General features: G+C 38.2%; 9 protein-coding genes, 2 long non-coding RNA genes and 2 pseudogenes across 11 annotated transcripts; 5 read left to right on the top strand and 8 right to left on the bottom strand.

The window, feature by feature from the left end:
• LOC109836244 lies at positions 13,813 to 14,775 on the bottom strand. Its single transcript, XM_020404108.1, has one exon. It carries the CDS (start codon positions 14,773 to 14,775, stop codon positions 13,813 to 13,815), a length of 963 nt encoding a protein of 320 aa, XP_020259697.1.
• Positions 15,739 to 17,251, top strand: LOC109836243 (annotated as a pseudogene).
• On the top strand, positions 25,747 to 33,090 carry LOC109836242 (beta-glucosidase 18-like). Its single transcript, XM_020404107.1, has 12 exons — positions 25,747 to 25,924; positions 29,584 to 29,650; positions 29,729 to 29,787; positions 29,874 to 29,949; positions 30,038 to 30,112; positions 30,210 to 30,297; positions 31,042 to 31,294; positions 31,387 to 31,502; positions 31,676 to 31,925; positions 32,039 to 32,141; positions 32,321 to 32,429; positions 32,919 to 33,090. Exons 1-12 carry the CDS (start codon positions 25,769 to 25,771, stop codon positions 33,088 to 33,090), a joined length of 1,524 nt encoding a protein of 507 aa, XP_020259696.1. The 5' UTR covers positions 25,747 to 25,768.
• LOC109836241 lies at positions 40,586 to 47,460 on the top strand (annotated as a pseudogene).
• Positions 48,299 to 58,464, bottom strand: LOC109836240. Its single transcript, XM_020404106.1, has 11 exons — positions 58,165 to 58,464; positions 56,349 to 56,432; positions 52,819 to 52,911; positions 52,660 to 52,735; positions 52,467 to 52,562; positions 52,272 to 52,354; positions 52,089 to 52,178; positions 51,469 to 51,646; positions 50,487 to 50,561; positions 49,181 to 49,383; positions 48,299 to 48,588 (listed from the first exon to the last, which is right to left on the bottom strand). Exons 2-11 carry the CDS (start codon positions 56,364 to 56,366, stop codon positions 48,520 to 48,522), a joined length of 981 nt encoding a protein of 326 aa, XP_020259695.1. The 5' UTR covers positions 56,367 to 56,432; positions 58,165 to 58,464; the 3' UTR covers positions 48,299 to 48,519.
• LOC109836239 lies at positions 74,045 to 75,498 on the bottom strand. The gene is made up of 3 exons (XM_020404105.1): positions 74,980 to 75,498; positions 74,669 to 74,897; positions 74,045 to 74,559 (listed from the first exon to the last, which is right to left on the bottom strand). Exons 1-3 carry the CDS (start codon positions 75,496 to 75,498, stop codon positions 74,045 to 74,047), a joined length of 1,263 nt encoding a protein of 420 aa, XP_020259694.1.
• Positions 79,966 to 81,643, bottom strand: LOC109839698 (putative nuclease HARBI1). The gene has a single exon (XM_020408211.1). It carries the CDS (start codon positions 81,452 to 81,454, stop codon positions 80,111 to 80,113), a length of 1,344 nt encoding a protein of 447 aa, XP_020263800.1. The 5' UTR covers positions 81,455 to 81,643; the 3' UTR covers positions 79,966 to 80,110.
• Positions 83,047 to 84,109, top strand: LOC109836238 (glutathione S-transferase T3-like). Its single transcript, XM_020404104.1, has 2 exons — positions 83,047 to 83,334; positions 83,414 to 84,109. The coding sequence occupies exons 1-2, from the start codon at positions 83,047 to 83,049 to the stop codon at positions 84,017 to 84,019; spliced, it is 894 nt and encodes a 297-aa protein (XP_020259693.1). The 3' UTR covers positions 84,020 to 84,109.
• LOC109836373 lies at positions 85,263 to 100,340 on the bottom strand. The gene is made up of 5 exons (XR_002245939.1): positions 100,300 to 100,340; positions 99,944 to 100,060; positions 91,680 to 92,054; positions 89,807 to 90,026; positions 85,263 to 85,881 (listed from the first exon to the last, which is right to left on the bottom strand). It is a non-coding gene; the product is annotated as an uncharacterized LOC109836373 (long non-coding RNA).
• On the bottom strand, positions 101,698 to 111,226 carry LOC109836371 (beta-glucosidase 18-like). The gene is given in 13 exon segments (XM_020404256.1): positions 101,698 to 102,091; positions 107,500 to 107,608; positions 107,716 to 107,818; positions 107,951 to 108,200; positions 108,489 to 108,534; positions 108,537 to 108,609; positions 108,778 to 109,030; positions 109,368 to 109,455; positions 109,593 to 109,667; positions 109,748 to 109,823; positions 110,040 to 110,098; positions 110,364 to 110,430; positions 110,997 to 111,226. Coding segments are annotated over 13 exon segments (1,542 nt in total). The 5' UTR covers positions 111,120 to 111,226; the 3' UTR covers positions 101,698 to 101,871.
• Positions 110,588 to 110,797, top strand: LOC109836372. Its single transcript, XR_002245938.1, has 2 exons — positions 110,588 to 110,628; positions 110,699 to 110,797. It is a non-coding gene; the product is annotated as an uncharacterized LOC109836372 (long non-coding RNA).
• LOC109836237 (BTB/POZ domain-containing protein At5g41330-like) lies at positions 117,210 to 123,482 on the bottom strand. Its single transcript, XM_020404103.1, is given in 7 exon segments — positions 117,210 to 117,399; positions 117,519 to 117,630; positions 117,713 to 117,876; positions 119,599 to 119,750; positions 119,844 to 119,945; positions 121,988 to 122,393; positions 122,396 to 123,482. Coding segments are annotated over 2 exon segments (1,437 nt in total). The 3' UTR covers positions 117,210 to 117,399; positions 117,519 to 117,630; positions 117,713 to 117,876; positions 119,599 to 119,750; positions 119,844 to 119,945; positions 121,988 to 122,043.
• On the bottom strand, positions 124,176 to 132,304 carry LOC109836369. Its single transcript, XM_020404255.1, has 5 exons — positions 131,506 to 132,304; positions 131,238 to 131,360; positions 126,154 to 126,397; positions 124,790 to 124,827; positions 124,176 to 124,683 (listed from the first exon to the last, which is right to left on the bottom strand). The coding sequence occupies exons 1-5, from the start codon at positions 131,605 to 131,607 to the stop codon at positions 124,576 to 124,578; spliced, it is 615 nt and encodes a 204-aa protein (XP_020259844.1). The 5' UTR covers positions 131,608 to 132,304; the 3' UTR covers positions 124,176 to 124,575.

The following is a 137,254-nucleotide window of genomic DNA, read 5'->3' as shown; positions in this document are numbered from 1 at the left end:
AGGTTTAGTGTTAACGTGACGAGAGTTTGTGTTGCGATTGGAGCAACTTTGAGGACTTATCATCCTATTGACGAGGATTGATAAGTGGGTTTTGTCAGAGGTGTGATATTAACATGACAGGAGAATGTTGCGATTGGAGCAACTTTGAGGACTTATCATCCTATTGACGAGGATTGATAAGTGGATTGTCAGAGGTATGATGTTAACATGACAAGAATGTGTTGCGATTGGAGCAACTTTGTGGACTTATCATCCTATTGAAGAGGATTGATAAGTGGATTTTGTCAGAGGTTTAGTGTTAACGTGACAGAATGTGTTGCGATTGGGGCAACTTTGAGAACCTATCGCTCTATTGGAGAGAGTCGATAAGTGGATTGGTTGTCAGAGGTGTGATATTAACGTGACAAGATTTGTGTTGCGATTGGAGCAACTTTGTGGACTTATCATCCTATTGAAGAGGATTGATTGTGATAGTTTTTGTGGACCCGCCATCCTACTTGAAAGGATTGGCAAGAGAATTTGGAGAAAGCAGACTATCAGAGGTGATCATTAACGTGATAGTTTTAGTGGACCTGTCATCCTATTGAAGCGGATTGACAAGTTGATGGACTATCAGAGGTAAATATTAACGTGATAAGAGGATTGATAAGTTGATTGTCAGAGGTGTATGTTGTTAACGTGACAAATTGGGAGTAATGCGAGTTGAATGCATACTCTGTGGGGATGATGATCGTCAGAAGTGTAATGTTAACTCGACGATGTGAAAGATTTATTACTTTTAATCCAATGGATTCCAAGTAACCAACCCCCAGTCTTGATTAAGACTTAGCAGGGGAAGAAAAAGAGGTAGACAAGGCACATCGCCTAGTGAGGCACTATCCATGAAGTCGAAATAGAGGCACATCACCTGGTAGGCCATTATCTGATGTGTTTGACTATCAGAGGTAATTGTTAACGTGATAGTTTTGATGGACCCGCCATCCTATGGAAGAGAATTGGTGGGGAAATTTGGAGAAAGTAGACTATCAGAGGTGATCATTAACGTGATAGTTTTAGTGGACCTGTCATCCTATTGAAGCGGATTGACAAGTTGATGGACTATCAGAGGTAAATATTAACGTGATAGTTTTGTGGACGCTTGGTCCGATTGCTCAGGAGAAGATTGGGCTTCGTCCGATTGCTCAGGTGGATCCTGCCTACTTTGTTCTTCAGCTTTGATCCTGGCAATAATCTTTTGAGCCTGTTCGCCTTGAGAGATTAGTTGTCTCCAAGAACGACATTCTGCAACTCCGATTCGGGCTAGGAGGTCGGTTTGCAAATTGTGCCGACAGGTCTCCACTAGGGTAGACTGTGTCATACCTGACGAACACCGGAGAGCCATGGTTCGGAACCTTTTGACGAAGGCTTTGACGGATTCCCTCTTCTTCTGCTTAGTGGCGAGAAGAGTATGGATGGAGACTTCTGTATCCTCTTCAAAGAATCTTGACAGGAATAGTCTCTCTAGATCTGCCCATTTTTGGATACATCCCACAGGTAGTTTCCTGAACCATTCAAAGGCAACTCCCTTGAGGGTGCCAATGAATAATCGAGCTAGTATGGCATCGTTTGATATCATATTCCCAGTCTGTGACTTGAAATGATAGATATGTTGGTTCGGTGAACCCGTGCCATCAAAAGTTTGTAACGTCGGGACCTCAAACTTGGGAGGATAAGGGGTTGTATCCCATTCGGCAGGATAGGGCCTGACAACTCCCTCGTCTTGGAGCTCACTTCTGTTAGCAATGGCATTGAGGCGGGCTTCCAATTCTTCCATTTTGACAGACTGGAGATTATACTCGTTCTCAGTCTCTCTTCCATCATCAGAGGAAGATTTCAGATTGTGGGCTTCTTGGTCAGAAGCCGTGTCATCAACCACTTTTTCCTTCCCTTTGCTTGTGTGAGGTCGGGATGAAGACGTTTGTCCTCTCCGGGAGGATTCTTGCCTAGGTGGCGAATCTGTCTTCTGAGATTTGGCCTTGTCTGTGACAATTTGAGTCAACAGGGCCATGAGTTCATTAATGGCTTCTTGCTGAGATTTGAGCATGGCCTCCTGCTCATCAAGTCTCTTCGCGAGATCTTCATGGCTTTCTGTCATATAGGCGGAGCTCTCATGTTCAACAAAAGAGCTTGATGATTGGGACTCTGCAATGGCTGAGTGTTCATCATCGGAATTGGTTCCTCTGGCTAACCTTCGATAGTTGACAGGGGGAATGGCTCCTGTTCGCGTCCGAGTGCGTCGGTAGATCCCTTCAAACTCGTTAGCGATTTCTCTAACGGTCGGCGAACGACTTGTCTCAGAGTCATCGGAACTAGGACCTGAGGCTTTCCCTCTACCGATCACATTGATAGTGACTTCAGGATACTCGGTCTCTGGAGACTTCTTCCTGTGAGAACGTCGTCGTTGGTTGAGCAAAACAACATTCATAAATTGGTTGAACACCAACAGTTGGGCCGCATATGAGCAGCATTGACATTCCGAGAGGACCGTAGGAATGACTTGTTGCATCGGTCTTTCTCTCGATATGAACTCTCTCAAATCTGTTGTAAAGATTCGAGGAGAATTACTCACTGATCGTGAGGTTTGAACTGGAACCCCCAGTCCATGATTAGACAAGACTGGCTCTTGGTGAACATGGATCTGGTTGAGATACTTTGAATCCGTGGACTTTTTATATCCGCCCCTCAACCAAGTCGCGCTACGCAGAGTATTCGGGGGTCTCGCTGCCCGGTCAGCGAGCCGGGGGTCCAGGGGGCGGCACGCCCCTGGCCAGGGGGTCCGGGGGGGATGGTATACCCCCCGGCGGGGGTCGGGGGAGCGCCCCGAAGCTCCACGGAGAAGGCCAGGATCCATATTGAATTTCGTCACCCGAACGCATGCCTGAGCTCCAGGTGTTGCTGGTGAAACGCAGTTCTGAGGGCTGCGTTCAGTCTTATTCACACAGAGCCTATGTTTGGGCTCATAGACGCGAGACTTGCATTCTGAAATAGAAACGCAGGGCATAGGGTCGCGTTTAGGCTCACAAACGCGAAGCTCGCGTTGGTTGGAGGATCGATTTTCTCGAAGTTGTGCTCGTCGTCGAGATCTTCTTCTTCGTCGAGCGGCGTTCTTGTTGGTCTGTTTTAAGGCCTTTGCAGCGATGTCGTCGACAGAGTTGGCCGCTATTATGGGCCTTTCGTGACCCGAGAAACGTTGCTTTGGCACGAACGCAGAGCCTTCAACTCGGTGGACAAGTTTGGCCGAAGCTGAGCCCATAGTTTGGCTGTTCGAGCATTCTTGGTTGAAGGAGAAGGCTTCCTTCGGTATAGGAGCAACAGTTGGAGCTTTAGTCTCTTTGGAGACTTTGTGGATCTTGCGCATAGCCTTGGGGCTAAGGGATCCGGAGGAGAGGGCCTCCTCAAACTTGGCTTGATCAAACTCTACCACGAGAGTTTCGACGGTTGTTCCAGTAAGATGAACATCGGATTGCACCACCACTTCTTCATCAGAGAAGCTTGTCCCCAGCGGAGTCGCCATCTTTTGTTTGGTGGAAAATTTGTAATAAAAAGACAATGAAGGAAATTTGATTTGTATTCCTTTACTCTCGATTACAATTGGATTCCCGATTACAAAAGAGAAGAGAATGATCTGGATTCTCTCCTTTGTTTAATTCTGGGTTCTTCACGGTGGCGATGAGATGCTTCCCTCGAATGCTCGCGTCGAGTTTGCTTCTCGTTGACTATCCGACGTCTTGCTTCACTGGAACGTGGTCTTCTCCTCACGATTTGACGTTGTGGAGAACTCTGAACGAGTTTGAAACTCTATGAAAGAGTTGATTTAACCGAAAGTCGGTTATAAGCCAAGGATGAAGAAGATCTTGTTGCCGATCTCCAAAGCTCCAACCGAAGGATGAAGGATCCTCTTTTCGCTGCCAAGAGCCTTCAATGGTCGATTCAAGCCAAGAAAAATCGAACCCTTAACTCAGTTGAGTTTACTCGCTTTTATAGGGGTTTAAGGGGTGTAACCACCTCCTTAATTCGCTCCTAAGTGGGGCTAATGGGATGTAACCGCCCCTTAAATCACTCCTGAGTGGAGTTGTGATCCCCTCAGATCGTGGGAAACGGTTTTGAAACCGTTCAGCTCGTGTTTGAACGAGTCAAACGCAGGCCCGCGTTCTGGCATGAATTATGTGTCCAAACGCAGTGTCTGGAAGCTTGAACGCATCGTCTGGAAGCTGCGTTTGCAGCGGATGAAAGCTGCGTTTGGCAGCGGTATAGGGCTGCGTTGGGCAGCGCTTGGAACTGCGTTGGGCAGCGTCGGGCGGCGAATAGAGCTGCGTTGTGCAGCGATGTTGAGCTGCGTCGGGCAGCGAATAGAGCTGCGTCCAGTGGCGATTTAAGCTGCGTTTGCAACTTTTAGAGCTGCATTTGAACTGCGTTCGTGGCTATGAACGCGGCGCATCTTGATGCTGGTACGCGGGGAGGACTTCCACGTCTTGATTTGAAGAGACCATTGATTTGTAGTCTCTTTCTGTCGAAGCGTTGCAAAGATCATCATTTTGTAATCTTTACTTTAGCTTGGCGAATCTGTCTTCTGAGATTTGGCCTTGTCTGTGACAATTTGAGTCAACAGGGCCATGAGTTCATTAATGGCTTCTTGCTGAGATTTGAGCATGGCCTCCTGCTCATCAAGTCTCTTCGCGAGATCTTCATGGCTTTCTGTCTTGATTCCTTGTGGTAAAGGATTTGTTCTCTGCACTTGCTTCGAAGGCATCTTGGTCGAAGGGATTTGCCACGTAGGACCTGTGTGAAGGTATGCGCCATAATCCTGCTTCTGGACTGTGGGGGTGGACCCTGCATTTTGAACTTGAGATACGAGTCTCACCCTTGCATGTTGAATTTGGAACACGGGTGTGACCTTGGCGTTCGGTTTCTGCATCCATTAAACTGATGGACCTGCAAACGTGCATAGGATTTTTGGCAAACCCTCAGCCATCAACGGATTTGATAAGCCTTTACCGACCACCGTTTGAGTCGGGCTAGCATGTGGATTGTCTAAGTCCGTTCCACATGTAACGTTGTGCTAAGAGAATGAACCCTCTTAGACTTGATGCTATGATTTTGAATACATAGACTTTGTCATTTTTACGGAAAAAGACTAACCGGCAACGCGTGTTAGGCGTAGGCTTATCTCTAATTAGGGATCGAGATAAAGTCCCTCATGCGTAAAAGGCATGGATTTTGGTGCTACGATGTTGAATACGTAGACTTTGTCGTTATTTCTTCCTGTGTTACTTGAAACACTGAAAGAAAGTTGGAAGCGCCAGAGGTGTAATATTAACTTGGCATGAATTTTTACTTAGAGTGAAATTCAGAAGTTTTCTTTATTATCACTAGGATAATTCCAGAAAATATTTAATCCACTGGGGATTTTATAATGAAAACTTGCTATTCTTGTTGAAAAAGGATTAACAAGTTCATTGGGGGGTTTGACTGTTAGAGGTGTGATGTTAACCTAACAGTATTTTTTATGGACCTATCGCTCCGTTGATGAGAGTCAATAAGTGGAAAGTGTTGCGATCGGAGCAACTTTGAGGACCTATCGTTCTATTAACGAGAGTCGATAAGTTAATTTTGTCAGAGGTGTTTGATATTAACGTGACAAGATTGTGTTGCGATTGGAGCAACTTTATGGACTTATCATCCTATTGATGAGGATTGATAAGTGGGTTTTGTCAGAGGTTTAGTGTTAACGTGACAGAATTTGTGTTGCGATTGGAGCAACTTTGTGGACTTATCATCCTATTGATGAGGATTGATAAGTGGGTTTTGTCAGAGGTTTAATATTAACGTGACAGGAAGATGTTACGATCAGGGCAACTTTGAGGACTTATCATCCTATTGACGAGGATTGATAAGTGGGTTTTGTCAGAGGTTTAGTGTTAACGTGACAGGATTTGTGTTGCGATGGGAGCAACTTTGTGGACTTATCATCCTATTGATAAGGATTGATAAGTGAATTTGTCAGAGGTATGATGTTAACGTGACAAGAGAATATGTTGTGATCGGAGCAACTTTGAGGACTTATCGCTCTATTGGGGAGAGTCGATAAGTTAATTGTCAGAGGTTTGGTGTTAACATGACGGGAATTTGTTGCGATCGGAGCAACTTTGTGGACTTATCATCCTATTGAAGAGGATTAATAAGTTGATTTTGTCAGAGGTGTAGGATTAACGTGACAAGAAAATGTTGCGATCGGAGCAACTTTTTGGACTTATCATCCCATTGAAGAGGATTGATAAGTGGATTGGTTGTCAGAGGTGTGATATTAACGTGACAAGAATTTGTTGCGATCGGAGCAACTTTGAGGACTTATCATCCTATTGATGAGGATTGATAAGTGAATTTTGTCAGAGGTGTGATATTAACGTGACAGGAAGATGTTGTGATCAAGGCAACTTTGAGGACTTATCATCCTATTGAAGAGGATTGATAAGTTGATTTTGTCAGAGGTGTAGGATTAACGTGACAAGAAAATGTTACGATCGGAGCAACTTTGTGGATTTATCATCCCATTGAAGAGGATTGATAAGTGGATTGGTTATCAGAGGTGTGATATTAACGTGACAAGAATTTGTTGCGATCGGAGCAACTTTGAGGACTTATCATCCTATTGATGAGGATTGATAAGTGAATTTTGTCAGAGGTGTGATATTAACGTGACATGAAGATGTTGCGATCAAGGCAACTTTGAGGACTTATCATCCTATTGAAGAGGATTGATAAGTTGATTGTCAGAGGTATGGTGTTAACGGGACAGGATTGTGTTGCGATTGGAGCAACTTTGTGGACTTATCATCCTATTGATAAGGATTGATAAGTTGATTTGTCAGAGGTTTGGTGTTAACGTGACAGGATTGTGTTGCGATCGGAGCAACTTTGTGGACTTATCATCCTATTGAAGAGGATTGATAAGTGGGTTGTCAGAGGTGTGATATTAACGTGACAGGATTGTGTTGCGATTGGAGCAACTTTGTGGACTTATCATCCTATTGACGAGGATTGATAAGTTGATTTGTCAGAGGTTTGGTGTTAACGTGACAGGATTGTGTTGCGATCGGAGCAAAACAAGATTTTTATCATCCTATTGAAGAGGATTGATAAGTGGGTTGTCAGAGGTGTGATATTAACGTGACAGGATTGTGTTGCGATTGGAGCAACTTTGTGGACTTATCATCCTATTGACGAGGATTGATAAGTTGATTTGTCAGAGGTTTGGTGTTAACGTGACAAGAAAATGTGTACTTGTGATTTGAACAAGATTTTGGGGACTAGCGTCTCGCTGGGGAAACTTGCTAGGTGAGTTTATCATCAGAATTGATGAATTTTGATGCTTGTGATTTGAACAAGATTTTGAAGACTTAGCGTCTTGCTGGGGAAGATTGCGATTTGAGCAATTTTGAGGACCTATCATCTTATTGAAGAGGAGTGATAGGTTGATTGTCAGAGGTGAAGAGGATTGGTGGGAGAATTTGGAGGAAAAGGACTATCAGATGTGACGGTTAACGTGATAGTTTTGGTGGACCCGCCATCCTACTTGAAGAGGATTGGTGGGGGAATTTGGAGGAAAATGACTATCAGAGGTGACAGTTAACGTGATAGTTTTGGTGGACCCGCCATCCTATTGAGGAGGATTGGTGGGGGAATTTGGAGGAAAAGGACTATCAGAGGTGACGGTTAACGTGATAGTTTTGGTGGACCCGCCATCCTACTTCAAGAGGATTGGTAAGTTGATGGACTATCAGAGGTAACTGTTAACGTGATAGTTTTGATGGACCCGCCATCCTATGGAAGAGGATTGGTGGGGGAATTTGGAGGAAATAAACTATCAGAGGTAATTGTTAACGTGATAGTTTTGATGGACCCGCCATCCTATGGAAGAGAATTGGTGGGGAAATTTGGAGAAAGTAGACTATCAGAGGTGATCATTAACGTGATAGTTTTAGTGGACCCGCCATCCTATTTCTCGCGAAGAGACTTGATGAGCAGGAGGCCATGCTCAAATCTCAGCAAGAGGCCATCAATGAACTCATGACTCTGTTGACTCAAATTGTCACAGACAAGGCCAAATCTCAGAAGACAGATTCGCCACCTAGGCAAGAATCCGTAGACTATCAGAGGTGATCATTAACGTGATAGTTTTAGTGGACCCGCCATCCTATTGAAGAGGATTAGCTTCAGCGGCCGTAGTATCTTCCGGTTCTGACTGGGGAGAGTGAGCTTGGTCCGATTGCTCAGGTGAAGGTTGGGCTTGGTCCGATTGCTCAGGTTGATCCTGCCTACTTTGTTCTTCAGCTTTGATCCTGGCAATAATCTTTTGAGCCTGTTCGCCTTGAGAGATTAGTTGTCTCCAAGAACGACATTCTGCAACTCCGATTCGGACTAGGAGGTCGGTTTGTAAATTGTGCCGACAGGTCTCTACCAGTGTAGACTGTGTCATACCTGACCCCTTATCCTCTAAAATTCGAGGTCCCGACGCTACAAACTTTTGACGGCACGGAATCACCGAACCAACATATCTATCATTTCAAATCACAGACTGGAAATGCGATATCAAACGACGCTATATTGGCTCGATTGTTCTTTGGCACCCTCAAGGGAGTTGCCTTTGAATGGTTCAGGAAACTACCTGCGGGATGTATCCAAAAATTGACAGATCTAGAGAGACTATTCCTGTCAAGATTCTTTGAAGAGGATACAGAAGTCTCCATCCATACTCTTCTCGCCACTAAGCAGAAGAAGAGGGAGTCCGTCAAATCCTTCGTCAAAAGGTTTCGAAATATGGCTCTACGATGTCCGACAGGTATGACACAGTCTACCCTAGTTCAGACCTGTCGACACAATTTGCAAACCGACCTCCTAGCCCGAATAGGGGTTGCAGAATGTCGTTCTTGGAGACAACTAATCTCTCAAGGCGAACAGGCTCAAAAGATTATTGTCAGGATTAAAGCTGAAGAACAAAGTAGGCAGGATCAACCTGAGCAATCGGACCAAGCCCAACTATCACCTGAGCAATCGGACCAAGCTCACTCTTCCCAGTCAGAACCGGAAGATACTACGGCCACTGAAGCTAATCCTCCTCTTCAGTAGGATGGTAGGTCCAACAACTATCACGTTAATGATCACCTCTGATAGTCCATTTTCTCTAAATTATCCCACTAATCCTCTTCAAGTAGGATGGCGGGTCCACCAAAACTATCACGTTAACCGTCACCTCTGATAGGTCCTTTTCCTCCAAATTCCCCACCAATCCTCTTCAAGTAGGATGGCGGGTCCACAAAACTATCACGTTAACCGTCACCTCTGATAGTCATTTTCTTCCAAATCCCCCCACTAATCCTCTTCAAGTAGGATGGCGGGTCCACAAAACTATCACGTTAACAGTTACCTCTGATAGTCAAACTCATCAGATAATGGCCTACCAGGTAACGTGCCTTTATTCCGACTTCATGGATAGTGCCCCACTAGGTGATGTGCCTTGTCTACCTCTTTTTATTCCCCTGCTAAGTCTTAATCAAGACTGGGGGTTGGTTACTTGGAATCCACTGAATTAAGAGTAACGAATCTTTTACATCGTCGAGTTAATATTATACTTCTGACGATCATCACCCCACAGAGTATGAATGCAGCTTGCATCACTCCCAATTTGTCACGTTAACAATACACCTCTGACAATCAACTTATCAATCCTCATCAATAGGATGATAGGTCCCCGAAATTGCTCAAATCTCAATCTTTCCCAGCAAGACACTAAGTCTTCAAAATCTTGTTCAAATCACAGGTATCAGAACTCATCGTTCCTGATGATAAACTCACCTAGCAAGTTTCCCCAGCGGGACGCTAATTCCTAAAATCTTGTGCAAGTCACAAGTACACATTCTCTTGTCACGTTAACACTAAACCTCTGACAAATCAACTTATCAATCCTCGTCAATAGGATGATAAGTCCACACTTATCAATCCTCGTCAATAGGATGATAAGTCCACAAAGTTGCTCTCATCGCAACACACATTCCTGTCATGTTAATATCACACATCTGACAAACCCACTTATCAATCCTCGCTAATAGGATGATAAGTCCACAAAGTTGCTCCGATCGCAACAAATTCCCGTCATGTTAACACCAAACCTCTGACAATTAACTTATCGACTCTCCCCAATAGAGCGATAAGTCCTCAAAGTTGCCCTGATCGCAACATCTTCCTGTCACGTTAATATCACACCTCTGACAAAAATCAACTTATCAATCCTCGTCAATAGGATGATAAGTCCACAAAGTTGCTCCCATCGCAACACAAATCCTGTCACGTTAACACTACACCTCTGACAAAATCAACTTATCGACTCTCGTCAATAGAGCGATAGGTCCTCAAAGTTGCTCCGATCGCAACACTTTCCACTTATCGACTCTCGTCAACAGAGCGATAGGTAATATCACACCTCTGACAAAATTCACTTATCAATCTTCTTCAATAGGATGATAAGTCCATAAAGTTGCTCCGATCGCAACAAATTCCCGTCATGTTAACACCAAACCTCTGACAATCCACTTATCAATCCTCTTCAATAGGATGATAAGTCCACAAAGTTGCTCCCATCGCAACACAATCTCACGTTAACACTAAACCTCTGACAAAAACCCACTTATCAATCCTCATCAATAGGATGATAAGTCACAAAGTTGCTCCAATCGCAACACAATCTTGTCACGTTAATATCAAACACCTCTGACAAAATCAACTTATCAACTCTCGTCAATAGAGCGATAGGTCCTCAAAGTTGCTCCGATCGCAACACTTTCCACTTATCGACTCTCATCAACGGAGCGATAGGTCCATAAAAATACTGTTAGGTTAACATCACACCTCTAACAGTCAAACCCCCCAATGAACTTGTTAATCCTTTTTCAACAAGAATAGCAAGTTGTCATTATAAAATCCCCAGTGGATTAGAGATTTTCTGAAATTATCCGAGTGATAATAAAGAAAATTTCTGAATTTCACTCTAAGTAAAAATTCATGCCAAGTTAATATTACACCTCTGGCGTTTCTAACTTTCTTTCAGTGTTTCAAGTAACACAGGAAGAAATAACGACAAAGTCTACGTATTCAATATCGTAGCACCAAAGTTCATGCCTTACACGTATGGGGGACTTTATCTCGATCCCTAATTAGAGATAAGCCTACGCCTAACACGCGTTGCCGGTTAGTCGTTTCCCGTGAAAATGACAAAGTCTATGTATTCAAAATCATAGCATCAAGTCTAAGAGGGTTCATTCTCTTAGCACAACGTTACATGTGGAACGGACTTAGACAATCCACATGCTAGCCCGACTCAAACGGTAGTCGGTAAAGGCTTATCAAATCCGTTGATGGCTGAGGGTTTGCCAAAAATCCTATGCACGTTTGCAGGTCCATCAGCTTAATGGATGTGAGCCGAGACTTAAAACAGATGAGCCAAAGACAAGTCTCAAAGACTTAGTCAAAAATGCACGGAAGCCACTTCCATGCTTAAGTCAAAATGTTTGAGGAGGTAGACCCTGCCGATGCAAAAACGGAAACGCGGAGTCACACCCGTGTTCCAATTTAACATGCAAGGGTGAGACCGCCATCTCAAGTTCAAAGATGCAGGGTTCACCCCCACATTTTCAGAAGCAGGATTATGGCGCATACATTCAACAGCTTACGCTCGCAAATCCCTTCAACCAGATCCTTCGAAGCAAGTGCAGAGAACAAATCCTTTACCACAAGACATCAACAGCTCCAAGATCAGAGTTTGAGATCCTAAAGTATCCGAAAATTTCATCCCAGTCAACCTCGCGAACTTTCGAAACTTTGGAAGGTTCTGATAGCTGTCTAAAATTCACAAATAGATAGCTGTCCCCTATTAAATACACGATGCATGGAAGTTACACTCTGCGACTCCAGAAGGTTACAAACTTTGAGAGCACGTTAGATCGCTAATGTTACAATCTGACGACTCGACAATTTATGGTAAGCTCTAATCAAACAGTCCTTCATAATCAACATCGGGAGTTATAATCTGACGACTCTCATATATCAGAGAGCTAAAGCAAAATTTACAAAATGGACGGATTGCAACGCTTCGACAGAAAGAGACTACACAATCGACGGTCTCTTCAATCAAAACTGCATGGAAGATCCTCCCCGCACACCAGCATCAAGACGATCGCGTCATGAGCCACGGAACGCAGCTCAACGCATTCTCATTCACCGCAGCTCAACGCAGCTCCCGCGTACCCAAACGCAGTCCAACCGCTGTCCCAACGCACCTCCAACCGGCTGCTAGACGTAACTCGTATACCGCCTGTGCCCAACGCAGCCAGCGCTGCAACGCAGCTCTATACTGCTTGCCAGACGCAAGCTCTAACGCTGCCAGAGCAGCTCCAAGCGCTGCCAACGCCAGCTCTATACCGCTGCCCAAACGCAGCTCCAACCGCTGCCAGACGGCAGCTCAACCGTGCCGACGCAGCTTTATACGCACTGCCCGACTCGCAGGCTCCAAGCGCTGCCAACGCAGCTTTCATCCGTTGCCAAACGCAGCTTCCAACGCTGCCAACGCAGCTTCCAAATTGCTGCCAACGTAGCTTCCAACGCTGCCAACGCAGCTTTCAAATTGCTGTAAACGCAGCTCAGATCCGCTGCCAAACGCAGCTCTTAAATCGCTGCAAATGAGCTTCCAAACGCTGCGTCCGAGCTTCCAGATGCTGCGTTCAAGCTTTTAGGCATTGCGTTTGGACACAGAATCCATGCCAGAACGCGGGCCTGCGTTTGACTCGTTCAAACACCAGCTGAACGGTTCTAAAACCGTTTCCCACGATCTGAGGGGATCACAACTCCACTCAGGAGTGATTTAAAGGGCGGTTACATCCCATTAGCCCCACTTAGGAGCGAATTAAGGAGGTGGTTACACCCCTTAATCCCCTATAAATAACTGAAAATCAATTCAGTTCAAGGGTTCGGTCGGTTGGAACTTCTTGGCAGCAAAGGGAGAGATCGATATTCATCCTTTGGAGCATTCCTTGAAGCCTTCGGCCTTGGCTTGAGAACCGATTCTCGGTTCAAATCAACTCTTCTTCAAGAGTTCTAAACTCGATCAGAGTTATCAACTCATCAAGATTTTTAAACTTGCCACGCAAGTTCTCCACAACGTCAAATCGTGAGGAGAAGACCGTTGTTCCAGTGAGTACAAGACATCGGATCGTCAACGAGAAGCAAACTCGACGTGAGCATTCGAGGGAACCCAGAATTAAACAAAGGGGAGAATCCAGATCATTCTCCTCTCTTTTATAATCAGGAAATCCAATTGTAACTGAGATTAAAGGAATACAAATCAATTTTCCTTCGTTTCTTTTACTGCAAATTTTCCACAAACAGTAATGAGATTGTTTTCTTGGTCTCTTATAGAAAGGTTATTATCCTTTAATCGAATATCATAACCTTTCTCTAAGAGTTGCCCAAGGCTCAATATATTGGTCTTCATGCTTGGGATATAGTAAACGTTAGAAATAATTTGATGATCTCCATTCTTCAATCGGATGAGAATATTTCCTTTACCTTTCACCTCCATCTTCGATTCATCTCCCAAAGCCACATTTCCTTTCACCGATTCATCAAGCTCCACAAACATGCTTCTTTTCCCGCACATGTGATTGCTTGCACCGCTATCGAGGTACCACTTGTGAACCTCATATTGTTCATCTTTCTTGTAAGCCATCAATAGCATATCATCTTCTTGGCTTCTTTCTTAACATAATTGGACTTCTCTTCAACTCTATTATTGTTCGGAGCTTTGCATTCGGAAGCATAGTGTCCAAACTTTCCACAATTATAGCATTTAACGCTTGACTTATCGTACCTTGGTTTTTGATTTCCTCTCCCACGACCTCTTGATGAGCTTTCTCCTCTTTGGTTGGTGTTGTCATCATGAGGCCTCCAACCTCGTCCATTTCCATATCCACGACCTCGTCCTCGGACTTGACCGCCACCTCGTCTTTGATAACTTCGTCCGCTTTCTTCTTTAGTTTGATCAATCCGCATCTTGAGTACTTGTTCTGCAATATCTTCCTTCTTCTTCTTCTTTTCTTCATAAGCTTGTAACGACCCAAGAAGTTGCTCCATCGTCATAGCCTCCAAATCCTTTGTTTCTTCAATGACAGTGACAATATGCTCGAATTTTGGATCCAACGATCTAAGAACCTTCTCCATGATTCTCACCTCATCTAACTTCTCGCCATTTCTCTTTAGGTTATTAGTAACCGTTAAAACTCTTGAGAAGTAATCGGAGACGAGTTCACCTTCCTTCATTTGCAACGCTTCAAATTCTCCTCTTAGAGTTTGAAGACGTACCTTCTTGACTTGATCTGCTCCCTTGTAAGAAGTTCGAAGCTTCTCCCATGCTTCTTTGGCCGTCTTTGCTCCCGCGACCTTCTCGAATGTATCTTCATCTAGACCTTGATAGATTAGACAGAGAGCCTTCTTGTCTCTCTTCCTTGATTCTCTCAAACTATCCTTTTGAGTTTGAGATAGACTACCATCATTCTCCGGTTCAATGAAGCCTTTCTCGACTATCTCCCACACGTCATATGTTCCTAGGATAACCGTCATTCTTAGACTCCAATTGTCATAGTTGCTCTTTGTGAGCATCGGGACTTGAAAGGGAACACCGTTACTCGCCATCTTCAAGGGAATCTTCTAGCTCTGATGCCACTTTGTTGGGAAGAAATATTTGGAGGTGATGGAGAAAGTGTTTAAGAATTCGGGAGACAATAGAAATTTAGGAAGAAGAAGATTTTTATTTCTTTTGAACACCTTAGAACAACTTGGAACTTCTTGATTACAAATGAGAGGGAAGGGGAGGTATTTATAGCCTCCAAAGTACAAAATATCTAGAATATTTTAATTCTAAATCTAGAGAGTTCTAGCATAATATTTAGAATTTTATATTACAATTATCTAGAGAAATATCTAAATATTCATTCTCTATAATTTTCTAGAACATTTTAAGGAGGTGGAGATGTTTAGATATTTCTAGAGAAAACTCTAGAATTTGGATCAAGTATTGGGTTTTGGCCCAACAAATAATAATTGGATCATTGATCCAATAATTAAACTTGATCCAAAATCAAGTTTACTTTTCAACACTTAGTTCCTTGTTGGACTATTAGTATTATTATATGGAATGATCTACATCTTCATAGTCATAAATCATAATCTATGTAGTTGAAATTCTCATGCATACATGTCAAATTCGCAAGTTTTCTGCAAGAATTTTTTTTGATAAAATACAGTTCTTGTAATTTAAAAGAGCAGAATGGCATTTTTAATGTCGGTCATCTTAACAAACTAGATGGGATTACCTTATGTTTTTCCTTTTGAGAAGAAGAGCTAACCTTGTTGAGTCGTTGACCATTTCAGGATTTATCTGTTGGCTCAACATTTTAACTGATTAACTGGAGAAAATAGATGCATAATATATGAAAAGAAAAAGGGAGAAGTAGATGTCGGACATTAAAGCTATTAGGAAGGATCTCCCATAAATATTTGCTCAACTAAGAAACAGGAACCAGAGCTATTTTTCATTTTCCAATTATTTTAAAGGCTTTACTATGGAAAATCATGATTTAGTTAAAAAGAAAAGAAATGCAGAATGTTGCAGAAAAAAGAAACAAACTTTATGATCTCATTACAGAGTAATACATGGTATAATAATTTTTTTATATTTTTATTTTCATTTTGCTTTCAGGGAAGATTTTGGACATTTTGCAGAAGTATGTTTCAGGGCATTTGGAGATAGAGTGAAATTCTGGACGACATTTAATGAACCGAACTTTATGGTGAAATTCGGTTATGTCAGTGGAGATCACCCTCCAAGTCATTGTTCAGAACCATATGGGAATTGTGCGTTTGGAGATTCTTCGCCTGAACCATATAGCACCGCACGTAACATTATATTGTCACATGCAACAGCCGTCGATATCTACAGAAAATTTTATCAGGTAAAAAATAAATAAAACTTTATCATATTCTTTAGTTCTGAAATTATAGGATTTATAATGTTCATCTGTTTATATTATTCTATATGTAACACATAACTTATAAGAATTCTATTATTCAGGCAAATCAAGGGGGGTTCTATTGGTGTTGTGATTCAGAGCAAGCGGTATGAGCTCCTAAGAAATACTACCGAAGATTTTCTTGGCTGCTCAATGGGTTTTATCTTTTGAAGTTGGATGGTAATAACTTTCCTTAAATACACAAAATTCATCATAATACCGAACTTTCTTTTTCATGCTTGCGATGCCGTCTATATTTACTAAAAACTGGAGACTGATATGTTAAGGAACTCTTTGGTAGACTTTGCATAATCTAGTTCCTCATTGTTTATTATCATTCACTAATACAGAACGTTACTTGTACAGGTTCCTAGATCCTATAATCTTCGGTGATTATCCTATCGAAATGTACCGAGTTCTAGCATCAAAGTTACCAACATTCACAGCTGAAGAAAGGAGAAAACTGCAGAATAAATTGGATTTCATCGGAATCAATCATTATTCAACTGTTTATGTGAAGGACTGCATGAATTCTCCATGTATGGTGGATAGATTCGATGGAAATGCCTTAGTATCCACAACTGCAGAAAGAAATGGAGTACCCATTGGATCTCCGGTAAGAACCAAGGCGGAGTGAAAGAGAAAATAAATAAATAAATTATTGATATATGGTGAATAAGATTAAAATTAAATATCTTCATGGTTCATCTACTGACACTGTAGGCTGGAATGCCAAATTTTTATGCCGTTCCACATGGAATGGAGAAACTGGTCCTCTACATCAAGGAAAGATACGACAATACTCCCATGTACATCACTGAAAATGGTAAGTTGTACAATGATAAAAAAATAAGCATGTTAGATTCTTTCTATTCTCTCTAAATGACCAATCTGTTCTGTATAATAAACGATAATTTAATTCATTACGTTTTGTCAGATATGTGCATTTACCTATTTTTTTTTTTTTCTCCTCGCCAGGTTTTAGCCAAGAAAGCTATGATGGAATGTCCACTAATGAATTGCTTTATGATAAGGAAATAATAGAATTAATCAGAATCTATCTCACTTCTCTTGCTTATATTTCACAGCATATACCATGAACAAACTCTCAATAATAATTTTTTCATACATTTTGTCCATCTCTAGTGTTGCTTCATTTTCACCCTCAACCTGTTCTTCTTTTTACCTTTTTAATTGATATAAGAACCTCTCTGTATACTGGAATAGATAGCAATATAAATTTATTACTGGAAATTGGATAGATCTGAATTTTTATTGGCTTATTTATGATAGTATGAACTTGATAATCTGACTACTATCAGCATCAATTGCCCCTGTTCTGCTGTATATCTGCTAGACTCTCTGTTGCAAACTAAAAAAAATCACTTTAGACAGATTCAAATGCAAATTCAACTCTTGTTACTAAATTGTCTCGCTACAAAATTCTAATGTTTGTTCTCGATCAATGGGCACTATGTCCTTCTACAGTTAAAATGGCGGACATTAACTTGAAATCCTCGATTTAGCTCATTGAGGGAATTGATTACTATGCTTGTAATATAGAATGAACATCATGTTTCGCGCAGCGGAAATTTCGGCAGCATCTCGGCAGCACAACAAGAGAGTTAGGTCGCAATAGGAATTCTCGTTTCACCAAGGAAACAAGAACCAAAAGCAAAATATTTTAACAAAGTGGGATATCAGCTCTTCCTCTCATCAGTTCTAGGACTGACTTGTCGAGGGAACCTAAATAAGCTATTACAAATCACACAAACAACAAGACAACCAATTTTTTACGTGGTTCAGCAAATTGTCTACGTCCACGGGGCAAGGAGAGGGGAGATCTACTATTAGAGAGAATACAGATAAGATTTACAAACACACAAATTAAACCCTCACACAAACTCTCAAATCTCTCACAAATATCTCCACTAATGGATACTCAAAATCCTAATAAAAGCCGCTGCAATTTTTCTCCACCTGCTGCAGCCGAAAAATTCACCTCTGCCGAAAAAAACCCTCTACCTGCACCTATCTCCCGCAGCCAATGAAGACAACCTCAATTAAAAAAAACCTCCTCGCACACGATTTTCCACCTCTACCTCATCCTAGCACAAAACCCTAGGTTCGTATATTTATAGGAGAGGACTTGGGTGTTCGGGTGAGCCATCACCACGCAGAAACAACGAAACCGTGTTCTTTGCGTTGTTTTTTTCAAAGCTTGCACGTGGGTGGCCTCCACTTCCTATCCGCGTTCACAATTCTCCACCTCGGTGAAGTTTCTTCCAAACTGAGCTGACACCATAAGCATTCAAAAGTCCCACTTGTTGTGTCCAGTACACCTTGAAGTTAATTCACGACAACGGACTTAATCCACAACAAGCTGGGAACCCGAACGAGAGTCCAAACAATCTCACCCCCATAAAAAACAACTAATCTAAACTGGCTGCATCGTAAAGACTGCCTACGTATCCTCTTGCCTAAGGAATCAAGCATCACATAGTTCACCCAAATGGCCGCCAACGGTCTCAACAATCAGGAATGTGCAACAAGTTTCGACAATGATCAAACTTGTTACTCGGAACCACCTTAGTGAGCATATCCGTCGGATTATCCTTCGTGTGAACTTTCACAATCTCCACATCGTCATCTTCAAGAACATCTCGAACGAAGTGATAACGAACGTCAATATGCTTCGTCCTCGTATGAAAAACCTGATTCTTTGCCAAATAGATAGCACTCATGCTATCATAATGAATAGTGACGGACCGCTGCGATATACCAAGTTCCTCCAAAAGTCCTCGAAGCCAAATAGCCTCCTTCATAGCCTCTGTAATCGCCATATACTCTACCTCCGTCATAGACAAAACCACCGTCGACTGTAAGGTGCATCTCCAACACACCGGCACACGGGTCAAAATAAACACATACCCGTCGTAGACCGGCGCTTATCCAAATCCCCAACATAATCCGAATCAACATAACCAATACATAACTGCCCAACTGTAGTGTCCTGCTTTGAACCTCAATAGAGCGTACATCGAATGTACCTCAAAATCTATCTCACCAAACCAAACCAACATTGAGCGTACCTCGAATGTACCTCAAAATCTATCTCATGGCGTCCCAATGACCCACTCCTGGATCGTGCATGTATCTCGAAACAATGCTCACCGCCTGTGACAAATCTGGCCTCGTACATACCATCGCGTACATCAAGCTCCCAACCACTCTCGCATATGGAGTCTTCGACATCAACTCCCTATCTTCAACTGTCTTCGGTGAAAAATCAGCTGAAAGTTTCAAATGAGCTCCCAAAGGTACACTAACTGGCTTCGTATCCATGCTAACATGAAATCGCTGTAGAACCTTCTTCAAATAAGCCACCTGTGTCAAACAAATTTTTCTCATCTTCTTGTCTCTGCCGATCTCCATCCCTAAAATACGCTTCGCTTCACCCAAATCCTTCATCTCAAACTCCTTAGAAAGTTGTGCCTTCAACTCATCTATAGCAGACCTGGAAATAGAGGCAACCAACATATCATCGACATAAAGTAACAAATAGATATACGCACCTCATTCAACTTACGAAAGTATATGCAAGGATCAAACTGGCTCCGAGCGTATGAATTACCAATCATAAAACCATCGAATCGCCTATATCACTGTCAAGGAGACTGTTTCAAACCGTATAACGATTTCTTCAATCTGCAAACCAATTTTTCCTTCCCCGCAGCTCAGAATCCCAATAGCTGAGTCATATATATTTCTTCATCAAGATCACCATGAAGAAATTCCGTCTTTACATCTAATTGATCTAACTCCAAAGCATATTGTGCCACCAAAGCTAGCAAAATCCGAATCGAAGAGTACTTCACCACCGGAGAGAAAACCTCATTATAGTCAATACCTTCCTCCTGTGCATAGCCCTTCGCAACCAACCTAGCTTTGAACCTCAATGGAGTGCCCTCAATGCCCTCCTTCTTTGTGTATACCCACTTGTAACTAATTGTCTTTCGCCCTTTTGGAAGCTCAACCAGCTCCCATGTATCGTTCTTATGAAGAGACTTCATCTCCTCCTGCATAGCTACCTGCCACGAATCAGCCTCTGAACTTTGTTCAGCCTCTCTGAATGTAGTAGGCACCATCTCATCGATACTCTCCATCGGAAGTGCATATGCAATTACTGTATCGGTATACTGTACTGGCATCCGAATGTCTCTCCTCTGTCTCCAAACCGTAATAGAATCCTGAACCTGAGTCGTCGGTCCCTGATCTTACACATCAGTACCCGTATCCTCCGTGTCACCGTCGTGCTCACCTGACGTCACCTCAGTCAGCACTCTAATGGATACTGCACCATCTGGATACTGTGGAGTTGCATCAATCTCCACCACCTGCGATATCTCCTCTGTCGGGTCGCTCTCCACCTGATGAGAGCTGGGAAGCTTTAAGATAGAAACCTCATCGAATGTGACGTCCCTACTCAGCACAATATTTCTATCAACTGGATCCCATAGCTTGTATCCCTTGACACCACGCTTGAATCCTACAAATATGACATTCCTAGCTCAATGTTCCAATTTATCTACTCTCATATGATAAAATACAGGGCACCCAAATACCTTAAGCTGTCATAATCTCGTGCTGGCTCTCCCGACCACATCTCCATAGGGTCTTCCCCTCAATTACAGATGAAGGCAGCCTATTAATGAGGTGGCTCGCATATGTAAGTGCCTCAGTCCAAAAGATCTTCTCCAAACTACTCTGCGACAATAAACATCGGACCTTCTCCAGCAAAGACCGATTTAGCCTCTCTGCCACCCTATTTTACTGTGGTGTATGACTAACCGTGAAGTGCCTCTCTATGCCCTCGTCTCGACATAGCTATAGAAAGGGGTCTGAAGTATATTCACCACCGTTATCGGATCATAACGTCTTGATTTTTCTCTCAGTCTACAGTTCCAATCTCTTCTTCCACTCCACAAACAAATCTAGGACTTCACTCTTCTTCGTCATGGTGTACACCCAACATCGCCTAGAATAGTCATCTACAAACATGACGAACCAATATCGACCACCAAGTGATGCCGTCTTGGTGGGACCCCAAATATTTGTGTGCACGTAGTCCAGGTTGCCCCTCGTCCTATGAATAGCAGTTTCGAACTTCACATTCGTCTTCTTGCTAAGAACACAGTGCTCACAGAATTCCACTTTACCACTCTTGGCTTCCTTCAATAGCCCCTGCTTGCACAAAGCCTGTAGTGACTTCTCTCCTATGTGCCCCAACCTATAATGCCAAAGCCTGCTCATGTCCGCCTCTGAAATAGCTGAAGCAACCTGGCCAATTTTGATGCTCCCCTTCAGATAATACAAGTTTCGACTGCAGACTCCCTTCATCACCACCAAAGATCCCTTAGTAACCTTTGCTATAAAGTCTTCAAAGGTCACCTTGAATCCTTTTGCATCCAAAGCTCCAACTGAGATAAAATTCTTCTTCAGCTGAGGAACAAATCTCACCTCCTTTAATTCACGAACTACTCCATCGTGCATCCGAATCTGCACAGTACCTATCCCACAAATATCACAGGATTGGTCATTTCCCATGACTACAACTCCCCCATCGAGCTCCTCAAAAGATGCAAACCAGTCTCGCTTAGGGGTCACATGATAGGTAGCATCGGAATCAAGTATCCAATCTGATGCATCCAAGTGGTTCACCTCCGGAGTAACCAGTAGAGAAAAGCTCTAATCATCGGAATCATCGCCTTTTGCAACATTCACCTCATTGGCCTCCGGGCCCTTTTTCTTGCTATTCTCCTTTTCTTTAATCTTTGGACAATCTCTTTTCCAATGTCTCTGCTCCTTGCAGAATGCACATTGGTTCTTTCCTAGCTGGTGACGACCTCTTGATTTTGACCTTCCTCTATTACCACATTTCGGATATGGACTTCTACCTCTCGTCGACAAGGTCTCGCCTGAAGTACTAGCACTGAAAATATCCTTGTCATTCCTCCTCAAATCATAATTCATCAATGCATTAGTAACTTCACTATAGCTGATAGAAGATCTCCCGTTCAACAAAGTGAGCACAAAGGTATCATACTCCTCATCCGGTAAGGAGCCCAATAAGATAATAGCCTTGTACTCATCCGATATCTTCTCATCAACATTCGCCAAGTCCGACAACAACTTCGTATAGTTGTTTATATGAGCCGCAAGCGACGTGTCTCTGGACATCTGGAATGTGAATAACCTACGCAGCAAATGCAACATGTTCTCAATACTCTTCGTAAGGTACTTATTGTTGAAAATTTCTCACATCTTTATCGTATACATCATCCCAATCACATCATACTTTAGCTCCTGTTCCAAACATGACCTGATCACCCCACAAGCGTTCCTGTTCATCTTTTCCTATATCGCCTCTTCATACTTTGGTGTTCTCTCGTGGACCATGATGGTCTCCTCCAAGTTCTGAGCATTGAGCGCATCCTGTACGTCGCTCATCCACAAATCAAACTTGATTTTACCGTCATATTTCACCACACTAATTTTGGTGTTCTGAAAACCAACTTGAACTGTACTCGCCATCGACTTGCTGCTTTCACCTTCTTCTCCCATTGTAAACTAACTCCAAGTTGTAGAGAAAGAATCAAACTTTGATAGAAATTAAGAATTACTCAACTGAACCCTATATTGGATTCCAAATAGATCTCCTGTCCACACGAGGAAAGTGAAATCTTCAACGAAAACTCCTAATGTTATCTCCACCGAAGCCTGGAACTCTAAGAACCAAGCTTCACACAAGAATCTTCATCCACCTAATTCCAAAACCCTAGATCTGAAATCTGGGTCCTGATACCACTTATTGCGTGCAGCGAAAATTTTGACAGCACCTCGGAAGCACAACAAGAGAGTTAGGTCGCAATAGAAATTCTCGTTTCACCAAGGAAACAAGAACCAAAAGCAAAATATCTCAACAAAGTGAGATATCAGCTCTTCCTCTCATCAGTTCTATGACTGACTTGTCGAGGAAACCTAAATAAGCTATTACAAATCACACAAACAGCGAGACAACCAATTTTTACGTGGTTCGACAAATTGTCTACATCCACGGGGCAAGGAAGGGGGAGATATATTATTAGAGAGAATACATATAGGGTTTACAAACACACAAATTAAACCCTCACACAAACTCTCAAATCTCTCACAAATATCTCCACCAATGAATGCTCAAAACCCTAACAAAAGCCGCTGTAATTTTTCTCCACCTGCTGCAGCCGAAAAATTCACCTTTGTCGAAAAAAACCCTCTGCCTGCACCTATCTCCCGCAACCAATGAAGACAGCCTCAATTAAAAAAAACCTCCTCGCACACGATTTTCCCCCTCTACCTCATCCTAACACAAAACCCTAGGTTCGTATATTTATAGGAGAGGACTTGGGTGTTCGGGTGGGCCATCACCACGCGGAAACAGCGAAACGGTGTTCTCTGCGTTGTTTTTTTTTTCAAAGCTTGCACGGGGCCCCCACTTCCTATCCGCGTTCACACATCAGATATAGGTTTTGTTTGTTTTTAGCAACAATATGTATAGAAATTATTCGCCATTACGATCAGCTTAGTTTAACTGTGTAAAGTAAACAGTGTAACTATTTCAATTTCAGGGAGAAGATGAGAGTTTATAAGATGTTTGATTTGTGATGAAAAATGCCACTATATCAAATAATTTGTTTTGTTTTTTGTAAGAAAGACATGTTAATGCTTTTGTTTTTAGGAGAGGGTGTCGACACGGTACCTTATGCGCTTTATTTTCTATTTTTTTTCTATTTTATCTTTGGTACTTGTACGAATCTGATACTTGAGATATCATCGCTTTGATTGCACCTACATCTGAACTTTTTGATGTTAGAAATTGAAAACTAACAGTGTTTTAGGGAGTAAGATTGATAATATCTAATAAGTTACCAAGAAACCCAACTTTTTTGAATAATAACTAAATCACCAGCGTTAATTCAAGGGCGCATCCATGATTTCCATCCAATGTTCAGCACTAAAGTTAAACATGCTTTTTTTATTTTTTATTTTTTATTTGTGTATTGTAGTTTCTTGTGCTTATTATTGCTTTCTTCTGTGCTTCATTTTCTTATACATGAGGTGTTCTATTTTCCTGTGTTTTGCTTTATTGTGTGCTTCGTTCCCGGTAGTTAAAAAAAGGACTCGATCACATAAACCTGCGCAATAATGGATACAAGTGAATATCACATAATCAAAAATCAAGATAAAAATCTTAGAAGAAATTTTCTAAATAAACCCATTTAGATTTTTTTTAAAAAAATCGACCTCATTGAGTTTTTTTTTTTTACAAAAATCGACCCACTTTCTCGTCACGTCAGCATCGTGGCGAGAAAGTGAGTCGGTTTTTTTAATTCGGTTCCTAAATAGTCGGGGTTGTCAACCAGACTTTTTAAGAGCTTGCAAATCCCCAATTACAACCCTAAACCCTAATATTATATGTACTAAATAGTCGGGGTTGACAACCCCGACTATTTAAAAACCGGATTAAAATAAAAAAATAGGTTAATTTTTATAAAAAAACTCAAGGAGCTCGATTATTATTTTTTAAACGTGAATGAATTTGTTTAGAAAATTTCTTCAAAAACCTTAAGTTAGGCTGGGTTATGTCAGGTACATACTAAAAGGTCTAATCCAATAATAACCAATTAAAACTAATCCACGTTGCATCTTTTCGTGATGGTCAAACTATTATCATTTTCCTTCCTCTTCCTCCAATTTGTCGGAGTTATCACGTGACGCATTCGTGTAGCGCACGATGCACGAGGTTCATTCATTTATTTATCCACACTTTCGCGTGCAAGGCAACCCGGCCAGCAGTTGTCAGTTAAACGAAGGTATATAGCAAATATTTATTAATTAAAAAAATTAGTGAAGCAAGCAAAAAGATTAAAATTGACAAGATAATTATTATTTCCCCAGCTGTCCCTATGATTTTGGATCCCACTCAACCACAAACTGTGGGCTGTGGTTGAGGAATCTTCAACAGTTCAAAAGCACCCTCAAGCAGAGGAAGGGGCCCCACACATAAATACTGCTAGGGTCCAGTACAATGATATTTCTGAAGGAGCGCTGCTATAGGGATCCAAAACATAAGACCAATGGAGGGGACATGTGAGATGTCCCCTCCCTATTGTATAATAAGCTGGTCATGCTAGCTCATTATGCAATAGGAGGTGGACATCTCTCAATGAAGCATTTTTCTTTCTAAAGTTACGGGTAACACTAAGTCAAACGTAGCAGTTGACTCAGCGAGCGATGGGTGAACATTAACTTTTAAGAGCCAAGCCAACTAAATACTGATGGCATTAATTGGGAAAATGTCATTTGCGCCCATCTTGCGTGCCACAAATAAGGAGGGGGGCACAGACAGATGTGGGTCCCACCCTCCTATTTGTGGCACGCGAGATGGGCTGCGTGCCCATGTTGCGTGCGTCAAATAGCAAGGTTCTATTGTGGTACAAAGATGTTTCAAATATTGGATTTATTTTTAAAGTCTAACATTTCTAGAGAGAGAGAGGGAGGGAGGGAGGGAGGGAGAGATGGAGGCTAGAGAGAGAAAGGCAATGGCAATGGTGGCACTGCGTGCAATAATAATTCTTCAGCTCCTTTGCTCTGCTAGTAGCGTTGCTGCCGCCATAGATCGCAGGGAATTTCCTCAGGCTTTCCTCTTTGGGACCTCCACCTCAGCTTATCAGGCAAGTATCTTAATTTGTTGTTTAGTTGCTTAATCTCGTCGTTAATTACCAAGGTAATTTGTTGCTAAGAAGAAGAAGAGGAAGAAGATGGAGGAGAAAGCAGGTTTAGATTAACTCGCAAAAACCTAAACCCATCATTCTAAATATAACTTATAATCATCATCATTATCTTAAGGGAAAAAACAGCTATTAATTTGTTATCATACCTCTGATCTGTGTATGACATTTATAATTATAATATTTGTTCACGAAATGATAAATAATTTCTGTAGAAGGAACAAAATAAGTCTATGCCACATTTTTACGTGTTTTTTTAATTATTAATTAAGGCTTAATTAATTGCTGATATACCCCTCTCATACTATCACCAAATCTTTTTTTACCCTTTTTAGGGTCTTTATTTATGCAACAATAGATTTCACCTGACGGGCCTATCTGCAACGATAAAACTCTTTCTGGAAAGTTTATATGCAACAATAGAACTACGTAAACTAGGGAGTAAGTCTAATATGGCAATAGTACTGGGGTCTATCTGCAATTAACCGTCTAAGCACACCATCATATTCCCAAAAAATGTAAACAAGGTAAGCATCTTTGTTTTTTCTTTTTAATAAATGAACTAAAGTAAGCATCATATTAATGTTCTTTTATAGAAAAAAAGAACAAGAGCATCTTTTTCTTTTTCTTTTCTTTTTTTTTTTTGTTAAATACCCCAGGTTGGACATTATCGGATTTTGGTGCCCACTTACGTGATGGGCTTTTCATGACACTGTTGCAGGGAAGAAAAATGGGACGAAAATTTTGAAAACGATGTGGCGTATTTTTATTATACATAGTATTCGATTATTGTTTTTTTTTTCTTTTTTGGGAACATAGAAGTTCAAGATTCTTATTTATTTTTTCATAAAAAATAGAACGAGATTATTTATTGGACAACCACATTATCTGTATATTATATATAATTATATTGTTTAGTTACAAGATAAAAATACAAATACATTATTTTTTTCCCTTCAAATTTATCCATGTTCGTATTCATATTTAATGAACGTGAGCTATGAAATTCATGTCTAATCCATATCGAATCAAAAAATTCGACCCTTTTTTTCTAAATATGCAAAAGGAACGAATATACGTATGTGAAAATTTACAGAAATTTGTGAAATTTCCTAATCGCTTATCTTGACTTATAAAGATGAAGAATCAATTTGTTTACCAAATTGGATTCTTGTTTTAGCTTTTAGTAAGGTTTGGTCGAACCTCATTTTCATTAAAGGTCAGCTACAGAAGCTTTCATGGACCAAAACTTATCCGTTAGGTAACCCATATTTTTTGTTGTGGGCCCACAAGAAAAGCGTAGAAAAGTTATATTTGTTGAGGAGTTTGGATGTTCGAAAGCCGGAGAGCAACGCACTTTCAACGCTTTTTTTTTGAGATACTTTCAACGCTTTTAGTTTAGGGGCTGTTTGGTTGGCATTTTTTGCATTTGTTTCTATGTCATAACTGACAAAAGCTGTCAGTTTTGACAGCTATACTTGCAAAAACGTTCCAAAATGAGCGTTTTTGCAAGTAAAGCTGCCAAAACTGACAGCTTTTATCAGTTATGACAGGGAAACCCAAACAAAAAAGCCAACCAAACAGATGTTTTGTTGAAAGTGACGGTGAATAATAAATGAAAGAGAAAATTTACAAAATAGTCCGTTTTTGCTAATTATTTAGCAAAATAGACTGTTTTGCTAAATAATTAGCAAAATAGACCTCTTTTGAAAAAAAGAGGTCGATTTTGAAAAACAAGCCTCAGAAAACATACGAGACTACTAGTCCCGTATGTTTAAAGCCAACTTAATCACGGATTAGTGACTCAGAAAACATACGGGACTAGTAGTCCCGTATGTTTTCTGAGTTCATCTCAATGTTTTGTGAAATTTTCTGAGTTCACTAATCTGTGATTAAAATATACGGGACTACTAGTCCCGTATGTTTTCTGAGCTGTTTTGCAAAATAGACCTCTTTTTGGCCTGTTGGCCAAAAAGATGTCTATTTTGCTAATTATTTAGCAAAACGGTCTATTTTGCTAAATAATTAGCAAAAACAGACTATGTTGCAAATTTTCCCTAAATTGAAAAGAACACCAGCATAAGATTAATACACATTAAACTTTTTTTCTTATAAAGTGCAGAAAGAAGTTTAAAAATGGGGAAAAATAGAGAATTAAAAAAAATTATTCAGTTAATATACTCGCCGATAGTGCAATATAATTTTAAATATATATAAAAATATGAACTTTAAGTTTGCCAATCGATTCCAAAAGGTAAAGATTCCAAAACACGAGTTGGTCAGATTATTTTTGCAAATATTCTGATTCTTGTGAGGAAAAATAGTAACTTTTTTCTTGCAGGGTTATCTAAATTTTTTGCTGAAATCGTCCTAATTATGTGCTAGTAAGCATTTGCTTTCAGTTGGCGAGTTTTTATAGAGTTTCTCAGTCACAATGCGTGTAAATCGTAATTTGTTGTTATGTCAGCATATTAAAATTGTGGATTAGATTAGGGCATAATTTGTTTATTAAATTTTTTTTCTTCTTCGACTTGTTTCTTTATTGGATCATTTATGTCAGCATATTAAAATTGTGGATTAGATTAGGGCATAATTTGTTTATTAAATTTTTTTTCTTCTTCGACTTGTTTCTTTATTGGATCATTTATGTCAGCATATTAAAATTGTGGATTAGATTAGGGCATAATTTGTTTATTAAATTTTTTTTCTTCTTCGAATTGTTTATTGGATCATTTATTAACAATTTGGAATAGATTTGTGCACGACTTGTTTCTTTTTTCCTTCAAACTATGATGCATGAACTCGCGATGCCCTCTTGTGGTTTGATGAAATGCTTCAATAACTTAAAAAGTTATTGAAATCAAGATGCTCTGAGATATGAACTGATGATGACTCTTTTCGTTTGGTGAAACGCCTCAACTGAATCTGAGCTTTTCTTCGCATAGTTCGTTCGGTCAATCTATTAAAATTTATACTTGGTGTTTTTCTTTCTTTCTTCAATTTACGATGCCCTGATATCTGAACTAATGATGCCCTCTGGTTGTTTGCTGAAATGATTCAACTAATTCTGACTTCTTGAAACAGCTTACTGAGAAATCAAGTAATTAATTCAGGGGGTGTTTGGCAATTTGAAAATGAATTGAAAATGTGTTGGTATCTTTTCTTGTGCAGATAACTTTCAAGTTTACGTCAGCATGTAAGTGAAATATAGTGTTTGTTCGAAAAACCAATTTATTGTTGAAAACGCAATTTGAAGATGATGTGGCAAAATAGGATTAATTAATAAATATGGATAAAGTCATTTGGTTAAACTTAGTTACTAGTTTATCACTTTCACGTGAATTCGCCATTTTTTTAGGGGAAGCCAAAGTTGCATTAAGTCCTATGCGACAACTTCTTGCGTTTCACTTTCGTAACTGCTTGCATGCAAACATACACCTAAAATGTTTAAAAAAGTATTGGCATTACATCCAATTTATAGGATGATTATCAGAAACTATCACAAATTCACCTTACTATTACAAGAAACCACCACGAACTTGAATAAAATTTTGTTTATGTGTAAACGTCTATGGAACTTATTTCTTTATCAATGCCTTCAGATAGAAGGTGCAGTTTCAGAAGGTAACAAAGGTTTAAGCAATTGGGACGTTTTCAGTCATTTGCCAGGTAATTAGACTTAATTTTAATGCGAAGCTGTACTATACCTTCATAATCGAATAAATAGTTTTAGTTTCTTTGTATCAGGAAAAATACATGATGGCAGCAATGGTGATGTTGCCGATGACCACTATCATCGATATTTGGTAAAAGATGACACACTATGAATACTGGAGTTGATATGGATTTATGCTATACTATTCTATAATATGATGGAATATCACTTAAACAGGACGATATCGAGTTGATGCATTCTCTTGGTGTTAACTCCTATAGATTTTCCTTATCATGGTCGAGGATTCTCCCAAGTGAGTTTAAGCATTGTTGAATCCTACATTGTTTTTACTAAACTAATCAATTTAATTCATGCGTAAGTATATATATTTTAACTATCAGGAGGAAGATTTGGAGAGGTTAATCCAGTGGGCATAGAGTTTTACAACAACCTTATTGATGCTCTTTTAGTCAAAGGTATTGATTATTTGTTTCTAACTTTCTTTCTGAATTCTTATTATGTTAGATAGAGTGATAAACTCACAATATATAGTATTGTTAATGTCTGGAGCAGGAATACAGCCTTTTGTCACACTGAGTCATTTTGATATACCTCAAGAACTTGAAGATCGATATGGTGCATGGCTGAGTCCCCAGTTACAGTAATTTCATTTCCTTCCTCTGATTTTAAAACCTTGTTTGTCTCTAAATATAGTATGTCATGGAATGATCCTCATCATCATAGTCATAACCAATGCAGATGATACCATGCATACATGCCAAAATTAAGGGAGCGAAGTTTATTCTGCCAGAAATTGTTACACGAAACGTAGTTCTCTGAATTTTAAGTAAAATAATGCAAAACGATATTTTTAATTTCTGTCATCCTAAACAATTGTATTACAGCTTATGCCTAGAGACAGGTACAGGTGAAACTAAAACTAAAACTAGATGCTGCTAAAAGTATAGACAAAACATGGGTGTAGTTGTATTTCACAGAACAAAGACGGTCTTACCTTGTGTTTTACTTTTTCCAGAGAGAATCGACACATAATATATTTGAAGAGGGGGAAAAGAGGGAGAACTGCAATAGGAGAAGTTAAGGGATTAGTAAATTTTCTACTCTCACTCGCTATGTTTAAGTTGAACGGATTTTAGCATCTAATTTCACTCGAAGCTATCAGGCAGGATTTACTATAAAACATTTGCTACCAAGAAAAGGTAACCAGCTGGTTTTTACTTTCCAATTATTCTAAAGAATTTACTAATGGAAAAGAATGATTTCATTAAAAAGGAAGAAAGAATATAGAGAAAAGAAAGAAAATGGATGATTTCATTACAGAGTACCACATGGAATTGGTATAATGAGTTATGTACTTTTTTTTTTTTTGGTCATTTGCTCTCAGGGAAGATTTTGGACATTATGCAGAAGTATGTTTTAAGGCATTTGGTGATAGAGTAAAATTCTGGACAACATTTAATGAGCCAAACTTTATGGTGAAATTTGGTTATAGCGTTGGAACGTACCCTCCAGGTCATTGTTCAGAGCCATATGGGAACTGTGCATTTGGCGATTCTTCATCTGAACCATATATCGCCGCACATAACATTATATTGTCGCATGCAACAGCAGTGGATATCTACAGGAAATTTTATCAGGTAAAAGTTTTAGGATCTTTAGTTTTAAAGTTAAAGAATTTATATGTTTCTAGATGCGATAAGAAAAAACTTATAAGAGTTCTATTATTCAGGTAAGTCAAGGAGGCTCTATTGGATTAGTGATTCAGAGCAAGTGGTATGAGCCCCTAAGAAATGCTACCCAAGATTTATTGGCGGCTCAACGGGTTTTATCTTTTGCAGTTGGATGGTAATAACTTTTTCTTAAATGCACAAAATTCACCATATGAAATCTCCCTTTCTTGCATGCCATGCCATTTAAATTTCCTAAAAACAGGAGAAGGGACTTCCATAAACTTTACATAATCTAGCTCCTCATTATTTTTTTCTTAAATACACTAATACAGATTGTTACTTACACAGGTTCCTAGATCCTATAATGTTTGGTGATTATCCTGTCGAAATGCGCAGAGTTCTTGGATCAAGATTACCACAATTCACATCTGAAGACAGGAGAAAACTTCAGAATAAATTGGATTTCATTGGACTCAATCAATATACAGCTGTTTATGTGAAAGACTGTATTTATTCGCCATGCGTGGTGGATACCAACGATGGAAATGCATTAGTATCCACATCTGCAGAAAGAAATGGTATACCCATTGGATACCCGGTAAGAACCAATGCAATATGGAAGGAAAAGGGAATACATCACCATCAGAATTTAATTAAAATTAAAAGAGTTCTGAGTCTGTGAGGTTCCTTATTTATCTGTTGATGCTGTAGACTGGAATCCCAAATTTTGACGCGGTTCCACATGGAATAGAGAAGTTGGTCCTCTACGTCATGGAAAGATATAATAACACTCCTATGTACATCACGGAAAATGGTAAGTTGCACAATGATGGAAATTCAATGTTATGTTCTATTTCTTCCCCCTCTATGGTTTAAGTTCTACCTAAAATATCACGTGATTAAGTTTCAGTTTTATTCGTTTTAGTCAGAGATAATAACCTTTCTATTTCATTGAATATGGTCTGATATGTGCATTTACATGTTTGTTCCCAGGTTATAGCCAAAAATGCCATGATGGGACTCCCACCGATGAGTTACTCAGTGATGAGGAAAGAATAGACTTCATCGGAAGCTACCTCACTTCTCTTTCTGCTGCCATGAGGTGAGTTTAGCCTCTATATCAGCGTCTCTTTTGATCTGTTTCACATCATATATGCCACGACTTTGTTCTATACTGACATATAGATAGATAGCGACATTGAGAAACTTATGTTTGATAAATTTGTTATCAGTTTTTGAGTTTATTTCATTAGGTGTCTCATGGATCAAATTCTAGATCTTTTCGTAACTGTCGCAACTTGGATAGGTTTGAACAGGTCTTAACTTCTATATAATGGCATGACGACGTCGAGCTATATTTACCCTCTCTCATGAACTAAACACAAAAAGACTTGTCTTGAATCAGATTCAAATGCGAATTCAACTCTTGTTAATGTCTTCTCTATCGCTATCAGTATCATCTCCTCATACCGCGTTATATATCTTGCAGTCTATAGCTCTTTATACATAAACATCTTCTTATACATGCTAATATTTGTTCTCGATGAGGTACAAATGAGGGGCTTCAAATCTTTTTCTTGTTATGTTTTAGGCAAGGAGCAGACGTTCGGGGCTATTTCGTGTGGACTCTGATGGATAATTTTGAGTGGGCATTTGGCTACACGCTAAGATTTGGATTGTATCACGTAGACTACAAAACACAAGAGAGAATTCCAAGATTATCTGCAAAATGGTACAAGCTTCTCGAACCTAAAAATATTTAGAAGAAGTTGAAATTAAAGACCTAGCAGTATCAAAGTTGATGATTTCGTCGAACTATTAAACGACTTTAAGTTTATATTCTAAATATCAGACGCGAAGAAACATTAAGGATACGTTCAATAATTATCAACGCAACCAGATTAACGGTCATGCAATGCTTTCTTACTTTGAATAACTGAAAGACGACGACATAAGTTCGTTGTTCAAGACAACATCTCAATTATACTAAATCAATGTGAAAGACCAATGATTTCTAGTAAGTTTCAAGCTTATACCCTTACACAAAGAACATATTCAGAAGGGTATAGTGCCATAATCTATCTAGACAAAACTATACCAAAGAATATAAATCCTTTATTCCGGATATCTGTAGTCAGGCACTGAAGAAAATGGGAAAATTTCAAAGGGTATTCGAGTCGCCATATGTCAACAATGGGAAAACGAAATTTGACAGAACATTATCCTTCCTACCAAATATGAAGATTTGACCCACTAGTAAGGGAACCACATTTTAAACATATCCCTTCAATAAGAAAGATTACGATCTTGACGAAGAAAGGGAATTAGCTACAATAGAGTTCTTTGAAGCCTTCACTACAATAATGAGAAGATGATCATATAAAAGATTTTAATATATTAATATCTCCCTTGTTATTTTCAAAGAACAGAATGTAGAAGAAATTTGAGGAAGAGATGGTTTTAGGACCCATCGCCACCAGAGCAAAAGAACAGAAATGTAATGCTAAAACCCTTATAATTGTATTTTAAATAGTTAATGGAGTTCCACTTCTCAGATGTAGCGGTGCAGTTTCTGAAGGCAACAAAGGTCAAAGTACCAAAATATTTGGATAAATCATATTTAACCAAATATATTTGGATAAATTTTGATTTATTATTGCCTTACTTTTTTTTTTTTGACTTAATTCCAACCCTCATTTCATAGATGTCTATAAAACTCTACACAAATGGAAAAATCCTAACTACGCTAGAATTAGTTTTCCTAGAAATCTACACTAAAATCAATCCTTCAAACAGGATTTCACATCTGCCAAATGTGTGAAATATTGAAAAAAACTCTTTGAGTTTCGTCAATAGAATAAAAACCATAGTAAAATATTCGGTATCGGGTCCTCTACATGCGGTAACTATGCAGAAAGCTCAATTCTTAAATCCTTCATTGGATCATATCTCTATTTTCAAGAACCAAAATGAGAGACGCCATACAGATTTTCAAGAATGAAACTAGTATTTCAAATACCACTATAATATTGGCCAAAATATATTCTATTTTCATGATAAGAAAATATATTTCTAAATGAATTGTTATGAGCTGCTTCATGTACATGATTATAGTCGACAATTCTTACTCAGTTTAAGCTCTTAATGAAATTATTTTTCAGACATATACTTAGTTTTTATTTATTTATTTATCTGTCGAAAATCCGTGAACTGTGCGAGTTTGGTTGATTGGAAGAGTGATAATCATAATTCAGTCTCCTTGTATTCTTGGAAAAATCACAGGATTGGTAGCTAACGCGAGACGTTGCTGACAACCATCTATCATGTCTATATGGTTAACGATGATTCATATAAACTTTGATTTTGTGGATGATTATTTTGCAATTTTACATAAAAGCTTTTGATTGCTATTACAATAATCTACTCATGATACAATGATTTGTTCTATAAAACAGCAAGATATCAACTTGATACATTCCCTGCGGAGCTTAACGCCCTACAGATTTTCGATATCATGGTTCAGAGTTTCTTCAAGTGGAGTTCATTTGTTTTATGGGCCTCTATATGATATTTAGTTTAAAACTATGCGACAAATTTGAAAAACATCCTATTTATCAAAAAAAATTCGCAAATTCCGACCTATACTAAAAAATTTTATCAAAACCGACCTAGTTTCAACCGTCTGAGCTGAAACGGTCGTTTTGACAACATGTTCTGAAACTTCACGCCGGACTTTTCACTCCCGTTGAAGTTTTGTATATGGCTACAAAAATTTCACGGGACTTGATTGTCCCGTAAATTTCGCCGCTAAGATTTTTTTCTTCATGTGGGAGATATTGCGAATTGGGGTGAAGGATCATAAACCTCAATTCAGGCTGAGCTCGAAAGTCTGGTTGAACTTCAGCGTGATGAAGCTTCATGGCCCGGAGCGCGGTCAGGCCGAGGTCGAGAAGACCTTCAGGGCGAGCTCGAGTTAAGCGGCTTCAGGCGATAGCTCGTGGCGCATGCGAACTTTAGCCGGACTGAGGTCGGCGACGGTTCAGGCGATCGTTTGAAAGCAGGCGAGCTCGACGAGATCAGGACGAGCTTCGAACGACGAGTTGAGGCGAGGTCTTGCGTGCATGCGGGGCGACTCGCTAAGAATGCTCGCAGAAAGCCAAACGACAGCCCTGTTCCACAGCCTGTCGCTCTCTTCCTAGGGTTTCTCTATAAAAGGGAACCCAGAGCAACCCCCCCCCCCCCCGGCCCCGTCGATTGCTTCATCTCGCGTGCGATTTGCAGCGCGGCGAAAATCTTGAGCCCTGATTTTTCTCTCTTCGCCACTCAGATCTAGACGGCGGCGACGGTGTTCTCTGCCTTCTCTCTTCGTTCTTATTTCCAGCTTCTCATTGGAGAATTATTTTGAGGGAGATTAAGAAGGGGCGGAGGTTTAATTATAAGGAGAAGATGATATTTAAGGATAGATGATTTAACACTGTAGCTCAATGTTTGGGGAAATTTTTTTGGCGAAAGGAATCTCGCTAAAGTTTTGTAATTTCTGAGAATTAAATACAAGAACATTTACTGTCTGGCACTCCCAAGAACGTACTGCAGTTGACCGAACCTCGTTAATACTGGTGTGTATTTTTCTCTATTATTACGTTTCTGCTGTGTTTGGGATTTCGTGCGTAAATTCGCCAACATCATATGGTGCCTGGCTCATCCCGCCAAAATACAGTAAAATCTCTTTTTCCAATAATTACATTTCTTAGCATATTTCACATAACTGTGTTTGACAACATTTTTTACTTTTTTCTCAAAAATTTTCATTGCAGATTTCAGCATATTTTTGCCCCAGAAGTATGTTTGAGGAATTTGGCGATCGACAGTAGAACATTGGAGCCCTTTTAATGAGCCGAACCTTCATGCCTCAAGCAACAGTTATTTTGCGCGGAAGGTATCCACCGTGGGTCGTTGCTCCAAACCCTTCCGGAGATTGCTCCTCTGGAAATTCGACGTATATACTGTCACACGCCGCCGGCGGTTTAATTACCTACAAAAAATACTTACCACGTACAGATTTTTTTTAAAACTGTATGAATATTGAAATTTTATTTTAAATAAAAAAAATTATCATTGGGAATAGCTTGTATGCATCCTTATTCTTTAGGTAGGTCAAGGAGGTTTATATTGGCTGATAGTTATCCACGGCAATGGTATGAGCCCTGGGAAAATACTAGTGTTACTTACTGGCTGCTCAACTTGCTTTACCTTTTAAGTTGGTATGGCTAATAAAAATTTTCTTCAATCACATTAACTTTGATATGTATATACTTCCTAAACCATTTCCATTTTTTGAGAAATGTCAAGATATGTACACTAATTAAAGAGATGAAATTGCCTGTGTTCTCGAAGCTCCTAAGATCCTATAATCTTGGTTACTACCTTTACCAAATCATCATAATTTCTTAATCAGATCACCAATCTTTCACACCTAGAGAAAGAGAACATTTACGGAATAAATTGGATTTCATCGCGTATCAATCATTATACTCTCATTGCAAAATTTGGATAAATATTGATGCAAATGCATTAGTATCCACATACCACAGAAAGAAATGGATTACCCATTGGACCTCAGGTAAGAAACAAATACAATATATAGGGAATAAAGTAAAAAAAACTGATACTTTATCAAAGCGATATATATTCCTATCAAATTTAAATTCAATCCAAGTTAATTTATATATGGAGCATGCCTTATTTATATATGTTTCTATTGATTTTCCAGAGTGGATGCCAAATCATTGTACTGTGCAAGTGGTAATGGAGAAGTTTGTTTCTCATATATCAAGGAAAGATATAACAATACAACTATGCCTACATAACCGAGAATAGTAATATTTGCAGAGGGCATAATGCATAGTTGATTCCACCTTTGATTTTTAAACCCAATGTGTTTGTTTTTTTTTCCCCTTTAAATTCATATACTGTGTGCATTGTGTTATTCTTTTGTGTTTTGAAATTTTTAACCAATGTTAGTTTTTTGATTATTGGTGCGCATCTGTACCTGTTTTGTTCTCACGTATAGCCAAAAAAATCCATGATGTGTGTCCATAATGATGTTGATCAATGATAAAGAAAAGAATAGAATACATCAGAAGTTACCTCACTTCCTCTTTCTGCTGCCATGAGGTGTTTTTGCTGCTCTAAGTTAGATGATAACGACACATTAAATTCCCTTTATTTTAGTTAGACATTAGATAAACACTATCACAAAGCTTGTTGCTTACAGGCATTATTCAAATTTTGATAATGAAAATGCATGATGATGATGCGCCGTAGGTATTGAATATTAGTGAGTTGTCACCTCATCCAGATATTTATATGTTGATGTTGATATCAACACAAACGAGGGGCGTTGCGGTTCTTGCGTCTTCGTGCTGGCGACGAATAGGGGAGGACTGAGAGATGGGGGCGACTCCTCCTCCGATTTTTATTTTGCCCGATCATTTAGACTGGAATTCCTAATCCTTCTGTACATAACAAGAAGAAACCCGTGGGAGGCGTGGGGCTCATTATCCCCGTGCGTACCTCCGACGGTCAAGTCATTTCTGGTTGAGCCTTGAGTGGGATTTGAGGGCATTAGTTCTTCTGGGCCATTGAAGCGTCCTATAGAGGGGTACTATTGAGAGTTATTTAGTTTTATTTTTAGCAAAAGGTTAAATCATGAGCTTTTGTGGAGAAGTATCAAGAAAAAAATCCCCTCTCTTTTACCTTTCTTTCCCCTCCTTTTTTATTAGCCCATCGCCTTGAGAGTTCTGACCATTTGGGCTTTAAACTATGCCACATGAGGCGGTTTGCAGGGGTGAGCAGGCAGGCTGCGAGTCATCCTTCTCCTTCCATATGTCTGGCTGGCGATTTTGGAAGGGAAAGTCTTCGAGTACAGGCAGAGAATATCTTCTCGCGTATCTCTGGATTTGACAGATGAGGCAAGGTATCAGGATAGGCCAGTTGTTTGGTCGTCTTTCCCTTTCCAGATGGCGGCCGTTGGCTGATTGGGAATGGGAAGTCATTTGCCAGACCCAGGGGAGCATTATGGCGATCCCTGCGTAAATGACTTGTGAGTAGAATAATGCGGCTTATGCACTGTGATTTGTCAGAGCGGAGATCTCCGCATGGGACTGATCAATATTTGTAGTGCTGATTGACGTCTGCAAGCGAGACTTAGCTGGATCTCATCCCCTTAGTAGAGGCGGAATCGTTTCAGTGAGTTGTCATTATGATTTTCCGACCGACAGTCGAGTGAGGCCTATTGAGTCGAGTTGATATGGTCAAAAACGTTTTCTGCTCGAGGAGTCGTCTTAACTACGACGGACCAACTGATCCCGCACTTCGAGTCGATTTAATGATGACCTTTGCGTTCAAAAAATGACTGTTTGCCTCGGCTGGGCGATAGACTTTGCTTTGGTTGGGCTTTTGCGCCTCTAAACTGCGTTTGCGACCATGGCTTTGTTTAAGCCTATGCCAGACAATCCTTTCGGTATCTTCTCTCTTTAGATGGTAAATTACCATAACATATATACAATCATATCCTTATTTAAATCGGATTAGATTAGCATAAGACCCTAATCACCCCCCCTCTAGGGTCTAACACTTTCTGCATATATTATGGAAAGTGGTCATATGGAAGACATTAATATAGGAAATAACAACACATGTCGATGGTTCCCAATTACTATTGGCAAATATGTTGTTAAATTTACATTCTTACCAAATGAGAAGAAATTCTCAATATCCAAAAATATCTTTTATGCTTAGAATATGGAAGAGTCCTTACTCCCGTAGCACAACGTGGTGAGATAGAAACCCCACCACAACAAAAAAAATGAAATCAAGCAATTAAATTATAATATTCCCATAGCCAATGATTTTGAGAAGACGATTCATACAATGTTGTCACCCTTATACAGTGATAACTCATTGCTACATTTTGATAAAACCTCCAGATATTGTACCATTCAAGTAAAGGATGAGTACAAAGAGAAAAATATTAGGGTGGTTATTAACTAAAAAAAAGTTAATGAAGCCACCAAGTTTGATGGATTCTTCATCCCCAATAGTGAATTGTTATTACATAGAATCCAAGACGCTAGATGGCTTAGTAAATTTGACACAAAGTCTGGATTCTAGCAGATTAAAATTAAGGATGAAAAAAGCAAAAGGCTAACAACATTCAGCTGTCCTAATGAAGGACATTATGAATGGAATGTTATGTCATTTGGTCTCAAAAATACTCCACAAATATTTCAGAAATGGATGAATAGCATTTTTAGGCATTTGTTATTTGTTTTCGTCTATATAGGTGACATCCTTGTGTTCTCAAAAACAAAAGAAGAACACAAAGAACATCTGATAGCAGTAGCTAAGCTATTGCTCAATCATGGTATTATTCTATCCCAAAGAAGATAACTCTAATGAAAGAGTATATTGAATTTTTGGGAAAAAGAATTAAAAGTTGTCATATTGAATTACAAGACCACATCATTACTAAGATCAAAGAGTTCAAAGACCACTTTGAAACTCTAAAAGATCTACAAAGTTTTTTTGGCTTACTAAACTATGGGAGACGGTATATATCCAATCTCTCTGAAAAAAATCTCTTCACTTCAGAATAAGCTTACTGAAGAACAGAGGAACTACAAAGAAAAAAATAATAAAGGAGTGACCCGTTGGGACACAGATAAAATCAAGATTATATTAAATGATGGGCAATTACAAGAAATTGTCAACATCAAAAAAGAAATAAAGGAACACAAAATCCTTTATCAACCACAATTTGAAGATACATTAGTTATACAAACTGATGCTTCAGATACACATTGGGCTGGAATCTTATTTCCACTTCCCCCTAAACATTCACGGGTTAAATCAATATCTGAGTCTGGTTGAAAGGCAAAGATCAATCTATTAGACCCTGAAATATGTGCATACTGCTCTGGGAAATTTAAAGGACCAGAGAAAAATTATGCAACATATGATAAGGAATTATTAGCTATAAAAATACTACTAATTCCTTAAAAATATAATTATTATCATCTGAGTTCATTATTGAAACAAATAATCAAGCTGTTGCACAATTCCTCAAAAAGAAAACTAATTCTTTAATTGAGAAAAATGTGTGTATAATTAGATGTTCCATGGAATTAGAGAACTATATTTATAAAATTCGATATATTCATGGATTTACTAATATTGGTGTAGATTTCCTTTCTAGACATGGCTAGTTCATCTAAACAACCACCAGATAAAGATAAAGGTAAAGCACCAACTCCACCTCAGGCAGAGGTAAAGGAGCAAGGTAAAGAAACTAAACTTTCACTATAGCAAGAAATTGTTGACGCCCTGAATGAGAATTTAGGACCAGAAATAGAAAAATGGGATATTCTAATAATATCTCGATTTCTCACAAATCCTGGTAGTTTTGGCGTTAGAGGTTATGATGAAGCAATGAAATCTTTAGGCTCCATCATAAATTTTGATGACCCGGTTAGCAGGAAAAGATATACTCACGAACTAGCTGAGTTCATAAAACTTATTACGACACCTGACAACATTTATGAATGCCCATATTGTATTAGGTGCATCAAACATCAAAGAGAACCTCAGCAAGTAGGCAACAAAGGATGAATTTATTCTTGTAAAAGAAAAAACACAAAGAGAAGCAAACGAAAAAACTACTCAGAACAAGAAGCCCAATGTTCCTCAATGACATTGAAAAAAGCCTCTGCAGATAAAAGAAATTATAGTAAAAAACTGGTATAACACCAGTTTGTCGAAAGAAGACTACACTGCTATAAACAATCTCTGGAAGAAACTACAGCAAATGCGAGTTTCTACCCCAGACACTAATGCATGTTTATCTACATTAGAAAAAGTTATCAAGAATAAGAATCGATGGATTCAAGACCATGAAAAAGGGTACCATCGATGGAGAAACATTGTGGGAAACCTCATGAGCAAATCAACCCTCACAATGTCAGGGGTAATGAAAGCTCAGAAAAAACAGTTGCAGGATTCTTTGAGTTCAACTTCTCGAAACCTAAAAATGATTTTAGAAGAAGTTGAAATTAAAGACCTAGCAGTATCCAAAGTTGATGATTTCGTCGAACTATTAAACTACTTTAAGTTTGATATTTCTAAATATCAGACGCGAAGAACATTAAAGGATACGTTCAATAATTATCAACGCAACCAGATTAACGGTCATGCAATGCTTTCTTACTTTGAATAACTGAAAGACGACGACATAAGTTCGTTGTTCAAGACAACATCTCAAATTATACTAAATCAATGTGAAAGACCAATGATTCTAGTAAGTTTCAAGCTTATACCCTTACACAAAGAACATATTCAGAAGGGTATAGTGCATAAAATCTATCTAGACAAAACTATACCCAAAGAATATAAATCCTTTATTCCGGATATCTGTAGTCAGGCACTGAAGAAAATGGGAAAATTTCAAAGGGTATTCGAGTCACCATATGGTCAACATGGGAAGAACGAAATTTGACAGAACATTATCCTTCCTACCAAATATGAAGATTTGACCCACTAGTAAGGGAACCACATTTTAAACATATCCCCTTCAATAAGAAAGATTACGATCTTGACGAAGAAAGGGAATTAGCTACAATAGAGTTCTTTGAAGCCCTTCACTACAATAATGAGAAGATGATCATAAAAGATTTTAATATATTATATCTCCCTCATTTAGTTTTCAAAGAAACAGAATGTAGAAGAAATTTGAGGAAGAGATGGTTTTAGGACCCATCGCCACCAGAGCAAAAGAACAGAATGTAATGCTAAAACCCTTATAATTGTATTCTTAAAATAGTTAATGGAGTTCCACTTCTCAGATTGAGGGTGCAGTTTCTGAAGGCAACAAAGGTCAAAGTACCAAAATATTTTGGATAAATCATATTTAACCAAAATATTTTGGATAAATTTTGATTTATTATGGCCTTACTTTTTTTTTTTTGACTTAATTTCCAACCCTCATTTCATAGATGTCTATAAAACTCTACACAAATGGAAAAATCCTAACTACGCTAGAATTAGTTTTCCTAGAAATCTACACTAAAATCAATCCAAATTCAAACAGGATTTCACATCTGCAATGTGTGAATATGTCGAAAAATAACTCTTGAGTTTCGTCAATAGAATAAACCATAGTAAAATATTCGGATTCGGGTCCTCTAATGCGGTAACTAGAGAAGCTCCAATTCTTTAAATCCTCATGGTCAATCTCTATTTCAAAGAACAAAATGAGGACGCATACGATTTCAAGAATGAAACTAGTATTTCCAAATACCACTATAATATTGGCAAAATATACTTCTATTCATGATAAGAAAATATATTTCTAAAAGAATGTTATGAGTGCTTCATGTACATGATTAGTCGACAAATTCTCTCAGTTTAAGCTTCTTAATGAAATTATTTTTCAGACAATAACTTAGTTTTTATTTATTTATTTATTCTGCGAAATCCGTGAACTGTGAGTTTGTTGATGGCAAAGAGTGATAATCATAATTCAGTCTCCTTGTATCTGGAAAAATCCAGGATGGTAGTAACGGAGACGTTGCTGACAACCACTATCATGTCTATATGGTACATGTTCATAAACTTTGATTTTGTGGAGATTATTTTTGCAATTTTACATAAAAGCTTTTTGATTGCTATTACAATAATCTACTCATGATACAATGTTTGTTCATAAACAGGAAGATATCAACTTGATACATTCCCTGGGAGTTAACGCCCTACAGATTTTCGATATCATGGTCAAGAGTTCTTCCAAGTGAGTTTCATTGTTTTATGGGCTCTATATGATATTTAGTTAAAAACATGGACAAATTTTGAAAAACATCCTATTTACAAAAAAAATCGCAAATTCCGACCTATACTAAAAAATTTTATCAAAACCGACCTAGTTTCAACCGTCTAGCTGAAACTGGGTCGGTTTTGACAAAACATGTTCTGAAACTTCACGGGACTTCAACTCCCGTGAAGTTTTGTAATGTACAAAAACTTCACGGGACTTGAAGTCCCGTAAAGTTTCGGAAGATTTTTCTTCAAGTGGGAGATTATTGGAATTGGGGTGAAGATCAAACCTCAATTCAGGCGAGCTCGAAGTCGGTGAAACTTCAGGTGAGAAGCTTCAGGCGAGCGCGGTCCAGGCGAGGTCGAGAAGACCTTCAGGCGAGCTCGAGATCAGCGGCTTCAGGCGAGCTCGTGGCGCATGCGAACTTTAGCCGGACTGAGGTCGGCGACGGTTCAGGCGATCGTTTGAAAGCAGGCGAGCTCGACGAGATCAGGACGAGCTCGAACGACGAGTTGCAGGCGAGGTCTTGGCTGCATGCGGGGCGACTGGCAAGCAAGCTCGCAGAAAGCCAAACACAGCCTGTTTCACAGCTGTCGCTCTCTTCCTAGGGTTTCTCTATAAAAGGGAACCCAGAGCAACCCCCCCCCCCCCGGCCCCTCGATTGCTTCATCTCGGGCGATTTGCAGCGCGCGAAAAATCTTGAGCCCTGGATTTTTCTCTCTCGCCACTCAGATCTAGAGGCGGCGACGGTGTTCTCTGCTTCTCTCTCTCGTTCTTTTCCCAGCTCTCATTGGAGAAATTATTGAGGGAGATTAAAGAAGGGGGTAATTAAGGAGAAGAGATATTTAAGGAGAGATGATTAACACTGTAGCTACAATGTTGGTATTTTGAGATCTGCTCAAGTTTTGTAATTTCTGAGATTAATAAAGAAATTTACTGTGTGACTCCCAAGAACGTAGGCAGTTGCCGAACCTCGTTAAACTTGGTGTATTTTTCTCTATATTACGTTTCTGCTGTGTTTGGGATTTCGGCGTAAATTCCCAACATCAATATGGTGCCTGGCTCATCCCGCAAAATACAGTAAAATCTCTTTTTTCCAGATAATTAATTTCTAGCATATTTCACATAACTGTGTTTTGACAACATTTTACTTTTTTTCTCAAAATTTTCAGGCAAGATTTCGCATATTTTGCAGAAGTATGTTTTGAGGAATTTGGCGATCGAGTAAAACATTGGAGCCCTTTTAATGAGCCGAACCTCATGCTCAAGAACAGTTATTTGCGCGGAAGGTATCCACCGGGTCGTTGCTCCAAACCCTTCGGAGATTGCTCCTCTGGAAATTCGACGTATATACTGTCACACGCCGCGGCGGTTAATACCTACAAAAATACTTACCAGGTACAGATTTTTTAAAACTGTATGAATATTGAAATTTTATTTAAATAAAAAAATTATCATGGAATAGCTTGTATGATCCTATTCTTTAGGTAGGTCAAGGAGGTTATATTGGGATAGTTATCCACGGCAAATGGTATGAGCCCCTGGGAAATACTAGTGTTAACTTACTGGCTGCTCAACTTGCTTTACCTTTTGAAGTTGGATGGTAATAAAATTTCTCATCACATATAACTTTGATATGTATATACTTCCTAACCATTTCCATTTTTTGAGAAATGTCCAAGATATGCACTAATTAAGAGATGAAATTGCTGTGTTCTCAAGGTTCCTAGATCCTATAATCTTGGTTGACTACCTTACCGAAATGCATCAAATTCTAGGATCAAGATCACCAACTTTCACACCTAGAAGAAAGGAGAAATTTACGGAATAAATTGGATTTCATCGGTATCAATCATTATACTCTCATTGCAAATTGGATAAATATGATGCAAATGCATTAGTATCCACAACCACAGAAAGAAATGGATTACCCATTGGACCTCAGGTAAGAACAAATACAATATAGGAAATAAAGTAAAACAAAAACTGATACTTTATCAAAGGATATATATTCCTATCAAATTAAATTCAATCCAAGTAATTTATATATGAGCTGCCTTATTTATATATGTTTCTATTGATTTTCCAGAGTGGAATGCCAAATCATTGCGTTGTGCCAAGTGGAATGGAGAAGTTGGTTCTCTATATCAAGGAAAGATATAACAATACAACTATGTACATAACCGAGAATAGTAAATTTGCAGAAGGATAATGCAAGTTGATTCACCTTTGATTTTTAACCCAATGTTTGTTTGTTTTTTTCCCCTTTAAATTTCATATACTGTGTGCATTGCTGTTTTCTTTGTTGTTTTGAGATTTTTAACCCAATGTTAGTTTTGATATTGTGCATCTACCTGTTTGTTCTCACGTTATAGCCAAAAAAATCCATGATGGTGTGTCCATTAATGAGTTGATCAATGATAAAGAAAGAATAGAATACATCAGAAGTTACCTCACTCCTCTTTCTGCTGCCATGAGGTGTTTTTGCTGCTCTAAGTTAGATGATAACGACACATAAATCCCTTTTATTTAGGTAGACATAGATAACACTATCACAAAGCTTGTTGCTTACAAGGCATTATCAAATTTTGATAATGAAAATGATGATGATGATGGGTAGGTATTGAATATTAGTGAGTTGTCACCTCATCCAGATATTATATGTTGATGTTTGATATCACACAAACGAGGGGGTTGCGGTTCTGGTCTTCGTGCTGGCGACGAATAGGGAGAGGATGAGAGATGGGGCCGACTCCTCCTCCGATTTTATGCCCGATCATTAGACTGGAATTCCTAATCCTTCTGTACAAACAAGAAGAAACCCGTGGGAGGCGGGGCTCATTTCCCCCGTGGTACCTCCGACGGTCAAGTCAGCTGGTGAGCTTGAGTGGGATTTGAGGGAGAGTTCCTGGGCCATTGAGGTCCTTAGAGGGTACTATTTGAGAGTTATTAGTTTTTTTTAGCAAAGGTAAATTCAGAGCTTTTGTGAAGAAGTAGCAGAAAAAATCCCCTCTCTTTTACCTTCTTTCCCTCCTTTTATAGCCCATCGCCTCTGAGAGTTTGACCATTTGGCTTTAACTATGCACATGAGGCGGTTGAGGGGTGAGCAGGCAGGCTGCGGAGTCATCCTTCTCCTTCCATATGTCGGCTGGCGATTGGAAGGAAAGTCATTCGAGTACAGGAGAGAAATATCTTCTCGGTATCCTGGATTTGACAGATGAGGCAAGGTAGAGGATAGGCCAGTTGTTTGGTCGTCCTTTCCCTTCCAGATGGCGGCTGGTGATTGGAGGGAAAGTCATTTGAGCCCAGGGGAGCATTATGGCGATCCCTGGTAAATGACTTGTGAGTAGAATAAGCGGCTTATGCACGGGATTTGTCAGAGCGGAGATCTCGATGGGACTGATCAATATTGTAGTGCTGATTGACGTCTGAAGCGAGCTTAGCTGGATCTCATCCCCTTAGTAGAGGCGGATCGTTTCGTGAGTTGTCATTATGATTTTCCGACCCGACAGTCGAGTGAGCTTTGAGTCGAGTGTATGGTCAAAACGTCTGCTCGAGGAGTCGTCTTAACTACGAGGGACCAACTGATCCCGCACTTCGAGTCGATAATGATGACCTTTGGTCAAAAAATGACTTGTTTGCTCGGCTGGCCGATAGACTTGCCTTTGGTTGGGCTTTTGGGCCTCTAAACTGGTTTGGACCATGGCTTTTTTAAGCCTATGCAGACAATCTTTCGGTATCTTCATCTTTAGATGGTAAATTACCATAACATTATACAATCATATCTTTGTTTTATTTTAGACAAGGAGCAAACGTTAGGGGTTATTTCATATGGAGTCTGATGGATAATTTTGAATGGGCATTTGGCTACACACAAAGATTTGGGTTGTATTTATTTCATATGGAGTCTGATGGATAATTTTGAATGGGCATTTGGCTACACACAAAGATTTGGGTTGTATTATGTTGACTTCAAAACACAAGACAGATTTTGAATGGGCATTTGGCTACACACAAAGATTTGGGTTGTATTATGTTGACTTCAAAACACAAGACAGAATTCCAATATTATCTGCAAATTGGTACAAGAAATTTTTGAACATTCCTACAACACTTCTAAAGCCAGGGATTGACATGAAATCATTCGATCTAATTTATATTTACAGAACCTAACAATTTACAGTAGAAGGTTTATTTGTAAGCTATTCTGTTTCATAATTTGTACACATATTATTGGTATCATGGTCAGGTTAGCTTATTTGTGTATGTAAATTGAATTTATTATTTAGCTCCAATTCCAGAATGTTACTATTTGAGATTTGCAGTAAATAAATGAGAGTTTGAATACATGTGATTTGCATCTCAAAAGACAGCCAGATCAAAGCATATCACAACTATTTGAGACTTGTCATATACTTTATGTTCCAATGCTATGTACTCTTCTCCATCCTATACTTTGTGCATAAAAGATGTTCTATACTTCTTTTTTCATCCTATACTTGTGTTTTGATTATTTGTATTGCTTTCTCCGAGGGAATTGTTCTTCTTGCATGTTTGTTATGTACGTGCCCCTGTGGAAAGGTTAAAGTGTCTCGATCAAATATGAGTGCGTTTTGTACGTTAAAGTGTCTCGTCCAAATATTAGTGTGTTCTTTTCTTCAGAACGTCTGTTTTATGTCTGTTTTATGTGTTTTACGGATAAGATGATGAACTAAACAAGAACCCCCATCATCAAAGTTTTAAGTATATGGGTAAATAAATGCAAGTATACGAAGTTATAACAGCTCTAATTTCTTGTTGGCAGTTGAAAATAGCATCCAAGCTATAACCGATGCACAATGTAAACAGTAAGATCATGCACAAATTCCTAGAGGCTTGTGAGCAATATAGCGGTAGCTTAACCATCAGCGTCTACCAGTCGTAATAAATTTTAAGGGTATCAGCAATTATAGAAAAAATATAAACTACCAAGTACCAACATTGTCAAAGATCTCCAAGTTGCTCTAGTTATTGTGACACTAACAGAAGTGAAAATTATAACACATACAATCAAACACATATATTTGTTTCAGCATGTTCACAAAAACAAACCAAGTAGAGACAACTTATTCGTAATTCGTACTTATTTTTATTTGACTGCAAGAACTGACTACACAAAATAATTTCTATTACATATAAAACCGGACTCATCCAGTAGCAGAGAAATAATGTAAGAAAAATATAATGCCCCTTATATGATTTGACCAAGCGAATACATAGGCAAATACGAAGGAGAATGTGATAATTACCAGGGATAGATTCTCCAAAATTCCTGTTCTGTGACAAATCAGTCGAGTTTTACATTGGAATAAAGGAGGGTGTCCCTTGTAATTGGCATATAAAGCAAGTAGTAAAGCTGCAAGAAGAAAGTCAATGAATACATTTAGAACCATTTAACTAAAAAAATGATCCAAAACTTGGTTAACCAAAGAAACTAATGATACAATGAAATCCTAGCCTGTGTTTATAAACATCTTAAATAAGGTTTTCTATTCTATCAATTACAAGTGAACTTCTCTTCACTAAATAAATAATATATAGGTCTAATAAAATTAGAAAAACATTGACCCATCAAAGTTAGGAGTCCACAGAGCCAATTTGTCTAACTTCGGTAAATTGATATGATAAAAAGCATTCAAAATTACAAATCAGTCTAAACAGCATATTGCTATATAGTCTAACAACTTATGATTATAGAAGATGTTATGATAAATGTTGCTTTAATTGTTGCTCCCATGTGCGAAATGCAATCAAATGGAAAATGAAAAAGTGTTGTTTCCCGTTTTATTTCATTGTTTTCCAAACAACCACAAGCTAAACATTAAAAGAAAAATAATAATACTAATACAAATAATAACGCAAACCAGGTAATATGAAAGAAAATCATAATAAGTTAATAACTGTAACCAACAAAGCAAGCCCAAACTTAACTTCCTCATAGTACTTACCCCAATTAGAGTAGAAACCAGAAGAATAATTCCAGTTATCCAAGCCAAACTCCGCCTAACTAATATCACCTCTCCAATTGTTACATTAAGTGGATCAACTTCACCCAACCACCGAGCTCCATGAGCTGAAAGCTTAACATTCAGCAACGAGCCCAAGTTTGCATATGATTCAGTATTAGATAAAACAACTCCCACAATTTTCCCTGCAGCAGTAAAACTTGTTTGAAGTTCATGGCGAAGCCATATCATAAGTATATGCAAGCTAAGGTAGTCAAGAAAAAGGTATTATGTTAGCCATGTGACATTTACTGATACAACTAGTTTTGGAAAAAGGGACAGGATGTGTTTTCACTTTTCAACATAGTCGAGCATGCAGATTGACAGAAGTAGTTTGCCCTATGTAATCTGACAGACTCTAGTGAGCAGCATATCCAACTTGATAACCCATATTATGGCTGTTTGAGCTGGCTATAATTAGATTTTAATAACGGTCTTACCTGTGATAAAACCAACACAGTGTTGTGCACAATAGTAACCTCCATGAACGTGCATCAATAAATAAAAAAGATCTATATCTATATATTGTGAAAGGAAAATTACTCCAACAATAAGACCTTTATTATCTTCCCTACTGGCCTATTAGGATTTTTTTCTTCAGCATGTTATTCAACTCTATATCTATAAGGTAGCTCAATGAACATGCTAATTGGTGTCCGATGGCAGTGGAACCCATCATTGTGGCACATTTACCTAAGCCAAGAATTTGGTTCCAATGCCAACCATAGTTCTAGACACGTCCCTAATGACATAGTAACATAAAATGACCATATATTCAAAATTTTAAGTCTTAACAATGCATAGGACTTAATGAGAATGATAGATTTCAGTTCTTTTAACTTTCTATTGGTACCTAAATGTATCTCACTTCTCACATTAGCATAATGTATGATGTATCTCTTTTCTCATTTTAAAATAATGCATCTAACTTCTTATATTAGGATAATGCATCCAACTTCTTATATTAAAATCATAGCTCTATGCACAGAGTCTTTGATTTATAAATGTGTGTCAATATGACTCCGACACGAATATGGCTTCATGATTGAAGGGTCCCTGCTACTTAGGTTCATAGTATAGAGGACTGTAAACACTTCCATGTTCTTTATATTTTCAATACATAAAGAAGCACAATGCTTCAATTAACTTATTTTTATTTATTGCTTACTTTTAAAGGCTACACTTTTATGGTGCTGAAGCGGGACTATGAGAGATAGAAGCACAGTTTAACAAGATGACATTCACTGACCTTCATAAGACTTCTGCAGTAACCCGAATAACTTGGTAAGTGCTGTCTGAAGCAGCCATATTCCTCCTCCAAGGCCTGCAATATATGTCAATTACAAGGTGTTGCATACTGAATACATCTTATGGCATCTTTTGGCCATAGAGGTTATACATGAAAGTACAGGAAAGACAAATTAACTAAAGCTCAACTGTAACATAGAAAACTGAATTTCAAAACAAAATTATACAGGATCTGATAAAATGGACAAAGACGAAAAAACTTACTTACTACAAAACAATGCCACAAGGTTATCTCTTCAACACATGCACAAACACATGACAAGAACAATCCTCCAAGATAAACCGTTTTATTTATCAGTAAGAATGAATATCCAATGACTACATTAAGACTGCTCAAATAACTTACGGCAATAGTTTGCTTGTTTCTTATAGTTGGATCAATGTTTATCACTACCTGAAAATGAGCGCCTTGTAACTAAACAAGGTTGAGCCTAATAGTTTTTGGTGCTCAAAAACAGTGCCAAAGAAGCAAAACTGTGAATGAATTCAACATATAGGCATTGAACAACTGTACCCATGACTAAACAGGCTAAGAAATCTCCTAAATGGATAAATAAACAATCTTAAAGGTAAAAAAAAAAAGCAAAATAAACACAAATGAATGTTTGCATATCACTGGTAGAGGCAGATTGACTGCTAGCATATTACTGGTATAAGTGATACATTACAGGCACAAAAAACAAAACAAAAAACTTATATCATAGTTGGCGAATGTAATATTATTCACGAAATGGGTAATTCTAAGGAAAGAAAAAACATATGATCTTCTTGACTCTCAGTAGAACTAATCAAACTCTCAGTAGAAGTAATATACATAGGTTGTGACTAGAACCCATAATTAGTTCCCACCGTCATACAGAAAGGGATGTTACTGGCTTTACTTCTATATATAGCAACAATTTTAATTAATATGTTTCTGGGTCACATGTAAGGAAGTGAATAAAATATTACAGAATGGTAGATGAGATTCACCTCGATGCCTGTGAAATGGCCTATCAATAATTCTGTAGGGATTTCTGCTAAAAATTCATGATTCTCCATGGACTTCCTGATATTTCTGGTTAAGGACACTAGTCTTAATGCAAAACTTCGATCAGATTTCTGCAAAAGATATTCAAATGTATCATTAGGAAACAGAACTTACACTTGTTTTAAAAAAAACTTTAGAGCAGAAAGCAACACCAAGCCTATTATAGAACTTGGCATAGAGTGTGTAGCCAAGGCTGGTCAAATCACCAGCCAGCAACATTGTTAAAAGAGTACTATTCTTGGTAACAATTTGCAAATTAACATACTTCTTGGTAGATGGCCAACTGAAGCAATAAGCAGAAACAATGTTAGCCTATACCACAAAAGCTTATTACCTAACAACCATATGCATATAGATGGAAAGAAGCTAGGAACTGTAACAAACATCCATACTCTATCGACAAGTTATACAGATCAATGCCTCCTGCCCTCCAGTATCAACAGAATAACAAGAAAAATAAATCATGCACATAAGGGATGGGGAAGGATACAGGATATGTGTGTATGTATGTACCTTGGAAAGTTGCAGGTTTAAAGAGGAGCCAGTGGCTAAAGGGAAGCTGACCACTCCATCCAATTCTGATGTGCCATCATACGTTCCTCCCTGCATAAAGAATCACTGTTCATATTCAAATTCAGCTGCTTCATAATTATCATTAAAAGAGTTGTAACTAAAGGATCATAAACCAAGTCTTACAAGATATTCGAGTTCCTGAGCAATGCAAGCAGAATTACATTCATTACTTAATGGTTCATCTAAAAGAGAAACCATATCCTCGTCTGCAAAACGGACAAGGATATAACAAAATCAACTTATTGCAGATTTTTTTTTCATTTAAAAAACTAGTGGATGAACGCATATTATTTGAGTGATACACAGAGGTCAGGATACCTGAAAGTTCTATATCAGCTTTACTTGAACCCAGAATCTTGCTACCAAAAGCACTACCCACTGTGTCATTTGTGTCGGCAAAAGCTAAAAGAGGATCTACACAAGCAATTCCATATGATTGTAAATCCAGACAAACAACTAGATTAAAAATCGAAAGTTTGAAAGAACTGATATATCAATTGACAACACTGACCTGTAAGTCCTGTAACTTCCAACAAGAAAACAGCACGAGGTCTGTCAAATGGATTGGGGAATAGGATTTCATTTAGCTGTGAACAAATGGCACAACCAGGTCAGACTTTTTCAGATGTAACAGAATTTTGAATTTTTGAAGAAAACACACTATTACAACCTTGAATGATGAATCGGCAGAAAGCAGGACAGGAGAAGAACCAAGTAAGACAGATATAGTTGCAGCAACTTCATTTGCTGTTAACGTTTGTCCCTAACCAAGAAAAAAAGTCGATGAGTTAGTAATGCTGACATACCAAAGTAAGATCAACCAGAAAGAAGTCATGTGATCATCTATGAAAGAGAACATAATTAAGAATTTAAGATGAATATGTATGATGGTTTAAGGGACTAGCAGATGCCAATGCAAAGGTTAAAAGCGGTTACATGCAGTGTATTAAATATTGGCCGATTTATGGCTTTTGATGCCCTTCCGATACAATATTTATAAAAAAAATATCGTTTTCTGATTTTTACCACTTTTTCCCGATATATCGGAAATATTGGCTTATATTTCTTTAAGGAAATATCGGCCGATATTGGCTAACATCTAAATGGAAATGATTATTGAGTTTGGGTTTGGGTATGGTTTTGGTTCCCACCATATCTGGAAACTTAATAAATTTTCAAACCAAAATACCCTAAGTCCTTAATCAATCTCATATTTATCCTCCCTCTTCGTTCGGTACTCTAGCTCAAAAATGCTAGGCTATCTCAGGTACGAACCTCTCTCCTCTCTCTCCACTCTCTCTTTCTCTTCTCCAATTCTCCTCTCTCAGCTCTCTCAGCACCTCATCAGACTCCTCTCTCTCTCTTCCTCTCTCTCTCTCTCAACTTCTCTCTCCCCCTCTCTCTCTCTCTCTCTCTCTCTCTCTCTCTCTCTCTGACCTCTACCTACATCTAATATCTCTAAATGTTGTATATCATTATTTATGATGCAATTTCTTATGTTTAGAATACATTCAATATGTTTTGATTACACATTACAATGTTATGTTACATATGAACATCATCCGATATGACACCCCGATATTTTTTACATATCCCTGATATATCCCCGATTTTCCGCAACCCAATATGGATTTTGGCCATCTGATATTTCTGATATTTTCGATATTTAATACATTGGCTACACATACAACTATTCAAATGCCTCAATGGACATCAATATTTTGCAAGTTTTCTCTAGTTAACATGTGATAATGTGCACATATAAATCTTTAATAATTTTCAATTAATGTCAACACTACATGCCAACAGTAAATTCCTAGTTGCAAAACATATGGGCAAGAGAGGGGCTTGATGGAAAAGAAAAAGAACAAAATAGATGATTGATGGGTTGCGAAACCGGTCGGCTGGTGCATATAAATTTATGGTCACCAAAAACCAGCTGAAAGCCTAAAACTCGTCAATATTGTAAGAAAAGAATCTGAGAGCAGTGAATCGGCAAGAAGATTTTTCTCAGGTAGAATGTTAATGTCCCTATATTACGGGGGGAAATAAGACAAACTTCAGTTGTCCAAAATAAATAAATAAATTCCCTCTGCCAAAATGCCTTGCTAGCAGGTTCAAGCACCTTAAGAGCTAGAGAGTATTGCATCCAGGCACACATGAAATGCACATGCACGCACAACAAGACAGTTCTGTTTAGATATAGCAAGATACAGGCATCAAATCAAATATAGAGAGTTGACATATATGCAGATGAATATACATAGACAAGAGAACTTCAACTGCAGCTATGCCCATACCACAAAAGATAAGATTGTGTCTCCACATGGACCTTTCCATTTTTCTACTCTTTCTTGTTGATCGCCTAAAACATTGTAATCCTATTTGACTGAAACTAGTCTGGCCCCAAAAGGTAAAGTTTCACTATCTGGTTATCTAATAGTTAGCACTTAAATTGATTGAACACCATAAAAATGCATATCGTACGCATATGGAAGTTCCAATTATAAAACTGATTCACAAACATCACCCAAAGATTCTGGAAATGTGAAGAACACACATCCTCCCACAGAGATCTCTACTCAAGCAGATCAAGGAGGCGATGCAAAGAACTCAGTGCTTAAGATGACTAGGAAATCAGCAGCAACAGTTTCAAAGTTCTCCCAGTGCTCTTCAATGTGGAAAACGTAACTGGCAATAAAACCAGCCCTACATTTCTGTGCAGTCATCTACATTTGACTCTCCCAATTTTAAATCCAAGGCGTCCTCAAACTGGAACTATCCTTTTTCCACCTCAATTTCTCAACAAATAAAACTCCTCGTGTCAAATTCTACTACAGGTTTTTTTAATTACTTTAAGAAACCATATATATGTGTATATATGTACATATATATGTGTATATATGTACATATATGTGTGTGTGTGTGTGTGTATATATATGCGTGTGTGTAGAGAAATATGAAGAACTTTGATACCAAGTTTCTCTATTAAACTAGGTAGTGATGTGGTCAAATTTGGCCCCTACATCATGTCTCGAAGATAGAACCTCAATCACTATTCACCTACTCCAAAAAAGGGCTCCATCTTCGAGGTGTGATGTATGGGGCTGATTTGGCCACCTTACTACCAAGTTCAATGAAAGAACTTGGTACCAAGGTTCTCTATATTTCTCATATATATATATATATATATATAGAGAGAGAGAGAGAGAGAGAAGAGATAGAATAATGGAGGTGAGCTGACAGCTCACCTCGCCCCTGTGAGCTGGGCAAGTGTATGACATGTGATGCCCCCTCTAGTCAACATTGAAATGCGAGGCTCACATGTCATCCAATTGCAGGATCATGGGGAGAGGAGAGCTGTCATCCACTCACTCCATTATTCTCATATATATATATAGAATATATTGGATATCAGTATTATATAAATATATATATATAATACTATATGATAGTATTATATTATATTGCACATTCACACACACGACGGACGGTGGGTCAGCATCACTCCCATTATTCCTTCATATATATATATATATATATTATATATGTATATATTATAATATATATTATAAGGAAGAGGAGAGAAGAGAGAGAGAGCAATCTTCGATGCGAAAGGATTTTCGCACAGCAACTGTGCGAACGATTTTTGCCGGATATGGCATTTAACAGACGGAGGGGAGATGAAAATGAAGTCCGCAGGATCCCTCAGGCCCTACCTCTCGTCTCGTCACCTTATTCCTAAAGAATCCAGTCAAGGTCCTCCTCACCACTCCTTAATATGAATCGATGGTCCCACATTTGACAGAGTGGCGGGGATTCGTGCGCACCTCACTACGCAAGCACAAAATTTACCCGGCACCCGGTACAAGCTACTTCACTTATGGCCATTAAGTTACCACAAGATCTGCTATATCTATATACGTCCCTATACTATCCACTAACTATATCTCACTCATATATATATATATATAGTAATATATATATATATACTCTATATATAGTTATATATTATATACTACACACCACCACACATACAATTCCACTCAATTTGCATCCACATAGTTCAGAAAGCACCAAGATCATCCATCTAATTCAGTGATCTAAAACGAGGGGGGAAAAGAACCTAACTTTCACAGAAAGAATAAACTTCACTATCAGATTTCTGAAGACTTAACAATAAGAAACAGAAGAATTCACCTGGCCTCCAATCGCCATCGAGTTGCTACGAATAAACCTCTGGTTCGGCGAATCAAAGAAGACAACAGATCCTTTGTCCTCCGCCTGGATTCAAGCTCCTCATCTCACCACAGCTAAGACGGATTCGTCTATTCTCTTCTCTCTCCAGATCGCGCTTCGCTCTTTAATTTTTAGGAAAGATTCCACTAGAAATGTAGTAATATGCGTTGGATCTTGTTGACATCCAAGGACGGAGGACAAAGTATCTAGTTGTCTTCTTTGAATTCGCCGAACCAGTAGGTTATTCGTTAGCAACTTTGCGGGGTGATGCCGATGAGGCTCAGCGTGAATTCTTCAGTTCTTATTGTTAGAGTCTTCAGAATCTCGACTAGTGAAGTTTATTCTTTCTGTGAAAGTTAGGTTCTTGTTCCCCCTTCGTTTTAGATCGACTGAATTAGGATGCGATGATTCTTGGCTTGAACAGTGATTGCAAATTGACGTGGAAATTGTATGTGTGGTGGTGTGTAGTATATAATATATAACTATATATAGAGTATATATATATATATTACTATATATATATATATATGAGTGAGATATAGTTAGTGGATAGTATAGGGACGTATATAGATATAGCAGATCTTGTGGTAACTTAATGGCCATAAGTGAAGTAGCTTGTACCGGGTGCCGGGTAAATTTTGTGCTTGCGTAGTGAGGTGCGCACGAATCCCCGCCACTCTGTCAAATGTGGGACCATCGATTCATATTAAGGAGTGGTGAGGAGGACCTTGACTGGATTCTTTAGGAATAAGGTGACGAGACGAGAGGTAGGGCCTGAGGGATCCTGCGGACTTCATTTTCATCTCCCCTCCGTCTGTTAAATGCCATATCCGGCAAAAATCGTTCGCACAGTTGCTGTGCGAAAATCCTTTCGCATCGAAGATTGCTCTCTCTCTCTTCTCTCCTCTTCCTTATAATATATATTATAATATATACATATATAATATATATATATATATATATGAAGGAATAATGGGAGTGATGCTGACCCACCGTCCGTCGTGTGTGTGAATGTGCAATATAATATAATACTATCATATAGTATTATATATATATATTTATATAATACTGATATCCAATATATTCTATATATATATATGAGAATAATGGAGTGAGTGGATGACAGCTCTCCTCTCCCCATGATCCTGCAATTGGATGACATGTGAGCCTCGCATTTCAATGTTGACTAGAGGGGGCATCACATGTCATACACTTGCCCAGCTCACAGGGGCGAGGTGAGCTGTCAGCTCACCTCCATTATTCTATCTCTTCTCTCTCTCTCTCTCTCTCTATAGTATTCTATACATAAATAGTATATGAGAAATATATGAGAACCTTAAGTACCAAGTTCTTTCTGATTGAACTGGTAGTTAAGGTGGCCAAATCAGCCACATTACATCACAGCCTCGAAGATGGAGCCCTTTTCTTGATAGGTGATATGTGATGGAGTAAACTCTATGCTTCCGAGCAATGATGTAGGGGCCAAATCGTTGACACAGTCACTACCTAGTTTAATAGAAGAAACTTGCCGGGATATCAAATTCTATCATATTTGTCTGCTACACACCACGCATTATATATACACGCACACACACACACACACCCATATCTGAATACATATATACACATATAATAGGCTACATAGTATCAACATATATGTATGGTTCTTAATGATACTTAAACAAAACCTGTCGTAGAATTTTGATCACGGAGGAGTTTTATATGTGAGAATTGAGAGTGGAAAGTGTTCCAGTTTGTGGGACGCCTTAGGATTTACCCTTAGCTTGGTGAGTGAGAAGCGAGAGCAAGAGCAGCAGGTTGAGCTTCACGGCCATCGCCATGGCTATGAGAATCGAGGAACTTGGAGTAATGGATTCCTAGGGCTTCTGTGTACCGAAATCTCGTCGACCTCAACAAGAGGAATCTGAAATTTTGGGGATTTTTTAGATCGATATGATGGATTTTATTTATTTAATTATTATTTGCCGGAAATAAAATATGGGGAGCATCTCATCTGATGAGGTGAAGATCAAGGATCGGGTACGATTCGAGCACCAATTGATGCACCCACTTTCTCCTGGCCCCAAACCGAACTCGACTGCACTCCTATTAATGCATTTACAATTTGTTTGGACGGAGGTTGGGAGTTAAAAGTGAAATTTTAATTTTACCTTATTTAAAAGTTTTTTTGAAGGGCTAGAGGACGGAATGAAAGGTTAAATTTCCTTCTATTTTTGAGAGGGTAGAAGATGGAATAAAAACCAATGTAAAATTTTACAATGTGATAAGACAGTAATACCTCATGACGTTAAAATCAATGGCTAAGATATACTCGCATCTAATATGTAAGGGCATTTATGTAACTTCATACATATCCAATTCACTTCCATCCTTTTTATTAGAGCTCGCAAATAAGGTAAAACAAATTTACTTCAATTCCCCTAACTAAACACCCAAACAACATTTTATCTTTTCACTTCTATTCCCTACCTTTCCTTTCCATTATTTAACTTTCCATCACTTCCCTTAGTAAACTCCCAAACAAAGCATTAGAAAAAAGAGCTAAAATATTTGGCTTTCCCACAAAATCCCTAGAACTTTTTTTTTACCACGCTCCCAGAAATGTTTAATTTGTAATTAGTATAATGCACGTGCGTTGCACGTGGGCATATTTATTTTATGTTCTAATACTTTACACCATTCATTATTTAATTAATGGAAGAGTTTCATTTTGAATGTAATTATAACAATATTTGATGACTTATTTGTAATTTTCTTACAATTTAGATCATATACTTCTTTCAATCTTCTTAAGATTTACGTTTTGAACTATATAGGGGTTTATCTGTAAAAAATTAAGAAGTTTTAGTATTTTTCTATAAATATATGAAACTACAATGGTCTTTGTGAAAATTATGAAGATCCATGGTTGTTTGTGAAAAAATCCAGGGTTATTTTGTGAACATTGGCAAATCATGGAATACCCAAAAGATACAATTTTTTTTAATCTTAAAAAATATAGTTCTATTTACTTTATAATTTAAGATAATGAATGGCATTTAATAACTACTGGTAGTTTTATGTGCAAATTTAGAATATAGTTTTAACATTAGGGAGGTTATAATATACTTATTATATAAAAAAAATTTACCCAAAAGATAAAAATTCTAAGTTTGTTCTTTACTTTTAGGGGCTGTTTGGTTGCACACTTTTTGAGAAAACTTTTCTCAAAACATCTGACAATGACAAATTTGTAATTAAAAGTTTTCCAGAAATTTCTGTAAATTGTGTTTGGTTCAACAAAAAAATTACAGAAATATTTTTTATAAAATATCAAAACCTACCAAATTTTACAAAAAGCAATTTCCTCTCAAAATGAGAGGAAATCATCAGAAATCTGACACATACCATATTAAATTAAAAACCTACCAAATCTTGTTATTTTCTATAAAGTTATGAGTCATTTTCTTGTTTTGAACCAAACAAGCAAAATACAAAAAACAAGAAAATTAGTACTTTTTGATTTCTCAAAACTTTTCCTATAATTTTTTTAAGAAATTCAAGGAAATCATATTTTAAGTGGAAAACATTTCCTATAATTTCTAGAAATTGAACCAAACACCCCCTTATCTTAAGTGTGTCATGATATTCTAGTTTATATTAATTATCTTTATTTTTGCTAATTCATTATAACAAAATAAAATTTTCACTTTCACCTTCTCTCTCTTCTATTATCATATAATTAGTAACATACAACAAAAAATATATCTACTAAGTTCATGGATAATACAATATTTCTCTCAAATCACAATTAAGTACATAGTAATAATTATAGAAATAGAAAAAAAGTTTATTAAAACCCCCCCAAATTAGACCTCAAACTTTAGCCTCAATCCGAATTCTCCACATTTCCTTGTATTAATCGTATCCTCAATCCGCATATAGCCGTCAGTCTAACAATCACATCAGTATAAAATATAATCCGCGTAAAGCTCAGTACTTTCTCAGCACAACTTCAATCGTCTTCACCCCCCCCCCCCCCCCTTTCTGAAGGGATAATATTTTCATGTCGTTATCTCTTCTGAAGGGATAATGTTTTCACTAGCGAGCTTGTATCATCCAAATAATATCATAGTAAAGCCATGAGGTGAGTATATGATGCTGCTAGGGTTGTAAGAGGTGGGTGTAAATCTAAATCATCAAATGAGTGAATTTATATAGGTTGCAAGTAAGGGCTATTATGATAAATAAAAAAAACAGGCTCTTTGGATTCCGTAATAGTCAAATGTAATTGCCACTTAAATAAAAACTACAATTGAAAATATAACTCTCATTTCAAGTATGCATGAATGCATGCACTAATGATATTTTAAGTTGACACTTTGTTTGCAAATTGAAACGTGTATTATTAGTTTGTCATATGTGCGTTTTAAGTGGAGGGGTTACAAAAAATAGAAGTTAATATTAGTGGACAATTAATAGGAGAGTTATGTCATTATTAAGAATGTATGCATGTAAGCATTTTAAGTTGACACTTTTTTTTGCACATTGAAACATATATTATTAGTTTGTTAGATGTGTGTGCATTCAATTCTCAGCTATTATGTCAAATACAACTTACAATCTTAAAAAAAATTATGATAACATTAATATTGGATTAGTGGAGGGGTTACAAAAAAATAGAAGTTAATATTAGTGGACAATTAATAGGAGAGTTATGTCGTTGTTAAGAATGTATGAATGTATATGTATGTGTTTATATGTATGCAAGTATTTGTTTTATGGATGCATGTATGTGGTTTGGAGGGTATTTTTAAAAGAAATGTTTTAACATGGCAACACACTTTTATAATAGTTTTGAGGTTCTAACTCACCACTGATAATCTGAACGAGTGGAAGGTTTTAATATGACTTTATTAATCGTAGATTAAATTTCTGGTTAGGTTATCAAAAAATTAAAATAAGTTTTGGGGTTCACAAAAACCCCTTTAACTTTTAATATTTTTCAAAATACCTCCTAACAGCCTAATTGTAAGTTTCACATGGGCGGATGGGCGGATAAAGATGATTTTGTGAAATACCCTTTATCCAAATATCAATATTATTATTGAATTATTCTAATAGAAACTACAATATCTTACTGTCTAAATATGGCTTTGTTGTTTAGCTATTTATATCTTCTAGGTAAATTACACTACACCCCTAAGAACACAACATTTTGCAATAAAAACTCAATAACTTCGAAAATCACACTAAAGCCCCAATAACTATTGGAGCTGCAAAAATCCCTAATAAATTTTTCGTTTCGCAGTGTTGACGATGTCAGTTGATATTTAGGATCTAAATATTTCTTTTCTTTTTTTCTTTTTTTCCGAACCCTGTAAATGATGTTTCCTTTCACATGAATATAAATACCGGGTTGAGGATTCGGTCATCCATAAATGCACCCACTTTCTTGAGGGCCCCGGGCCTAGACTACTAGCACAGTTATAGGCTTCGGAGAAGGGCTTAGGTTATTGGGCCGAGTCCGAAACAATTTATGAGCAGTGTGAAAGTCTTTGTTAGAGCTAGACTTGCAACAACTTTTTGAAGGAGGGGGCGCTTAGTTTAATAGTGTGCAAGAATAGAATTAGGAAAAAGATGTTTTTTATGGATTCCTTCCTAATTTATAAAGAATTTAAGGATGTTTTTTTTTGTCATAGAATGCTGTGGGATCTATTTTTTATCTTTCTATATTTGTTTCATAATATGAAAATATAGGATCCAACTTTGTAGAAACCCTCCAATCCTATTCTTTTGTTTGGTTTGGAATGAGAATTTTTTGGGACAAATGAATGACAACACCATATGCAAACTTACGACTCACTAGTGGACAAAATATTATTAAGTAAGAAGTTAGGGTAACCTTACCCGTTTACCAAAATTTAAAACCGAAAAAATCATGATTCCAACAACTAGGTATAAGGCATTGGAGGCTATAAATGTGGATTGATGGCTCATAGTGTCAATGTATCCCTCATTCTTCTCATCATATTAAATTCTCATAGTTTGCAAGCTCCATCTCCTCCATCAATATGATATCAAAAGAATGTCCTAAAAATTTTAAAGTTTGGTACGATTGCGATCTCCAATCACTCATAAAAGTGTGCAAGAATGATAAAAATAGGGGGAGATATTATTAGGGGTGTGCAAAATACCCAAATAAAGAATGTAGTTTTTTTTGAGTGGGCTCATGAAGGAGGAGAAATAAGCAACCAATGAAACCAATTTGTCAAAGAAAGTGAGTTTGGAGACAAATATTTTTTGAAATAAAAGAAGCTGAAGATAGAATTGAAACTTGTCAAAAAACCACTGCTAGCTTGGAAATTTTCTGCAATTTTAGTTGTGATATTTTGTATTTTGTTAATTATTATAAACCACATGTCATGTACTTGTACTTACAAAAACTATTGATAATGTAATGGAAATTTTATTGGAATTGAGTAAACTATCATTACAAATCTAGTTGATATTGTATGGCTCGGGAATAAGTCATTTTGCCAAAATTGAATGCCCCACCTATAACTTACAAATTTATTGTAGATTGCATCTAGTGATGAATTGCCTCACCTAGACATTGTCAATCCAATGTAAGTTGCATTCTCATCACAGATTGCCTCATCTGAACATAATAAATGATGTAAGTTAGATTGCATTCTTATTAAAAGACAATCATCATCGCCAAATATCAACTATGGAGCGTCGCAAATTCCATGAACCGAAACCAACAAAATCAAACAATGAGCATCACAAGCTCCATGAACTGAAACCAATAATAATTTACAAGGAGCATCATAAGCTACATCCACCAAACCAACAAAACCAAACAAGGAGCATCACAAGCTCCCTCCACCAAACCAACCGAAACCAATAAAACCAAATATGTGCATCACAAGCTCCATGAACAATGAGCACAAGCTCTCATCCATCAAATCAACCTAAAGCAACAAAGCCAAACAAGAAGCATTACAATCTCCATGAACCGAAACCAACAAAGCCAAATAAAGAGTATCACAAGCTCCAACCGACAGCAACAAAACCAAACCAAAGGAGCATCACAAGCTCTATTAACCGAAACCAACAAAGCTAAACAAAGACCATCACAAGCTCCAACCGACATCAACAAAACCAAACCAAAGGAGCATCACAAACTCCATCCACCAAATTAACCAAAAGCAACAAAGTCAAACAAGGAGTATCACAAGATCCATCCACTAAATCAATCGAAAGCAACAAAGCCTTAGAAGGAGCATCACAAGCTCCATCCACCCAAGCATATAAAAAGAAATAAAGAAATGCATACCGTAAGATTTTATAAAGTTCAAATTATAAACTCATTGGTCACTCCCGTCAATATTCACCTGCATCAAAATTTAAAAGTACCAATTCATCAATTGCATGTCATCATTAGTCAAAGCATAGAACATTAATAACATGTTTGCATAAAAATAAGTGTTGCAATATTTATAGTTTGCAAATAACAAAATAATATGTGTGCAACAATATATACTTGTGCACAAACAAAATGCTTCACCAAAATGTGATCAAAGCCAAACAAATTAGCTAATAGACCATCCTTGATCCTTAATCAGGTTGGTGATGTACCTCTTCTAAGCTTACTTGGTTTATATAAAAAAAAACTTCTACCCTCATGTTCATTGTCATGTAAATGATCTAACACCCTATTGAGAAATTCATCAAAATATTCATTGCTATGTTCCTTGAAAGCTGTAGCCAACTGCTCAGCCCAATGAACAATGTGTTGATATCTAATTGACTAAGACATTGACTCAACAAAGGCAAATTTTAATTCTTCATCACGATTCGATTTTTTAGGCTTTTTGTTAGAGGATGACTTAAAGTTGTCTTACTTTTAGATCTATATCTCGCGGGTTCTGTTTGATTGTTAGTATCAGATTGTGGTTCTGTTTCACTCTCATCTGGAATCACACTATCATCATCGAAAATATGTATGAACCTACTAGACCCAATGTTATCATACACAGGCCTAGTAAATTCATCCTTAGATTGGCCATCACCTATGATCACTTGTAAATTCTTGAAGTGAGGAAGAGGCTTGTTTATGTATGCTTTGGGCCTAGAATTGGATCTATCCTACAATAATAAATATCCATAAGTCTTGTAGGTTTACATACAAATATGTGCATGAAATGTATAAATTATTAATGGCATTGTTGATGCTGAAAGTAAATATACCTGAGACCACGTTTTCAACGTCTCATCATCCAGGGTAATCATTTTATTTTTTCCATCCCACTAGCTCCAGTTATATCAAGTCAAGCCTTCATGTCATTGATTTTGTTTCACAAGCATTTTAAGCGATTAATGATATGAAGATGGGTGAAATCAGACCTGAATTGCATGTTTATTTTCACGGCTACCATTACATAAGCTTCTGACTTGAAGTTTTTGTCTAGCTTCAACCCATCTTATACTAATTTTGCAATATAAGGAATGAACATATCATCGTGCTCTGGAAGCCAAGACTTGTTAGACACACCCATTGAGTTCAACCTTGTCGTCAGGACCTTTTTCTTATGTGATAATTTCTTTTTTTTTCTTTGGCGAAGTTTGCTCCTCACCATCACTTTCATGAATTACTTTCCCACTTGAATCACCAGTGTTCAGTGAAAATTGATGAGGCCCACTATTTTGAGAACTATAAGTGGGTACAAGCAAACCTTGTGGACTGTTTAGCATGCTCATGTATGACACCAACTATTGTTTCATTCCACTATAATTGTCATCGTATGATGGGAATGGTGAGAATGTATGGGGAGGTGAAGTGAAAGGTTGTGGTTGATAAGAATGAAGTTCATGAAGTATTTGGCATTGCATTTGATGGGATGGAACAGTTTGTTTATCTGCCCCATTGTTAACCATACCTAAATATATTGTAACCATAGATATATCATTATTAAAGGAATCTAAAACAATATATGATATGCATGCATTTTGTAAACAATTTAAAAAAAAACAATATGTGATAATCATAAAAACATTTATTACAGTCTAAAACCGTCATAATACGTTACATAAGAAGCATAAAATAAAACCAATAAGCAACAAACAACACATTAATTTAAGCCACTCTTCATTGTATTACCACCCTTATACTTTGCACAATAATCCACCCACATCGCCCAAGCAATTTGATCTCTAAGCTCCTTCCATTCATTTCTCGCATCTTGATCCTCTCTCTGTATCCTAGTTTGAGTATAGTCCACTACAGTTGAATCGTCTTCATTTGTCACTTCCCTATTATCCTCATAAATTTCTACATTCTCATTTAAAATATCATCATATAGATCCTCTAAGGCAATAAAATTATGCAATACGGTACACGCTAATACAATATCCACTTGGATGGGAAATGGATAATTAGGCTTTGCCTATAGAATTTTAAACCGGCTTTTTAATATACCAAATGTGCATTCAACTTTTTGTCTTAAAGATGAATGTCTTAAATTGAATAACTCTTTTCTTGTCTTTGGTGTCCTACCGGTGTGTTCTTTTAATTGATATCATACGCCACAATATGGGGATATAAAGCCAAGTGTGGTGGTGTATCTAGAGTCACATAGATAATATTTACCTACATTAAATACAACAGTATCTTATTATCTCAATTGTTAACAAGTATTTAATTATTATTCAAAATATGAATAAGTAAGAATTAATACCATTGTAAACTCTCAGCCCATAAGGTTGCGGTCTCGACAAAGCGACTTGTAATATCCTATAGTCATTTGCTGCTCCCTCCCATCCAGCTAGGACATAGGTGAATAGTTCATTGGGGCGCAGGCTGCTAAGATATTTTGTGTCACACATTTGCGCCCTCTAAACCATGCAATTAGATTACTGGGTAACACTATGTCAACGTGTGTGTCATCTATCATACCAATGCAATCCTATAAAAAATTATAAATTATAAAATATTCAATAATATATTTATTTATATAAAAGAGGTTTTAAGGCGTAGATATTATTTTTACCTTAAAGTAAGGAAAATATTTTGGATTGTTTGCAATCTCCGCAAGAACTTCATTAGGAGCTTGCTTCATATAGCAATCACGTATCTCATTCATTGCTTGTAGGACCTTATAAAATATCTACTAACTGTTTCTTCCGGTCTTATAAACTCAGTCATTGTTATTCTATTTTTAGTTTTATGACCCACTATACTTAGGAACATAGCGAGAAATTTTTCGATTTGAACATGTCTTGTATCCTTTAATAAACCATTTGCTTTCATTATTTTAGCAAGTTTAAAAAAGACCATCGGTCTCATTCTAATATAAGACCGACAACTATCACTATAGCCTTCCAATACACGTTTGAAGTGAGCGTCTCTGCAATATATTGTTTTGATCTTTTCTTCCCTCGTACAACTAGAAATTGTCTTACACTTAGCACGCATTCTCAGAAGACAAGTTATTATCGTGATCACGAAAGAAACAGTTATATTAGTACACATCCTCTTTAATTGTTCTTCATCTACGTTATCCATCTACATCCATTGTAAAATTAGTATACATTAAAAACTTATTTTTTCCACTTATTCAAGACATAACAATAATTAAATAACTAATTCATATATTGAAATCTTAAAATGAAATTACTAAATATCCACAAATCTAAACATGCAATCCTGATCACATCAGATTTCATAAAGAATTTCAGTGGGAATTTATTTTCATAAACTAGTTAGTTTAACAATATATTATGGCTATCCACTTGAATATATTATGGCCGCAATAAAAAATGTAGTATACATTATTGTTAAATTTCACGTTGTTGGGGTGTATTAGCAAAAACCCTTAGTAAAAACAGATAAACCTCAAAATTTATAACTGTTTATTAGCGAAGGAACAACGCAGCTCTAAATTATCAAAGTTTGACTACCAAATCAACCATGAGAAATAATCATCCATGATCATATATTAATTTTTTAAAAAAACTAGGTTTTTGATTTATACCTCTAACTACCAAAGCTCTAAATCAGGGCTGAAAACCGAAGCAACAAAATCAAAGCTTGGGATCTCTACTCGAAATCAAAGAACAAAACTCAAGATCGGAGCTTGGGATTGAGGCTCGAAATCGAAGAACGAAGCTGAAAATCAAAGCGTCGGATAGAAGCTCGAAATCAAAGCTCGCAATTGAAGCTCAAAACTAAAGAACAAATCGAGAAGAGGCGCAAACAGGATTGAGAAGAGGCGGAAGGAGATTAGCGGGAGAAGGTCGAAACCAATCTAGGGTTTGTGGTGTGGCAGAATCCGAAAAAGAAAGGAATCGAGAAGAGTAGGGGGTCTTGTCAGCTTTTTAACCCAAATCCACCAAAACACATCTCATTTGGGTTTCTATAAAAGAAACCCCTATTTATCAACTTTATAGATATCCATATCTACAAAAAGTTTATGAACCAAACTTAGGAATAAGATATCATTAGAATTATTTATTTACAGTTGTACCCCTGTAGAGCCAATTCCTATTCCTAACCTATGAAAAGAGTGAAACAAATTACAAACCCCCCTAAAAGCTTTAACACGCTGGAAAGAGTCATGCGGCCCCATCTGCCATGAACCATACATAATGATTTCGGAGAGATTTATTTTGCAGTTAGTAGATATTTAGAGATAAACTTCACGAAACCCCCTCTGAACTCCCGCGCTTTGAAAAGTTATTAGAGAAAGCACTCCCTTAACCTCACTTTTCCGATTTCAATGAGAGAGACACACACATTTTGAATCTGTTATTTCAGCTTGTGGAATTTTGGAAAAGGAGGAGAGTTCTGTGCAAAATTACCCCTACTTATATTAGTACAAGATACCAACGAGATTCCTCCGGATTCTCATGGGACTCCTCTCGACTCTGGAGGGTTGATCTATTCATTTCTTATCTAGTTTTAAAGTAAACTCTGTGTAATACAAATTATTTTCTTCTTGAATGTTATTAATCAGGCATTGAATGCGCATATTATGAATTTATTTAGAAATTATATGGTTGACGATTAAATTATTAATTTTTCTAGAAGATGGTTTTTTTTACTAATAACATTGTCAATACCAGTCGCGTAGCTAGGAATTTTTTTTGCCCTGGGCAAAAAATCGCTGGGCTACACCACTGCCAGACTACCTCCATCACCAGTGTCCTCATTGGTTTCCACGCAAAGGAGAGCAACATGAGGACGGTGATCCAGGTCACCACCGTGGCCGGAACAGCTACGGAGAGGACGACGCCCATGAAGAGGAGGCCGAAGACGTCGCCGTAGAGGACGGAGGCGTAAAGGGCCGACCAACCGGCGGAGAAGTAGGAGCTGAGACGTAGAGGGCCGGTCACTTTCTTGCTCTGGGCAGCTGCCCAGGGCAAGAGTACCCTGGTTACGCCCCTGGTCAACACCGTCAGGTTACTGGCTCCATCCCGTTTGCCTAACTTAGAGTGTGGGAATTAGAGGCGGAGCCTACACATCCTGGATTTACTTGGTAGGGGTCTGTGTCCTCGGGATTCTCGTGTTTTGCCAAGAATTTCTTTGTTACCAAAAAAAAAAAAAAAACTTTTGCTACTTATTATATCCATCAACTATTCATTGACTTGGGAGAAATTTCGGCCAAGGTTTGCTCTCTTTTGGTTTGGAGTTGTCTCTCCTCTTGACTTCTGTTTGTCTCCCTAGCCGCATATTTTGCTCTAACATTCAAAGCTTCCCCTAAACACACGGGCTTTTCACCCACCTCAGCCATTTGCCCCCATTAGGTCCAAATCATTAGAGAGATTTCTTTTCGCCATATCAAATCTTGGATAGAACAATTTTTCAAAACAGCCCCATTTCTTTTTTTAATTTTTAAAATCGACCTTTTTTTATTTATTTACCAAAACCGATCCGTTTTTTGCCACGTCAGACTAATCACTTTCCTAAACAGTCGTGGTTGCCAACCCCGACTATTTAGGACATAATTTTTTAGGGTTTAAGACTTCTAATTGGGGGTTAACACCCTCCTAAATAATCGGGGTTGACAACCCCGACTGTTTAGGAAAGTGATTAGGCTGACGTGGCAAAAAACGGATCGGTTTTGATAAATAAATAAAAATGATCGATTTTAAAAATTAAAAAACAAAATGGGGCTGTTTTGAAAAATTGTTCATCTTGGATAATCCAAAAATGATGAGATGGGCGTAGGTACAATTATAGCGAAGTCCGTGCCAAAACCGCCCTTGTTTTTAATTCAAATGCGATGAGATGGGCGTAGGTACAATTATAGCGAAGTCCGTGCCAAAACCGCCCTTGTTTTTAATTCAAATGTTGTGAAGAAATTGGTGGTGGTCTACTGTTCTTCCCTATTAGGGGCTGTTTGGTTACTTTCCTTCACTTTCCATATATGATTTTCCTTCACTTTCTTGTGTTTCCTTCATTTTCCTGAAAAATGTTTCTTGTGTTTGTTTCGCCCAAAAATATGTAGTGAAAGTACTTTACATCATTTTCTATTGTTTGGTTCAACTTGAAAAAAGAAGAAAATATGTAGTGAAAGTACTTTACATCATTTTCTGGTGTTTGGTTCAAACTAAAAAATTAAGAAAACTTGATTGTGGTCACCATGGTAAGATTACCACCCAACATAATAGTTGTGCTCAGAAAAGGCCATTATTTCATTATCTGCCTCACCATAAAGTTTATAAAGCAATGTTGGCTGCAATATATTGCCCCGCCAATATATTGTTGCTATAAACTTTGGCTGCATATCTTAAAAATAGCCCATCATCATAACACAAAATATGCAACACAACCAAAGGCCAACCAAGAGCTGAAACCAAGGCTGAGAGCAAGTTGAAACCATGCTTTTAATCACAAATATGGATCCTTCGAACCAACACAACAAAGAGCTGAAACCAATGCCAAGTGGAACACAAATTCAGACTCAGCAAAAGCTAACACAACAATTTAGCTCCATAGACCAAGCAACTGAAACCAAAGGAAACAGCAAAACCAACACAACCAACATGGAAACAACAAACCAACACACCTGGACATGAATCATCAACATGAATCAACAAACCAACACAACAAATTCAGACTCACAACATGAATCATCAACATGGAAACAACAAACCAAACAACCAACATGGAAACAGCAAACCAACACAACCAAGAGATGAAACCAAGGCCGAGAGAACAAATTCAGACTCACCAAAAGCCAACCAAGGCCAACATGGAAACAGCAAACCAACACAACCAAGAGATGAAACCAAGGCCGAGAGAACAAATTCAGACTCACCAAAAGCCAACCAAGGCCAACATGGAAACAGCAAACCAACACAACCAAGAGATGAAACCAAGGCCGAGAGAACAAATTCAGACTCACCAAAAGCCAACCAAGGCCAGCATGGAAACAGCAAACCAACACAACCAACATGGAAACAACAAATCAACACACCTGGACATGAATCTGAAACATGGAAACAGCAAACCAAGGCCAAGTGGAACACAAATTCAGACTCACCAATATTAATATCATCTTCATTAGCAACAAACCAAACAACCAACATGGAAACACCAACCACAGGCAAGGCTGCACAAAGGAAACCAGACCAAGGCTCAAACAAGCTGGAACAAAACTGGTACCAAAATAAACCAGCATGTAATGCACAAATAGTCAGCACAAAGGAAACCAAACCAAGGCTGAACGCAAGGCCAAACATCAACATGAAACCAAATAACTACAACAAGACCAAAGACCAACAATGGATGGAAACACACTTGGCTGAATGTAAGACCAAGACCAAGGCAACAAAACAAAACGTTTGCTGGAAATGAATAAGGCAAGCACTCAACTGTACTCAAACACTTAGATAGCTGAAATTAAGGCCGAGAGCAAGGCTGAAACCAGCATGCTGAACATTGGTTGCAAATTTCCAATTACATAACAACCATTTCAATCAATTTCCCAAGCAACACAACTGAACATTTGCTGCAAATTTAGACTGCTTGCCAACACAACACAACTGAAATCACAAGGGCCAATATTCAGATAATCAGACTGCTAACCAACAACAATGAAACCACAAAATGGCACACAACTGAAATCACATACAAGCACACAACTGAAACCAAGGCTGAAGCAACAACTGGGAAAGCATAGGACTAAAACCAAAGGACAAGCATCAATTAGCAAGCACACAACTGAAATCACATGAGGGGAAACAACTGAAACCAAGGCTGAACATGTACTGGGCAAGCATAGGACTGAAACCAAAGGACAAGCATCTACCGCAAGCACACAACTGAAATCACATGAGGGGAAACAACTGAAACCAAGGCTGAACATCAACTGGGAAAGCATAGGACTGAAACCAAAGGACAAGCATCAATTAGCAAGCACACAACTGAAATCACATGAGGGGAAACAACTGAAACCAAGGCTGAAGCATCAACTAATAAATGTGCTCAGAAAAGGCAATTTATTTCATTATCTGCCCCGCCATGAATTTTATAATAGCAATGTTGGCTGCAATATATTGCCTCGCCAATACATTGCTGTTATAAACTTTGGCTGCATATCTGAAAAAAAGCCCATCATCATGACACAAAACATGCATACCTCATTAACTTTAATTGCACGAGGTGAAACCATTCACCTTTCCCCACTAGTAAACCTGTTCAAACAAGTTTGCATTAGCCAAATAATATTCGATAAAACATTTAAAGTCACGGCTGAGATGCATGATTATAGAGATAGTTGCATTAGCTTTGCACAAATGATAGAGATAGTAGCATTAGCTTTACACAAAATATACATCTACCATTGTTGATGTATCCAAAAGGATGAGCAATCATCTAGCTCATTTTCATACCAAAATAATTACACACACATGGATATAATTAAGTTAGTTTCACAAAAATATCCCAAAAGCTAGGCAATCCACAATACCACCAATCTAATCAAGAGGATGACTCTTCATGAACTCAGTCAACACCTTCTTTTGCATAATAGTTGGCCTCCCCATAAACAACCTAGCTTGTGATTCATTCTCATGCAATTCTTGATAAAAGTTATCAAGAATTTCTATGTCGAATTCATCATCATGTGCAAATATAGCCTTTGCCAACTTCTCCGTCCAATGCATACTCACCATGCGCATAGATGAGGTGAATTGTTTTACCTCACTTACTATCTCACGCATAAGCACCGTATCTTCACTAGACCTCCCCCCCTTTCCTTTACGCGTCTTTGACACGTCATTTTTATCTTTGTTCAAACTAGAAGATGGATTGGGTTTTGGTGGCATAGTTGGAACCTTCGGTAGTGGAATATCATCTTCATCTAAAGAGACATAGCTAGGCGTCTTCTCCGTTGGCGTACTAATATCATCATCATCAACACCAATACTAAAATGTGCACTACCACCAAATTGTGACATAACATCTACCGCATAATCTCCTCTAGCAACATCGTCTCCTATAATATTTGCGAGGTCTTCATAATGTTTCATGGGCTTGTTGATGTATTCCCTAAGTTTAGAACTATTCATACTCTTGTCCTGCATAGTTAAGGCATAATATCAAATACTTCTATAGACAACATTGAACAAATTAGAAATATTTTTAGGTGTAATGACCACTAGAAAATAATTCATACCTCTAGCCATCTATCAAAGCAAGCCTCATCCATAGTTATCATCTTTTGTGCATCATCCCAACCGGCACCGCTCAAGTTACGACATTTTTGCATGTCCAAGAATCTATTACGAATAGTTTTCATACGATTTTCCACGTTCTCGGTGGTGAACGATGAGCCTAATTTTTCATTTATATGAAAGGCGGCGCTACAATAGGCGGTTTTTTTGAACTTCTTATCCGCCTTCATTCCATCTTTAGCACACTTTGCAAGAAAAGAAATTAGCAAATCATCATGTTTACTCTCCCATATTTGGTTAACTCTCCGCTTGCAAGCCTCTTTTTTTTAGATTTATGAGCAATAGCTTTCTTTCTCCTCTTTGGATTAGGAGATGAACTTTCATCACCATCGAGGCAAATATCACTTCTCTTGTTGCTTTGTGATTGTTGATTAGGTGACGGAGTTTCACCCATGCTACAACTTTGACGTTGTAAAGTTGGAGGAGCATTTAGCATGCTCATGAATGACATTGGGGGTGGTTGGCCCATGCCCCAAAAGTTAGCATCATGCATTTGAAAATTGTTCCACAAATTAGAACCTTGGCCAACTTGTGAAGAGCCAAAAGGCATAAATCCCGGATTGAACCCACAAGGGATTGATGAATTCCTTGGGGTTCTAGGTGATGAATTTGATGTCGTACTCTTGCCTTTGACCTTATCAAGTTCCTCACAATTGAAGTTGTCGGCCATACCTAGAAAATAGTTGTAGAGAAATGTGAAAAAATTCCATACAACACATAATAGTAGCATACTAATATTTCTAAATTAACACATAATAGTACATGAAAATAGAAATATTGATACACCACATAATTGTAACATACAAATATTTCTCAATTAACCTTACATAGTTTTGCATCACACCATCATAAAATAAAGTACATGAAATAGAAAAATGCATAACATAAGATAGTATACCTAATACATTGCATCACATGCCTACTTCATTAGTATTCCCTCCCTTATATTTTCCACAATAATCAACCCACATTGCCCAAGCTATTTCATCTCTACGATCCTTCCATACGATTCTTGATTGTGTTTGCTCCCTTAGAGTTTGGGGTTGAGAGAAATCAACAATATTATTCTCATCTTCCGTAGCAACATCACCTTCATCATCTTCGATCTCAACGGTCTCATTGAATATGTCATCATCCGGGTCCACCATTGCAATATAATTGTGAAGAACTGCACAAGCTAATACGATATCCACTTGTGCGCGGAAAGGGTAATGAGGCTTTGCGGTAAGAATTTTGAAACGATTCTTCAAACAACCAAATGTAGATTCGATCTTAGACCTTAAAGAAGAATGTCTAAGATTGAACAATTCCCTTCTATTTTTAGGTGTTCTTCCTATTTGTTCCTTCAAATGGTAACGAACACCACGATATGGGGAGATGAAACCCGGCATGGTCGTGTATCCCGCATCACACAAGTAATATTTTCCTACAATTTATATGATGTGAAAGTGTTTAGTAGAATTTTTTGTCATTTCATTGAATATCATTTATTAATTGAAGTAATTAAAACAAAATTGAAGAATTGATGAAATTACCATCATATACTTTCAAACCATGAGGTTGTGGCCTAGACAATGCATCTTGAAGGACTCTAAAGTCATTTGCAGAACCTTCCCATCCAGCTAATACGTAAGTGAATAACTTGTTTGGGTTACAAGCTGCTAAAACATTTTGTGTAACACCTTTTCGACCACAGAATCGTGGTTGAAGATTAGCAGGTAGCATAACATCAACATGTGTCCCATCTATCATACCAATACAATCCTAGAGAACAAAAAACTACAATTGAATCCTTTTTTTTTAATTAAATGAACATGCTTTTAATCACAAATTAAAGAGAGAATACCTTGAAATAAGGATAGTATAGAGGGTTGCTAAGGATCTCCTGTGGAACTTCATTCTGTGCTTGTCTTAAAAAGCGTGATCGTATGAGGCAAATTGCTTCTAACACTTTGTTGAAATACCTACTCACAGTCTCACCAGATCTAATAAAATGTGACCTAATACTTCGATTTTTAGTTTTATGCCCCAAAATATTCAAAGTCATAGCAAGTTGCTCCTCCACTGTAACATGTCTTGAGTCTCGCAATAAATCATTCCTCCTCATTATCCCTGCAAGCTTCACAAAAGCACCACTACGCATTCTAACATAGTTGACACAACTATCACTAAATCCATTATATATACGATCCAAGTGTTGTTTTCTATTTTGATATTGAATTGTTTTCTCAACACTAGGACCTGCACGTATAGATCTACGTCTGCTTTGCATTCTCCTCATGAAGGTCATAACCAAAACTAAGACAGATAGTGCAGCACCCGAACACATATTAATTACTGTCTCTTCATCGAGATCACCATCCATCTAAAATACAAACATCATATTAAAGCAAATACCAACATTAAATGCAAATGATCAAAATCTTTTAGGAAAATTATCATAATTATTTATGAAATGTTTGCCCGTAAAAGGACCCACATATTGGGTCCAAAAGAAAATATTTTTGCAAAAAAAAGTTGGTTGGAATCAGACCAGGTTGTTCTGATGCGGAGTAAACCCTGAAATTGATTTGATCCGCTTAAGATAAATATCATATCCTACCTATCTGGTTAGTGAATTGCAATTTGATGCATGTGATGAATTTTGAAAAACTCATATCCAACATAGTGTTTGTTTGCAATAGATATTAAAGATGATTTGCATGCGGTATAAAATGCAACCAAAATTTATTTAGTTGAACATGAATTTTGTTGGGAATATGTGACTAAAATAATGATGCAAGCTCGGGGTCGAGCTCTTTTCAGCTCGAGGAGGATGATGCAGCTCTAGCTTAAATGGACTAGTTCGATCCTATAAAGGTCAAAATCAGCGGAACTTCAAATAGTTTGGAATCTCGTAAAAGACCATTCCTTTCAAAGCCCTCCCAAAACCATCTTGGGTCGCAAAATCGCGGTCAAATATTTTTTTTTCTATTTTAGACAATGTTTGATTGTCCAATTTGAAGGGGGTAAACGGATTTCGTTTTGACTAAAAATTGATATGGAGGATATTTTTTCCTTATAGTAGGATATTTTCTAGTTTTTAACATTATTCTATTTTTAATTAAAAATATATTATTATATCTTTTTCCTTTTCTTTTTTAGTCTATAAAAGACTCTTTTTCTGGATGTAGACATTGCTTTTGAAGAATAGAAAACCTTACTTTAATTTCTAGGATCGTTTATTTGTGTTCTCTCTATCTTTCTGCATCTTTTATAGCATTGATATTGGGCGTAGATTCTCTACAATCTTGATTGTAGATAATACCTACAATTAGTTACAAGGGTTAATACTATTAGTTTACCTCAATAGGCCCTGCTGTTAAAAACTTTTTATATAAATTAGATATATAATATAATTCATGGGGTACACTTAGGCCCCGTTTGGATAATGAAAGTATTAGAAGTAAGAAATATGTTATAAAAGTAACTTTCAAAACTATGAAGTATGAAGTAGTGGAAATAGCACTTTTTTTGTTTGTTTCGTATATTTTTAGAAGTAATGGAAGTAGAACTTATTCTTCTTCATTTACTTTTTTTGTTTGGATAACATTTGGAAATATTACTAGGAAGTAATTTTATCAATGAAAAGCTGTTAGAAGTAACCGATAAAGAAAATATTAATAAAAAAAATTATTTATTTCCTAATTAATATGCATTTCAACTACTTTCGAGCTACTTCTGAGTATTAATGATTGGAAAACTATTTTGGAAGTAAGGATGACACGTAAGCGCCACATAAGCATTTAAGAAAGTAATGGAAGTAAGTTTTTCAAAGAACCAAACATGTTTTTTTGCTTGGAAATAGCAGAAGTAGCATTTACTTCTTTTACTTCAGCTACTTCATAATTACTTTCGTGCAAACAAACGGGCCCTAAGTGGGAATGAAAATTTTAAAATATATACCAAATATTTTCAATTTATTTATTAATTACTCATTTCAGATTTAAAAAGATTTGCATAATCCTTTTGCACCCCTCTCGGTAAAAACGGGCGCGGGGTGCCTAAAATTTTGGGCGCCCGCGCCCGAAAATTTTTTCCCACCCAAAAGTTTTAGCGACGGATTATTCCGTCGTTAAAAACTTTTTTAGCAACGAAGGGGTAAAGAGAGGGGGGGTCTCGGGTTCTGAGAGAAGGGGGGGTTGGTCTCGGTAAAAACGGGCGCGGGGTGCCCAAAATTTTGGGCGCCCGCGCCCGAAAATTTTTTCCCACCCAAAAGTTTTAGCGACGGATTATTCCGTCGTTAAAAACTTTTTTAGCGACGGAAATTCCGTCGCTATATCAAATTTACCGACGGAATTTTATATTGTCGCTAATATTTTAGCGACGGAAATATTTAGTCGCTAAAATATCATTTTCCGTCGCTATAAAGTTATTTTCCTACGGTTAAATAGCGACGGAAATTCCGTCGCTATAAGTCATGTAATAGCGACGGAATTTTCCGTCGCTAAATATCCGTAGGCAATAATCCATTTTCTAGTAGTGGAAGCTCGAAATCAAAGCTCGCAATTGAAGCTCGAAACTGAAGAACGAATCAAGAAGAGACGCAAACAGGATTGAGAAGATGCGGAAGGAGATTAGCGGGAGAATGCCGAAAACAATCTAGGGTTTGCGGTGTGAATGAATCTGAAAAAGAAAGGAATCGAGAAGAGTAGGGGGTCTTGTCAGCTTTTTAACCCAAATCCACCAAAACCCATCTCATTTGGGTTTCTATAAAAGAAACCCCTATTTATCAACTTTATAGATATCCATATCTACAAAAATTTTATTTACAGTTGTACCCCTGTAGAGCCAATTCTTATTCCTAACCTATGAAAAGAGTGAAACAAATTACAAACCCCCCTAAAAGCTTTAACACGCTGGAAAGAGTCATGCGGCCCCATCTGCCATGAACCATACATAATGATTTCGGAGAGATTTATTTTGCAGTTAGTAGATATTTAGAGATAAACTTCACGAAACCCCCTCTGAACTCCCGCGCTTTGAAAAGTTATTAGAGAAAGCACTCCCTTAACCTCACTTTTCCGATTTCAATGAGAGAGACACACACATTTTGAATCTGTTATTTCAGCTTGTGGAATTTTGGAAAATGAGGAGAGTTCTGTGCAAAATTACCCCTACCTTCCGCGGGGTTTTGTGAAGTTTACCCGTACTTATATTAGTACAAGATACCAACGAGATTCCTCCGGATTCTCATGGGACTCCTCTCGACTCTGGAGGGTTGATCTATTCATTTCATATCTAGTTTTAAAGCAAACTCTGTGTAATACAAATTTTTTTCTTCTTGAATGTTTTTAATCAGGCATTGAATGCACATATTATGAATTTAGGACAAATTTTCAAAACCAACCCCTTTCACTATTTATTTTCAAAAAACGACCGCTTTTGCAAAAATTTTCAAAAACCGACCTGGTTTCAACTCCGGACCTGGTTTCAGCCCCGGAGCTGAAACCAGGTCGGTTTTTAAAAAAATTTATCCGAAACTTCACGAGAGTTGAACTCTCGTGAAGTTTCGTAGTTCAAAATTTTTTTTTGAACTGCGAAACTTCACAGGAGTTCAACTCCCTTGAAGTTTAACAGTTTTACTAAACTTCAAGGGAGTTCAACTACCGTGAAGTTTCCGAAGTTTTTTCACAAAAACGGACCTGGTTTCAGCGCCAAGGCTGAAATCAGCGCCAAGGCTGAAACCATGTCGGTTTTTGCAATTAAGTTTGAAAGGGGTTGTTTTCTGGGATTAAATTTCCAAATAGGTTGGTTTTGAAAATTTGTCCTATGAACTTATTTAGAAATTATATGGTTGACGATTACATTGTTAATTTTTCTAGAAGATGGTTTTTTTACTAATAACATTGGTTACACTAACCCACCGTGGATAGCACAGGTGGCCTAGGGCCAAGTGAAATACTGCCAACACCGTCAGGTTACTGGTTCCATCCCGTTTGCCTAACTTGGAGTGTGGGAATTAGAGGCAGAGCCTACACATCCTGGATTTACTTGGTAAGGGCCCGTTTGTTTCAATTTTTTTGAAGGAGAAAGTTAGAGGAAAGCTGCCAAATCTGACAAAAAATGTCAGTTTTGGCAGGTTTTTTTGCAAAAACGCCTCTAAAAGAGGCGTTTTTGCAAGAAAACCTGCCAAAACTGACATTTTTTGTCAGATTTGGCAGGCTTTCCCCTTCCCATTTTTGCAAACAAACAGCCCCTAAGGGTCTGTGTCCTCGGGATTCTCGTGTTTTGCCAAGGTTTTCCTTGTTACCAAAAAAAAAAAAAAAAGCTTTTGCTACTTATCATATCCATCAACTACTCATTTGACTTAATCTATGGATTGCGTGCGTATTGCTTGAGAGAAATTTCGGCCAAGGTTTGCTCTCTTTTTTGGTTTGGAGTTGTCTCTCCTCTTGACTTCTGTTTGTCTCCCTAGCCGCATATTTTGCTCTAATATTCAAAGCTTCCCCTAAACACACGGGCTTTACACCCACCTCAGCCATTTGCCCCCATTAGGGCATCTCCAACCCTTTGCCTCAAAATGGTGCAAATTTTGCACCAAAATTGTGCAAAAGTCACATCTAACAGTAATTCATCTCCAACCCATTGCACCATTTTTTGCACCAAAAAGGAATATTCTCAGTATCTTTCTTTTTATCTACTTTTATATGATTATTTTTTATTCCCTATATTTTTAACTATTTCAACAATTAACCCCACATATCAAATTTTATTTTTTCACATATTTTCCAAACAAAATGATTTATTATTTAAAAATTAAACTAATAAAACAATAAAATATTATTTTATTAATTAAAATAACTTGATTGCTAAAATATTATATTTTTATTATTGATATTGCCAAAATATTACATTCAAGAACACAACAGGAAATAAAATACAAGGAAATAATTAAACATTAACAACAATGTAAAAATTACAAATTTAGTATGCACTTAACTATCTGAATTAGTGTATTCCTCCCATAGATGATCTATCAATGCATTACGAAGCGCAATATGGGCATCTTTATCCTTGATTTTTCCGTAACGTGCAATAAATTGAGTAAATCTTGTAGTTTCATCTGCTACCATATCAACTTCTGGTGTTGGTGCTTCCCTCACTTCTTGAATTGGTGCATAAAGATCACGTTCATCCTCGATTATCATATTGTGCATAATAATGCATGCAGTCATTATGTCATGTAATACATGTTTTTTCCAAAAACGTGCTGATCCTGCCACGATTGCAAATCGTGATTGGAGAACTCCGAACGCACGTTCTACATCTTTTCTACATGCTTCCTGTTTCATGGCAAAATATTTTTTCTTCCTACCTTGTGGCTGTTGGATTGTTTGTACAATAGTAGCCCATTTCGGATATATACCATCAGCTAAATAATAACCCATATTATACTCTTTTCCTTGAATAACATAGTGAGCGGGAGGAGCAATACCTTGAGCTAGGTTAGAGAAAAGATTAGATGACTCCAGCACATTGATATCATTATTGGTGCCTGGCATACCAAAATATGCGTGCCATATCCAAAGATCATAATCTGCCACAGCTTCGAGGATAATAGTTGGTGACCCACTACGTCCTGTGTATTGCCCAGACCATGCTGTTGGACAATTTTTCCATTTCCAATGCATACAATCAAGACTTCCTAACATTCCTGGAAAACCACGTTTTTTTCCAATATAGAGTAGCCTAGCAATATCGTTAGCGTTAGGTGTTCGTAGATACCGCTCTGCGAATATTTCCACCATAGCACGACAAAATTTTGTCATACTTTCAATTGCTGTTGACTCACCTATTTTAACGTATTCGTCTGTAGCATCAGCTGGTAAACCGTATGCCAACATGCGAAAAACAGCTGTTACTTTCTGTAACGGTGATAATCCCATTCTACCAAGTCCATCACTTCGTTGTTGGAAGTAATAGTCATGATCTTTCACTGCATCAACAATACGAAGGAACAAACTTCTTGACATCCGATATCGACGACGAAACATATCTTCTCCAAAACGTGGATTATCGGCAAAGTAATCTATGACCAAATTCTGATGCGCATTTTCTCGATCGCGGTTGATCACTGCATGACCGGGAATCGAGCCACCATGGATCGGTTGGTAGTTTTGTTGACGTAAATTGTTAACGAGGATCATGTTGTTGTTGATGTACTCACAAATTACTTCTTCGGTTTCATCAATCTCTGCAATGATATTGGACAGAAAAGTATCATCATCCGAAGATGAAGATGATGATAAGTATGATGGACCTCCAACATCGAAATTCATTTTTGAAGTAAGAAAAGAATGACTGAAGTATGCAGAAATGGAGAATAATAATTTTAACACAACAACGAGTAGTTGTGTGGATGTACCTAATCTAGTATGCTATTTATAAAACTTTGCTTAGCTGTATACATTGAACAATGTGTAAAGTTGAGCTGCTTTTAGGAAATGCTTTCCAGCTGTTATCAATTTGTCACAAAATTCAAATTTGCTTAGCTGTAGACGTTGGACAATGTGTAAAGCTGACCTGATTTCAAAAATTGATTCCCACCGACAACATTGGATAATGTGTAAAGCTGACCTGATTTCAAATTTTGATTCCCACCGACAACGTTGGATAATGTGTAAAGCTGACCTGATTTCAAATTTTGATTCCCACCGACAACGAAGGATAATGTGTAAAGCTGACCTGATATCAAAATTTGATTCCCACCGACAACGTTGGATAATGTGTAAAGCTGATCTGATTTCAAATTTTGATTCCCACCGACAACGTTGGATAATGTGTAAAGCTGACCTGATTTCAAATTTTGATTCCCACCGACAACGTTGGATAATGTGTAAAGCTGACCTGATTTCAAATTTTGATTCCCACCGACAACGTTGGATAATGTGTAAAGCTGACCTGATTTCAAATTTTGATTCCCACCGACAACGTTGGATAATGTGTAAAGCTGACCTGATTTCAAATTTTGATTCCCACCGACAACGTTGGATAATGTGTAAAGCTGACCTGATTTCAAATTTTGATTCCCACCGACAACGTTGGATAATGTGTAAAGCTGACCTGATTTCAAATTTTGATTCCCACCGACAACGTTGGATAATGTGTAAAGCTGACCTGATTTCAAATTTTGATTCCCACCGACAACGTTGGATAATGTGTAAAGCTGACCTGATTTCAAATTTTGATTCCCACCGACAACGTTGGATAATGTGTAAAGCTGACCTGATTTCAAATTTTGATTCCCACCGACAACGTTGGATAATGTGTAAAGCTGACCTGATTTCAAATTTTGATTCCCACCGACAACGTTGGATAATGTGTAAAGCTGACCTGATTTCAAATTTTGATTCCCACCGACAACGTTGGATAATGTGTAAAGCTGACCTGATTTCAAATTTTGATTCCCACCGACAACGTTGGATAATGTGTAAAGCTGACCTGATTTCAAATTTTGATTCCCACCGACAACGTTGGATAATGTGTAAAGCTGACCTGATTTCAAATTTTGATTCCCACCGACAACGTTGGATAATGTGTAAAGCTGACCTGATTTCAAATTTTGATTCCCACCGACAACGTTGGATAATGTGTAAAGCTGACCTGATTTCAAAATTTGATTCCCACCGACAACGTTGGATAATGTGTAAAGCTGATCAGTTTGTACAAAATGATTCAATTTCAAATGTTGACCACCGACAAATTCAAACCAACCGCAAATTCAAATTCAAATTCAAATTCAAATTCAAACAAAAAAAACAAATTTGGATTGGCTATAAATAACATTCACGGTTTCTACTTCAAGCCACCCAATTCGAAGTATTTCTTCAAAGTATTTCTGATCTCCAAACCAACCGCTTTTTACAAAAAAATGTCTGTTCGATTAACTGGATACACGGTTACTGAAGATGTGCTCCTTTGTCAAGTATTCTTGGATATTTCTCAAGACCCTATTATCGGTAGAAACCAGTCTCGAGATGCATTTTGGTCTCGTGTGGAGGACAAATACAATGAACTTCGAGATCAGCATTTTGAGATGCGTACGAGCCGATCAATTCGTTCTCGAATGGAAATCATAAGTAATGAAGTAAGGAAATTGAATGCGTGCTTGAGACAAGTAGAGAATCTGAATCCAAGTGGTGCTTCAGATGAAGATATTGTAAGTATTCTATTAATTATCGTCTGAATTTTATTATTATTGTTGAAATACATAACTTGATGTTCACTATAATTTGCAGTTAGTTCGAGCAAAGATGTTATTTATGCAAGAACCAAAGTACAAAAAAGGTTTCAAATTTGATCATGTCTGGAATATGGTTAAAAATTTCGAAAAATTCAAAGATGATGTCCCCACAGCAAGACAAGTTGGTCGAAGACAATCCCAAAGTGTGAACTTCGACTCGTCACAATCAGATAATCCCACTCCGGAATCTCCTATATCAACATCTCCTGGACTGTCATCATTTACTCCATCTGAACGACCTATTGGGGTAAAAAAAGCTAAATTGAAAAGGAAAAATGATGATCATGAGTCAAGTGTAGTGGACTCCATCGAGACCTCCAGCAACCGACTTATAGACAAGTTAGACAAGGCGAGCTTGGACATGCAAGTAGCGTTTGATATCGAACGAGAAAAGATAGCCATGAAAAAAGATAGAGATGAATGGAAAATTATAATGAAAGATTTGAATTCCATTGCTGATCCAAACGTGCGTGAGTACGTTCGAGCTCAACAGATTAAAATAATACAAAAAAGAAATCAACAAGAACAAGGGTCTGCTTCTAATTTTGGCAATTATTTCAATGATATTGGACACTCTGGCCCCGATCTACCAGATTATTGAGAGTTGCTTGACCATCTTATGTAATGTTCCATGTTTAGTTTGTATTTTATGTTTTATTTTAATGAAGTTTTATATTATGTGTGTCAGTTTTTATATGTTATGTATTCCATATATGTAATTTATATTTGAATTATGTATTATGATTGCTCTTTATAATTCATGGGACTTTACTTATAATGTCTAGATTTTAATAGTATAATTAATAATAATGCCTTTTTAATTTCAACATTATTTTTTTTTAAAAATAATTTATTTTGTCTAAATTATACAATTGGGGTAAAATTATAAAATTTAAATATTATTAGGGTTGTTTTATACATGTAATAAAATAATTGGGGTCAAGTTGTAAATACATTAAAATATGAGGTAAAATTTAAAAAAAAATTAAAAAAAAATAAAAGAAACAGTAATGCGGAGATGAACAGTGCGACGCCAAATATAGCGTCGTGCTGTTCATCCCCGCTAAAATGCAGCGAGAATTGGCGCCGCGTTGGAGCTCCGGAGCATCGGCAAATCCGTTTTTTGCGGCAAAATAGCGTCGCGTTGGAGATGGTCTTAGGTCCAAATCATTAGAGAGATTTCTTTTCGCCATATCAAATCTTGGATAGAACAAATTTTCAAAACAATCCCATTTCTTTTTTTAATTTTTAAAATCGATCTTTTTTTATTTATTTACCAAAACCGACCCGTTTTTTACCACGTCAGACTAATCACTTTCCTAAACAGTCAGGGTTGCCAACTCCAACTGTTTAGGACATAATTTTTTAGGGTTTAAGGCTTTTAATTGGGGGTTAACACCCTCCTAAATAGTCGGGGTTGGCAACCCCTACTGTTTAGAAAAGTGATTAGGCTGACGTGATAAAAAACGGATCGGTTTTGGTAAATAAAAAAATGATCGATTTTAAAAATTAAAAAACAAAATGGGGTTGTTTTGAAAAATTGTTCATCTTGGATAATCCAAAAATGATGAGATGGGCGTAGGTACAATTATAGCGAAGTCCGTGCCAAAACCGCCCTTGTTTTTAATTCAAATGCCGTGAAGAAATTGGTGGTGGTCTACTGTTCTTCCCTATTGGATGATGGCATCTAACATCTATTCTATGCTATGTAGGCAAGAGGGAGAGAAAGCGTTTGATCTTTTCCCCCACTCTGTACTCAACGTGATTGTTTTTGGCCATCTCATTGGCCTTAGCGCTTTAAAAGATTCCTAGCAGATAATATTTCCTAATATGAGAGAAGCAAATGATTAGCAATAACCCCATAAATAGCCAACGCTCACGTACACTTTGAAGCTAAAACACCGTCATGAATCAATGCATGTTCTGCCGGAAAAAAACTTAGGAAACAACTACTGAGATTTACAATGCATGTTCGCGATTTTCGCACGCATACTATTACGGACAACTCTTTTATCTCCAAGACATCTCGCATAATGCGATTCTGCGCGAGAAGTGAAAGGCTTTTAGCCTTCAGCCCCTCTCTCAGAAGAAAAGCGGGAAAAAAAAACCACGCCCCAACGCAGGTGAATGACAAAAGCAGCTAGCTAGCTGCAAAGCAAGCAGCGCAACGACCCCAATCTCTGCGTTCGCACACAGCAGCAGCTGTGCTGTTTCTTCTTTAATCGATTCCGTCACAGTATCAATGAGGGCCCTTGGATGCGCCCCATCATAGGGACAGCAGCATCCCAAGGCTTCACAGGGGGCTATAAAGATATCAACCGAGGCCTTTGAATTCCTTTGCTTTTCTTTCTCTGTGCTCCCCCCCTCATCTTCCTCCTTTCCAAAAGCGTGCAGAGATTTCCTTGCCTTGCTTAGGGGTTCCCTCCGAGTCAAATACGGCAGAGCTTTTTTTTTCTTCCCCTGCTGCAAGCCAAACAAAGTAAAAAAAAAAAAGCCAAAACAGTACCCATCACTTTTATCTTTCTGGTAAATTATGAGAAAGGGTAAATTCACAAAACTATCAAAAAAAAAAAATGCCTTGTAGCTCAATGAAAATACCTGAAAGTTCATGGTTTAAGGTTTGAATTTTTTTTTAAAAATAACAGTTTGTTCAACCCATTTCCGATTCCTTAAAAGTTAACATGAATGCGAAAAACAATGACGATGGAATATGACAATTATTTCTATCTGGCATAAACATTTACATAGAAAAGATGACGAAATGATGCGATTGGAAATTGAAAATGAGGGGTGTTACTTTTAAAACCATAGTAGGATTCTCCGCGATTCTTACAAATTAAAGAGGGTTTTCTGCAATTTCACTTTATCTTCCAGAAAGGATCCTGGTTTTTAACTGTAGCGTGAACGAAACTGCATATATATATACAAAAGGATCACTTACTGTAAAACATTGTCAGGCATCTTCTTTATCTTTATCTCAGTAAAGAAAAAGTAAAACAGAAGGCTAGATGCCCTGATCTAATTCTTGATCGTGTATTTTGAGGGTAAAATTATGAGGGGCTTAAGTAACAGGAATTTTATAGGTTATTATTCATTTCTACCCTTATAAGTTAGAGCTATGCATCCCGTGATCTTCTTAATTTGACAAACCATCAAATACTTAATCACACTCAGCTCTTTGTTCTGAAACAACCCAGTGTAGTATGATTTCGATAAATATCAAACTGTTCTAGAAATAGGGAAAAGTGTATTCTCAAAATAGAAAAGGTATTTCTATTCTAAAGTCCAAGAATCCACCTCAGTTGTATCAACCCAAGATCCAGATCTCATTCATTGTAATAGTCCTTCAAAAGTTATGAAATCAAAAGGCCAGAAGATAGATTTCCAAATCTAGCTCGCTAAGATCTTTGATGTTTTGCTTACTGCTAAAGAATGATATCTAGAAATCATAAAGCACGATTTTTATCACTTCAATGATTTGGAACACTGTCAGTTTGCTTTCTGCTTTATTCCCAAAATGATTTGAAACAACCAAACAAGCTCTCTGTTCAAACTCGAGCTGACTAAAAGTTGAAGTCTTTGGAGGGTAAAAACTTCTCTCACATAGATGATAAGGGTACATATGTAACTTCCTACATCAATCATTCATGTCATGCCTTTCCAACTTAAAAGCTTAGATATATGCTGCTACATTCATAAACACTTCATCTTTATTTCTTGTTCTTTCAAGTGTTTCATGGATAATGAGCGCTCGTGGAATTTGGGGGGTGGCTTCTATTTTCCGTTAATCTTGAGATTGCGACTTTCATGGGAACAGATGAAAGCTTTATGAGATCACACTCGCTGCCATTTTGGTTCCTTCTCTTGCTCTCTTTTTCCATCTTAGTTCGCCCAACTCAGCAACTGAAGACCTCCATTACCTCCTTTTCGACCGCTAGGAGTCTTCTCTCTCATTCCATGTCTCAAGCTAAGAAGTTGTCCCCGGAGACGCCCACTTCGCCCCAGCAGTTTGAAGACACTAAACATGAAGTCCCTAGTGGCCCCAACCCCATCAACAATAGGTAGCAACAATATCATCATCTCTGGGTTTTGGTTTTTATGTTGTACGAGTGTATTCATAGACGTCTCCACGTGTATATTTGTTTGGCTTTCGCATTAGATCAACATCAATGTACAAATTGCAGAGAGTTTTGCTATTAATACATTCCTTCGCCAGTCAGTTACTACTGTTTTGCAAGCTGCTTATGTGTTCCATCTGTCATTATTTCATAGTTTTTTTTTCAATTTAACCTCTTCAATCAAATATAGATCTGATTACTTGTACTATTTCTTCAATAGAAGAGAAGATATAAGTTTGGGGTTGTCTATGATTTCTTCAGGGATATAAGTTTGTATACCAGTCAGATTTTAAAAAACAAATGTTGACAGCCTACTTTTTTTTAATCAAACTAATTCTCTGCGGTATATGATATCATGGAGAAGTATATCCCAACCTAATTGGCCAATCTTTTGGGAAATACCAACCCTGATGTTATAGCACAACAATACCTCTAGAGGGCTTGGGTTCAATCTTCATAATAGACATTTTTGTATTTATATAACTTAATATCTCTGTCTCAAATGTTACTTATTTAGTTCTTCCCAGGATTTCTTATTTCTTAATATTTATTCGTTTGTTATCCATTACAGCACATCACAATAACTTTATAATTTATAATTTCGAATATGCCATCTTTGATATCTGCAGAAATCAGATCCCAAAAGGCACTTGGGAAGACAATAGTGAAGAATCCCTCTTCCTTTTGTCTTTGATTGATAAGGATTGATAACACTGCCAAATCAGGCACCCTCATCTTGGTAACACAAACAGGATCAGCAAAAAATCACCTCCAAAAGTCAGGCTTTTTACCTCAAAAATAGCCAGAAATGCCCACATGAAAAACCTTAAGGGGAAAAGTCCTAAAAAAAGTTATAGGGAGATCACAACAGATAAGGAAACTTATCCCTAGGAAAATTGGGCTTAACTTTCAGAACCTGTCCATAGATTGAACTCCTCAAAACCTAATAAAGCATCTATTTATACCTAGCTTATCAAGATACTTCTACCCTATCCACATCCGACACTTCCCGTATCCGTGTCCATGTCCGACACTGCTTGGACACTTTTTGAATATGTACATACTGAATATGTACATACATTTATTCAGACGTGTACTCAATTATATCATACATGTTTTAGTTTGAAACGCCTGTAATACACTTTTTGGACATATCTTACACTTCACCTCAAATTTCTGCAACTCATTATAATTGGGTCGGGTTCATTTCAACTCATACCCAGTTCATAAGTATGATTTTGAAGGGTCATTTGGGTATCTAGTTCTAAAATGCGTGGTTTTTCCATTTATTATCTGCCCAAATAAAAGAAACGTAAAAATATTATAGGGATTTTAGTTCTCATAACATGTGAATAAAAAAAATCAATTTCATCTAAACTATTAATTTCACTGTGCGTATGTGTGAGCGCATGTGTGAGCGTGCGCGTGCATGTGTATATATTCCATGTCTCTGTATCCTATGTTTTACAATTTTTTTTTGCCCTGTGTCCATACCCATGTCCGTGTCCGTATCCGCACCTGCACATGTATTCCTGCAACATAGACTTATACGTACCTTGGTTCAGTCAAATCTATACTATATATTAAGAGAATCCACTGTTGGGTTTGTGTTAGCCACATTTTTAGGATGTCAAATATGTCCTTGCACTTGGGAGAAACAAAGGAAATCTCACTTGGAAAAAACTACAGTAATGGTCTCACACTGGGGGAAAAAAGGAAAATGCCCTCACACTTGGGAAACATCCAAAAAGATATAATAAACCATCCATTCCTTGACAATTTGACTATGGCACCCCACCAAGTTCTATGCAGGCATCACGTGCACGGGGATACTAGTTTTAAGATAATTGTAATTTTTCACATTTAATTTTTCACATTCTCATTCACTCAAATAAGTTTTACACTAAAGTAAAAATGTTATATCCTTTGCATGGTCCGAAATATGAATGATGCAAAATGCTTTCCACGACCACCTGATATGTGTAGTGTCCCTTTCCAAATCTGATCTTCGTGTAAAAGCAGGAAAAAAAACTGACATAAAATTTTGTTTCAGACTAGGCTTTAGATACAGTTAATACAAATTGAAAGTGTACAAAGAATTTTCTAATTAAAGCAGTCAAAGAGCAAACTGATCAAAGAGGAGCATAAATATGCAGTGACGTGGATAATACAGTCAGATTATAACAAGGAAACTACAAGTGTAGAAAGATTAAAGAACATCTAGTAATCTCCAGATAGCTCTAGAACTTGAATGATAAAGATGAACTAACCTTTATAAATCCATCAATTTAATTCCATTACATTGAGTGGCTCGTGAAGTTTGATAATATGCATTGATCCAGCACCCCTTTTAGCAATATATGTTGCTCAATCAAAGTTGGCACTGTTGTATCAATTCAACAGGATATCTTCACATTGGAACTTCTAACATTACTATAGCAAAGCTATATACGTCAAATTTCTCAATAATGACCATTGAGTAAGTTATCTCTGCAAAAAAATAATGCAAAAATAAGACATAAACATGTAAGAACTAAGAAGTAAATAAAGCTAGTAAAAATAAATAATGAGGTATAGATATCTACGGAAAAAAAAATTCAACAAAAAATTAGCTATCTTTATTAGTTTTATTTTTATTTTATTATTTCCTTTTCCTTTTTATTTTTTTGGGTAACAAACAAGGGTGGCCCCGTAGAGCACCCATCCAATTCCTCAGTTATTTGGAGAGACCCTCTGCCATACACGATGTCTTGGTCATCTGACCCATGCGCTTTAGGCACCTATCCCTGTGTTGATTATTGTTTCCCCATGTTGTCTACAAATGTTTGTAAGAAAATACCAAAATAATTCATATGATTAAATGCAAAAGTTTAACGCATTAATTGTTAATTTTTACCGATTTTTCTACCATTTAATTTACCAGACCAATTTCAAACAATTCTAGAATGATCATTGATTATCCATTAATTAGTTCCCATACACATATACAGAAAGCTCAATGCCAAAGAGTAATTCTGGTGTTTTAAGCTTCTTTGGATTTTCTTAACATTTTATTCCAGGTTCCTCATTCTAGTTCATCGCTACATACTAAAACTAGGGAAAATCAATTTCTTGGTGTATTTTTGGTCAGTAAAGAAACTAAATATTTCATGGTCACAGAAGTTGCTTCACTCATACATATTACATATGTGAATATGCGTTCATGGACGACCAAAATATATATAACTTGCTACTGATAAAGAAGTAACCTAAGCTCCTCTGTAACAAATAACTCATCAATATTCAAGTTGAATTCTTAATCGAACGTGAAGTTCTATCATGAGGCAAGTACCCATATGTCCCACAAGTAACTTTGCTTATCTTAAATATTCGCTATATGAATTAAGCAGTAAATACTGCCCACAACAACTGAGGCAACTCTGATGAAAATGAAAAGTAATGAAATTCGTAAGTAGTACGCATCTATTAATTGTTCATAATTTTGAATCATTCAATATTTTTGATTAGTTACTCTGCTTGATTCATGCTATGATTTGAAAATGTTAACTTACCCATAAGAAATGCAGGTGATTTCTGAAAAGTTCCAGTAGAAGGATTGCAAAATATGGTTGCTCACCTTTTCTTTTTCTTTTTTCTTTTTTCTCCTTTTTCCAGCTTTTCATTTCAAATGCTTAGTCAAACTTTATGTACTAATTAACCCATAAGCTTGCTTATGTATGCTTTGGTAGGCAGTTATGCTTCTCAACACTGCCATTGTGATTTTCATTAATTGTCAAACTACTAGCCAGTTCCTAAAACAGGGGTGCATGAGGATGTTGTTGAACTCCAGGAAAGGCAAAAAGTGAAGTTACAACCCAGATTTAGGAAAGAAACTATAAGTTGTCGTCAATAGAGCTATATATATCTAGTACCATGTGAGTTTTTACCCCAAACAAACCCCAAATGATAGAAAATGGAAGGCTTAAGTCAAATTATGTGAAATGAAACCAAATAGGCAAATAGGAGTAAGGTATTCAGTCATTGATGTTTGAGGTACCTTACAGGTCTCAAGGGGTTATATCTAATCTTCAAGGTGGAGAGAGGGTATAGAAATAAGGAAGATTTGGAGCAGATATACATTTAAAAATCCAAAATATTTATTACCTGTTGGCACGAATGTGTTACTTGTCCATTGCATCAAACTTCAACTATTTGTATCCATTCTTGGCTATTGGCATAAAAAAAGGGAACACGATTAATTCTAAGAAGCAAAAATGCTAGAGATCACATACAGAATCCAGAGATTGAGCATTTCCTTTGTCCTGCTAAAAAATGCTCGTTGTGGTGTGTTCCCCCCTCTTAATGAAATATGGGCGATTAAACTAAAAAATTAATAAATACTTGTTCCATAAGCAGTGCAGAAAAGCTGGAACAATGTCCACAATTAGAAGATGGCGGCAATAGCATAGGTCTTCAGATACGTCGAAGACTCTGGTCAAAACCTTGTCTGTGCCCACAAATGAAGCTTGATGGTAACCCCTGCAACAAATAATGAACAAGTTTAACAAGGTGCATATCCAAAATGAATAAATGCTACATCTATTAGATTGAAGTTAAAAAGAAACTAGCAATGTATTTATAATAAAATAACTAATTTAACATGGTGTATATCTGAGACTGATACAGTAGTTAGACTTGTCTGGAGGAGAAATGCCATTTGTATCATGAAAGTATCTGATTGATGTATTTCCTCAATGCTTCAAATTACCGTGCTTCATTAATACCGTAAAGATGACCCTTTCAGATGGTTGAAGCTGCTGATGTCTTCTTCCTAAAGTTTTTGCATGTATTTGTGTTTGTTTGCACGCACGAAGAATTGGGTCCGTAAGTCTTTTGTTTAATCTCATGCTCTGACAGGACGTTTCAAGCACACTCTGATAGCGTAGAAAGTTCCCCGTGTCAGGCGCCCAACCTTTTTGACCCAGCCAACATGAGGACAAAAGATTAGGCACCGTTTTTTTTGAGAAAAATGGAAAAGTTGGCGGGTCCCACAATTATTTATTATTAGTGGCGGGTCCCACTACTAATATTTTATTTGTGCATAGTATTTCCCAAACACTATAAATAGGGCCCTAAACTCTTAAGGAAAACTTATCCCAGAAACAACTCCTCTTATAGAAGAGTAAGAGAAAACAAAGAGAGAGTTTGTGAGAGTTCTTGGAGTGTATCTGATCAAGAGAGGGTGTTCTCTTGGATCAATTCTTTTAGGATATAAAAGAATTTGGCGGCGTCATTGTACCGTGGAGTAACTCCGAAGGAGTGAACCACGTATATCTGTGAGTACTCTGTGTTGAATTTTGTGCCTTTATTTTGTGATTACGTCTCCGTTCGAGGCTTTATTATTGAGGTGAATCCTAACAACTGGTATCAGAGCTTGACTTAGAGTATATATATCTGCTTATTGTATGCTCTGTGGCTGCCACTAAAAGTGGATCCTCCACATCAGAAAATAAGTTAGATTAATATTTACTCTTTTAAGGCATTGGACACTATTCACGTGTACGATACTATTCACGTGTACGGTACTATTCACGAATACGGTACTATTCACGAATACGGTACTATTCACGAATACGGGACTATTCACAGATACGGTACTATTCACGAATACGGTACTATACGGATACGGTACTATTCACGGATACGGGAAAGACGTAATCTTTCGCCATGAGATCTACAGTTGAAGGCAACAGGCTTCGAATTGAGAAGTTCGGCGGCCAAAATTTCAGGTATTGGAGGATGCAAATAGAAGACTATTTGTACCAGAAAGATCTCTTCCTACCCCTCCAAGAAGAGGCGGGCAAACCTGAGAAGATGGACGACGATAAGTGGAAGGTGCTCGATCGTAAAGCATTTGCCACCATCAGGCTCAACCTTCACCAGCATGTGACTTACAACGTCTCGCATGCGACCACCACCAAGGAGTTGATGGAGGCCTTGGAGGCGCTGTATGAGAAGCCGTCTGCTTCAAATAAGGTGTACCTGATGAAGAAGCTATTCAATCTCAAGATGCAGCAAGGAGCTCGCGTGGCGGACTTCTTGAACGAATTTCAGGCTGTGGTGCAACAGCTTGCTGCAGTAGATCTAAAGTTCGACAACGAGATCCAAGCTCTTCTGCTACTTTCTTGTCTACCAGATTCATGGGAGAATATGGTAATGGCGGTGAGCAACGCTAGAAGGGCCACTTTGCACGGGATTGCAGAGTTACTGTTCCAGCATCAGTAGGGGATGATCGGGCTGACGGTGCAGCCAATCTCATGCACGAGACGGATTCGGATGCACTTCTCCTATCCCTAGAAGACAAAAGTGATGCGTGGATCATCGACTCTGGCGCATCTTTCCATGCAACCTCACAACAAAAACTGCTTTTATCGTTCGTGAAGAAGGATTTGGGGACAGTCTATCTTGGCGACGATCAACCTTGCAAAGTTTTCGGGAAGGGAAATTGTACCCTCAAGATGGAGGGCGGGACCACCTTGACGCTGAACGACGTTCGGCATGTACCGGATCTCAGACGAAATCTTATATCAGTCGGGCAACTGACTGACTCCGGTTACAGAGTATCCTTTGAGCAGAGAAGCTGGAAGGTGTCCAAGGGTGCTCTGGTGGTGGCACACGGCAAACACGAGGGGTCTCTTTACATCGCCAACGGGAAGATCGACCACTTGCTTGCCGCAGGACAAGCATCATCATCATCATCCGTCGACTGCATGATTTGGCATCGATGACTTGGCCACATGAGCGAGAAGGGGATGTAGATTATGGCCGCGGGAGAGAGGCTTCCGGGTCTGAACAAGATCGATCTGACTTTCTGTGAGGACTGCATCCTAGGCACACAAAAGAAGGTGAGCTTCAACAAGACCGGACCGGCTCCAAAACTGCAGAAATTGGAGTTGGTGCACACCGACGTGTGGGGACATGCGCAAGTCCCATCTGTTGGTAACTCTCTTTACTTTGTCACTTTTATTGATGATGCTACGAGAAAATTGTGGGTGTTCTTCTTGAAGCACAAGTCAGATGTATTCATCATCTTCAAGAAGTGGCTTGCCTGTGTGGAGAACGAAACAGGCAATAAGCTGAAGTGTCTAAAGTCTGATAATGGAGGCGAGTATTGCAGCCAGGAGTTCGAGAACTTCTGCTCGTCCCGTGGGATTCGGAGACTGAAGACCGTCCCAGGCACACCTCAGCACAACGGAGTGGCGGAGCGCATGAATCGCACTATCTTGGAGCGCGTCAAAAGTATGAGGATCCACTCCGGATTGCCCAAGAGCTTTTGGACTGAAGCTGTCAATATTGCTGCATACTTGATCAACCGCGGGCCATCCGCGGCTCTCAATTATGGGATACCTGAAGAGGCTTGGACCGGAAAGAAGCTGAAGCTAGAGCACTTACGAGTATTTGGTTGTGACGCCTATGTCATGACCAATCCTGCAGACCGGTCAAAGCTTGATCCAAAGTCAAAGAAGCTCTCTTTCATCGGCTATGGAGGAGATGAGTATGGGTACCGTTTCTGGGATCACGATACGCGCAAGGTGGTGCGCAATCGTAACGTCGTATTCCATGAGAATGCGGTGTACAAGACCAAAAAGGTGAGTGGGAGTCAGCTATCTTCCCCTCTTTTCCCAGATATTGCTGACAGTGAGGACGGCGGTGAGATACCAATCAGCATAGAAGACGGAGACCAAGAGAACATGCGGGATGCACAGCAGTAGGATCCAGCAGAGTTGCCGATTGCAATTCGCAAAGCTCTAAGAAATCCAAGGGTGCCAGAGATGTACCTTTCCACCATGAATTACCTTCTCCTGACTGACAATGGTGAGCCAGAGAGCTATGAGGAGGTACAGCAGACCGCAAAGCTCGTGGCGAGTGGGAGTCTGTCATGGAGGAAGAAATGAAGTCATTGATGAAGAATGGGACTTGGGAGCTTGTAAAGCTTCCACGAGGGCGAAAGGCTCTTCACAATCGGTGGATTTATCGGGTCAAGGATGAAGCCGATGGACGGAGACGCTACAAGGCGAGGCTTGTAGGGGAGGGCTATGAACAGAAAGCAGGGATTGATTATTCTGACGTTTTCGCTCCCGTCGTCAAGTTGACCCCGATCCGAACCAGTTCGAGATCTCCATCTAGAGCAGATGGATGTGAAGACAGCATTCCTTCATGGAGATTTGGAGAAAGAAATCTATATGCATCAACCAGTGGGCTTCGAGGAACGAGACAGGGAGGGCCTCGTGTGTCGCCTATGCAAGAGCTTGTATGGCCTGAAGCAAGCTCCGCGACAGTGGTATATGAAGTTCGAGAACTTTATGGAGGAGAACGGTTTTCTCAAATGCGACACAGACCATTGTTGTTTCATCAAGAGATACGACGAATCCTATGTGATACTCTTGATTTATGTTGATGACATGTTAATTACAGGGCCCGACTTAGCCCGCATTGAGGAACTCAAGGGACGTCTCTCCGAGTGCTTCGAGATGAAGGATCTGGGTCCAGCAAACCAGATTCTGGGAATGAGGATCATCAGAGACAGATCAACACGGAGGCTGAGGTTGTCTCAGAAGACCTACATTGAGAAGATTCTTGAAAAGTTCGGCATGGAGAAAGCTAAACCAGTGGGCTCGCCATTTGCGAGTCATTTCAAGCTATCAAAGACCCAACCATACGCATCTGTCGTCGGGAGTTTGATGTATGCGATGGTGTGTACGAGGCCAGATATTACACAAGGAGTGGGAGTTGTGAGCCGCTTCATGAGCAATCCAGGGAAGCAACACTGGGGTGCGGTCAAGTGCCTTCTACGCTACTTGAGATGCTCGTCCGACCGTTGTCTTGAGTATGGCGGGGCAGATTTGCAGCTAGAGGGCTTTTGTGATGCAGACTATGCCGGGGACAGAGACTCGAGAAGGAGTACGAGCGGCTACATCTTCATCTTGGGTGGTGGAGCGATAAGTTGGAGATCCAAGTTACAAGATACTGTGGCTTTGTTGACAACCGAAGCCGAGTACGTGTCTGCAACAGAGGCAGCAAAGGAGTTGCTATGGTTGAAGGCTTTTCTTCTCGAGCTTGGAGTAAGCTTTGAGAAATACTTCATCCACTGCGACAGTCAGAGTGCCATTCACTTGTCAGAGAACGACGCATTCCATGCTCGGACCAAGCATGTTGACGTGAAACACCATGCCATACGGAGATGGCAAAGCAGGAACGAGTTCAAGCTTGTGAAGATTGATACGAGGTACAATCCAGCCGATCAGTTCCGCTCGAGAAGGTGAGGCTGTGTGCAGCCTCATATGGCCTCCGTTGAGAATGTTGAGGGCCGTGCAAGACGCCAAAGATACATGACATCCGGATGATGCAACCAAGAGTGGTGTGAAGATATGATCGACATTCAATCAAATCTTCAAGTGGGAGATTGTCAGGCGTCCAACCTTTTTGACCCAACCAACATGAGGACAAAAGATTAGGCACCGTTTTTTTGAGAAAAATGAAAAAGTTGGCGGGTCGCACAATTATTTATTATTAGTGGCGGGTCCCACTACTAATATTTTATTTGTGCATAGTGTTTTTCGAACACTATAAATAGGGCCCTAAACTCTTAAGGAAAACTCATCCCAGAAACAACTCCTCTTATAGAAGAGTAAGAGAAAACAAAGAGAGAGTTTGTGAGAATTCTTGGAGTGTATCTGATCAAGAGAGAGTGTTCTCTTGGATCAATTCTTTTGGGATATAAAAGAATTTGGCGTCGTCGTTGCACCGTGGAGTAGCTCCGAAGGAGTGAACCACGTATATCTGTGAGTACTCTGTGTTGAATTTTGTGCCTTTATTTTGTGATTAAGTCTCCGTTCGAGACTTTATTATTGGGGTGAATCCTAACACCCCGAAGGTTCCTTAGTATGAAATTTCACATAGACCACCATGAGTGTCCTACAAGTTCTCAGAAAACCACCTTCCATTAGCTTGCCGTCTGTGATTAGCATGCTACTTGCACGTGGTAAACTGTGGATGAAAGTTAACATTAAGAGCATGTTTGGCTACTACTTATTTTTTGAATGCTTATAAGTTACTAATTCTTAAAATTACATATAAGTATGTAAAAAAAAATAAGGAAATTGTTTGGTAAACCCCATAACTTATAAGGATATATAAGTAGTTGTGTGTTTGGTAAACCAATAACTTATAAGGTTGTGTAAAATGTCAAATGACTAAAAAGGACATGTTGTTGTAACTTCATATTATAACTAGTTGATATTAATTAATCAAATTCATACTGATAAAATATTGTTATTAATAAAATAGTTAATTAAAAACTATCTCATAATAAGTAATATATTTGATTAAAATATTTTATATACTAAATTATTTGTGATTATTCATTACTAATATTGTACTTAAGTAATTAATTTCATATTAATAATAAACTAATTAATTAATTCATAAAAATAGTTATCTAATAGTAAGAAATATGTTTAATTAATTTTTTTTTATATATTAAATTATTTGTGATTATTAATTACTAATATTGTGATTAAGTAATTAATTTCATATTAATTAACTGTTATTAGTTATAAAATAATTAATCAATTCATAAAAATAGTTATCTAATAGTTGGAAATATATTTGATTAAAATATTTTATATATTAAATTATTTGTGATTATTAATTACTAATATTATTATTAAGTAACTAATTTCATATTAATAAAATGAAAATTAATCCCTCATCATGCTCTAATTCATCATGCTTCCATGGGCCATGCTAATCTACGTCTTCCTCGTCTTCCTTATCACTTTCTAATCCATTCTTATGGAACATGAATCTCTTCAGTGTGATGTATGCTCAATGTTTCACACATTGGTTCTAAGGAAACTTAATCCCTTTTCTACTCTCATTTGTTTGTCCCAACCCATTATTCGAAGACAAGTGATAAGTCGCAACAGTTCTAATTCTCATTTAACGAGGAATAAAAATAAAATGATGAAGAAGAAGAAGAAAGAAAGAAAGAAAAAGCTGATTCCTGGCTTGTGCCACTGCTTGAACAGGATGGGGAGAGTAGGAAGGTGTCGATCAGGAAGAAAAGATGTTACCATGGTTTCAGATTGGGCTTAAAGAAAAAAGGAGGAAGAAGACAATTGGATGGGAAGAAAGGGAAGAGTGGCAAATATGGTGATTTATAACCACTATTAATCCCTTCAGGGAGAAATCAAATAAGAGGCAAAATGACATTCTACAACTGCATTTAATTGTCATCAAGGAGTTATCTTGAAGTTTGTAGTTTCCTATAATTTTAAATTTTAATGGTAGTCTAACGCTGAAAGCCTGAAACCATGAAAATTCATGATGGTTCTGCCAAAGCTAACTTGAAAAAAGCTTCCAATTCTCTATTTGTATGAACCTTTAACAACCATTTTTAGTATATACCAATAATTTGGAAAGTGTACCAGAACCTATTGCTGACCCACAATATTTCTTACAGGACCCAGTCCTGTTTTTGCTAGAGAACTTTATATTCACTTCCTTTAGACTCACGTTAAAAGTTGACAAAATTTTCCAATAAAACATTAAAATTTTATGAGTTTGTTGGATGAAGTATTTTAGGTTTAGGGTGGTCTTTTAGCATAGAAATCTATGTAATAACTGTGTTTTAATGGAAATTAGGTTGTCATTTGCGACCTATCTTCTTAGCAATCAATATTATAGAAGGTCCAGTCAGAATTCTTTTTTTCTTTTTTCTTTCTTTTCTGTGTGTGTGTTTTTCTTTTTTTGGTTTTCTTTGTGGTTTTTTTTTTTTTTTTTTTTTTTTTTTTTTTTTTTTTTTTTTTTTTTTTTTTTTTTTTTTTTTTTTTTGGGGGGGGGGTGCACACATCTGAGAACCTTGCTACTAGTGCTCACTAATGATGTGATGTTTGTATGCATACAAATGTTAAGGTTCTTGCATTTAAATGTAGATATCATTGCATATAAGTAAGGGTTATCTATACCAAATTACCAATTTTCTCTGAGAGGGGAACTCCAGCTGATTAGCACCACATTTCAGGGCATGAAACTCGCTACAAGCTTTTATACTCAGGATTACTCCCCTCGCTTGAAAATAAGAGTAAGCCACCATAGAAGCATGCAAACATTGATAACACAGAGAAACTTTGCTTTGCTGACAAATTTAATGGTAAAACTAAACCAAAAGTAGATCACTTGAAAACGGCCTACAAAGGATTAATCTTAGATGCAACACGTAATGACATGAAACAACATTTAGAATTGTTATTTCGCATACACGATCAAGCACAGCTAAAGGAAAAATAAAAATAAAAATAAAAAGAGATACAGTTTTGCTCTTCTGTAAATAAAAATCAAAACATCACGCAGGGATGAGAAGTTACCCCCAAAACAAAAGAAGTTTACGGCGTAGCAAGAAATCCCTGAGCTCACGGAACTGAATGCTTCCACCTTTCAAATCATAAGCTCTCAGTCTCGCTGACCCACTTAGCTCCATCAATCTATCAAAAAAAAAAATCGTCAGTAAGATGAACACGATCTGGATTTAACAAAATCATGGGGCGGAGCGACACACAGCGATCGGATGCCAAGAAAATAGAAGCATCTCCTACACTTTTATACAAATTTCTGCTGTATTTTCTCATAAACAATCAACCCGAGATAAAATTTCAACTTTTGCCCCCAGGATAGCGATATACAAATAGAAAATCGCAAACATCATGCAAGAGTGAGAACTTACCTCCATGAACAAGCACGCCGTCAGGGGTTTGGGTCAATTTGATCGGAACAAATAACAGCACTAGGGTTTTGTTTCTGATGGGTTTTTTTTTAGGTGTGGTAAGCGATCAAAGCGAATCAAATAATAAGGCGTTCATACGTTTAAAAATTAATTCGAATGCGGACTTTAATATTTATATGTCATTTTTCGAATTCGAGTTTGAATATTTAGTATTTAATAAATATTCATGAATATTTATAAATACTTGGTGAATATCAAATTATATTTATTCTGCTAAAGAATTTAATTTTCAAATAATATAAAAATTTATAAATAGAAATTATTTCTTTATAATATATGATGTATATATATATTTAAGTTAAAATTTTAATTAGAAAACAGATTTAACATTATTTAAGTTTTAAAACCAATATGTGCAATAATACAAATAATAAGTTGTCATCAAATTTTAAACGAATATTTAATAAACAAACGTATCAAATATACATCTGGTTAATTTCTACTCGTTAATAAACTCGAATACTAAAAAGTATTTGTTTAGTGGTAAATGAACTACCGAATCGAATATGCCCGAATTGTTATTCGAACAATTATCGAACCATTTATTAATTATTTGGTTCATTTCCACCCTTAGTTTTTGTTGATATCTCGGGATTTCAGTATTAGGGTCTGGGTTTTGAGGTAATTAAGCCGGAAGAAATTAGGAATTTCTTCATAGGGAATTAGGGTTAAGGTTCAAAGGAAATCAGGCACTATTATGAAGTGATGTTGAGTTTATACAAATTCTCCAATGAATATATATATCCACTTAAGTTGACATAAGCTCATATATATATTTATGCAAAATCAGATCTCAGACCTATTCCGTAAAAAAAGAAAGGAACATGAATAGGGTAGTAAAGCGGCTTTTCCGTGCCTTTCCCTTTAATTTTTTATGGAAATCAAAAGTTGATGGAATGTTCTATTATTTATACTCTTGTGTCTGGTTCATTCCATGAAAAATGGAAAAGGAACATAAGAATGGATGATGTGTATTAGTATGTGTCAGAATTCTAACCCAATTCCTCTCAATTTGAAAGGATGTTGCTTTCCATTAAAAAAAATCCTTTTTCTTCGCTTTATAGGATACACACTCTATAAAATAGAAATGAACCAAACTTAAGAATAAGAATACTATGGAATAACTTTTGGGAATTCTGACACTATTCATTCTCATTCCTTCCCCCCGTTCTATAAAATAGAAATGAACCAAACTTCAGAATAAGAATACTATGGAATAACTTTTGGGAATTCTGACATTATCCATTCTCATTCCTTCCCCCGTTCTACAATAAAACCCGAACCAGACAGCCCATAATATTTAGACCATTTCAGGTATAAACTTCAATAAATAACATGAACACGCACACCAATAAGTTTGTTAATTAATATATTAATCTTCAAAGTTTTGCCATCTTTATGGTGCGTACGTAATACATATAGTTACATATATAAACTGGGTTACAGCTAGCCAAGACCATATATATATATAAAGTCTTATACAATCCAATACATCGCTGCTAATTTTGTTGATCAGTGCAGATATGCTTGCGGTTTCTTGCCATCGTAAATCTTCTGTTGAATTCTTGAACCTGCAAGAAATTCCTTGTACCATCTTGCCGACAATTTCGGAGTTCTCTCTTGCGTATTGTAATTCACATGATAGAGCCCGAATCTCAAGGTGTAGCCATACAACCATTCGAAATTGTCGATAAGAGACCAAACAAAGTAGCCTCTCACATCTGCTCCTTTCCTACATTGAAAGAGAGTACATGATCGTCGTTAGTATGAACTCATATGTGTAAACAAGGTAGTTAGCCCAATCGAATAGGCATGTAAATCATAGCATGATTGTAGGGATTGTAAACAAGGTAGTTAGCAATCCTATAGGCATGTAAATCATGGCATAGCTTGATTGTAGGGATTGGGCTGTTATATAGGATCTGATTGTTAGGATTTGTTGTAATCCCTACCTTGTACAAATTGTCTATATAAAGAGAATGAAACCCACGGGGAAATTGTGAAGGCAAATTCAATTTCTTATCTTGGTATCAGAGCCTTTTCCAATCTACCCTCTCCATCACCATGACGGGTTCCAGCGCCTCACAAATCTCCGGCATCCTGGCTTCCTCCCCGAGCGACTCTACCATGTCTTCTTTCATCAAGTCTTCCACCATCGCTACTGCTATCACTTGCAAACTAACGCGCACCAATTTCTTGCTTTGGAAGGCGCAAGTCGTTCCCATCTTACGGGGTGTCCAGCTCTTTGGATACCTCGATGGCACTACACCGATGCCCGTCGCCATGGTGACTGAGGGAACCGACACCGATGCAAGGCAGGTCTTGAATCCTGCCCGTGCTACCTGGATCGTCCAGGATCAGGCCATTCTTGGTGGCCTCCTGTCCTCAATGACAGAGGACGTTCTGCCTCAACTCATCCGTCAGATCGACACGTCCGGCCAGTTGTGGGCATCACTCCACACCATGTTCTCCGCTCAGCACCGCGGGAACTCAATCCAGATCCGCGCGCAGCTCTCGAACACGAGAAAGGGCGACATGAGCGCAGCAGAGTATTATCAGAAGATGACGGGACTCGCTGATACTATGGCGCACATTGGACGTCCCATGTCCGATGAAGAGGTGATCGGCTACATACTCGCCGGTCTGGGGCCGGGCCATAGTGATCTCTTCACCGCCATCACTGTGCTGAGCAATCAGCGTGCGGTGACTCTTCCGGAGTTCTACTCCTATCTGATTTCTCATGAGACCCAAGCCACGCTGATGAGCGGCACGGCGGAGTTCACGTCATCCGCCAACAACGTCACGCGCCAGGAATCCAACGCTCCTCGTCGCAACAACAGCAACAACGGCTACACCACCACCAACAACAACCATAGGAATAACTACCGCAACGGCGGTGGTGGTCGCGGACGAGGCCGCGGCCGTGGCAGGAACAATGGTGGCCCTCGCTGCCAAGTGTGTGGCATCCCAGGCCACATTGCGTTGAACTGTCGCAACAGGTTCAATCACTCCTATCAGCCAGATGAATATCGTGGTGGAAACAGTGCGACCACGGGAGGCTACAACGGTGACACAAACTGGTATATTGATACTGGTGCTACGGATCATCTTACGAGTGATCTAGATCGGCTGTCCATCCAGGAGCGCTACCATGGCAAGGATCAGGTGCAAGTGGCCAACGGAGCAGGTTTGCATATTTCCCATATTGGTCATTCTATAATTTCCGGTTTAGATCGTCCTCTTGCTCTTAAAAATATCCTTCATGTTCCTCATATCAATAAGCATCTCCTCTCTGTTCATAAACTTGTTTCTGATAATAATGTCTTCATTGAATTTCATGCTGATGCTTTCTTTGTTAAGGACAAGGCCACGAAGAAAACGCTTCTACGCGGTAGGAGCAGAGGAGGTCTTTATCCAGTGCCGTCCAGCCGCTCCTCTTCCACCACTTCCCATCATGCATCGTCCAGTGTCAAGGTGTCGTCATCGCAATGGCATCAGCGTCTTGGTCATCCTACTTCCACAATTGTTAGGTCCATCTTGAAGTTAAATAAATTAGACTGTTCTTTTGATTATGAGTCCTCTGTGTGTGATGCATGTCAGCGTGCAAAGAGTCATCAACTCCCCTATAATAATTCTGTTCGTGTCACCACATCTCCACTTGAGCTTATTCACTCCGATGTTTGGGGGCCAGCTCAAGCATCTACTGGAGGTTTTAAGTATTATGTAAGTTTTGTGGATGATTACAGTCGTTATACTTGGATCTATCTTATTAAGAATAAATCTGATGTTGAACAAATCTTTTATAATTTCCAAAAACATGTTGAGCGACTTTTGAATTCCAAAATCCGCACTGTTCAATCTGATTGGGGTGGTGAGTATCACCGGCTTAATAAATATTTCCAGAGTTCAGGTATTTTGCACCGTGTTTCGTGCCCCCATACATCACAACAAAACGGAGTGGCCGAGCGAAAGCATCGTCACATCGTTGAAACAGGCTTGGCTCTCCTTGCGCACTCCTCCCTTCCTCTTCGGTTTTGGGATGAGGCTTTCTTGACAGCTTGTTATCTCATCAATCGCATGCCCAGTCGTACTCTAAACAACTCTACACCCATCACACGCCTCCTCAACGTAACACCTGATTACTCCTTTCTTCGCATTTTTGGCTGCGCATGCTGGCCAAGTCTTCGCAAATATAACTCTCATAAGCTTGACTTCCGATCCAAACTATGCGTCTTCTTAGGGTATAGTGCCATGCACAAGGGGTATAAGTGCTTGGACAAAAGTACTGGACGGATCTACATATCACGTGATGTGATCTTTGATGAATCACGTTTTCCGTTTGCTACCTCACCTTGTTCAGTCGCACCATCTTCTTTGTCCAGTGCTGTTTCCTTTCCTCAGTCTGAACCGGTAATTGTAAATGATCATATGCGAAATTATGACTTATCGCTCTTGTTGTCTAACACCTCAAATGCAGCTGCAGCTCCACCACCACCGGCGCTCATACCCACGCCTGTGATTCACGTCCCGGGCACATGCAGCATTGGGCCTGTTACACCTGGACCTGCTACACCGCCTCCCGGTCCAGAATCTTCGCTGCCTCCGCCTCGCGTCGATGCTGCACCATCTCCTGCATCTGGGCCTCAACTGGCCCAAGAACCCGGCAACCTTGTGCCCACGTTGCCTCCGCCTCGCATCGATGCTGCACCACCTCCTGCACCTGGGCCTCAACTGGCCCAAGAACCCGGCAACCTTGTGCCCGCGCATGCTGTTGCGAGCGATGTTGCTGTCCCAACTGATCCTGTTCAGTCTCCACATGGTGTCACTACACGTGGTCGTGCCGGAAAATCGTTTCCCAAGCAGCTCACCGACGGAACAGTTCGGTATGATCCGAACAGACGTGCTTTCTTCGCCGAGCCCACCTCACATCGACTGGCTCTCGCTGAGCCTGTTTGGCGCACTGCCATGGAAGCCGAGTTTGAAGCACTTCAGAAGAACAACACGTGGGCTCTCGTTCCCCGGCCGGCTGGTGTTAATATAGTCGGATGTAAATGGGTGTTCAAACTTAAGCAGCACCCGGATGGCTCTATTGATAAGCACAAGGCGAGGCTAGTTGCACGCGGTTTTACTCAGCGATATGGCGTTGACTATCAGGATACTTTCAGTCCGGTTGTGAAGCCTGCAACGGTTCGCTTGATTCTTGCCCTAGCTATGTCACGAGGATGGCAACTTCGACAGATTGATGTAAGCAACGCTTTTCTTCATGGCTTCTTGGATGAGGAAGTTTATATGCAGCAACCCCCTGGCTTCGAGGATTCCCGTCGGCCTCATTATGTGTGCAAACTCCAAAAGGCGCTCTACGGCCTAAAACAGTCGCCTCGTGCCTGGTTTTCACGACTTAGCGACAGATTATTCCAGCTTGGTTTTCAGTCTTCCAAGGCCGACACCTCTCTTTTCCTGTTTCATCATGGGGGCGTCACTATCTACATGCTTGTGTACGTGGATGACATCGTGGTTGCTGGCTCTTCTCAATCAGCAGTTGATCAGTTGCTGCGCGCCCTGTCTTCCTCATTTCCGATCAAAGATCTTGGACAGCTGCACTATTTTCTAGGGATTGAAGTCGTCTACAATTCAGGGGGAATCACCTTGATGCAGCACAAATATGCTTCTGACCTTCTTCACCGAGCTCACATGGAGAATTGTAAGAGCGTTTCAACCCCCATGTCTGTCACAGATAAGCTTGCTCGTGATTGTGGAACAGTGCTGGATGATGATGATGCTTTCAAATATCGAAGCATGGTAGGAGGTTTGCAATATCTTACATTAACAAGGCCAGATATTTCTTTTGCCGTTAATAAGGTATGTCAATATCTTTCCAAGCCCACTGATGTACATTGGGAGGCAGTCAAACGTATCTTAAGATATGTCAAGGGAACAGCTGCTACGGGACTTTACCTCCGGCGCTCCAACTCTACACTTCTGAGTGTGTTTACAGATGCCGATTGGGCTGGCTGCATGGATGATCGCAGGTCTACTGGAGGTTTTGCAGTATTTCTAGGTCCCAACCTGATTTCATGGAGCTCACGCAAGCAACCCACAGTATCTCGGTCCAGCACTGAAGCTGAGTACAAGGCCTTGGCTAATGGGACAGCTGAAGCAACGTGAGTACAATCCTTGCTGAAAGAATTGGATGTGTGTCAGCCGCGACCACCAGTATTATGGTGTGATAACCTTGGAGCTACCTATTTAACAGCAAATCCAGTGTTTCATGCACGAACGAAGCACATAGAGGTGGATTTCCATTTTGTCAGGGAGAAGGTTGCATTGGGCACTCTTGATGTCCGATTTGTATCTTCCAAAGATCAGGTAGCTGATTGATTCACCAAGCCAGCCACTCGCTACATGCTTGATCGCCTACGACACAATCTGAACCTTGTCATGGTTAAGATTGAGGGGGAATGTAAACAAGGTAGTTAGCCCAATCGAATAGGCATGTAAATCATAGCATGATTGTAGGGATTGTAAACAAGGTAGTTAGCAATCCTATAGGCATGTAAATCATGGCATAGCTTGATTGTAGGGATTGGGCTGTTATATAGGATCTGATTGTTAGGATTTGTTGTAATCCCTACCTTGTACAAATTGTCTATATAAAGAGAATGAAACCCACGGGGAAATTGTGAAGGCAAATTCAATTTCTTATCTATATGAACTTGTAAGCTAGCTGTACCCACCCCGTGCACGAGGAAGTGTCGTCGAGTACTGTGACCAGCCGTATCAAATTGAAACCCAATCCTGTAAGAAATTGGATTAATCCATCTAACCCAGCAATAGACGCGACAGGTCAGGGTTTTTGTATTTGGTCTGCTCTACCCTACAAACTTGTTAACTCATATTGATTTACTCGTCAATGCGTCGAGTATGCATACCCATTTAGTCACAGGGCTGGGTACGTGTTCTGCTTACGTGAGTAAGGTATCCGGATTTTGTTAGAACTAGGGTAATGCAACTCGTTTACCACCCCTAGACACGCGCGGCGTCCACGCGTCTGACACGTGTACGGCTTAACAATAGAAGTGTACTCATAAAAGCTGAAATGTTAAATGGAGTGATGTAACAACTATCCTTATTGTACTGTACCTCATGGCTGTAGTTAAAGAACTGAGGTAGCTCTGTAGAAAACGTATCCTATCGCTGTCATTGAGTAGATCTTCAGTGGGTGCATTTGTATTGCTTCCTTGTGGATAGCCTGCATGCATCATGGATAGCCCAAGCGCCTTAGTTTCAGCTCCTGAACTACATTGATACTTTAAAGCTGATGAAGTTAAAGAACTTTCGCGTCGATGTAAAATTTACCGTTTTCTGTGATGAACATGGGAACATTATCGTATCTTCGCACGATGTACTTGATCATGCTCTCCATGCCATCAGGGACAACAAAAATATCTGGCTTTGCTGTCTGCAGTTAATTAAGAATTCAATGAATGATATTAACATGCTTTATTTCAGCTGAGATGAATGGAGAAGGCCAAGCCTTCTTGTGTTCCTTCAATAAGCTACAATATAACTTTTATCATGTTATTTTCCTCACCGGAGCTCCAATTGGTTTTCCGTTTCTTCGGCCGGTGACGTAAAAATAGCCATCACTTTCAATTCCATCTAATTTACATGTTGAAAACATGCAATCTTTTGCATACGCGCTTGTGTAATGATTCAATCCGATGAAATCTAATTTGTATTGTAATTTTCTCCTGTCCTCCGATGAAATTGGTGGCAACCTTGAGCCTGCGACTTGGCGCATCTCGGGTAGATAATCTCCATGAATTATAGGATCGAGAAACCTAAAATCCCGAATAAGTGTTAGGGGAAAATCAAGGGAGAAACTCACTGGTGTTCCACAAATTTTCAATATATGAACAATGCATTCAGAATACACATTAAAAATAAAGATAGATAAAGAATATGGTTGAAGAAAGAAAAATAAATATGTTTCAGCTGTAATAACATCTATAACACGAAGAAAAAATAAAATAAAATAAATTGATATATGAGAGTAGAAGAGGTAATAATATACATAATATTGTGAATTTTCATATAGTCTCTTTGGAGAGCGTAGTTCATATATTTACCAGGCAACTTGATATGCTAAACCTCGTTGAGCTGCCAATCTGTCACCGGTATGTCCCTAAGTGGTTTCAGCCACTTTACAATGGACATCACAATACCAAATCAAATCCTCCCTTGTTTCTCCTAAAAAACATAAAAACAGAAAATCAGTTGAGAAGTATTTCAGACAAAAAAAATTATAACTTGGTGACATATATATATATATATATATATATAAAAATAAATATTATATATATTATAATATATATATATATATATATATATAATTTATATTAATAATATAGTACGCACCTGGTAACTCTTCTTGTACACTTCCACAGCGGTAGCATGAGACATGATCACATTATGTGCAACAATGTATGGCTCTAAACCAGAGTTACCAGAAGAACAATTACCAAATGGTTCTGAGCAACGTTTCGGAGGATAATCACCCGTGAAATAACCGTATTTCACCATCTCATTGGGTTCATTAAATGTGCTCCAGTATTTTACTCTGTCACCAAATGCCTTGAAACATACTTCAGCATAGTATCCAAAATCATCGCTTCAACAAGAGAAGAAAGGGACTCGTGAGGTAAGAACTCGTGTTTTTTTTTTTTTAAGATTCTTGTTCTGCTTATTCTGTTAGTGTCTCATATAATTGTCATGAAAAAATGGAAAAAGAAAACCTTTTGACTTGGTTGTTTTTTTTTTTTTTTGGTATTGAGTTAAAATTTTGTATGTTAATTTGTTAAAATTTTGTAGCTGCTGATAGCTCTAACAATATGACAAGTTCAGGAATTTATGTTATTTTCATAACCTATATATCCAACATCTGAAAGTGAAATTTACAAGCAGAAATCTCACGGAGGATTTTAGCAGAACCAAAACAAGGATGGCACCTTATCTCTGAACTCAACCACGCGCCATAACGGTCTTCAAGTTCTTGCGGAATGTCATAATGGCTCAATGTAAAAATGGGTTGAATGCTGCTCAATGTCATCAGGGGGGGGGGGGGGTGGGGGGGGGGGGGGGGGGGGGGGGGGGGGGGGGGGGGACGTGAACACTAGATGATCAGAAAAGATAATAACACATGCAAATTTGTTAAGCCTAAAATTAGATGCTACCTTTGAGCAATAAGGCATCGATCAAGTCGTTATAAAATTTTACGCCGATCGAATTGATTTCTCCAAACCTGCCTCCTGTGTCAAGGAACAAGATGCATACCTTCATGCTTTCGTTGGGAATCCTACATATAGTTAATGGTAGGTTCAGAACTTACTTGGTAATACTCTTGACCATGATATCGAAAATCTATAAGAGTTAACTCCTAGGGAATGCATTAGCTCCACATCTTCCTGTTCATGTTACTCATCTAGTCAGCTCCCCAATTTTTTCAACCAGCTAAATTCTAAAATTTGACTAGATCTGCAATATATAGCCTAGCAAAATATCTGGGGGCGGCAGATGACAGAATCTAATTTGAGAAAAAAGGGGCGAAAACTCAGAGGATATCATGTAACAAGAACTTGATTAAATAATTTATTTCTATACGGTATGATTAAAATGTGGACCATGTATCGGTGGTAGTGATCATCAGCAACATCTCCAGTGCTCCCATCCTTGATATTTCCTGATAAAACACCAAAATTTAAGGGAACAAGATTATGAAAGAAGTAATGCACGCGCTGATAAAACACCAAAATTTAAGGGAACAAGATTATGAAAGAAGTAATGCACGCGACGGGTTTTTATTTGTTTATTTTATTTTTTGAGCTAGGGGGTTACAATAGAAGAAAATTACTGTTTGTACTATTGAATGTTTCCATGTCTTGGTCAGCAAAGGAATATTCGAAATATAATAAATTATGCAAAAATTAATGTTAATAAAATTTTACCTGGCATGTGAGTAAAGACGTCCCAATTGTTCAGACTTTTGTTGCCTTCTAGATATCCACCTTCAATCTGGGAAAAAAAAAACAAAATAACTAGGTGAGCACTCCTGAAAATTAATATCTTCGAATACTTTTCGAATACAAACGTCTGTATACGAGGTTGTAGCAGGATGTGTCTGTAAATTGATATCCCAAAGCCATCCTGGAATTTATATGGACAGCCAAATGTATGCTAAAAAGTTTCTCATACGTATAGTCACACCCATAGGTATTTTGAGCAACTTTGGCAACTTTAACGATGCATCGCGGGTAGAAAACCTCCAGCTCATTCTTATTAGGTATTTTGAGCAACTTTGGCAACTTTAACGATGCATCGCGGGTAGAAAACCTCCAGCTCATTCTTATCAAAGAAAATGCGGTGCACAAAACCCGCTCGCGGGTAGAAAACCTCCAGCTCATTCTTATCAAAGAAAATGCGGTGCACAAAACCCGCTCGCAAAGAAGTTAGTAAATTTATTTTCTGAAAAGAAAAGTATACTGCAGGTTTGATCAGAAAGTGTGAAGTTGTATCTCTCCATTCCATATACTTCACAGTTTGTATGACAAAAAAAAAGTGTTCTCGTGATGATTCTTTACCTGATAGCATGAAGTTGCGGTGCCGAAGAGAAATGAAGAAGGGAAATCACTTCGATCCAGGCCAGTAGCCAGAGATATGAGCTCAAAAAGCAAACCAAATGCGAAAACTTTCTTCAACTCCATATTTCAAAACCCACCCTTTAATTTGTGCAGCTCCTGAATCTTTGTTAAGTTATCCTGCAGGCACTTTATATCTTCTATGTTATTACGAGCTTAATGCAGTGAGGTTTATATAGAGATTAGCTAGGGGTGGATATCGTTGAAGGAAAAATCAAATATCACACGAAAGTTAATAAGTCATGCGTTGCTTGTTGAAGGTGTTGAGAATTCACAGGCTAGTGACAGTGAAGTCAGACTTTTGTACATTTTGTCGAAGGTAATGTTTAAAGTTACAGTAAATTAAAGGGAAATCAGTAGACGATCGATTAATAAAAGCAAAAGATGGAAACTGGTGGTAATGAGAAGCTGCATAATTTGGTCCACACATGCCATTATCAGGCCTTGTCATAAGACTGTGTACGTGTTTAAGCCATTGAATAATAACGTGCAGTGCAGTTTTAGCAATATGTATGAATGATCTTTAATTACATTGAAATTTTCATGGTAATGATACGGAATATTTCTTCAATGCCACGTACGTATTGGTGTGGGAAATGCAAAGGATAAGGGCGGTGATCAGAAGTGGCTTAATTCAGACGTTTCCTCATGATGATTTTTGATGGATCTTGTGAAATTCTGCAGATTCAGGGAACTTCAATTCACACAAAAATTTTATGTACATCTTTGCTATCATCCCAACGGTAAACATCCACATCCGCATCAGCTTCCATGAGTCTTATGCTGCTGCTATTTATGATTATCGTGCCAAGTTTTTTTTTTTTTTTTGGGTCACCCTTTGGGTATATAACGAGATATAAACACGTTGATTGAAAATCATTATGAAATCAACCTATGCATGTACCTTTTTTTTTCAAATGCTATAGATATATAGAAAAGGTCTACACGGCAATCTCTTGCGAAAGAAAGGAGCAGCTAGCATTGTGTGAACCAAGTTCATCTGATTAACTTGTAAAGATCGAGTTGTTGATTAATTTCTCTTAATTTTAGATTCTCTTGTCGGTTGTTAATTACCAAACGAAATCAAACATCACAGAGGCCGGCAAGTTGATCAAACGCCATGCATGGATGCGTGTTGAATACAGTGGCGGATCCACAACCTCTCGTGTGGTGGTTCGAAATTAACGCTAATTTTTTTTTCAAATACTACTAAGGAAAGCATTAAAATAATAAACAAATAATAATAAAGAGAAAATAGGAGAAAGTAGAAATGTAAAGAGAAAATAAGGATTATAGGAGAAATTAGAAACATAAAAGAGCTGTAGGAGGTTTTGAACCTTTGACCTCTTTGAAGGTAAGCTAATGCTTATACCACTAGGCTACAAACTAACATATCTGAGGTGGTTCAAATGAACCACTTTGAACAAGAACAGATCCGCCACTGGTTGAATATGCTGAGAATTTACAGGTTACTGACAATGAAATCAGGTTTTGTAGATTTTGCCGTGTACATAGAAATGTTAAAAAGTCAATGTTACACTTTTCATGTTTTTTAAGGCAGTAAGTAACTTGTCATTTTGTGACGATATCTGCGAATAATCTTTATATTTGACGAAACTTTTTTCTTGGTAACGAAAAGGAATATTTGTCAACGTCACGCATGGCCAACGATAAATGCAATGGACAGGGGTGATTTGGACGAGCTTCTTAATTTTAGATTCTTTTTTTTTTTTTTTTGGTGATGATGTCTAATGAAAAATAAGTGCATATGTTTCTCCAGCTAGATAACTTCCCTATAATGTGTTACATCGCTCGCCTGTCCATTCTCTTTATGTTACATATCAATATCATGGAATTGGAATGACGATCTTAGAGTGTGACCAATATTGTTATATTTGGGGTCGTGTTTTCCATCCATCCAAGAGCTAGAATTTTGCCGGAGGCATCAACTATTCGCTTAAGGTAGTATTGAACTTTATCGATCCTTCCCCCTTCAAAAAAAAAAATCTAGATGTATAAATTTAATTATCGTGAAATGAGAAAAGAGCAAGGAGAAAAGCTCTTTCGTGAAGAGGGAAAGAATGGGGGAAAAAAAATAAAAATCTTACCCTCTGTGCATATTTTAGCTTACATTGGAATCGGTTACGCTGAACTTCGTTTTGAACTCTTTTAAGTAGATTAGGTTATACTCGTTTTCTCGCAGATTGTCGACTCTATAGCGACAGACTGACAGTCATTATTATTATTATTATTATTATTATTATTATTATTTGGTGGGATGAAATCGACAGTCCTTATTCTTATGGGCTGTTTGGTTGGTTTCCTAAAAACCAAGAATAGGAAATGGGAGTATGGAAATCTCCCATTTCCTATTGGGCTGTTTGGTTGGTTTCCTAAAAACCAAGAATAGGAAATGGGAGTATGGAAATCTCCCATTTCCTATTTTCAACCATTTCCATCCCTAAAACTTAACCCAACATTTAATAAAATATTATTTTATCATCCAACTCATCTAATAAAATATTATTTTATCATCCAACTCATTTATTATTTTATCATCCAACTCATCTAATAAAATATTATTTTATCATCCAACTCATCCAATAAAATATTACTTTTATCATCCAACATCTAATAAAATATTATTTTTATCATCACACCATCCAACTCATCTCATCTCATCCCATCTCATATTTAAAAATCAATCGCATCATCCAATAATATGGTGACAACTCATCTCATCTCCTTAAACTTTCATCTCCACCCATTTCCTCCAAAAAAACAAGGAAATTGATTTCCTTAAGTGTGGGTCACATCATCCAATAATATAATGACAACTCATCTCATCTCATCTATTTTCTTATTTTTAAGAATGAACCAAACACAAGAAAAGAACCTATTATAGGAAATATGTTTCTTATAATACATTTCCTTATTTTTTTTAGTCAACCAAACAACCTCAAAACAAATTTTCTTAAAAAATCACTCACATCATCCAATAAAATGATGACAACTCATCTCATCTCATCTCCTATTCTTTAATTTCCTTCTTTTTTTTCCAACCAAACAACATCAAAATAAAATTTCTAAGAAATAGGTTTCCTATTCTTTGATTTCCCTCTTTTTTTAGACAAACAAACAGCCTTATTCATGAAATCATGGATATATTTATTAATTTAGAATTCTCTTGACCTCGTATATATGTGGAGGAACTATTTGAATCAAATTCTTGTGACGTCTATATTGTGGACTCTAATAACGACAGTACGTCCTTTTCTTCTTTTATTTAATTATTTATGTTTCGTACGTACCATGACATTTATGGGGTGGGTAGGAGAGGGATAGGGGGGTGATAATCTTTCTTTTTCGTATTATCTGTCTACACATGCGTATATCATTTTTTTTGTCATGGTCTTGCTTGAAAAAATTGAATTGAATTGTATTGATTATTTTCCTCTTTAGATTGCTACTGCTACTCTGCTTCAAAAGTAAATAACTTGAGTCCGAATTTTTTCCTTTCTTCTAAGGAAACTGTAAAATAAGGACATGGGTAATTTTATATTAATTTTGAAATTCCAATTAGATGGTTTAACCACCAAGCCCTCCTTTACAATATACCTTTTTTTTGTAAATATTCTAAAAAAAAGGAAACATGCCTCCTTTAATAAGTTTGTGGATGGTTTTGGAAAAATGATAGTACAGCTATAAGATTAAAATTATCCATGTGAAAACTCTACCTCTTGTAATAAGTTTGTGCGGTAAAATGATCAAAATAACGCCAATAAATTTTGGAAAATAACACCCAATAAATTTTTAGTTTTGTTAACCCCGATAACTTTTCATAAATAACCTAATAATGACTATTTATCGCTTTTTGCATGTAATTTTCAAATTTTTCAAAAGGGTGTTTCTAATTTTTTGATTTTAAAAGGGTTGTTTTTAATTTTTTGTTTCTGTAGGGAGCATTATTTGTAATATTATAGTTTTTGGATAGTTCTTTGTATTTTTTTGAGGTTTTAGGGTCTTCTTGCAATTTTAAATTTTTTTGGAGGCTTTTTGAAATTCTAGATTTTTCACAGCGTTGTTTATAATTTTTGTATTTTAATGTATTTGTTTGTAGGTTTTAGAGTTTTCATGGGATTATCTATAATTTTAAAATTTTAAGGAGTGGTTTGTAATTTTTAAATTTTTCACGGGTCCTTTCTAATTCTAAAATTTTAAGTTTGTAATCTTTAGATTTTTTTTAGTGGGTTGTTTGTAGTTTTATATTATTGAGAGGGCTATTTGAAATATATATATTTTTTAGGAGTTGTTTATAATTTTATAGGTTCGGTGCTTTTCTAAAACTCTAAAAACTTATCAAAGTGTTGAAAAAAATTTGTGGGCCTAGTTTCAAACTAGTGAAATTTATATTTTAATACTTGAGAAGAGCCATGTGACAATTTTTTGAAGTATAAAGCTAATTGTAAATCCTTCTTTACATGCAAAAGAGAAAAGAATTTAAAATGTAATTATTAGTTTTTTTAAATTATGGATACGTATGATTTGATTAGGATTGCCAATTTTTTTACTATAATTAGAACTGTCTAATTCTAGATAGATTTAATTTGATAAGAATTATAATTATGAAAAATAAATCCAATCATATAAAAATTCTAATTTAATATTAAAATAACAAACGATGCGTGGCATTGTTTCGTGTGCTTATGTGTCATTATTGTTTTGCGCCTTTAGGAGGAGGGATATTATTAAGTAAAAATAAAATTCTTACTTTTCGTTTGGCAAATTCTTAGACAATTGGCTTTTTGATCTTCTCTATGTTATTTATTTATTAACTTTTTCGCTAACTACACTATTCCTCTCTCCCCGTCCCGTATCGATTGCAACGAGTTCCAAATAATAAGTTTTATAATTACAATTTTACTACGTATTTCTAATTTACAATATAACCTTTAGGCCGAAATCAACTTATACCTATTGAAATCAACATGCCAACATAATCAATACAACAGCGTTATAAGTCTTGAGTATTGTGCATTCTATTTTTACTTTACTTTCATTTCCTTAATTAATATTACACAATTACACTTTATATGTTACAACTTGGAAAATTTATATAGCAGCCCGCATAACATGAAGTAATGAAATCGGAGGGGGGGCTCATGGGTGACAATTGGGCTGGACTCTCTGACAACTGGGCTTTTGCAGATTTCAGTAAAATGAGTTACCAACCAAAGCAGGCATGTGATAATATAAGGGAACTTTTTATAACGGCCTTTTTGCGAGGGATGGACTTTTGTCAATGGGCTTGTTGTCCGAGCTCGGTATCCGTTTAAAATGAGCCTCATTAAAGAGATCTAGAACATCGACAACGGGGTGAGTGAAAAAAAAATCGGCGTTCGTGTGAAATGGGTTCAGACAGATGGGCTTTCGACGGAAATAGGGCTCAGACATGTCGAGTTAATATAAGCAAGCCCATTACTGATCCAGCGACAAAATCACCATCCACACCACGACACCCGTATATATTTTGGCGAAAATATTGAGTATTATTTGTCACATAATCATTGTTTGCATAAACTAAAAATGTCAAAATGTTGGCTCCCCAGATCCGTGAAGTTAAGGCCAGCGCAATGCAAGCCACGGCTGCAAGCCTCGTCTGATCCGTCACGTTCGACGCTCGGCTCCCCAGATCCATCGGCTCCCCAGATCCATCGCGTTCTCTCTCTGGCAGAACGGATAAATATTTCAGCGTGCAGAACAGCTTACTCCCGAAATCATTTTAAGATTTCAGATATGCACGGCCATTTGTATGTAAACGCGACGAAGTCCGTTAGTACTGAAGGTTGAACAAGGTGCTAAAAAAAAGGGAGAGATCAAATTAGTAAGGGTAAATTGCAGGTAACCCCCCGGGTAAAATTATGGCATAGCCAAGAGTGAACTTCCAAATATAGCAAAGAGTAGGTTAAGCAAGCGATCGGATAGGGACTAGTAGACTCTTAACTGCAGGTCATGCACGACGAGTCGATAACCACACTTGTATAAGAATACAAGTAGTTTCTCATGCATGCTATTCAGCCTTGTAACTACAGAAGATACCGTACCCCAGGGTGTTTGATTTTTTTTTTTTTTTTTTTGTGACTATTTCGTAAAACAAAATATATGACTTCCAACTTTTTTAGTGACAGAGTACATGTGGACTGGTTTAAATTGTCAAAGAAATTAAACGAAGTATTGGTGAATGCTATATATCGAATACCAGTAAACTTTGTTTGCGTTGCTTGTGTTTTGCATATTCCACCTCATGACACCGGTAGATAAAGCCTGAACTATGTCACCCATGAATCTACAGAAAATGATTTAAGTGATTTAAATTAGAATATCACTGAGATACACTGGAGACTTGCTAGTCTTAGTTGTCAAAAGGCAATAGCTAAATGTCAAAATGTTTTATGACAGACGTACCGGTAGGAACAAATTCCACAATAAAATCAGAAGCAGTATGCGGAGAAGGATGTGAAAAACCTGTGGGTTGTTTAATTCTCAGGAAGTCTAGAGATCCTCCGTCCCCAGGCACCTATTGATATTATATGATAAGATCAACCGAAATGCTGCGAACAAATAGTTACCTGATAGTGTTAATAGGGCAGTTACTTCACCTGTGGGAACATGCTTAGAGGTGATGACCCTGTTGTCCCAGCTTCTTTTGAGTTTTGGAGCTACGGGAGCCGCACCTTCGTCTGCTGCAGGTATGCCCGGATACTGGAGGGGAGAATATCGCCTATGTCCATCGAATGATCAACAGCATGGTCAAGATAACTTCCTGCAACTAAATTAGATGCAGCCTCAGCATAAGCATTGACTTCCATAAATGTCCAAGAACAAGAAGATTCCCAGACGTTTAGAAGATCACCATTAGGTCCGAGAAGTTTCGAACCGGAAAAAAAAGAATAAGGAAAACATCAATGATATTAGAAATTCTGATGTTTGTAAATTAAATAAACCGCTTTCTCTGGACATTCGTTTAAAGTTCCTAAGTAGAAGATCCAACAGTTTCAATTTTACAGGCATAACTAACAGGATCAAATTTCTGGTTCTGTTTCCTATCAACATAAATTTCCTATTAGTCCTTGTGCACAAATTTTACATGCATAACTAATCGATGGCAGATAGTCCTTGTGCACAAATAAATAAACCAGCAGTTGCCTAACATATCATTCTGGTTCTGCTTCCTATCAACATAAATTTCCTTTCTACATAATTACTAGACAACTATTGTAGTCATAAAATTAACAGTGTATCAATCTATGAATGAGTGCCATAAAATTAACAGTGCATCAGTCTATGAATGAGTGCCAATTTGAACTTGAGCAATTCACACTAAGATGCACCATACATGCAAAATGGATGCATTACAAAATTAATCACAGTATCCAGAAAATGGTAAAAGAAAGATGCTAAAATAACGATTAGAAATTTTGCATACTAAAGCAGAGAGACATCAAAGCTAAAAATAAACTCGAATGTGCATATGTATGGAATTTTAAAAGGCGAACAGAATGTAATCGTACATACCTTGTTTGCTTCAAATAAAACATCTCCTCCCTCGTTTTTATATTCCTTTAAGGTTATTTCCATAAATAACATTTTTAGGAGCTACAAATTCAGAACCCTATCTCTGCCGTCCTTAATAAGGACAGCAAAGAAGAAATCTAACAAACTCAGGCTCCACACAAGTGAAGCAGGGAATATAAATGGGAATTTTACCAAAATCGGTGCAACATCTTTCAAGATTTGGAAAAACAAATTTTCATGCAAATGTATGCAGGCATAAATACATGGACAGATATATGTACACATGAAAAGCAGGTCATCAAATATTATTTCTGCTATAATGATAATCTATACAAATAGAGAAGATGTTAGCAGCACTTACAGATGTTGAGGTACTCACTTACTGTTAAAAGATAAAATGTGTTCTACGTCAAAACATGAAGGTAATGTGCATTTGTGCACAAGGACATGCAAAAAAATGAATGAGAAATTTCCTAGGATCTAACAATATTCCTTCAGAGGTACATACAAACTGAAGTTAGTTATCTTCCTTCTAATTACCTAGCAAACTAGACTACGTAAGATCAATAAAGGAAATTGTCTAGGACACCAAAAGGCTGAACCATTGATAGTTTAAATATCGGGTCGCATGCTGGAAATTGTATGCAAGGTACGAAATTTCCGCAAAAAGGGGTCAATTTGTATACCCCTGATATACCCTTTGTCAATCATCTCTTTACCACTTACCGATCCTCCCATTTAACATTTATGAAGAACCACCGAATAAGATATATCTTAATATAAAGACAGATAAATATTATAACTATGCCAAACTGGTGGCTGAACCTAGGTACCAAACTTGTATAGATGAGCATAAACCATTGGTTGACAATTAATACTCCTGAAAACAATATTCTGATCATAAGTAGCAACATGCAAATGAGAGAGTAAGATTGACCAATGAAAAATATTGAAAGAAAACATTACGCACCAAATATTAGAAAAGGCATATGCTGAGAATGTAATTTATCCACATCAGCCATATCCAAGAAACAAAATTTGAAAATTAGTTACACGAAAATTGCCTTAATCTGCATTTGAGAAAACAATTCCACCATCCAGCTCAGTCCATGGGTTTACCTCCTGCAAATCGAAATACAACATAGCAAATTTTACTTCCCTGGAGGAAGAAAAAAAAAATACTCCGAGAAGTTGCCACTTAGTAGTCCATGTTACCTTTTCAGGTTTTCTCAAGTCCAATGTTTTCTTAACTTGAGAATCTCAATAAAACTCTGGCCACCAACGGGTTAACTGACGTAATCAGAACCAAATCCTCCACTGCCCAGGTAAAAAGTGGAAATTTCAGACAGGATATAAACTGACTATACAGAAATGATTTCTACTGAAATCATTACTGCATTGCTTGATAATCAAACATTATCAACTTTCGCCAAGCCTTATCTGAATTGGATGCCATGGCAACAACAACAAACCATTCTGCATTTAATATAGACGTCGTGAACTATCATGACACAATTCCTCGCAATAAAAGCTTCAAACCAAAATACTTCCTTTGAAGGAATAAGCGTGAACTATCATGACACAATTCCTCGCAATAAAAGCTTCAAACCAAAATACTTCCTTTGAAGGAATAAGCAGAGTTAGCAAGCTGATTGCATTCTGCAATAAAAGCTTCAAACCAAAATACTTCCTTTGAAGGAATAAGCAGAGTTAGCAAGCTGATTGCATTCTGAAACCTAAACAGCTAAAATATCTGTTAAGCATGTAGATGCTTAAACATCACCGATAATTTTTTCCACATCTAACACTTTGAATCAACAAAGAACAAATGCAAACTATTGACTACCAGTCTACCAGCCTAATATCACCCTTCCAGTAATCAACCCTGGTGACACAAGCTAATTGGCATCCAATATTTCTTGCCCTCAAATCGAACGCTATCATTTGTATACAACGTGTCCCTCCCAAGAACCAAATTTTCAGTCCAAGTAGCCTTCTTGAGAAGTGAGAACCATACACCCCCATTGTAATTCAAGCCATCATGATTCTTGCATGCATTGTATCCCCAATTTGATTTGAGATATTGGTCTCACTTCTGTCAGACTTTAAAACACTTCGGTACTATTAGTCAATTACAATAACTGTGACTAAACTGCCTATGAGTTGTTGTTTGTGAAATTTTAGTTTTTATACATTTTCGATATAAGATGCTGCTTCCATACAGAAAAAAAAAAGAAAAAAAAACCAAATGCTCTAACAATGTACCCAGAGTTCCAAACATCCCCATTGAGCTAGCGCGCGTAGGCGTATCACGTTTTTTACTCAAATGAAAACCAAAATTTCATGTGGAATGTAAGCACACACATTCGTGCACAGATATATGTACACAAGAAAAGTAGGTCATCAAATAGACTTGCAGTTCCCCGACTTCATAATCATCTAAGCAAGCTCTTTTGTGCACTACTTGGTGCAATGAGAACATAGAAAGTATATGGAACCATCGAAGCCGCTTCAAGAGAATGACGTCCATACCATTGACTTAAGCAAGGTTCAAACATGTCCAAAGTAAAATGAGCATTATAACATTAATTAAAGCATATGGATGCTATCATACACAAAGATTAAGTTTCTGGGTTTTGGTATGGCCATATGGGTAAGAAAATTCCCTCTTGATCATTTGATCAACCAATGTGCTGCTGTTCTTCAAGTTGTGCTTCAAATCTGGTAACGACTTACTAGTTATAATTAAGACCGATCTTTGATCTTTGTCTAAATAATTCAAAATCCAAAAAAAAATGAATTAATAATTGTCACCAAATTGTCAAAACTGTGACTAATGCATTCTGCTAATACCTGCTCTCGTCAAAACTATGGAGTACTTTGCTGATAACTGCCTTCATCAAATCTTTATGAGCAGTAATACTTCTCTTCTTGCCAGCAGAACATGACACGCAACAAAAAATTTGACTTGAAATTAGGTGAATAACAAGCTACGCTTGTATTCAATAAGAAGATCTAGATCACAAGCTGGCCAGTTGCAAGTAGAAAGTGAATGAGAAGCGACCTGCAGATGAAAACACTTCTTGGTCTGTATTTATCATATTGTGTACAAATCTAACAATCACAAATCCTTGTAATAGTGATACACTGCTTTGTAAAAAGGATAGGAACCCTCAGACCCATATTTGGGATTATGGCGCACTTAGGGAGCATTTAAAGACATTTCAAAGATTGTGAAATGATGTTTGTGGTCATGTAGATAGAAAAAAAGACATACATGTATATTTGAAGGCAATTATATGCGAGAACTAATGACAATAGAAAATCTCATCTCAAGCAGAAAATATGAAAAAATTTACTTTTAGCACAATTTGTACAGGTAGAAACACCATTTAGGGCAATCATTGGTTCCAAGCTAACCCCTGGATGATGAAGTGTCCCACACTTCCACACTTTGCTCCTCCTTCCTCAAAACCACCATCCTGCTTCCCCCAAATCCTAATCTAACAATTTTTTTCCCGCCCACGTCCTCTCTCCTTCCCATAAGATTCTTCCTCATCACCCTCTCCCCTGATTCCCCACCATCCTCGTTCCTCCTCGTCCCGCCACCCATCAGAACCTCGCTCCATATCTCCACGTCCCCGCCCCTGCTCACAAACACCTTGTCTCCGTGGCATTCCACCAAACAACCACTCCCCTCTTTCTTCTTCTTGTCAGCGTTCGCATCCACCACCTTGTTCCCATGCATACAAATCCAATCCTCCTCCCGGTGGAGCCGCCGCTCAACCTCCTCAAGTCGCGCATAAAAACCTCCCCGGAGTTCACACCCACCTTGAAAATGGCCGACAAGCTCTCCGACACCACCACATCAGCGAAGCAGTCCTCCTTCTCTGTTACCTCCCACACCACCGCGCCGGACCTCACATCCCACAACCGGATATTTCCCGTCAGCCCGGACGGGCCCGCATGCGAACCGGATGCGAGCAAGAGATTGAACCCGTTAACCCACTTGAGCTTGGTGGCCGGGATGGCAGAGTCCAGCTCGGCGCCGTACACCTCCCTCCACCCAATCTCGCCCACCTTCTTAAAATTCGTGCGGTCAAAGACCACGACGGCGCTCGAGTTCCTGCGAACAGACTCGAAGCTCCCGAAGAGGTACTCGGGCGAGGATCCTATGCCCTGGACGGCGGCAGCGGATCCGTTGACGTCCCAATTTAGGGGGCGGTCCTTCTCCAGCGGACGAGCCGCGAGGTCCCAAGATCTGGACCCGGGAAGTTCAACGGCGCCGCGGCGACGACAGAGCGTCAAGGTGCGAGGAGTGGAATCACGGCGGGGAGCCCTAGTGCAGTGACGGTGGATCTCTTCGAGAGCGACCAGTCGAAAGACGTGATCTTGGCCGCTGTGGCCACGTGGACGCGCCGGAGGCGTCGGTGGAGTCGGCGGTGGGAATCGCCGGCACGTTTGATGGGGCGGATCGTGGACCCTGGAGAGGTCCAAGGGCGTCCGGAAGTGGGGGGATGCTGGAGAGCAGCGAGGAGTCGACGTCTCGTAGAAGTCTGGCCTCGGAGATGAGATCGGAGGGCGGAGAAGCGCGCTGAGGCCGGATAGGAGGAGAGGAGGGGAGGCGATTTGGTTGGCGGGGAGAGGGAGGAGAGGAGGTGAGAGAGTGGGGTCGCGGTCGATGTAAGGGAGGGGGGTCGAGAGGACGGAGGTGGGCCCGGCTGCGGCTAGGGTCTGCGGTGGTCTTGAAATAATCTGGCCGCCGACGTTGAAGGGTGACGATGTTGGAGCGCGGGGTCTCTTCGGGGGGTCGACGGAGGAGCGGTGCGATCGGATGCTCGAGAACGGCGGCATCGTCTAAGAAAAAAGATTGGATTTTCGTTTTCTTTTTCCCCCAAAAAAATTTGGGTTCTTCCTCCTCTCTTTGATTTCTGATGGATCCTGGAGAAATCCCTAATAAATCCTTCAGAAACAAAGAAAGGAGGGGTTTTTATATATACATCTATTGATTTATGAACGAAGGAAGATGGCGACAGAGACAGAGAGATGTGGTGAGGATGGTCAAAGATCTGAATGGGTCAGAGGATCCCAATCCGTTGAAGAGGGGGCCGTTTCGTCCCAATTCAGAAGCTTCCGGTATTAATTAATTTAATTTAATTTAATGACGATGAAGGTATGCGCACGCCGCGCACATTTTCCGTGTCAGGAGCCCGTTTACTTTGCTGCGAGAAAGGGGTCAATTTGGGTTTGATTTGACCGACCAATTTGGGTTTTGACTTGGATTGAGAAGGGGTCAATTCAACTTTGAAATTATATTTACTCGTTATTATTATTATTATTATTATTGTCTCTTTGTTTGCATATGGGAAGACCGAAGACGTCTACATTAGAATCCCTTGTTATTGATATCAAAATTATTCATCAGTGTTCTCATCTGACCAACGTCAGGCTAAATCCCCAGACGCTCCGGTCATCAACGATCTCGCCGCTTGTGTGAAAGTAGCAATTGTGATGGGCTTTGAATTAGACAGATTTAAGACGTCAAAATTTGCAAAAGAAGACCGCATTTGGAAATCACTATCAGGCGGTCTGCGTTCATCATAAATACATAAATAGGAAAAAGATCAGAAAACTATAGGAATAGAAGAGAAAAAAGAACGCAAAAATAGCAAATTAAGTATCTTCGAACAAGCTTTCCCCTGGCAGTTACTGTCCCATATATCTGTTGGTGTGGTCTCAAATGTTCTCCTCTTGCCAACGCAAAAACTACAGATCGGTGGGGTCAATTGGATCGTCAATATTTACAGCTGAAATATTGAAATGTACACCTAAGCTCGGTTGGTGGACAGACCAAATTAACTGACTTCCTACATCCGTATGCATTCTAGTGGAAATAATCTGGGCGTATATGCGTCACATATACAGTGTAATTGTTCACAGGTTTCAACTAGTTCTGGCCAGCAGCGGAGACATTCCCTTCGCAAACATCGCAGATGGTGTAGCCAAGTCCTTCACAATATGGGCATTTTGCATCCTCATCTATCCACTCCATAAACTGCACGTGAGTTAAGTATCTCAAGAAGATGCATAATCGCTAATGATGAAAAATCAAAAACAAGTGTAATGTGAGTAGTAGCTGCAAGCCTGAAGCCTCTTCTGACCTGTGGTTCGATATTTGGCTCCCCAGACCCATCACATTCTGAGAAAGGAAGAAGATGAATAAATATTCAGCAGAAATTAATTGCCAATTAGTTTAAATTTAATGTACGGAGATTTGCATGCAACTGCCGATGGTTCAGACTAAAACAGAGTTAATCGCAATAGACGCCCCTGTATTTTTAGTACCTAGCAGCCCCTCTGATACCCAAATATTCTTCTCTCTCCATTACCTATCCCCCTATACTATAGAGGGTTCAACGCCTATAAAAGAACAGAGGGTCTCTCTGCAACATACGAAATTATCAATGAATCTCTGTTCAAAAGATTGGCACCACGCAACACCCAAGTGAAGGGTACAGATAGCGGAGACACAACAGTTCGGACGATCCTGGGGTCTAAGGGAAAAGTTTAGGGGTAATAAATGGCTAACCTCCAATAGTACAGGGTTGTATTTGCAATTAATCCAAAAAACCCTATTGGAGAAATGCATTTCATATGCACTCTGTCAATACTAAAGGTTGGATAAACTAGTGAAAACAGTAAGAGATAAAATTAATGCATAATCAAATTCCTCTTGAGCCTTTTCTTACCAAACTAGAGTCTGCAACAGGGTGCAAAACCATGTTATGAAGGCTCCAATAGAAAAGCAACAAACTATTAAAAAGACTGTCAAACTCTAGACTGCAGTACCCGGGATCGCATCAAACCTTGCAAGCCAACTACGCAAAAGAAAACCACTTGCGGCTTGGTATCATGGTAAATGGGTAGGATTAACAAAGGGGAGGCATAGGTTAAAATCATGGAAAAGACGCAAGACTGCACTTGTTTCTCAAAAGGAAATATTATGTGCAAGCCAAATACTCTTACCATTTGTAGTTTTCTTGCAACATTATCAATAATGAAATGGTGTAAAATTGTGGCAACTTCTCCAAAAGAAAATGAAGAATATTCTTGGTTCCACTAGTTTAAATTCATGCAACCAGAGTTCAATATCAGGTAAACTTGGCAGGAGTTGAGATGAAAGAGTATAGAAACAGGCTCACAATAAAAAAGGACATCAATGTCAAAAATCTCTTAGAAACTTCAAATCATATCTGAATTACAAAACAAACTAACAGGTCAGATCAAATGAAATGTCACAGGAAACCTGTTTCCATTTTATTGATTTAACTATTTTCAGTTTATCCCGGAATCTAAGTGAGAATCTGAGATATTCTCCAAATATTGCTGTTAGAGGTGATACATTGCTTATTGCTTACTTCAGTGGCTTGTTCAATGATGTTATTTCATTTAATCTTGGTTTCCCACACAAGAAGTTAGCTATTTGAAGATAATTATGGCAAAAGGTGAAGACAGTAGCAGATACCTGTGCACATTAAACGGCCTTCTCCACGACAAGTAAGGCATTTGGTAGAAGATACTACGGCATTTCCGCTAATGGGCTTATTCCTGCCTGTTAACCTAGATGAATCTTCCCATCGATTCTCACCAAGGAGGAATACTTTATGTGCAGATACCTCAATGTTTGCATTACCACTCTCTTTTACGACTGTCTGCTTAATTTCTGTTACTCCAGACACAGATGTAGTCGGTGCTCCATTTGGACCATCCTGCCAGAAAAATGGTAATTTAATCACCATACTCTATTATGTGGGAAATGATAGAAATATATAACTAGAGAACGTGCATTATTCTATGAAACTACTAACATATATGGAGAGTTTAGGAGAGACAAAAGAAACTTAAACTCTATTTGGAAACATAGAAGGAGTGAATGAATAAAAAACCTTCGCTTGAATAAGAAAAGTTCGCCGCTAAAGAAGATTTGTAACCTAGAACTTGATAATTCACCATAACTATTGCAGTGGAGAGCTCCACAGACACAAAAAATATCTATACAAAGTAGATAATAACACAATATCATGTAAACACAATAGAGACAGTGAACATCACACAAAGACTTAACATGGTTCGGTCAGTATGACCTACATCTACAGGAGAAGAAAGCAGAGAAATTTACTAATCAAAAAAGAGAAGATTACAAAAGGAGGCACTCCCTAATATCTCCCAAAACTCACAAAGAAGAGAACACTCAAAACTCTCTTTTTTTTTCTTCACTCTTTTTCTTTTCTCTCTAACTCTCTCTTTTCTTCTATACGTCCTAAAATGCTACTTCATCTCTCATTTTCATGTGAATTTGTAACATTCATTGTTAATGTGAAAGGGACATTAAGGTTGGCGAAATAGCTAGGCTAACTTATAGCCTAAGAGAAAATTGTATGGCTGAAAAATTATATGGCTGAATAGAGGGGCTAAAACTCTGGACTTCGATGGCCGTAATTGTTGACTTCGATGGCCGTAATTGTTGACTTTATATTCAAGTCATTTTCACAAATCTCAACATTGATTTAAATATGAAAATCTTCTCTTCACTCCCGCTGTCTTGTCAAAAGCCCCTTACGGACTTGACATCCGTTTTTTGAACTCCAGGCAATTCGAGGTAATGCTCGAACTTGCGCGAAGATACAAGCTTCGTTATCATATCCATTGGATTATCTGCAGTACCAATTTTTTAATTCTGATAACTTTAATTTCTTTAGTAAAATAATATCTAATATCTATATGCTTGGGTCTTTCGTGATACATATGATGCTCCATCAAATGTAAAGCACTATAACTGTCACAAAATACTGTAGTAACACATTGGTGTAAGCCTAGATTTTCAACCAAATCTCTCAACTAAATAGCCTCTTTCACTGCTTCTGTCATTGCCATATACTCTGTCTTTACAGTGGACAAAGCAACCATCGACTGTAAAGTAGCCTTCCAACTAATAGCACTACAAAAAAGAGTGAATACATAACCTGTCAGGGATCGTTTCTTACCTAAATCGTTCACATAACAAGTACTCTACAATCTGAACTTGTGTTTCTGCCAAAACGTAAACCAATATTAGCATATCCTCTCAAATATCTAAGTATCTATTTCACAAACATTTTCAGGCTTATCCATATATCGACTCACAACACTGGCTACATGTAAAATATCTGGATGACTGCAAACTATAGCATACATAATGTTTCCTACTACACCAGCATAAGAAACATAAGATATATATTGTTCCTCTTCAGTCTAAGGTGATAAATCTGTTAAAATACGAAAATGAGCAGTAAGCGAAATCTTCAAAGGCTTGGCATCAAACATGTCAAATCTCTCCAACACATTCTTGATGTAATTCTCTTAAGATAGAAACAATCTTACTTCTTGTCTGTTCCTATGGATCTCCATCCCCAAAATCTTCATCGTTGCTCCCAAATCTTTCATCTCAAACTCATGCTTGAGCTGAGATCTTAACTCGTTGATTTCTGACATGTCTTTAGCTGCAATCAACATGTCATCAACTGATCAACATACAAAACAAATATATAAAAGAACCATCACTGAGCATTTTATGATAAACACAACTATCATATTTACTTCTAGATTAATCGTGCTCAAGCATGAAAGTATGAAATCCATACCACTGTCTTAGAGACTACTTCAACCCATAAAAAGATTTCTTCAACCTACACACATGATCTTCTTTACCTTCATCAATGAACCCCTTTAGCTAATGCATAAAGATCTGCTCGTCATGTCTGATTCTTATGAATAGACTTCATCTCTTCAGTCATCGCAACAGACTAATCTGCAGCATTGCTGCCACTAACAGCCTCCTTATAGAAAGAAGGCTTCGGAATCTCAATCGCTTCTATTATGTGCAAAGCGTAAGCAATCATGTCTGCATAACATTAAGGATGTCGGATATGCCTTTTTGTTCTCCCCATGGCAATATTGTACTATTACACTTGCGGTGTATCAGCATCTGAAGTTGAACCTTCACCAGTATCAATTGGTTCAACATGATGCACTTAAACACTCCCTTTAAAGCAGAGTTCTCTAGCTCCACCTGCTTACTAGACTTCTTTTTAATACCTGCAATAACGGCAACAAACTCCTTTCTCAAGTGAAACATAAATTTCTCATTAAAAGTAACATCCCTACTAATAAACTTAGGTGACTTAGGATCAGAACATCACAATTTATATCTCTTCATCCCAGTAGCATATCCAAGAAAAATAGTTTTTTTTGCTCTAGGTTCAAACTTACCATCATTAACATGAAAATAAGTAGAACAACCAAATACTCTTAAATAAGAGTAATTAGCAATGACACCAGACCATACCTCTTCAGGAATCTTAAAATCAATTGTTGTAGAAGGAGATATGTTTATCAAATAACAAGCTGTATTGATTACCTCAGCCTAAAAGTCTTTTGACAAGTGGCATTAGAGAACATACACTGAGCTCTCTCTAAAAATGTTTTGTTCATCTTTTCTGCAACAGCATTTTATTGTGGTGTATGCCGAACTGCACGATGACGTACGATACCTTCATCCTTGCAGAATTGGTCAAACTCCGTGTAACAGTACTCCATCCTATTGTCGATTCTGAGGCGCTTCACTTTTCTTCATGTTTGCTTCTCAATCATAACCTTTCATTACTTGAAGGTTACAAACACATCACTCTTATACTTCAAAGGATACACTCAAACTTTTTTTGGAATAATCATCAATCAATGTTAGTAGAATACGAGCTCCACCTTTCGATGAAACTTGAGAGGGACCTCAAACAGATATAATCTAAAGTACAACCGGTTCTGTGGACACCAGTACTAAAGGAGACTCTGTGGTGTTTGCCGAAAACACAATGCTCACAAAAGCCTAACTTGCCGGTTTTCTGGCTACAAAGCAGACCTTGTTTGCTCAAAATATCCGGTCCTCCCTCACTCATATGTCTTAATCACATATGCCACAAACATATAGTGTCAAAATCTGAACAATCTAAGGATGATCCTGCTGCAGTATCTGTCACTGTACCGCCTTTAAGTATATAGAAGATATTTACCTTCTTTCCTTTCATAACAAAAAAGTCTTTACTAACTCTTAAAATTCCACCTTCAGCCGACAATTTAAAACCATTTGAGTCAAGGACGAATAAAGAAATGAGATTCTTCTTTAACTCTGGTACCCACAGATTTGTGAAAGTGACTTGAATATGAAGTCAACAATTGTGGCCACCAAAGTCAACAATCACGGCCACCTAAGTCCAATGTTGTAGCGCATCCGCTATTTTGAGTTTTAGCCCCTCTATTCAGCCATACAATTTTCTCTCGGCTATAAGTTAGTCCAACTATTTCACCAATCTCAATGTCCCTTTCACTTAACAACGAATGTTATAAATTCATATGAAAATGAGAGATGATGAAGCACTTCGGGACAGATTGAAGTAAGAGAGAGTTAAGAGAGAAAAGAGAAAGAGAGAAGAAAAAGAGAGATTCGAGTGTTCTCTTCATTGTGAGTTTGGAGAGATATTAGAGAGTGATCTCTTTTTGTAATGTTCTCTTTTGTGATTAGTGAACTCCTCTGATGTCTTCGCCCGTGGATGTAGATCATATTAACCGAACCATATTAAATCATTGTGTGTTGTTCACTGTCTACTGTGTTCACGTAATAATGTGTTACTATCCACTTTGTATAGACATTTTATGTGTCTGTAGAGCTCCCCGGTTCAACAATAACCTACATGCACACATGCAAAACATGATTTGCACGATGAGTGGTGTTGTTGGCTAGTAATGCACGTGCCTTTTTACTACAAGTTCTGCCAAGACTATGTATGTAGGCTCTATTAACTTACTAGGGGAATAGCTACAGCTACTATACCAGTACTGGTTTAGCCATATTCTTAGTCTTATTCTTAGTTTTGTCTCTGCGGGATGTAATGATGGATCATGGGCCTAAGACTCTTCATCTGCTTAATATGCCTATCCATACATGCTTCTACTGCGAGATATGCTGAAGGTTATGCTTTTGCACCTATTTATAGAAAGGTATTCAATAATAATACAGTTTCAAAAATATTTTAGAAATATGTTAGAGACATTAAAGTCTGACATCTATATAAATGATTGTGATGACTAGTTCTTGAACAACCACCAAAAGGCAAATGGTTGTCTGTAAAACCTTTCTAGTTCAGAGTCGTATCATTAGAGATTTGCTTCAAAAATTACAACCTGAAATTCCTGAAAACTACATAAACTGTAAAACTAACGTTGCAGCAGTCAAAGAATCAGTCACCATTCTGTGCTTGAGCCAACTCAAGTAAGATGCAGCATACATGCATCCAGATTGCGTCTAAACTTACAAACTTTAACTTCCAAGAATCCAGAAAAGGTTTAAAAGAAACATGGAACATTGCATCCTCATATATACAAGTAGTAACTAAAACAATACTATCAATTTTGCACACTAAAGCACAAGTACACTAGACCTAATAGTAAATAGAATTTGCATATATATATATATGTATGGAGCTTTAGAAATATGAAATGAATGTTAGATGTATGTACCTTTCCTGCTTTAGATACAGAAGATCCTCCCTGATTTGTTTTTTCGTTTAAGGTTCTTTCCATGAATAACCTTTCTAGGAGCTCTAAAGTCATAACCCCGTCTTCGAATGTCCCTAATGAGGACTGCAAAAAAAGATACCTAAGAAACTCAGCCTCCATGCAAATGAAGCAAAATATAATTGGGAAATATATCACAGTTGGTGCAACATCTCGGAATATTGATCTTCTGTTTGTCAAAAGTTTTTAATAACAAGAAACAGGCACTTACTTGCCAAGTTTTGACAGCACGCTCAGTCCCACTGGAGAAACTGGAAAACTCCATATCCTCCTCACCAGAATAAAATCCCAACTTTAGCAAAGCTTCCTGCATTTCACATCTGTACTCAAATTTGAAAACCAAATGTATTTGCGCATGCACACATATGCAGATGTATATGTATGTATATGCAAAGCTTCAGTGATCAAATATATTCAAAACTGTCTACTTGCACAATCATCGAAACGAGCTTTATGATGAACCAATATGATAATGTGGGACATCACACATAACTAAAGGCACATTGATTCTTTCCTGCATAAAATTTTGGTTTTGTTACGAGTAAGCAGAACTCCTCTCAATCATAGTACAAGTGTTCTAATAATGGGATATTGAACATAGTGAACGTGCATTGTTATTAGCTATGATGAACTTGTATAATAATACAAACTATGATAATACCAATTTCACAATCAGCATATTCATAGCTTCATATTTAGACATTCACCTATTCTAAAAGAAAAGATTTCTCTACTTAACATGACTAGAAAAACTTCAAAACCAAATGTATATTATTAACAACAAAAACTGTCAAAATTTATGCCCTTTCAGTTTAGTATTCAAAGAAGTTTAAACTCATGACCCTAACTAGAATCAATCACAATGAACCAAGATACTAAAAAAACCTAGATGCATCAGCAATCCAATGTGCCAAATATGGCACTAACCATTTGCGGATCCACCTATGAGAAAGTGGTGTCACATGACGCTACTTCCTCCAATGGGATCATCATACACATAACATATATCTCAATCCCTAAAAAGGAGTTATCAAATTCACCTAGCTTAAGGCCACAGATGCAACATTTAACTAAACCGCAACGGCATGTCCAATGGGTCTAGGGGTAGGCTTGCACTGGGTCGGGCCACACGCTCGCTCGCTCGCTCGGCTCGCTCTTGAGCTCGGCTCGACCCAGCTCGATGTGGGATGGGCCCAACTTGGTCGCTACAGTAGCAGGTTGCGGGACCGTGCTGGCTCGGCCCAAGCCAAATGCGAGCCAACAACACGCTCGGCCCACAAGACCTAGCGAGTGGGCTGGGCCTACATGTGAGTGAGATGGCTCGCTTTTCCTGACCTGTGAGCTCGCATTTGGTTAGTAGTAACATCTTTTTTTCTTTAAAGTTTATTATAATTTCTTTTATTACTGTATTTTTTAGTGGAACAATAGTATGCTACTCATTGATGTAAAGCCTGCTCTAAAGTGCATTAAATCTCTGAGTTCGTGATGGTTCTCTCACTAATTGTATGCAAATATACAATTTTACATAATAAAATTATTTTTTCAATTTTTTTGTAATCATGTCATTTTTAGTTTGCTATTTACAAATAATTCTTACGTGTTAAACAATATTGAAAAAAACCCTACTAAAAATAATTAAATATTAGAAAATAATAAAAATAATTAAGTGGGTCAGGTGGGCACCTGTGTCATGGCTCGTCTGTATGTTTCGAGCTCAACGAGCTAGTTGGCTAGGCCCGGGAATAAGCGGCAAAACACGGCTCACTCAACTCGTTGTGAGTCATGGGCTGGCTCCCTTGCCACTGAGCCTGCATAGGCCGACCGACGGGACGAGCCAGCACGCCCATTACCCATCCCGAAATGGGTCCAATCCTGAATTAACTAATAACATTGTTAACCATATTGGTGATATATAATTTGGGTATAGCTTAAAATTTTCATCCTAGAATAAGGTGTATTGACAATATTTTCTCCTTCCCAAAATGCTCCCGATATGCATAAGAAGATGATATGCATAAGAAGACCAGCCACCGTGGCACATATATTAAGCAATCTATTATGCATTTGATAGTGTGACTATTATTTATTCGGTAGTGTTATCAATGATGTGATTATATACTCCTTTCAAAATATGAAAACTCGTCGAGGACCACTGTAATTTTTTGAAATTATTATGCAGTGATACCACCTTTTAGAAATCCTAGATCCACCATTGGCACTAACCATATGAGAGACAACACCAGCGGAACATATGATGGTAGCATATTTAGTGCATCCTTTCAGAGTTCAATTATTTACACTTCACAGGTTTAATATGGAAATGAAATGGGGCGTACATTCTGACAAGGATACAATTCTGATCATTCAGTTGCCAGTAAACTAATACAGGAATCTTGCTAAAGGGTCTGTAGCTCCTCTTTATACGCACTTAGGCTCCTTGGTCACATGAAACTGACCCCATCAATCATTACAATCCAAAGGTGGTTCTTCAAGGAAAAAAAACTGAACAAAATAGAAAAGCAACAATTATAAAGAAAGACAGTAACTTGTTAAATGCATAGGCCAATCATAACATATAAGTTGCAGTCCGATTCCCAGGAATTTATTGGGAAAAGACATATATGGACTGATGCACGTCATGAAACCAGTACAAAAACTAGGATTTCAGAGCCCATCTTGTTAAAGGTACTGATAAATGTTATCTTGTAGGTAATGCAAAAAACCTGAGAAACAAGATGGAAGGCTTCGGCTTTTATGCTAACTGCCAAACTGTGGCTTCAAACAAGATTCTAAGTAATGGACAACAATATATGTATGCTCCACATATGGTATGTTAAAATCGAGTGTAGATCAAACCTCTGTTCTGGCGAGGTTTAACGGAAGCTGGCGAGGTTTAACGGAAGCAGGCGAGCACAAGGTCTTCAGGCGAAGCTCAAGCAGGCGGATTCTTCGTGCAGGCGAGTTTTCGAGGCTGGCGGATTTCACGCAGGCGAGCTCGTGGGCGAGTTCTGTCAGGCGGATCTTGAGCTGGCGATCTTGTGGTCGAACCGCTGCAGGCGAGATCGATATCCAGGCTGCCGACAGCCTGTCGACAGCCCAGCTAGGGTTTCCCTATAAAAGGGAAACCCTAGGGCTCGAGCACAGTGCAGCTTTTCCTTTTCTCTCTCTCTTCGATTCCAGGCGGCGGCAGCGGCGACTGTTCCCAGTTCCTCCTCGTGTTCGTCTTCAAGCGGCGGCGAAATTTTTCCCTTCGGTTCTCTTTGATCTCCAGCACCTCTCATGTGATTGAAAGGGGGGGTTTAAAGAAGAGGGAAATAGAAGAGGGGTGATTTAAGAGGGGTACTTAAAGGAGTGGGGGAATCTTACTGTAGCTACAGTATTAGCCTTGGAATTTATTGAGGAATCTCAAGTTTGAGATTCGCTCTTAAATTGTAATTTCTTGTTAAGATTAATAAGAAATTTATTGTGTGGCTCCCGAGGACGTAGGCAGTTGCCGAACCTCGTTAAAACTTGGTGTACTTTTTCTATTCTGCGTTTCTGTTGCATTAGGGATTTCGGCGTTAAATTCCCAACAACTGGTATCAGAGCGTGAAACGATCTAGAGGAAGTCAGATTCGAGTGGGAGCCATGGCCGCAGATGAAGGAAAAATGAGACTTGAAAAGTTTGATGGAACAGATTTCGGATTCTGGAAAATGCAGATAGAGGATTATTTGTATCAGAAAAATCTGTATCAACCACTATCAGGGAAGAAGCCGGATTCTATGAAGGCAGATGAGTGGAGCCTTCTAGACAGACAAGCCCTCGATGTTATCAGATTGACGTTGACTCGCAATGTTACGTTCAACATAGCGAAGGAGAAGATCACGGCGGGTCTTATGGCAGCACTCTCAAACATGTATGAGAAGCCATCAGCCGCGAACAAAGTTCATTTGATGCGGCGGTTATTCAATCTGAGAATGGCGGAAGGCGCGTCAGTAGCACAACACCTCAATGAACTCAACACGGTCACAACCCAATTAAGTTCAGTTGAAATTGAGTTTGATGAGGAAGTTCGGGCGTTGATACTTTTGTCTTCCCTACCAGAAAGTTGGAACGCTACAGTCACAGTTGTGAGTAGCTCGTCGGGAAGCACCAAGTTGAAGTTCGACGACGTTCGTGATCTGGTTCTCAGTGAGGAGATCCGACGGAGAGAGTCGGGTGAAGCTACAACCTCTTCAGTATTACATACAGAGTCAAGAGGTAGAAATTCAACCAGAGGGAACGGACGAGGCAGATCAAACTACAGAGGTAGATCAAAGGACAGGAGGTCCAAGTCAAAGAATCCAAGCAACAACTCGAAGACTATCGAGTGTTGGAATTGTGAAAAGACCGGGTATTACAAGAATCAGTGCAAGAGTGCACAGAAGGAGGCGAAGGCAGAGGTGAATGTCACTTCCACTTCAGGAGGAGACAATGCATTGATATGCTCTTTGGAGAGCAAGGAGGAATCTTGGGTGTTAGATTCAGAAGCGTCGTTCCATGCTACTTCTCAGAAAAAAAATTTTGAGAAGTATACCCCCGAAAATCTTGGATACGTATACCTTGGTGATGATCAACCGTGTGCTATTGTGGGCAAAGGTGTGGTGAAAATTAAGTTGAACGGGTCAGTATGGGAGCTAAAAGATGTCAGGCATATTCCCGACCTGAGAAAGAACTTAATATCCGTAGGCCAGTTGGCTGGCGAAGGATACACTATGACCTTTCATGGAGATGATTAAAAGATCTCAAAGAGCGCAATGATAATTGCCCGAGGCAAGAAGACTGGTACACTGTATATGACAGCAGGTGCACGTTGTTTAATCTCAGTTACAACAGGCAATGAGACTTCAAAGCTGTGACACCAGAGACTCGGTCATATGAGTGAGAAGGGGATGAAAATCATGCACACAAAGGGAAAACTCTCAGGACTACAGTCAGTGGAGATGGATATGTGTGAAAAATGCATACTTGAAAAGCAGAAGAGAGTCAGCTTTCAGACAAGTGACAGAACCCCCAAGAAAGAGAAGCTAGAGCTTGTTCACTCAGATGTGTGGGGACTAACAACCACCGCGTCTATTGGTGGAAAACACTACTTCGTAACTTTTATCAATGATCACTCTCGGAAAGTGTGGGGTCTACTTTCTGAAGCATAAGTCAGAAGTATTTGAAGCTTTCAGGAGATGAAAAACTATGGTCGAGAATGAGACCGGTCTGAGAATAAAGAAGCTCAGGACCGACAATGACGGTGAGTATGAAGACACCGGATTCAAGAAGTTCTGCTATGAGCACGGGATCAGAATGAAGAGAACCGTGCCCGGCACGCCTCAGCAAAATGGTGTAGCTGAGCGGATGAACCGAACGTTGACAGAAAGAACCAAAAGCATTCGGGTACAGTCAGGCCTACCGAATCAGTTCTGGGCAGAAGCGGTCAATACAGCAGCTAGGGGTGGAAGTGAACCAAATATTTAATAAACAATTCGGCTAATATTCGTCCAGATATTCGGTCATATTCGATCCGACAGTTCATTTAATACTAAATGAATATTTTTCAGTATTCGGCTTATAAACGAATAGAATTTAACTAAAGGTATATTCGATTCGGCTGATTATTAACTATTCGATAACTATTTATATGTTAATCCTATTAATTAAACTTGTTGTAAATATCACCCATCAAAATTTTTATTATAACTTCTACCCATATATAAATAGACATGTTAAATTGTTAATTGTTAAGGGACCTAGGGACTAGGGTTTCACATATCACTATTAGTCTCCTTTGGATCATCAACCAACGGTTCAGATTTGTTCCCAACCCACTATAAATATCTTTCTTCTGCCATCTCATTCTCATAACCCTAGATCTAAGCCGAAATCCCCATCCCCAAGTCCCAACCCTAGATCTGAGCTCCGACGACGCCCTCCCTCTCCCACTCCGACG

The sequence above is a fragment of the Asparagus officinalis genome, chromosome 4 (genome assembly GCF_001876935.1).
Source record: "Asparagus officinalis chromosome 4, Aspof.V1, whole genome shotgun sequence".
In the NCBI taxonomy this organism is placed as follows: domain Eukaryota; kingdom Viridiplantae; phylum Streptophyta; class Magnoliopsida; order Asparagales; family Asparagaceae; genus Asparagus; species Asparagus officinalis.
Note: the sequence above shows the minus strand (reverse complement) of the source record. Positions and strands in the feature narration are given on the sequence as shown.

Coding starts and splice junctions, on each gene's coding strand:
- LOC109836244 (XM_020404108.1), bottom strand. CDS start 14,775: ATGGCGAGTAACGGTGTTCCCTTTCAAGTCCCGATGCTCACAAAGAGC.
- LOC109836242 (XM_020404107.1), top strand. CDS start 25,769: ATGGAGGCTAGAGAGAGAAAGGCAATGGCAATGGTGGCACTGCGTGCA. Junction 30,298..31,041: donor TGGCTGAGTCCCCAGTTACA/GTAATTTCATTT, acceptor ATTTGCTCTCAG/GGAAGATTTTGGACATTATG. Junction 31,926..32,038: donor GTATACCCATTGGATACCCG/GTAAGAACCAAT, acceptor TTGATGCTGTAG/ACTGGAATCCCAAATTTTGA.
- LOC109836240 (XM_020404106.1), bottom strand. Junction 51,647..52,088: donor TAAACCTGCAACTTTCCAAG/GTACATACATAC, acceptor TATCTTTTGCAG/AAATCTGATCGAAGTTTTGC. Junction 50,562..51,468: donor TTATTCACTTCCTTACATGT/GACCCAGAAACA, acceptor CATATATTGCAG/GCCTTGGAGGAGGAATATGG.
- LOC109836239 (XM_020404105.1), bottom strand. CDS start 75,498: ATGGATGGTGATCTCGATGAAGAGACAGTAATTAATATGTGTTCGGGT. Junction 74,898..74,979: donor TATACTATCCTTATTTCAAG/GTATTCTCTCTT, acceptor TTTGTTCTCTAG/GATTGTATTGGTATGATAGA. Junction 74,560..74,668: donor TGGTTTGAAAGTATATGATG/GTAATTTCATCA, acceptor TATAAATTGTAG/GAAAATATTACTTGTGTGAT.
- LOC109839698 (XM_020408211.1), bottom strand. CDS start 81,454: ATGAATTTCGATGTTGGAGGTCCATCATACTTATCATCATCTTCATCT.
- LOC109836238 (XM_020404104.1), top strand. CDS start 83,047: ATGTCTGTTCGATTAACTGGATACACGGTTACTGAAGATGTGCTCCTT. Junction 83,335..83,413: donor GTGCTTCAGATGAAGATATT/GTAAGTATTCTA, acceptor TATAATTTGCAG/TTAGTTCGAGCAAAGATGTT.
- LOC109836369 (XM_020404255.1), bottom strand. CDS start 131,607: ATGCAGGAAGCTTTGCTAAAGTTGGGATTTTATTCTGGTGAGGAGGAT. Junction 126,398..131,237: donor CTGTATCTAAAGCAGGAAAG/GTACATACATCT, acceptor TTTTTCTGGCAG/GATGGTCCAAATGGAGCACC. Junction 124,828..126,153: donor AGGCCGTTTAATGTGCACAG/GTATCTGCTACT, acceptor TTCCTTTCTCAG/AATGTGATGGGTCTGGGGAG.